This window comes from Amblyomma maculatum, chromosome 5, assembly GCF_055883805.1.
Source record: "Amblyomma maculatum isolate TAMU_Amacu chromosome 5, ASM5588380v1, whole genome shotgun sequence".
NCBI lineage: Eukaryota > Metazoa > Arthropoda > Arachnida > Ixodida > Ixodidae > Amblyomma > Amblyomma maculatum.
The window spans coordinates 106,688,199-106,820,242 of NC_139348.1; the positions used below are offsets into that span (position 1 = coordinate 106,688,199).

The window sequence follows — 132,044 nt, forward strand, 5'->3', positions numbered from 1 at the left end:
GCGAAATAAATCCAAGGTCACCGTGTGCTTCCGATGACCTTCAAACCTTTTCAAGTTTGAACTTAAGCCACAACATTTGGGTAGCTATGTTCCCATCAATGATCAATTAAAGTCAACAGATGTGGGAAGTAGCAGCTGCAAGGCGCAACAGGATCTCAGACGTCAATATTGAGTGCGCAGCCATGCCAGACTTGGAAAACACGAAGTTGAAACCAAGACTAACATCTTTACAGATCACCAGTCTCCTCCTCAGTTCAGTTCAATCGTGTCCGACTCTTCGTGACCCTATGGACCATGTCACGCCACGCTTTCCGGTCTAACACTATCTTCCTAACATCACATAACTTCATCTGCAGTGCCTCGAGGATGCCATCTAACCATCGCGTTCGCTGCCTACCCCTTCTCCGGCGACCCTCAACCTTTCCCAACATCAAATCTTTCTCCAGCGACTCCTCTCTTCTCATCAGATGACCAAAGTAGCTGAGCTTTAACTTTAGAATTTGACTCTCCAATGAGCAGTTACAGTTTATGGTCGACAATATCGACTGATTTGATCTTCTGGCAGTCCAAGGAACTCAAGAGTCTTCGCCAGCACAATTCAAACGCGTCAATTCTTCGGCGGTCAACCTTTTTCACAGTCCAACTCTCGCATCCACACATTGCAACTGGAAAGACCATAGCACGAGTTATACGGATCTTGGTTGGCAGAGTAATGTCTCTGCTAGTCTGCTCCTATTATTAACCAAGAAACCTGCTGAATAAAGAGCTTTCCCATGTGTAACCATGCCTCACCTTTCGCTTCACACTAGGTTTAACCGAAAAACCACAGCCATTTTTTTCTCTTCCCTTCCACTCACATCTTCCTTCCCTCAAGTCTGACAGATATTGTGCCTTTCCTTTCTTATAAACCAATGCACAATATACAAGAAAAAAAAAAAACATGATCTTGACCTACTGTGTCCACTCATAAGGCTTTTTCCTTCCCCAAAATTGCATTTAAAAAAAAAATTACAAAAAAAAAAAAACATTGATTGAAAAGCGGGTGTTAGAGGCTATCCCTGCAACACTCCCAGCTTTCACTTTATCACTAGGTTCAAGCTATGCTTAAACCCCCACAATTTTTTTAAACCTCGCTGCCCTTAGTAATTACTATCAGTCTGCACTGCTAACTTGTGTGTGTTCATAGCCAGCATTACATGGAGCCCAATTCTTAAGCGTGCTGTAACAAACCTGCCTTTATGCTCTATGAGCAGTGCGTCTAACTTGAAATCCAAAAGTCCTGGTCGGTTTGATGCCCACCTTTCTCTGCTACCTGAAAAGAGCAACCAAGTCCGCAGCACCTGCGAACTGTCACCTGCCAGCTATTACCTGCTGAGCCATGCCCATAATTTCTTGCTCATGATGTCAATGCTGACATCAAATTTTCTAGAGAACACTGTCATATTAATGATGGGAAAACACTCCATCTTACGAGGGTATGATGCAACAGCATTAAAGGTCCCAGTCACCCACAACCCAATATTGGCACTGTGTTTGTTCAGTGATGGGCCAGCATTGCCAAACTACCAATATTTGGCCAATGGTTTGTGCTGTCTGGGCAGTGGCTCTCTCTACGGATCCTCGTTCGAGCACATGCACTTCGCTGCTCGTTAGCCACCACGGTGTGGCTCAAAATTTTATATTAAAAACAGTGGCTAATGGGATTAGTGTAAAATGCCAGTGCAGGCTTGTTCACAAGTGGTGTCCTCTCCAGATGTAACAGCCAGCAGTCACAAACAATTTTTTTTATTGATACCACTTTTGTTTCTTTACTCTAACAACAAAAATGTTCTGCTTGTCTCCGAACATTTGTCCAAGAAGCTGTTCAGGGGCTTTGCAACAAACAGGTCAGGAATGGGGTGATTGGGGGCAGGATAGCAACAGGGCAAAGCAAAAAAAAAAAAAAAAAACTACAGCAGAGCCTACTACTTTACACTCTAAACAAAGAGCAAAAATGGAGGGTCAAAGCACACAGTTCAGTGGTAAAACTCTATGGCATTCCAGACAAAAATCTTGGGACACAAATAGGCGCCAATTAGAGCAGCACATATAACTGATCCTGCAGCCAGCAAAATGCATAGCGCTTGGCCAGTATAGCAGCTTCGGTGATAGTAGCCACTATTTTGAGTAAAACAACAATGCTGCTGGGATTTGAAATGGGAAGACTAAGAACGAGTAAGGCAGTTTCTGAACACAAATTCAAGCGAGAAGGTTCTCGAAAAGCCCAATGAATGATTTGTAGGATGAAGACTGCCTTTACCAGCTGCTAGTTTTCAAGTTGAAATGCCACGCCAACAGCTGTCGCTGTCACGAACAGCGACGGGGCCCGTCGCACGCCTCCACGTAGCACACTGGCTACAACACCGCTGGGTCAGTTTGCACGCACTGTTTGCAAGACTGCGGCAGTTGGCTGTATGTGCAGAGTGGTACGTACGGAAAAAAAATTCAGGATTAGCCATGCGCCGCTTCATGAGCTGCAAGACACATACATAAGCCACTCGGAATCCATTCCCCTTGTGGACATGTGCACAAATTACAAATCCAGCCTCAAAGAACCTTCGGCTCGTTAGAAATGCACAGTTATTGGAAACGCGCATGCGAGGCGGAGACTTGCATCGTAGAAACCCCCGTCACTTAGAAAAAAAAATGTTGGAATAAAAAAGGAATAAGGGAGGAGCCATTCGCTGAACGGTGAAGACGTCCGCAGTACTGTCGCCACAAAATGCCCGAGCCATCAGGTTTTGTTTCACATGTGTTCAGACCAGCATGAGCGAAAGAAGAGGGGCGACACTTTGGTGTCCTTGGCTTCGCATGCTTATCCTGGCTAACCTGACAGCCCAGACCGTCTTCGTGACAACAAATTTAATGCTAGGATGTCTTGCTTTAAGTACAGGAGACACTTTGCATCAGCAGAGATGGTGGAAGGCATACCACTCCGATGTAAGCAGCAGCAACAAATTCAAGGGTAAGAGGGGGAAAGTGGGGGGGGGTGTCTTCATGACGACGCACACGAGACAATGTCGCTGCTACCCTGAAATACCAAGGGCATTGCTAGCCCGGCGGAAAGGACGTGGGCCATCCACACCGTGACACCCAAAAGCGCACCGGTTAGTGTTGTCCTTTATCCGACAGCGACGGCTCCTCGCTTTTCACGGCTTAGCTTCCCGAGAGTACTACACACGTTGCATCTGCTCTATGAAAGCTAACGTCCTTTTTTTCGGTACAATGCCATGCGTGCTAAAAATGTTGCATCTTGAGGGTGGCGCGTTTGCTCTGATCGCGCTTCCTGCAAAATGGGATGACAATTATCACAAAAAGGTAGAAAACGAAACAAGAACATTTAAGAGCTGACAAAAGAAAAAAAGAAAATATTGCAAGGAAAAGACGCTTCTTTCACACACTGTGCGACTAAAACTCTAGACACGGTTACTTGCAAACAGAAATTTCAGTGCATGTCGGAACATGCCACTACGCCTGGTTGATTGAGCCTTTGGTGCAAGCGGCGGCTAGGCACGTTAACAGCCACAACGATGTCACCGGCGACGTCACTCTATAAAACGAGCTGCCAAGCGGAGGAGAAGCCTGATCGAAGAAGGCGATGTCGGCCGCGCACAACGCAAACCTCCGCCGCGTGCGCTAGAGCTGGAGGATAGCTACTGCACCCGACGCGCACCTTCAAGCGCAATCCCGGTGTCGAGGCCGATCCCGAACCGGCGATGCTGCTATGCGCCGACCACAACACTATACGAGAAGGGACAACCATGACTAGAGTCACTAGAATGGAATCTAAAACACAACTGGCCTCTGCCGCCGCCACGGAGTAGCGACAGAAATGCACAGAAAAGGCTGGTGTGGCTGGCTGCTGCAGCTGACGACGGTGTGCGAACAGTGGCGAGGAAGGGAAGGGCGGGGTGCAAAAAAAACTTTGCAAAACGGTCACTCATGCTCGCCACACGGGAGAAAGAGACAGGGGCACAAAAACAAGAACATGCAAAGCTAATCATAAAATGATGCTCGTCCACGCGCTCCTCGTCTTAGCCGCTTCCAGATACTGGGGCTATGCGAAGCTTTCAAGCCTGCCTCCAATAAAACATTTACAGAAACTAGTCCTATGTACAGGAAAAACGAAGCAGCGGTGTTGTCGTGGTGGACAAAGAGGCGAAGGTCACAAAAACTAAAAACGAGAGAGGACACGTCGCAAATGCAGAGTAACTTGTGAGACGTACTCTGCCTTTCCCGCGCATTTTTTTACCCCTCCCCTTTTCCAAAAGGCCTAGGTTGCAAGAAATAAAAAAAAAAAAATAGAAAAACCACAGAGGATTTGACGGTTTGAAAACAGCTCGTGCCTTCGCCACTCCAAGGATGACTGCCCGCGGGCTGACAAATGCTGCGAAGGCAGCACGCAAATTCTGCATCAACGTGCATCACAAAGCAGCTCGAAGGGAGTACCCCTTTCAACAGGCGCAAAGCGATCTCCTAGTACAACTTGTCCAGTGAACACACTGCAGAAGCGATGTCGATCAGAGCTGCTGTTACCTTAGAAGCTGTTGTGACAGCATCTGCCATTCGGACAAGTGCACAGTACTGCTACTAGAATGAAAAATCTTTATCTGCTAAAAAATCTGCTTTCTTATAGGGCACACTGTACCTGCCCTCTCCCATCAAGGTGCGACTGACACAATGCAAGGGAGCATGCAGAAAAAAAAGAATAAAAATTGCAGGACATCATCCCGCGTTTGCAGTCGTGGCAATGCCACCTAATCATTGAATGACACACTGAGGTGCTGAGAAGTTCCCATTCTTTAAGGCAGGCCACAGAGGAAAGGAGCAGGCGTACTGGCGGAATCTGCAGACAATTTTGGAGGGGAGAGAATGGGGCGGAGGGGGGAGGCACGCACGCGCTGTCTGGTGCTTATAAGCCGTTTGCAAAAGTGAGAAAAAACTGGTTGGCAACTTCCGTCCCTCTGCAATGCTGCTTGCTACCGGTCTCTTCTTCCTTTCTTCCCCTTCTGTTTACGAGTCGGTCGCCACAACGTCCCTGCAAAATGAAGAGGAGCGGGGAGAATGTGAGGCCGTAATGCAACCGCGTGTTTTAAAATGTAGTCGAGGTGTAACATGTTCTGCTCACATGGGACATTCTGTGACAACATCTGTGGTTGTGAATGTACCCTTTAAAATGCTAGAGTGCCACCTTTTCTCCTGAGAGGCATGAAAAGAACAAGTGCTAGCTTCTGCCTCTGTACATAGAGGGCGCCACTGGTCTGTGATGAACAAGAGTATTTAAAAACTTACCGGGTTTATTATTAAAGTCGTTAAAGTAAAAGGGCTGTCTAAATTAAAAAGCATAAAAAGAAATGTCGAGCATGGTGACTATCATCAAATCGTTTCAAAGGGGATGCTCTTCACATCCATCCACACATCCATGACAGCTAACACAGTGCCTCTCGCCTATTCTTCAACTCCTACTATTTGTGGCACCAACGCCAAGAGAAGAATCCAAAATGATGCAAACTGATTAAATGTACAGTCACTGACCGGTTAGACCGAGAGGGAGATGAGGCTGTTGTAGTGTGTCATGTTGCGCTTGAGGATCTCGGCACAGGGACCCAGCACCCGCTCAAAGCGGGACCGGTCAAGCTTGACGCACTTCAGGGGACCGCGCGACACCACTGTGGCCGCCCGCGGCCGGTCCAGCAGCAGCGCTATCTCACCTGTGTGGGAAAAAAACGCAAGGCAAACAAATTGGCCCGTAATACTTAATCAGGATTCTGTACTGTGCCAGAAAGGATACAAATACCGAAATTTCTGCACCTGCTGACTGAGACAAAAACAAAGAGAGAAAGAGGGAGAGACCGGAGCCAAACAGGCACAAATCTCCCATACCCATTAGCAGCTAATACAGTTGGTGCTTTTTCGCCAAAAGATGCACAAAAGGCATACCACAATTTTTTTTATCAATTTACACACAGAATGCACTCCCTGCACACTACTACTGTAAGGACTTTCACTCTCAACTTCACGGCGGTCCTCAATATTTATCCTGGGGGGAATGAGGGAGTTCCCGACAGCGTTTATTGGGCGCCGAGAGGCCCGATGTGTCTCAGCATCTACCCCTTCCTGCCCAACATGCGTCCAAAAACACATGCAAGATGGATAAACTCGGTTAGTATTAATGACCAGCTACTTCATTACAATCTGTTTTATAACTAACCAGGCTATAATTAGCCCTAAATAAAGTTAGTCCTAAACCCAAAAAAGGTTTTGCTGGAATGCCTAGTGTTGACACCTTATTTACTGAGTTAGCAAAAACCACGCAACTAAAAAGATTAGTGTGTTCACGCATGCGCTTGCAACAGTGAATGATCCCTCACCACAAAAGCAAAAAGAATGGAGGAGACTGATATGTACTGTTCACTTAGAAGATACACATGACAACACACCATTTCCTGCACATATAGTAGTCTTCATTTTGTCTTGTAATTTTCTCCTTTGCCCTTACTGTCCAAAATAACTACGCAAACGTTTAAAAGGCACCTTTTTTTTTGAGCCCTAAGCATAATGCTGAAGGTCTAATCACACTTGTGATTTGCGAAGGGCGAGCGACCAGAGACCCGCGCAGCTTGCTTTCTACATCTTGTCTACCTTGACTGTTCACCACAGAGTAAAGCTAACTAAGTTCACATCAGCTGAGCCGCTGATTGGTTTAACGAATTACGACCAGCAGTCACAAAGCTGGAAAATCGAGCGGTGGTCGAAAGGCCTGCGACTGTCGTTTTTCAACCAATGCGACCATTTGCGACAGTCGCTTTTCGGCCAAAACGGTCGCGCGACCTCGGCGAGTCGCAAGTGTGAACTGGTCTTGACACATTTCCCATTTCGTGGCCTCAGTTGGGGTGAGTTGGGGTTGGGTGGGCGTGCAACGTCATGAGTGACGCGCTCGTTGATACTTGTTCTGGTTTTGCTGAGGGGAAACATTTCAACCTTTTCTTTGGTCACCTGAGAAAAATAATGATCGAAACTGTCACAACTTCCAGTTTAGCCAATCTACCCACACGCAAGATGTTTTGTGACAGCTTCCATAACATTACACTGTAGTTGCAACACAATTTTGATAATGGTTCCTCTTTTGTTTTTCTGCTTTATAACTGTTTTCTTCCCATTCTTTCGAAAAGCTATTCACTAAAATTGAGACCATCAGGCCCCGAGAAATACAACCTGATAGACAACCCAAATGTTCAAAAATAACTAATAGCAGTCCTTTAAAACTGCCTTCTCTTGAGACTCAATATCTGAATTGAACTAGCCCGCTGAATCAAGGCCTTATTATTTTTTTCACAGGCTAAATCATTGTGAAAACTAAATGACTGGGCCAGTTGGTAATTACCTAGTATCCATGAACAGCACACAAAAAACGACAGAACACATAGCACTTTGTCTTGCCTTGAATTCTGCGTTTGCCTCTCCTGTTCTTCTTAGTGCTCCATTATTTTCTTGTGCCGTTTCACGAGGAAAGCCATTTTCAATTAACCTCACCATGCCTAGGCATTGAAAATATACTATATAGAGCTTATCAACTTCCATGCTTTTATCACTAGCGGTCACATAATTGAAAACACGCAAAAAAAAAAAAAAAAAAAATGGGAGACCATTACTAGAGCAAACACTAAATTTAGCTAACCCTAGCGATTTCTGAATGTTCAAGGACAATAAAACTGCAAGCAAATAATATGCAGAAAAATGAAGTAAGCAAACACCACAATTCAAAATACAGCAGCCAACTGATTTTTTGGTATCCAGTAATACGGACTTGCATGATATTTTGGGTTTCGTTTGGGAACCATTACGCACCGCACAGAAACGTGTACATATTCACGACTGACATTTGGGACTCTGCAAAGTCGAAAAGTAACTGACCAGTTCTTCCAAGGCTGTGAAAGGCGCCACACTGCTTCATACTGTCTCACTGGAAACATTCGGAGAGTCCGCACTGACAGCCCACTCTAGTGGACCACACTAGCACGTGCGCACGGAAGCAGATTATGCTAGTGGATTATACGCTGTGCTATAACTCTCTATTATCGGCCTAAAGACAAAAATGCAGGGTGTGGGTTCATGATTTTTAAAGCCAATTTTTCTCGGAGAGTAATTTTTTTTTTTTCATGTTCCCGGATTTTTCCAACTGTTCGAGTACTCGTACCGCAACCAGAGTCCCGCTGAATCCAAAAAATCAGTCGGCGACTGTGCATCCTCACCAGCCAATGCAGCAGCCTTATGGCAGTGAAAATGTTGGTCTTCAATACCGTATTTACTCGCGTAATGCTCGCACCCTTAACATGGGGCGTCAAAAATCGGAAATTTTTTTTCCTCGCATAATTATCGCACCACCAATATTACCACCACGAGAGTCGGCTGCTAGTAGTAACAAGCACCATCTTTGGAGCGCTACTGAACCTAACTGGCCTTGTTGTGTGCACGTGCTACCAGGCGGTGAGAGCGTGCTTGGGTATATCATCATCATCGGTTATGCTCGTCGTTTTTTCTTTTTTACTTCCATGATGCTCATAGTCGCCATTTTGCGAGGTGTCTCAGCGTCTAGTTGTCATTGTTCCTTCTTTCCGTTCGTGTTACTTGCTTTGTTCCACCATCTACCATGTTCTTGTTGCCGCATCGCGGTGGGGCGGTACGCAAGTTATACAGCTGCTTTTAAGCTGAAAGCTTTCGAGCACGGGCTACAGCATAGCAACCCCGCTGCTAGCAGGCACTCAGCATCAACGAGTTCTGCGTAGTGTGTTACTGAAGACAGCGATTGCAGTGTCGATACGGACTCGGATCACGTCTCTGATCGAGAGTAGAACTGTACGGTCTGCTGTGAGCATTATACCACGGAATGCGGGGAGTGATGATGAGGCTGCGTGCGGTATATAAAGTGCTTTAGCAATTTGCACTTTTGGCGACCCTGTACTTTTATAACAAGGGTAAGTTCTGCTTAAAAGTAATGTTGTGGTTATATTTACAATAGCTGACCTAAGAATCACGATTCGCACCTATTTAAATTTGTTTTTAGAGCTCCAAAACCTTTGCTTGAAATTTTCCCCGCATAATTATCGCACCCACCAACTTAGCACCAATTTTCCGCGAAAAAAAGTGCGAGCATTATGCGAGTAAATACGGTAAATATACCGGGAATTCGTGTACTTTTTGTTCCTGCTTTCACACACTGTATCATGGGTGCAAGGCCAAAGCTCTTTAGCATGAAGTGTCAATCACAAAGCACCGCGACAGGGCACAGACTGCCTCGCAGCGCGTGCAAGAGATGATGAAATGCACGTTTCGTACCAAAGTAATCGGAAGGGCCGAGCCTGCCAACTTCCTCCTGAGGCTCGTTCTCGGAACGTCTCTGCAGAACTGAGGCTGAACCCTGCAAAGAAAGGGAGACAACACCATCCCGTACTGCAACCGGGACACAGAAGAAACAGCACACGTTACACGCATGCCATCACACCGTGTAGTTTCATCGCCTCCTGCAGGTCTTTTGCCCACTCTTTTGCCGCAGGCTTTTGCCCGCGAGGCCAGACTGCTTTATTTCTTTGATTTCAAATTGTAGACTTGCAAAGTAAAGGTGCGAACGCACCTTGAAATGCCTGAAGGCGCCATAAATCGGAAGAAGGCAGGGTACAACGCGCAGAAATCGCTTAATGCCATGCCTGGCCTCTAAAATAATGCCGCGTTTAAGCAGTGAGACAGAGGAAACAATGGCACCTCCGTGACCAACTGGCAAGAACTCTTTCACCAGGTTCTGCTAGATATGAGTACTAAACCGAGCTAGCACTACAGCAGTCCAGGCAGAACTCACTACACAGCTGATCATTTATCAGAGGTGAACCTCACCTCTGCCACCAAGCGGCACTGCTCACCTCCTCGATAATGAAGAAGTCGTCGCCAGGCATGCCCTGCTCAACGATGATGTCGCCATCGTTGAACGTGACTGGCTCAAGCGCATCAGCCACCGTGAGTCTCTCCCATTTGTCGAGGCTCTCTGCCGAGCAAAAAAAAAGAGAATTTTTTTTCAACTCTCGTCCAACGTCACGCACACGCAAAAAAAAGCCTCAGTCTCCTCTCAAAGAGATCTTGCAAAAGAATTGCATCCTATTTGTAGTCTCAGCGAGGGTTTACTGTTCGGCCCTTTGCATCTAAGCTGATGTTTAGCGGCTAAAGACTTACGCTGCCGAAACAGGGATCAGACTTCAAAATCGAATACCCCTTCTTCCAATGTGCTCTATCTAAACTTGTGATGTCAGCATGTCAGGAGAAGTCTCAGTGATAGCAGTTTCTGGTTTATACAACAGCACTATCTATTTCAATTAAATGTCACCCCTCTATTCTCAGAATAGGGGAAACCTTTCAGCACAGAGGCCAAAGTCAGTTTTGTCTTCGGACACCCTTTGAGGAAGACTGCCCTGCCCTTTTGAGAAGTTCCAAGACATTTTATTTGACATGACCCCATCTGCACTTTTACAAAAAATACTCTGGTGCCAAGACAGCTGTCAAATCACGGGAACAGAGAGAAAAAAAAAGAGGAGGCCCAATCAGAAGACATGGCACAGGAGAGACAACAGAAAATACAGACACAATAAATTTTCAACAATAAGAACTCAAAAGAGGTTGAAGATGTGTTATGACTGCAGGTAGTTTGAAGTAACAGGAGCCTCTCTACTGCACACTTCACACGACCAAATCACTAAGTTCAGTACGTGCTACAGGTTCCAATTAGGTGAGTTAATTTACGAGATCCCACCCCAGTACTACTATTACATCCGATACCATTATATCATAATAGAATTTTGAATGCCCCTGAATTAACGGTATCAACCCAACAGCGACTTGTGCATGGCGACTGCTTTTTGACGGAGACAATAAGGCACCTGTCTACTGTGCGATATCAATGCACATTAAAGAAACAGTCAACTGACTTTTCAGAAATTTCCTTTCTTGCTACATTAGGAAACTGCATTCCCAAATTAACGAATACCCGGCTGTGGAGCTGAGAAACACGGCAGAATCATTTAAAACTTAATTGTTCCATACAGTAGTCTCGTTTTCTCAGTGGTAGCCCACGTCTGCAAACGTTGACATTAAGGACACGAGAGAGCGTTAGTATAGTAATTCTATGCAACTCTGAACACGACAACTGCCGCGCCGCTTAAGTCGCGTGCAGAACACGTCATTAACTAAGATGCACAGATTTTGTTAAAGATATAACTGAGAGTACCTAAATAGCCTGAAACAGAATGAAATGAATGTATAAGCTACATCAATTCAGTGATATAATCTACCGCAGATGCCAACAGTCGCTTTGGGTGCATTTGCAAAGTGTGGTGGCGTCTTTGGTTAGATGGTTTTCTCTTTCGGGTGCATTTTAAGAGCGAATCAAGGGAGACAACAGAAGATAAGTAGTTGTAAATCATTGACAGAGAAAACATAGGCTGCCTCAAGTTGACATGAACACAAATACCTTTCTGTATGATGCTGTGGCATAGTCACAGGATGTAGTAAATTCACTTCAGACGTTCCAAACAGATGAAATGTTGGTAGCAGCCATAGGACGCAGTATGGCACCACCATTTGCTAAAACCTGATTTTCCTGATCGATCAAGAATATAAATTACTCTTTAAACTGCAAAATTTTTATTTTCCCTTGATACTGCCACCAAGTAGTAAGATCTGCCAGAATATGCTATTTTTATTCTTGTCTCCGGCAGTAGACTGCCCCTTTGAAGAAACCCAGACGGCCGAAATTTCCGGAGTCCTCCACTATGGCATCTCTCATAGCCCGAGTCGCTTTAGGACTGCGTCAGTCACTGCTCCTTAAATTAGAGGGACCAGCCAGCAGCACGGTCATGGTTTCAAAAGTCCTTGGGGCAAAGGCAGCGCACATGATTATGCCACAGAAACAAAAAACAGCCCATTATCAATCACAGAGAAGCTAGTAATTTTCACTGCTGCAAGGGTTGTTCAAACGTGCATGAGAACAAATAGGTTTGTCTAAAAAGGCAATTTTCATAGAAGAACAGAAGAAATACTTAGCAGAAAGAAACACTCCATCTTTCAACCTCGCAACTGATGCTGCAGCCTGACTCTTTATGTTAAGAACCCCGTCATTAGCATTGACGGTGGCGCCCTGTCTACCTGGAGCCCAATTACTGAACCTGTTACTGGTGAAAAGACTGAAGGGTAGCAGTATCAAAGTGCCATCTAGTTCAATAGTTGACAAGAAACCTTAGAATGATGATGAACCTTAACTTAGTTGATGAATGAAGTGACTATGCGGCATGAGCATTAGCTGCAACATTTCACTGAAGCGTAGCCAAGACGCTAAAAAAGAAAGTAATGTCCATAAAAAATCAATCAATAAATAAAATAAAATAAACTGTTTTTTTTACTGTGGAAGCTTAAATCCAATCCCACTCACCCAAAATGGAGACTTTGCTAAGAAATTCTTCGTACATCTTGCGCTTGCGGATGGTGCTTCCCTGCGACACGCAATTGGGTTTACAATCAGCGTGACTGTCACACACGAGGAGCCGAAAGTCGACACTCGCACCATTAATTTTTCTCATCAAATCACTCACCATCAAGATTCTTCTGTATGTATCGCGATCGATGGCCCAAAGTTTGACATCCGTCTTGGCCTGCGCACACCCAAAAGACGCAACACTAAGCTCCCAGTGGTAACCCAGATGTCACACACCAGCACGGAAAACATTTATAATATGGCACTCAACAAAGGCTTCATTGACAGAAAAAGAAAAAAAAAAAAAAAACCATTCCTCCAAAATAGAGGATTCAAAAGCTCCTTTAAGGGGAGCTACAAAATTCCCAGGGAATGCGCATTCCTCTGTGTGCCGATTTAAATATCACGAAAAGGAGGACCTTGCACACTTATGTAATACATTGCGTAACGTTTTGTTCTCAAGCTTTACAGAAATTTTCCTAAAGAAAACTTCACGACAAGCATGCCACACCGGTTTTTCTCACTGCCACAGAATGCAGTAAGGGCTAAAATTTTCATCCTAATCAACAGAGAACTTACAGTTACCGGGTTTTGAAGTTTCCAATAAAAAAATAGGACGTGGGGGAGGGGGGAGTGAGAATCTCACTTTCAGAAGTGCGGCACTAAGGAAAAAAAGAAAAGCATATTGACATTAGGAAGGGCGACTCTCTTAACCTCAATGCATCCCTCGCAAGTGTTTGCAGCAGCAAGAGAAAGCAAAATCCATAATTGTGACCCAACCAATAATTTTTCTTTTACTGTGCCCTCTTACCCCTTTAACTACTCCCATCTCACAGACTAATTTGCTTTAGTAGGATGCGCATGTACTAAAAGCCGTTTTGTCCGAGCCTTCTGCAAGAAACTCATAGGACAGCTTACAGAAAACTCTGCGAAAGAGAGAACCTAACAAATGTGCCCCTACATGGCGAAAGGTACTTGGACAGGTGGTACAGGTGGAACACGCCTGCTCCACCTGTGTTCACTGCATTCCACTGGCTGAAAACAAACTGCCAGCTTGTGACATTAATGCACGGTTGGTGTCAGTGACAGGTGCTAACAGGTGCATGCCTGTCGTTTCATGTGCACATTTAGTGCCTTCGGTGCGGTAGAGGTTAGCAACTGTAATGGTCGACCGTATGCATTAGCTTTCAACTGTTTTTTTTTTGTTTGTTTTGTTTTTTATTCATTTCCTAGATGGTGCCAGAAGTTGCGAACAAAAAGGTAGGTTTTCCAGCCACCATGGCTCAAGAGAAGAAATTCCAATTTCTTTTCGGCAGCTCAAGAGTAAAAAGAAAACCATTATACCAACTTCAAACCGCTTTCAGGTTCGTCGAAAAGGCTTTTTCTTGTACAACGGGTATTCAAGTCCTTCAAAAAGGGCCGCCGTACAATTGCTGCCCATTCCTTCTGCACAGATGTGTCACATACCTTGACTGTGGCTGCCCGGGGTGTTCCATAGATGAGGGCAAGCTCTCCGAAGCTGCCATTCTCTGCAATCGTGGTGACGTGCTGTCCGTTAACGTACACCTGGAACAAAGGCATGTGAGCAAAAACCAAATGAGTCATTCATGCTTTAGCCTTGAAACACATCCATCAGAAAAAAAAAAAGCATCAGCAAAAAATTCAGCCTTGAAACATGTCCATCAAAAACAACAAAGCACACAATTGCTGCTCAGATGAATACAAGCTTGCATCATTATAAAATGAACCACAATAACGCAGGAACGCTAGGCACAGTGTAATTTCAGCAATCAAGGTAACCTATATAATTAGGGAGACACTCAAGCTTCGCAGTAAGAGTGAAAGCAATAGCACCTTTAACGTCGCTTGTTCATTCCGTGAATTCCTTGTCTAATGAAACAGCTGTTCATTAACACACAGTGGTACGGCAAAGCACACACTGGGTGCTCCTTTACACAAAAAAATCAACGTGCTCCTGTGGTGTGTCGGTTGTGTGCTCAGCTCGCAAATCTGAAAAACCTGTGTTCGATTCTCCGTGAGTTTGGAAGAATGTTTTTTTTATTTCTTTGTTTCTTTGTAAATTCTTGCGTTATAACAAAGACCAACAACACCAACACCCAGCTTTTCTGTGACACAGGGTCATTAACGCTATCGCATTTATTGATGTACAACAGAAGCCTGTAATGAAACACTCCCAGGTCAAACTATGAATGAGATTAGATTTTTTTTTTTTTTTTTTCACAACCATCCGAAACATTTTGGCAAACACTGCCTAAAAGCTACAAAGGTTACACATAACTATAGCACAAGCAGTTTGGGATACTACAAAGTTGCTGAAAGCGACCGCCACTGCCGAAACAAGTAGTCAGCTGGCAACTAGAAGACGAGGGTTAAAAATAGCATGCAAGCACTCAGAACGATAACAGTGGTTCAGCATTGTTTATCATATTTTTTTAAGCTTGAATGTCAGGTTGGGCTCGCAATTAATGCACCTCCCACTTTCTTTGATGATAATCCACTCTCAAAAGTTTTACAAGACAGAATGAAAAGTAGAAGAGATGACGTTTACGCAATATGAGATGAGTTATCCTGTATCAGCTGGATGCGTAATAGATATGTCGATGAGAAACTCGAGTGAGGATGATGTCATTGAACGTTCAGCAGTTAGATAGGTCATGTGATCCTTCAAATAGATGGGAGAATAAAAAGCGACACTAAAAGAAATTTTAAAAAGGGGTGAGAAAGGGTCCCCCACTCACGTCCACTTCCCCCTGGTCAATGACGTAGAAGTTGTCTCCCTCGTCTCCCTGCTGGATGATGACTTCGCCTGCTTTGTGAACCACGGGGAACATGGCGTCAAAGATGTCGCTGCAATTAGGTACGAAAAGAAAAAAGAAAAGAGGGGAGGGGAAAGGGGGCGTAGCTTAGTGGACACTGAACACAATCTCACCTTGGCTTTCAACAAAAAGTTCTAGCAGGCGCTTAGGCAGAGAAACGTGTTTGGAATGCACGAAAATCGATACATTGTATACACAACGAACCTCAGCCGGAGAGTTTAACAAATTTACACCACCTCAAAGCTTGCATCGCCCGAGATTCAACAGTGACACATAATCTGTTCATGTAGCGAAGGTGCTTATGCGCTACTAGTACATCAGCTTAAACATGTGGAAGCCAAGGGCCACAGCCATCAAAATGTTTGCCAAGGCAAGAGAGACTTCAGAACACGACTGCCAACACATAGACGCCAAGAACCGAACAAGCGACATTTTACAAATAACGCTGAATGTAGTTTTCCTCGGCATCCCTTAATGCAGAAGAGGGGATGCGGGGCTGAAGGGCCAACTTTTGAACTGTTGGACCAATTTCGCTGATATTTCTTGGGATGGATTATCTTCCTCTTATTGGAATATATTTTAAGTTTCATCACCTTAGCGCAAAGAGAAAAAAAAGTTGTAACTGTCATAATTAGTAACTAAGTGTGTCCGCTTAGGAAAATTATCATTTTAAGAATCATGAATATGTACTGACCATTTGTGCGCAGATAACTTTTAGGTGGTTCATTGTGCAAGATAATTGTGCCAATTTCAGGTTCTTTATGAATTTTTTTTTATAAAAATCTGAGCACTTTAAAACGAACACCATTTTTTTCTGTTGTCATTGCATGTCACATAATCGATAATTTGTTTTCTGGTAGAATGAATAGGAATCCACAAGGTACCTTATCTTGTTCCAAACAAAATTTTAGTCCGCAAACCACCTTAAAGGCAGTCTTTTTTCCCAATGCTTCGGATATTTTAAAAAGTGCAAACTGAGCAAAATGAGCTCAAAGATTTCAGAACATGCTATTCAAATTTACGGCCTAAATCAATATATCAAAAGTGGCCTGGTGCTTACGCTGGGCTGTCCTTGTCAACAGGACACTGCTCTGTAGCAATTACTTTCAGTTGCCTCTTTTCTTCTCAGCTTTACAGCTGTCCAGAGCCTTTGTATGCGCTCGTGAAATACTTTCCTCGATTGCTTGCTGGGTGTGCCTCTTCGTCTAGGCTCCATATTCGGTCTCCACTTGTCAAGCACTTTCGTCTAGGCTCCATATTCGGTCTCCACTTGTCAAGCACTTTGGTTAGCCAGGCTCCCATTGGTGCGAGAACAGCTTTCGAAGGATACCTGGTCCTTTAGACAAACCTAGCTTCTATTATGGTTTACCCGCCAATGTACTTGTGCCGCAGCCCAACATTTGGCTTTTCTTTCTGTTTTTCTTTTTAGCTGCCTGCTGCACTCTCAACAGCAGGTCTTTTTTCGCTAGAGAGAGCAAGAAATAAGCATTCTAAGTACGGGATACACCCCGTGTTCAGCTCCTTGTTCGCCATGAAGCTGCATATTGGAATCAGCTTCATAGGCGCTTTCGGTGGCGAGTGCTCCCCATCTCGCAAAAAAAAAAAAAAATAATTTTAATTGTTCCACTGCATAGATGACAACCAAACTTGGTGAGAAGCTTCTTTAATACATGCATAATGTAAAACACGACAAATTTAAAAACACGCTTATTTTGGCGAATATTGTGATTTTAGCCCCACATCCCCCTTAAAGGGGTCATGCCACGATCATCCAATATATTGCAGTTTTGTAGTCTGGCAAATAATATGGGACCTTATTATTTCATTTCCGAAATTTGAGCGCCCTACACGCATTCTTTATTTCAAATGAAGTGATTGAAGTTGAGACAGCGAAGCTCCTCCCATCTACAGCGGTCGCCATGTTGAGGCGGTTGGTGGCGTCACGGACCGACTCCGTGTCGTCTGCTGCTGTGCCGGCACCAACAAGCTGCCGATATACTGCTGTGTTCTCGCTTGCTCAAATCCAACCCGACTACCAATGAGTGTACTCAGCATGTTTCTGAAAACAGAACACAGACTGTAGTGAAATGCTATTTAGTTCTTGCCCACACATCCACTTTCAGCGCGACCCCCGCCATCGTCCACGGTAGCACTGCCCTGCCACCGTAAACACTGCCACGCTGGCCGTGCCCTTCAAGCCTTCCGCGAGTCGTCCGCACAAACGATACGGCAGATCTTTTGCGCCTGTGTCAGAAATCATGCTAAAATTTGTTTATCTCATAATAATTCTAGGCCTCGGAAAAAAAAAGCAAGATAAATGCAGTTTTGAGAAATAATGACCTATATGATGGGAGCTTTTGTTTAGAGCCGCATAGCAGCCTACTCCACAGGTGCGGTGCCCGTGTTCTTGTACGCTAAAGCCGCTGCTAAGGAATCGCCAAAAAATAATTTCTTTTTTTTTCACTAAAAGACAATAGGGTTGAGAGGAGGTTTCATGATCGAGGGGCTCTTTTAATAAAATGCCTCGCTGACAACTTACAAAGTGCCATCCGCTATGGCTTCGATGCTAAGCAATGTAGGCTTAGCGAGGATTAGGGAGAAGCAGATGCTCGGAGCGCTGTCCTCAGCTGCGCGCACGGGCGGCAGCATTGCTGTAAGCTTTTTCTGCATCCTGTGCTGTAAGCGTCATCCTTTATCTCTATTTTCATGATGTGACTGAGGCCAGGCTTGGGCCTTACAACAAGCAGCATAAAACGATGCTATTGGGTGCCTCAATGTAATGTGTCGCTCTATGTTGCTGCACTATCGGGTGGTATTCGAAGATTGTACAAAAACGCCGTCGGACAGCACTCTATGCGTATTTTATGTGTTGCTTTTGAGACTTGTTTTAGTGTACAGTGTGTACGTTGTTCGACTGGGCCAGCTCAAGCGGCTTTTGTACTCGGGCGTGGAAGTGCACCTGAATCCTGCCCACAGGCGCCTAGGTTCGAAAAGCAGTTTGTGATAACAGCGATTAGCGGCATGGCTGCTGTTTGGTCTGTCACATCGGCTTCGCGTAACTACAATGCCTAGAAGAGCACGACAGTGGTGGTGCACAGAACATGCAGCAGACGACGCGGCGTCAGTTTATGTCGTTACCGGCTATGCTGGTGGCCAGATCAGCAAGCTGTTCACGAAGAAACGAAAATACTAGTTTTAAAGATATCTGCAGCTTCGATGGAGCTGACGAGATTTAGTTGCTTGGCACATCGGGAATAAGATGCAATAAACAGTTTATATTCAAAACTTGGTGTCATGACCCATTTAATACAGTGTAGCTTAGAAATTCTTCTCCACCCTAATACCTCCCTTTCAATCCCTTCTCCATACCTTCCCTCACAGCATCGATGAGGTATTCATTAAGAAGCGAGACATTCACTACGCCCTGACCGTTGACTTGAAACCAATTTACTCATACATGTCTGGCAGTGAAAGGCTACAGCGAAGAAAACTGGGCCCAAAATATGCCTCGTTTTCCTGCCACTCGGTTCATCCTTCTGGAGCCGAAAACAAAAAAAAAAAGGACTCCATGACCACCAAACCACCAGTGGTGGTGATATCTACATTTAATTTTTCCAGCCCTTCCCTCGTTGACCTAGCACTGAGCCAATGCAGGCTAGCCAATCTACTTTTAGGAAGAATTAAAATTACCTGTCGTAACCACAGCGCGTCGGCATGCCACTCACCTCCGCTCGTTGTCGTCCAAGTGCGAGAACAGGACATTCTTCTCAATGGCCTTAGACAGTGCTGCCATGGTCTTGTAGTCCTTGGGCACCATCTGCACAGGCATCACAAGCTGTTAAACTATGTGCTTTCAATGATGCTATTGGATGATGGGAGTTAAATGCCATATTTACTCAATGCCAACGCACCCTCGATCATAACGCAAGCTCATCCGTCAAGGTCAGAAAAAACACAATGCACACGATTCCATGCTTCGGAAACGAAATGGATCTGTTCAATTTGAACCGACCTATCTTTACTTTCACCGGTCTAATGCCACAACAAGTAAACAGCATCATGTCTTTCTGTCAGATGCCTGCTGGCCATGGAAGCAAGGAATCCGCACCTTTTCGTAAAGCTGTAAACTAGTACTTTCAGGCTTTGAACTCAATTTTTGTTAAGGCCTTTCCGAGCTCCAAAGCCCCAAGTTTTGATACTTCTACTGTCTCAGGCCTGTTTCTACTTGCCACTGTGTCAAGAAGTTGGCAAGCTCCTCCATTTCTGGAAAAACCAGTCCTCTGGCCCGTTCCAGTGTTTCAGAGTAGATTTGTCAATGAAGATCCCGACTCTTATTTCTGCCAATCGTGAACCAAAGTTTCAGAAACACCCGAGATGCATGTGAAACTGCTTAATTCCCACTTGCCTCTGCATACAAACTCCCCTTCTTTTCTTCCCAAACTGGCATCAGAGTAAACACTGCACCTTCACAACTGACTCTTCCAGTGCAAGTTCATGTTGGAGCCTTTCAGATGGGTTACTTGGGTGCTTGTAAAGCATATTGGCATCCATGACTACGGTTGGCAAGATCGGCGATATCAAAAATACTGAAATGTAAAGCCACCATTTTTATGAAGCTAATGACAATAAGGCTGCTGCGACACGTTTTCATTTTCGCACTTGATTCTGATGTGCATGTTATTCTTAGGCGTCTTATTTCCAGAAAAAAAGGTATATATTAAAATAGAGTAAACACAGTATATTGCCAGCTTTATCGCATATCACACTCGGACCAAGTAACAGCCCATATGAAAACTGCACCAATGAATGCTAGATTAAAAATCAGCCCAAGAACACTTCACCGCAGATGCAGGCACTGCACTCCTGCGTGCCGTGGTAACAAGTCAGAAACATGTTTTACATTGGCTGACTTTTACAGCGTTCCTAACATTCAAGGTCCCTCTTTCTCTATGCACATCCATACAAATGATGTAGCCCAACTCCAGAACTTGTGGCTTAGAAAGATCCACAGTAATGATCACTAATTAGGATTTTATCCTTGCTGACAGATTAGAAAGCTAATCAAGTCAACATCCATTATGGTTATATTGCAATGACGAACAGCTCCCATCAAAGGTCTACAACACAAGGAGCTTATTTCTAAGCTGTTCGATGGGTTCTCTAGCACACCTTGAATTATTTAACTAATTAATGTCTCAAAGCTACAGGCAAACTTTGGATACCATTTTTATTAGATTAGGTTGCCGAGTACGTAATGAAATTCATCCTTTCTTCAACACTCTGGCAAATATTAAAAAGGGACACCTGCTACACTGATGTCAAAATTAGCAGCCTTCCCTTCACATCAGAATTACAACTGTAATGTTACACCTGCCACAGTAGACGCCTTTTTTTGTGTGTGTGTCAAGCGCAGTAAATTGTGGGTGACAAGCACACAAACACGTTTAAATGAATACAATTGATATTATCATTGTTATCGATGCTATCAACTAATTATACTAACAGTCAAGTAAGAAATGGCCAGCACAATGACAGAAAAGAGGCCAAGATGTTATCTATGCATGCCAGTGGTTGGAATATCATGGATCCATCGCCCTTAAGGTTAACCACTTCTGCAATGGATGAAGAAAGAAGTCTGAATGTTCAATGCTGCTCAATATGAAAGGGAACAAACATTTAGGGAATACTCTGCATGATGCGTGAAAAGCACATTTCTTCATTATTTGCTAACTAGAACTTCTCTTGGAGTATTATTATACTGAAAAACCATTTTTGACTTCGTCGCCATTTTAGTCTACTTATTAATGTGAAAACATTTGTTGTCTCGTGTGTAGCATGGACAGGCATTGTGGAAAGGGCGTGTCTGCACAAACTGTCAATAAGTAAAAACGCATCGCCGCCAGCGGGTTTCGAAACAGCGCCAGAACAAACCGATCAGCTTCCCTGGCCCAGACATGATAGCACTATGTAACACCGCAGCCGGTCATGCCTCGTGTAAAACTGCAATATACTCTAGCTCTGTTCATGCACGTTGCCATCTTGATCAAGTTCCAAATAATGAACATTGTAGTCTTCATAAGTTCCATCTACACAAACTCCATTTAGCACAGGTAAATATGCTATACACATACGCCACCTGGTCCGCGAGCATGGTGCCGTGCGAATCCCCTAGGTGGTGTTTATAGAACTTGCGATGCTTTCGCATTTCCACACGTAAGAACACTTAAGTGAACCCCTGTAATATTTTTTTTTTCTCTAGGTTTCTCTACTAGAAAAATAATGAACAAATCTGTCTTTTCTGTGCAAACTGATCTGTCCCTTTCATACTGAGCGAACCTGCACAAATGATGCACTAGTCTCGTGCGTCATCAGTCTTCAGACAAAGCCGCGCTGCAAATGAACGCAAGCAGTCTAAGAAGCCCTGTGACGGCTCATCAGTGCCATCTACAGCCAAGTTCCTCTACCGAGTCAACCGAGCTGCACAGTCTAACTATAAAACGCACTGCAGACTTGTTCAAGCTACAGGCAACGGTGCTATCACCAACCTTTTTGACGTAAGACGTGGCATCTTCCTCAGAGTAGGTCTCGGCGCTGACCGCTCCACGCCGGCTCCGCTGGGGGGGCACGGGCAATGGTGAAAGTTCATCCTCCTTTTCTTCGCATGGTGGTGTGGTCGCCATGGGCGAGAGCTGCTGCTGCTTGGCTCTGGTGGCCGCCTCCTGCACCATGACAGCACAGTCCCAGCATTTCCACCACCACTCTACACAGCGACCAACTACTGCTTGCCTGCTCAAACAACCTGTGCAGGTGCACTTTCCCAGTCTCAGTAGAAGTGCAAGCCATAGTAGGAAGGCAACCGAAGTCTGATACGAATCGCTCTCAGAAGAGGCATCCCAACCGATGGCATTGACCTAGCGTCATGAAAGTCACAGTCAACTGTCTAACCAAGAAGGACTTTTTGTTGGGCTAGCTGGTGCAGCATTTTTTAACAAAAGGACAAAGCGCTAACGACACATTCACAAGAAAGAAGACACGGACAAGCGCTTGTCCATGTCTTCTTTCTTGTGAATGTGTCGTTAGCACTTTGTCCTTTTGTTAAAAAAAAAAGCTGTCTAACCCCTGCTAGCATGGCACTGCATGAAGTTGACAACACCATGACAAGAGGTCAACATCACTGGTTGCAAGGCCTTCTTTAATGGCACCTGCAACTTTTCTTTTGAGGTTTCATCAAACTAACGATTAGCACAGGACGGTACTGCTAATCAAAATGATCCGCAAGGAGCGAAGCTGAGAGCACCATTTCCGCAGGGAGACCACAGAAGTACCCTGCAGCCCTCAGTAAACCGCTGCTCTCTCCATCTGAAGTATCCGAAAATGCACACTCTGGACAATGGTGTGGTAGCGTCAAGCCAGTCTCAGATGGGAAATCCTCTCAAAGGTAGGCCCTCCACACTGCCTCGACAGTGTAATGCCACTGAATGATTACACTCTGCAGGGGTATTCCAAGTGACGCAGGATTTGGCACATAGCAGCGGAGGCTGGTACCCACACACACACACAAACAAGCAAACAAACAAACAAAGCCTCTCAGATGCCAGGTGCTCACAGGCGAAATTCAATGCTCAACTCGCCGAGCAGTGACGCACTCGAACGATGGGCACAGGGCCAGAAAACCTTCCGAACACAGTGAACAGAGAGCACAAGTGGTTCTTTCTGTCAAACCACACTACACTCTAATGGTGTTTGCACACAGCGGCAGCATCCCGCAGTCATGCACGAAGGCCTGTACCACTTCACAGCTCTTCCGACGACACACACACACCGCCAGACGATGAAGATTACATAAAAAGTTGACAACAAAGGTGCACAAACACTATGCAAACGCACCAGAGGCGTCTCTACCTCGCTGTGCACTGCAAGCCACCACCACCGAGGGACCCCAGAAATGGATGCGTTATGCGGCCTTTGCGAGCAAAAATGGAGGACGCACCTCTCTGCGAAGTCCTGGTGCCACCACCCCCGCCACAGGCGACCTCAAATAAGAAAGCGCAGGGCATCGCTTCTCACTTGGCAGCGTCCCACAAATGCCACTGCTACCCCCCCCCCCCCCCCCCTTCAAACCCCGCCTTCACATCGAGCCCGACACTGCACACGTTACTAGCTCCGTGTATTTTTGAGGATGGACCCTCCCCTGTGACACGCGTCCGACAAGAAGCCGAGCGAGAGGGTGCGCATGGGGGGGGGAGGAGGTCTCTCCTCACCACAGCGTCGGGCAAGAGAGTCGTGCAACCCGATAAACGGCTGTCCTTTCCTCGTGATGACACTGGGTCGACACACCAAGAGGACACTGCGGTGGCGGCATGATGGTAAGGTACCAATCATTTGCATCCCATACCTTCCAATGCTGCCCCCCTTTGAGCTTTACCATTGCACTTCACTCAACAAAAGCTGTGCCCATCGATTAAAGTCGAGAGGTATTCTGCTCTTTATTTCAGTCCCTCTGAATCTGCGTTATTCCATTATATGCAGGTTCTATGCATAACAAGCTGCACATTCGATTAGGCAACCAGAAAAAAAGAGCTGCATTACAGAGCTTCAAGTAGAATGCATTGGCAAAAACTACAAAAGTGATAGCTCGTTCTCATCATATAGCTTAAAAACTGCAGGATAGCATGTACTGCAAGATATGATCACCTGTTAACAGCTGGTTATCAAGATAACATATTTTATTCAGCAAGAGTGACACACAGTGTGCAAGATTCAAGAACAAAATGAGACTTGGGATAACAAGCGCGCATACCATGTGCCATTTTCAAGGTCTTTATTACTGCTTATATATAAGCAAAGATGATGATTCATATATTCCCGATCATTAATTATTGCACGTTTATTTCAGATTCAAGGCTAACGTATACTCTTAAGCTGGTATTTCAACACTTTTTTCGCTTTGTTCTGAAAGGGCATGCTCTTATTGCACAAGAAAAAAAAAGAAAGAAGGCATTCATGGGCCGCTGAATAACTTTTGCCAGTTTACTTTTTGCCGACACTCGCCCAGCATGACAAACAAAGAGATGCTTGACATCTTTATAGGAAAATACTACCTGTACAAATTTGTTTATTACACTATAAAATGGGCGCGTGGAATGCAATGATTCCGGTTTCATTGCATCATCATTTACGCATGCATCCAACCGAAGGATACTGCATACATCGGGCTATGGGCAGTGCTCGTGCATAAACATTTTTGCCTAACACACAAGAAAATATTTTACAACAAAAAAAATCTACAAAGAGCCAAGAGCACATTAAGTATTCACTATTTTCCTTCCACAGTATGTTCTCCATACAGATTCCAGATAACAAGTGCTTGCTGCTGTCATTATTGGCACTTTACAGTGAGCGACACTGTGGTATGCCGTGTAAAGGAAAATTCCGAAGCCCGAGCTGAGAGTAGACGGAAGATGCCAGCTACAAAGTGCTACCCAGAGCACACCTTAAAAGAGCATCACTTTAAGTTGTCTTCCCGCGGATCGTTAATTGATGGTGAGCAGTGCCACCAGACATTGTCACCAAAAAATTTTGATGTCACAGGAATATCAAGTGTAAAGAAGGTCACCAAAGATGATCTCATTTCCACGAATGTCCTTCGAGCGGCAACAATAATAATAACGAAGAATTGCGAAGGTGTCGGGAGCTAGACAGCTGGATACAGTATCAAACTGCATGGTACAATAAAGTAGCTTTCCCAAAATCTGGTTCGAAAGACTGAACTGAAAAGCACCGCTATAATGTAATCACCTTAGCCTGTCAAAATCCTGAAAAGAAAAAAAAAAATACTGCAGTCCTCTAGATGCACATTTAGGATACTCCTTGCTTGGCCTAAAACCCCACCCACAGTACAACTGCCAAAATGTTTTCATTTGTATGCAACTCTACAAACTTGGAGCAAATTGACTGAATATGGCCGCAACATCAGACAACTTCAGTAGTAATTTTGTAGGATGCCTGTTGCCCAAAGTAACTGCTTCTTACTACCTTTGAGGCTCAGATCTCTGTCCCAAAAGAAGACATCACTGCATGGATCAGAGCCTAGAGGTGTCTTTAGCTGTCACTGCCACAATAAGAGGCACAGCTAGTTTAGTGTCACAAAAAATGTGAGAATACTTTAGCGCCAATTTGCCAACACCATAGCATAATTAATACAACTTTGCCTTACTTCATAAGATAGATTTAAAATGCTTTACTCATCATACAACAAAACTATTTTATTTGATGTGGCCTCATGAGAAAGCACACTAAATTTCTTTTTAGCATATCCCTGTGGTTGACAATTTTGCAGTCTTTTCAATGACTCTATTTATCGATTACATGCCCAAAAAATGCAGTGCTGCAGAAAGTAGGCACATACTCATCTCAACTTATTCACTCAGAAGAGACGATCGAGCATGCTTTTTGACGTGCATCTAGGTGTGCACTTTAAATGATCACATTTCACAACTGTGGCTCAGAGCCAAAAGATTTCGACTCCGACGCAGTCCATTGCTTTATTTTCCCATTATCCCGATTTTTCTTTTTTATAATTGTACTGAGAGCACGGTAATGACTTCTGGTTTCTTTTTCCACAGAGGCTCCACGGCAAACCGAAACCACTAGTTTCGTTTCATATTTCTTTCCGTGGCACACCCGCGGTCCTATCACGCAAGACAGCGCGAATCGTTTCCTTAATCGCAGATGTTTACGTTTATTTTAGTTCCCAGATAACGTTTCGCATTCAGTTATGACGGGATTTACGGCACAAGCAATCATGAGCCATACATGGGGCAAATAAGTTCCTTGCATTTTCTCATGCATGCCCAGACAAGCTTTACGATTAACTGGACTCACAAGTTCTAGGATTTTCGCAATATAGCCAAGCTCGTCTCGGCATCTTTTTGGGTCCCGCGGCGGCTTTTTGCCCTCGCCGGGAGACGCCTTGTTCGAAGCGAAAATTTTTCGCCCGTCCTATTTTTATAACGCCAGCTACCCCCGTCGAGAGACCACGGAGCTGTGTGGTGGCGTGCGGTAAACATATTTTAAAACAACTACCAGCAGCGCCGAACGAACGCGGAACCCTCCTACTATTTATACGTCTCCTCTCGGCATCCGAATTCCTCAGCACACGCTACGGAACCGCGACAGGGCCATGTTTTCGCCGGCGTAATGTAGTACATACTACTACGGCACACACACGCACGCGATTCAGCGTATTGGCCTGCACCGCCGAGGGCTTAATCAGCAGCCGAAATCACCGCCAACAACAATATTCATTCCGCCCGATGTGTTTTTCTGTCACTTGCTCCGATCGTGCGCGACCGCAGAACAAACGAAGGCAAGAGGGGATTTGAAAGGCCTAGAGAGAACGACTTGCAGCAAGGAGCACGGCTTGCGCAGACGTTTACGAGCCCCGATCACAGCCTAGGAAGCTGGCAAAAATGAACCGACCTCGTTGGGCCTGAAAGCTTCCAAACGCCCGATGCTCGTCGACGCAAGAAAAACAAGGGCACTCGGCCGAGGTTTCGGGGCTCGTCCGTCGCGCAGTTGTCGCGTTGCTTTCGAGTCGAGCCCAGTCCAACGGAGGGGTAGGGGGAATGCACCGTCCCCCCCTTATTTTTTTTTTTACCTTTTCCAGGCGTGCGAAGTAATCCCGCAGGAAAGAAATCGGGTTGTCTGGCCTGCTCACGCATAGCTGAACGATGCAGTCCTTCAGGAGCTTCTGGATGTTGTGCCTCTGCACGTAAAGCTCGCATTCGCGCAAGCTCTGCTCTTCCTCTTGAGTGGACGCCATCTTGGACTTGCGTGCGCCCCCTCGTTCCGTCGTTGTCTGCCAGTGTTTTTGCATGTTCCTCCGCGCTAGGATTTTGGACCGAGCGTTATTACGCTGCACTTTAACCTAGCAAATAAATTGTCTTAAGTACCATTAAACTATTTTTGTTTTTTATTACGGAAATAGTAGCGATGTAATGATAATAAATGTGATGTAAGCTTCACAATCTTGTCCTATGTTTTGTTGCGGATGTACAAACATAAGTGCGCAAACAGAGAACTACGCATGCGTGGAACCGTATTTCGCGACCTGTGAATGCATTGACGTGCTTCGTTCCTACTTGTTCGAAGATTAATTCGCGCTTGATTACTGGTGTTTCTTTTCGGTTTAAATCTAGCGTTTCGTGTTTGTTTTCGTTTGCCATGTTTAATGTTTCTTAGGCTAGGTCTTTCAGAAAAGCGCTGTCGTGTTCCTGATGGCCGCAGTACAAGCGTTCGAGCAAGGACCGACCCCTACTCCTTGGGAGTAAGTGCATTCGAAGCCAATTTTTTTATGTTCACCTAGCTGTTACCCAAAACCATTGTTCCCATCCTGTACTTCTAACGACTTGCTCGCGGTTGACGTAGTACCGTAAACGCTGACCGTTCTTCGTGACTTACTGGAGCCAGCCCTAAGCCTAAGGGCGAAAAACGAGGCATCGCCAGTCACGCAGGAAGGAATTTTTGTTTTTGTTTTTTTTCTGCCGATTCTCTCTCTGTTCGAATCAAAAGCTGCGACAGAGTTTGGTCAAGTTTCCCAGTTCGCGCGCGGTGTTCCGAATCACCTGATAGTCTTTTTAACATAACCAGTCCCGGCTGTTTTGCCGCGGTTGTGGCGGTGCAACGCCAGCGCGCACACAGGACGCTACAGAAAAGGGTAGAGAAAGAAAAAACAAAATCCGTACCAAGAACACTGCGCTTTTAACCGCATTGTGCCGGCCTTTCACGAGCAACTGCGTCGCCTCGCTTCTGCCAGATTTCTCCCACTGCTCTTACCTGGTCGTGTGTAGTACGCAGGTAGGGTGCCTACGGGAAGTCACTCAGTCAACTCGGCAAAGCTTTCGAGTTGACGGCGAGCCAAAGCTTGTCTCGCCGCCTTGACGGGGCTTTCAGCGTCGTTGTCATTAGGCGCTGCCAACTCGTTAGGCTCGAGCTGCATTTGGCCGGCCTAGGGGACCTGGAGAAGGGTTGACACGCCTTTCGTCGAAGCCCCTTACCCACCCTTTGGAATAGCGGTTCGGCATTGTCTGTATGACTTACTGCTAGCCCCCTTAGCACACTCATAACAACCTCGCGCGTAAAACCGCTTGCTCGGACGCCCTGATTCGCACCTGTATCGTTAGCTAGTGGTTTGTTTTTAGTGGCAAAAGTGCGCGCGTTTGTTACCTTCAACTGACAGCAACTGGCAGCTGCATTTTCGCAGTCACTTGCCGATGCCGGTGACAGATGTAAAGGCGTGAATCAAAGCTACGGGCCCGCTATGCTAGGCGGCTTGGGTCCCATCAAAGCGTACAAGTCGTCACATTTGAAGCACTTGCACTGTCAGTAGTGGTTAAGCTGATGAACTGTTCTGACCCTTTGACCATTCACAGCCTCGGCGGCATTAAAACGTTTTGACCGCTTGCAGCTTAAGTAGTGTGTACCTTTCGAGAAGTGTTTGCGTGGTGTTCATGAAGAGTTTCTGAAAATCCTAAATGTGCGTGTACAGTACCTTTAATGCCGAGGATCTTGGTGCTGGGAAGATCTTCAGTCGTAGATCAGGCCGCTTTGATGTCTTGGAGGCCTCGCTTGGGTTCGGTGTGTCCGACATGGTGTGGTGCGCTTATTTCTCACATTGCAACGAGGGAACTGATATGTTCTCTCAAGAGACTATTTTGTCAAGGTTCTCTGTGCCTGATAACATTCTTGGCTCCCAAGATGCTGCGACGGGGATGGATATGCACAATTCTAATCTTGCCAGGCCTCTTCTTCTCGTTATCTGTAGTGGAGGAGGGGGTGCTTATCTGTGATAGCATTTGTAGGGTGTAAAAGGCACCTGCAGTTACAGGTGCGATGTGGAGGCAGTTTCTAGGAGCAGTGGCACATGTTCAGGTGAAGCATTTTTGCAGCAGCATACTCAGCGGGTACCATTTGCTTACAGTGTACCTTCTACTTGTGCATCGACAGATGGACACAACAAACTGCTGCGTTGAGGACCAGTAGTTGCAAGCGAAAGCGTGCGTGTGCTGCGATGCACGGTGCAAAAGTTTTATCTCTCTACTAGTCATTGTGGTCTCATTGCGGTATGAAGATGCAAGTGTGTTCTCATTATCCGAGTGGTTGGAATTCAGGTGCGAGAATGCCTGTTCGGGGAGCATTTTAAGTGCATACTGAAAGTGCATATAGACGCTCGTTTGTACGTGGGATGCGAAATCTCTTCACAGTTTAGTGGTATTCTCTGTTTACTCTTACGTAGCTACGTGATGTCGCTATGTGTAAAGTTTAAACCATCATTTGTCATTGTAGATCACCTGTGATGCTGTTATGCCCTCCTTTCATGCAGTTCTCGGGCATAGGGACCCTTCAGTAGTGTTATATTGTGAATATTGCACGACCTCTGCTTTTGCTCAAGCTCTGCTCTTCCTTTTGATTTGCACCATCTTGGAAAGCCTTTCTTTGATTGCCTCTTTATTAATGCATTAATAGACTATGTTGGTGCGGCCAAACCTTGGGCATAGGATGAGAACGCAAAAAGTGAAGCCGTGACTGAATATGTGAACATTATTGAGGTGCAGAGTAGTACAACTTTCTCTACCACGGGGTTCAGGTGTCCACAGAGAAAGTGTGACAAAGTGTGGCCTTTCCTCTCCTTTAAACCCAGTTACTAATGTGAAACTATTTGTAGGCTATGGAAAGGAATAATTGTAATTAATAATATAGTCACCAATAGTGGTAAATAAAAAGCAAAATGGCAAATATGAAAGCATAAAAAGTAAACTTATAAAAAATACACATTAAATGAAAAAAAAAAGTTTTCGTATTCTGCAGGGGCTTTTTCTTCAAGTTTTTTACCCATCCAACTCTAAACTTGGACAAAAAGCTTGCTTCTGCATATATTTCTTACTGTTTGCATAGTTAAATCAGCATTAGCTTGTATGCAAAATCAGCAGAAATGATTATTGTTTGATTGGACATCTTTTGTATGTTGTGGGTGAATGCCATTCTCCTGCATTTTCAACCAGTACAAAAGCACCAGCAGAAGTGTGTAAGTTTGGTTCTGTTGGGTATTCATTCAGGAAGGCACTGGGCAAAAAGAAAAAATAATAGTCTTCCGAGGCAACATTACTGCTTTCATTCTGTGTATATCGTGACCTCAATTGCTGTCTGTGCATACTAACTCATGGTGGCGTGCTAATCACTCATGTTGCCTTTATCTGCATTGGATGTTGTGTGTCTGGGTAATGCCCTGATGACCCCGACTGCAGTGGTTCGTTGCTTGGGACGCTTGACTGCTGTTAGCTGCGAAGCCTAGGCTTCATCGTGGGTGTAGTGGTCATGTTTCAAATGAGGCAAAGTGCAAGGCACCTATGTACGGTGCGGCATCAGTGCACGTTGTTCGAAATTATCCGGAGCCCTCTGTAATGTTCCACCGTGGCCTGAGTTGCCTTGGAATGTTGTTCATACCTGCCATGTCTCCCGAATTTTTGTTTTTGCGCAATTGTCTGACCGAAACAAATCTCCCGGAAACACTCCAGTGCTTGGACAAGTTTGGCCTTGTCCTTTTTATAGCCTGGCCTCATAGCTCCGAAGCTACCTAAAGCGCAGTCGTTAATCTGCCAGTACCACTTTCATTTTGCTGTTTTTGTGACTGCAGTGCCGCCGCTGCCTGGGGTGGCTCAAGCTGGCGCTAAGTTCAGGATCTCCCTAAAATTCTAGCGACTTTAGTTCTACCTATAGTGTTTCTACACTTACACCGGTTTTGCTTCAGGCAGCCTCTGTGGTCTCATTCTAGAGTTTTCTTTTTTTTTTGTTTCTAACTTTGGCAGCTCAGGTACATCGTAACAGAGTTATCGGCTCTACCTAAGGCAGTGTACTGAGCTTGGCTGTATTGTGGCATCGCGAAGACTATCATTGTGCGTTTTGCACACCTTGCAGTTGAGACATTAGCATCAATAATGGCAGCAGAACAGGTTTGGCTACACACATTTTGTCGGCGCATTGGTGGTTTGTACATAAAAACAACCCAATCCCTTCTGTTTTGAAATAAATAACAGCTCTGCTATTATAAATGCCTGCTACCTGTCCCCCCCCCCCTTCCCCCCCTGCCCCCATCAGATCATATCTCCTTAATGCCTTTTCTGTGGGCCTGGCAGGTATGTTGTTAAACCGCAAGAATCGAACCTTAAGGCTTATATAGTTTCGTTTTGTGAAATGTGACTTGACATTGTATCATTGTTTCATCGCCCTTGTGGTTGAAGGAAGTGAAGTACATTCCAAGAAAATTTAAATAAACACAAGTTAATATTAGTGCTGTTCACTGGGGAAGAAAAGCGATGAGGGTACATCAATGGAGTAAAGGAAGTTAACAATGTAATGGCATAGAGTACAATGTAGGAAAAAAAAGTAAACAAAGCATAAGCAGAACTTTTGCAAACAAAGAAACTAAATGACGCTGAGCGGAGTAATATGCGCCTGCGGAAAAATTACTTGTTTTGAAAAACTGCTGTGATCAAAAGGGGTAAAAAATAAAATGACAGTCCTGTAAGTTGTACTAAAAGGTGCTGCCTATTAATTTTTTTTTTTGTTAAAAAATCTATCCCGCCCCTGCAGTAAGTCAAGCAAGGAAATGGAGGCTTCCGTGCCCGTGGACCCGAGCCAAGCTTGGGAGAATGCGCGCAAGGCCCTCGAAAAAGTGCAGACCACCACCAATGGCAAGGCAGGGGCTGGCACCGAGCAACAGGCCTCGGCCGGCTATGCAACGGGATTTGGCTATGGCTTCTGGCCTGGCCAGCACCAGCAGCAGGGCTGCATGTATCCAGGATACATGGGGTGCGTCTGCAACATTTCAAAGATTTTGCGGCCTGCATTTGATGCCAGCATTGAATCTTTGTCAAGTCTTAATTGTTTTTTTTTCTCTCTCTCTCTCTCTCTCTCTCTAGCATACCTAAAAACTTCCAGGGCAGTGAAGGCATTTCTGTGTTTGGTAAAGGGCGAAAATTGCGGATCACTAGAAGTAGCGGGCATCAATTAACGTCTGAACGTAGTTGAACCGTTTGCATATTGTGCTCGTGTGTTAGAATGCCAATGAATGTTTCCTATTGATCTGTGCATTACCATTTGACTTATGGGCGCTGGATATGGGACTGTGCTCGCAAAAAAAAAAAAAAAAAGTCTTCATATTGGTACAGGCACTGTAAGAAATGGTCAAAGTTTTGCTTTCTTGAGAAAATGCTACACCTCTCAATATATATAAGAAAAAATTGGCAGTGCTGCGTAATGCTCTTCTGGTTGTTTGTTTCTAGTGGTGTGGGAAATTCCATATGGAAATATGCCTTCTGATGTGTTAGCGCTGTTGAAAAAAAAAAATGCAGACATTAATGGTTTGCACAAATCATTAGGTAAATATAAAATGTGGCCATTTTAATGACAGTTCCGCAAGAAATGTTTGCGAGGACAGTAGGGGTAGCTGCATATCCGCATAATTTGTGCAGTCCGCTGCCTCACTTTTATGTCAGTTAGCTGTCGTGTGTACTGTTACCAGATCTTGTTACATTTTAGTAATGTTAGTAAGAGTGTTGCATTTTAATGAGAAAAAGGTAAAGAGCACTGCAGAATCTGCATTGGAGTAATGCAAAAGCACGGATGCTGCTGTTGGTTGCTTCTAGTTGCTTAATTCACTTCTTGTTTGCCCATTTTAGTCTTTGGTACTTGCAAATTGTGCGCCAATCCCTTCCTATTTCCTTTTTCAGCTCTACTTCCGGTTGCATGATGTCACATCCTCTACATCACATTAATTCACTTCTTGTTTACCCATTTTAGTCTTTGGTACTTTCAAATTGCACGCCCTATGCCCTTTTTCGGCCTACTTCCGATTGCGTGTCCTCACATCCACTATGGCACTCCTTTCTCTTTCCGCTTTCACTCCCACCTTCCTTCCCTTACGCGCGGTTCAGGTGTCCACAGAGCAAGTGTGACAGATACTGCGCCTTTCCTTTCCTGTGAACCAGTTATTCTAATTAATTACCTAATTAACTTATTGGACTAATTATTTTTTTGGGCACACCATTACATTCTCTATTGAATGACACCACTCATTAATCTCTACCACATATCAATTAGAACTGCTGCGGACACGATTTCTGCGAACATAGCGAAGTAATGCTTTCAATTAATAGTTTTGCGTCTTTTTGTGTGTTTCAGGTACAATGGCTACCCAGCGCAAGGTCCTGGAGGTCCTGGCTATGGCTTCTATCCTCACTTCGTGAGTCATCACTTTGTCTACTGTCGGTTGTTTAGTTGTAGTTCTCAAATGTTTCACCTTGTGCCCTTGAGGCACTGCAAAGAAGCCACAGCGCTGTTCTTCATGAGGTCATGTTTCCGTGGAAATGGGTGCCTTCGTATGTTTGTTTAGTAGCTTTCTCTGATGTTTTGCCCCTGTAGCAGGTGAGCGCCGCCAGTGCAGCTTTCGTGTCATGAGTGACCATTAGCATATTTCTCGTTGATTGCAAAACATATTTATACAACCACAGTGTGTATAAATTTCAGATGTAATAACTGGGAAATTGTGTTGTCCAGGATTAACTGGGCGAAAAATAGTTAAACTCTATGGGGGGATGTTATACTGTTTGCATTTTGAGCGCATAAAATTGGAAACTCGTATGAACTGGGAGCTTATCAACGAGGTTCTACTGCACCTATCGCTCGTTTGCTTTACTTAGCATCAGTAGGTGGCATTTCCTTGTCCCCTCAACGAACTTGGAAGTATGCTATGGTTGTGGCTGGCACAGGGTAGAGTTCATTTAGGAAGGCATTTGTTTCGCAACGGACCCAAGTGTGGGCTAACAGTGATGGTGATGCGTGCTCGTTTCCGGGTCTGTCCGAATTGTTCTGCCCCACTAGTGTGGCACCTGCTTTACACCGCAGTCTTGAGGAATTAATGCTGGGCCATTTGGTCTTTCCAGAACATGTACGGTGGTGGCTACTATGCTTCATCGACTTCGATGCAGTACCCGCAGCCTGGTCCGGCTGGCGGAGGCGGCAGCAACTCCAGTCCCTCTGGGCCTCCTCTCCCTTCGGGGCATGCTGCCCCGCCCCCACCACCACCCGGGGAGCAGGCCCCGCCCCCTTCTGAGAAGGAGGGTGGAGGCTCAGATGCTTCCTCCTCCTCCTCAGCTGGTGCAACCCCTGCCCAGGGGCAGCAGCAGCAGCAGCCCATGCCTGGCTTCGGTCAGCAGGGCCCAGTTCCTGGCTTTGGACCGGGCTATGGCTCGGGCTTTTGCCCTCAGGGACCGGGCTATGGCTTCTACTACGGCTACAATGGGATGGGTCCCAATGGCGAGGCCCCAGGCCCCAGGGGTCCCACGCAGTTCAGTACTGGCATGCAGGGAAAGCGTGAGTGTGTTTCTACTTATCTCGCTGTGGCCACTCGGGAGTAGGGCATACTTTCGTTAGTGTGATCTACGAGTGCCCTTTTTCATTTTGGATATACGGCTTAAGGGGGGGGACACTGGTCTTAAAACTATTTTCGTTATTTACCAATCAAAATTGATGCAGCTTGGTGGGTTTGTGTAGTAACTGCAATTATTTATTTTGTGATCCAATTATTTCATGAGATAATTACACCAATTAGTCTAATTCTTATAAGAACAATTACAAAATGATCACTGAAGAAAAACTTAAGGTGAACACATTGCTGGACACTAGTAGAAAGAATGAGGAACACAATGTTGCAAGCAGTTTTTTGATTAAGCAATTATTTCTTGTTTTATTGCATAACAAAGTTCAAAGGTCAAAATATAGCATATAAAGGTCACAAAAAAAAGCAATTTTAAAAATTTTGAACAAGAAATTAAAAAATCTACTTGCAACATTGTGTGCTCCACATAATTGGCTTCATGCTGAAAAAGAAATTATTACTCTATCAGCAATAGGTGCCGAGATATTAAGGCCACAAAACTGCAAGTGGTCGAGAATGCATGTTTGAGAAAAGAGCAAAAAAGAAACAGGGCATTATTTAACATTCACTGGTGCAGTGCACACATTTACAATTTAAAATGGCTATAAACCTCCAGGAATGTAGTCTCTCTGCTTTCCAACGTCCAAGTGTCTCCTCTTTCATTTTGATATGCAGTTGCAGCACATTCAGTTGTCACTTTTTCGGCTGCACGAGTCATATGCAGGCAGCGTTTTTTTTTTTTTTTTTTAACGTACGTCGTTTTGCTACGTCCTCGCATCAAGACCGCGGTGAGGAACATTTATTGCGGAAAAGAAATGTAATTTGGGCGCTGTTTGCTGCTTCCCAGTGCTCTGCATTGCACTGGAAGCAAGTGAATTCCCTAAGAACTATGAACGAGGTCCGATCCACGCAAACGCGCGGCGAGCTCTACGAAGACGTGTCCCGCAGTTTACGCATTGGAGAATAAGTTTGACGGCGATTCCTTATCTCTGTTCACTTTTTTAAATGCCAATATCGCCGCCGTATGTTTTACGCTTCGCCAATCTCGGCAAACTGTTTAGATCTGACGATCGTGAACTCCGCATCGCCAAGCGGACTGTCCGCCGCGCTGCCGTCATCGTCACAAACACAATCCGTCTACCACTTCGTTGCTGGAGTTGGCGCGAGTTCAAGCCTTTCCTGTTTTGAGCTTATCTTTCTGCTCATCTGCGGCCTGCGTTATCACTGTCGCGGCGGGTGTGACCGCTGGCATAGCAGTCCCCCGTGCTGGGGAACACGCTAGGCCTACTTCAGGCTCGTACACACGATCGTTCGGCGCACGATTTTCGTCGGCCTGAGCGCGCACAGCCGGGGCAGAGCATCACTTGAGATGATTATTCAACTATTTTTTTTTTTTTCACTTTTTTCACAAATTCTTGCCGTGAACGCACCTCGCGGTTCGGAACCATGCGCGGCCGGCGTCACGTCTTCGCCGTCTCCCCGCGGCTCGGGCGCGCCGAGCAGACGCCGTCAGCCAGCTCCACTAATGCGGTGACGCCTTATCGTCACGTGCACCCCGAAAGCCAATGGGATTGCAAATGCCACGTTTTCTTTGTTGCTATTTTTTCTGCGACCAATGGGCGAATGTAAACAGCAGAGGCGGCAATTTGAAGGCGAAATGCGGCTCGTTCGAATGAGACCAAGATGGCTACGGTGCCGCGCACAAAATGGGAGCTACGCCTCGCGGAAAATAGTTGTTTGGGGGTCGTTTTCGGCCCAAATTTGGGCGACATCGATTATATAAATTGGCATTGTGACTAAAATACCGACCCTAGAGATGAAAAACTTAGCAGATAGGTAGATAAAGAGCTACTGATTTTGCAAATCACATTTTCTAAAAAGTGATTTTTTCGCGATTTTTTGGTCCGAAAGACCCGTGTTTCCCCTTAAGGGGGGACGCGACCTTTGAAAACCGAAAAATCGCGAAAAAGTCGATTTTTTGAAGATTATATATTCCGGTAGTATGTCTTATAAACTACCCTTTCTGTAATTATCAATGCCCAACTCGCCGTAGAAATACTCGAAATTAATTATTTAACAAGCGGCGGCAGCCGCGGAGCAGCGAGCAAGCGCCGAAAATTCCCAAACTTCGCGCGCGCACCATTCCTCTCCCGCCGAACTGAGCGCCGCCATCTTGGTCTTGTTTTGTTTGTGAATTCTTGCGCTTTCTTCTGCCACCCTCGGCGGCGGCGACGGCGGCGCGGTCGAGGCGTGGCTTGCTACCGATTGAGAGCCTCGTGGCGGCTTTCAAGTTTCCCGCGCTCGAATTCAAGGCTGCGATTGGGCAAAGCGCGCGCTCCGCGAGAACGCGGGGGATCGGGCGACTACTATTGGCTGCTGCGGCCGCTGACGCGTCGGTCTCCGCCTCCCCGCGTCGTCTGCTACGGCTCTTTGCTGTCGTTGTTGGCTGCCTCGAGGTGCGACACGCATTCAGTGCAGACTTGGCTAGCTTTTATTATTTTTTTTTTTCGTTTCGGCGCTTATGCCGCGGAAGATAACCCGGGAAGTCGCTTGTCGCGTTTGGGCCGCTCCTTGTTCTTCCGGCGAGATGCCGCGATAGATAAACCGGGAAACCGCTTTCTGCGTCTGCGCCGCCTAATATGCTAGGGCGAAATGCCGCGGGGGAATCGGGAATGCCGATTGTCGCGGCTTGCAGAGCTCAGGATCGACGGATCTCAGCATGTGGAAAGTGGTCCGCGGCACCAAGGCGTTCGCTGTAGCTGATCGGCTAGTCGCACAGATGTTCGCTGTAGCCGAGATCGACGGAGCGCCATAGCCCTAATGTATATTTTGACGGCCGCACCGGACTTGTTCGTGATAATTGCGAGTGTTCGTCTTAAGTGGGGCCGTTATAAGTGGGCTCGACTGTACCTGAATAAATTTTTGAGGGCAAGGCAAGCCCATGTATTCAAAATATTATGTCTGGAATTTGTCATAATTAATTTGGTTAATCAACATAGGTCTAATTGATAACAAAAAATCCAATTCTATGCTATTTTTCAGCAAGAAAATTTTGAAAAAGGGCTTTGTCTTGCCCTGAGGAACCTATCTAGGAATCAGCATGACAAATTGCACAATGCCAGTGCCTTTCACAATTTCTCCAGGCTTGGTATAAAGGACCTATTCGAACCAGTTTGATATGCTTCTGTAACTTGAGAATTAGCGTGCACAATTCTATGAAACTTGGTGGTTTTTCATTTGTTAATGTCATGAGCCTGTCTTAAAAATTTCATCATGATAACTTTAGAAACAAAAAAGTTATTGTTCTCTCAACCTTTGAGAGCCGTTTTCTCAGAATCAATTTTTTGCACGGTGTGGCTGCTAGGGAAAGTCATAGCTCAAGAACCGCTTATTGGATTTTCATGAGGTTTTTTTTGTTACATACCTAAGTAAAATTCTGAGGGCAAGACAATTCGTTTTTTTCAAAATATTTCATGTGTAATTAGGGGCAGTCAATTAAAATATTGTTAAGTCAGGTGTAAATTTGAACACTAACTTTGGGGCTGTACTAAAATTTTTCAGAGAGGAAATTTGGAAAAAGGGAATTGTCTTGCCCTGGGGAAACTATCCAGGAATGACCATAACAAATTTCACACTGCTAGCACATTTTGCAAATTCTCCAGGCCCGCCCCTAGGGACCTTTGTAAACTATCTTGATATACTCCTCTAACTTGAGAACCGATGAGCCCAGCTCCATGAAACTTGGTAGTTCTTCAACTGCGTGTACTATGAGCATACCCTGAAAATTTCATTCAAATACCTCAAGAAATAAAAAAGTTGGTGTTCAAGGGTAGCCTCCCCCCTTAAAGTAATTCTCTTCATAGATGGAGGCGAAAAGCAAGGCGTGTGTGTGCTGTGCGATGTCAGTGCACGTTAAAAAACCCCAGTTTATTGAAATTTACGGAGTCCTCCACTGCGGCGTCTCTCATTGCCCGAGTCGCTTTTGGACGTTAAACCCCACAAACCAAACCAATACAAAAATGTTTAAGTTGACTTCACCTAAACGGAAATTTGTTAACTCTATATATAGCCTGTTATTATTAATTCAACCTGGACCTTTATGTAGGGTCATTCGTGCAGGTGTCTTCTTTTGTTAGGCTGGAACTGGCAGAGGCCATGGCTACATGTGGTTCTTCAGTGTCATTTAAGAGTACTTTGGGGGATGGGGGGTACTTTTCATAACATACCCAGCTATGTATGATGCAGTTTAATGTGTCCTTGAACGTGTATAGTGCCCCTCCTAGTGAATATGACCTCAGTGATAAGTATTTTGTCCTAAGTCCCCCCCCCCCCCCCTGCACACACACTTTCCCTCTCAAGATATTGGCTCTGCTCTTGCCTTGCTTGTTTGGTTTGGTAGTTGCAGCTGTGCCTGATTTGCTGTGCCTTCGTCTCGTTTTCCAGAAGCCCCAGGGGCGGGTGGTGTGAGGTTCAGCCTGCCTAAGCGGGGCAAGTTTGGTGGCCGGGGAGGCGGTTCACGTGGCAACGCCTTCCAGCAGCAGCGCGCAGCTGCACAGGGTGGTCAGCGATCAGCGGCCGACGCTACTCAGCGCCTCGAGGACTGCATGTGAGTGCGACGGCCAGGGCAAAACTTGACGAGGCCATCCAGTTTCAAGGCATCCTCGATGGTTGCACAGAGAAGTGCAGCAATGAAAATATACCAATCGGCCTGTGAGCATGCTAGCGGAACTAAGTGGTGTTTAAATAAGGGAAATGTGGTCGTCTCCTGTATTTTTCGCTGTTTCATTGCCTTTGTCTAAGGGAGTAGAATCAGTGTTCTCACAGCTCTAAGAAAATGAAAAAGGAACGAGGGAATTTAAACCACGTTCTTGCCTTGAGAAACCTTGAAAAGTAGTATGGATCACCAGGGGTTCAGTTATGTGTCTGTGCTGAAAGTACCGTAAAATTCCGAACAAGCGCCCCTACTCGTACAAGGGCCCTCCCCTAACCTCACTGTTAATTTCATATTTCCGCGCCGTTCCGGGAAAGCGCTTCCCCCCCCTTGAACGTTATTGCCAAACATACTTTGTTTTCTTGAACGCACTACACCAGGCGATAAAGATTGCATGTAGAAAGTGCAGGTGTGTTGTGCAGATTGATTTGTTGGCTCATATCAATTAGCTGATGGCATCCCAGTGATGTGCGTTCTACACACCTCTCATTGCATTGCCACCATAACTGGCGCCTTGTCCTTGGCAGTGGCTAATTTATTGTTATTTACTTTCTTCTAGGGCTAACCTCGCCCCTCATGGTAGTGGAGACTGGCCGGAAAGCTTAAAGTGAGTTGCTGTCATGTTTGGTTTGCTTGTGCAGATTTTTTCATTAGAGTGCTCACGGGGCCTCAACGTGAATTGATTCATTGTGGAGATGGGAAGAATATTTCATTAATGCTTGATGGATGAATGAAAGGCAGTGACAAAAGGCAAGATGACGCAATCAAATGCTTACTCTCAGCTGAATTCATACTGGCGAGAAACAGCAGTACATGTGCGTGGAAAGCCGGAAGTTATAAAGGCGGGCATAGGTGCTACTATCCCTCCAGTAAACATTCATTTGTGAGTAGCCTTTTTGCTCTTGTTGACAGTGAAGGTGAATATTTATTTCGATAGCGGGAAGGAGTACAGCCTCCCACCGTGCGAGTAAACAAGATTTGTGATGGCATGCTGGGTTTATTATTTGAACTTTAACATATTTGCGAGATTCTAATGCGTGCTTTTTAAAATGAGACCCTCAGGTTTGCGTGCATGTATGAATTGGATTTGTAAACCACAACGAGGCTACTTAATTTTTTTTCCTTCTGTGGGCATAATTTTAGCTGTGCCTTATAAGAATGGGTGCATTAGAATCGTGTAAATATGACACTTACGGTGTCCTACAAGTTGTGTACTCAAGTTTCTACCGTAATGTCCTCTCTGTGTTCGTAGTTTGGTTAGGAAAGTGGCTGAAGTTTCAACTTTAGTTGCATTTCTGCCCCTGCAATTGAGGTTTTTTTCCCCTGAGATTTGCCTTTGTGTGCACTTAGTTTGCCACGTGCACTGTGTGAGCCCTGCGGTTATGCTTCCTCTTGTTGCAGGCGTTATGCTATGCGGGCCTTCGGCAAGTGCCAGTCTGAGATTGATCGCGACCAGGTAGAGATCGTTCTCAAGGGCAAGCTCACAAAAATGTACAACGACGGTGCCATGTGGTCCATCGACTGGGACAAGGAACCGCTGCCCAGGTGGGGTAACCCGGGGCACATTCTTTGCCTGCGGTCAGCTCCTTGCCTTGTTTTGGTGGAGGCGTAATGCAAAGACGCCCGTGTGCTGTTGGTAGAAACCCCGCGTTATAAAACCCCAGATGGCCAAAAACAATCCAGAAGCCCCTACACTACAGTCTCTAGTGATCAGTGTAATTTTTGTGTTGTTGTTTATACGTTAAACCCTGCAGCGTAGAGTGTTGAAATTTCATGTCCCCCCTTACATTCCTTGTGCATGCATGACTCTGTTGCTAAGTGTACGAGACTGCCCCTTTGAGCAACTTGACTTAATGTGTGCCTGTTTCTTTGTGTGTGCAGCATCCACAGTGAGCGGCTGCAGCAGGAGCAGCAGAAGGGGGCGACAACGGGGGGTGCGTCCGCATCCCAGGACAGCAGCAGCAGTGGCGGTAGTAGTAAGCTTGGCAGTGGCCTCCTTCCAGGTCTTGCATCTTCTGGTGGTTCACCTTCCAAGCTCATTAGCCCACCCAAGGCGGTGGGTGGTAGTGGCGGCATCAGTCGGCGACTTGGCGGCATGACGGGCAGACTGGGCCAAGCACTGCCCTCAGCTGGGGGGCTTTCGGGGCGGCTCTCTTCCTCTGCCCAGTCGGGGAGCAGTGGGGGCGGAGAGTCCCCTCCGGGGTTTATTCCTCTGAAGAGTAGCAGCAGCAGCAGTCGTCGGAGCGGCAGCGACTGGGGTCGGGGGTCATCGCGCAGGTCTCCGCGGTCTCGTTCACGATCTAGGTCGTGGTCCCCCCGGTCACGCAGCCCTGCGTCTTCGCACAGCACGAGGGACCGTCGCAACAAGAAGAGGCGTTCAAGGTATGGGGCACTAGAACTATAATCTAGCAGCAAGGATGCTTAAGGGCATCTGCCCTTTTTCTCATTTCTGTAGCCTGCCTTTCATTGTCTTGCCTTTGTTGCATCGGTAAAACTTCTGTCGTCCCATTCAAAATTTAGCATTATGACGCCGCTCTGTAGGCTTTGTCCAGGGGTCAGACAGATGTGTATTACTGCAGAGCATCATTTAAAATTTCAAAGATGTTCAGTGCTGTAACAAGAGAGGCCAAACATTGGAAGCAGAGGACGTCATGTGCCCCGCCTACCTTCACGCTGCTGATGCTGAGAGAAAAAGCTTCAGAGAGAGTGATGGACGTCTTGTCACTTATATCAATGCACATTTTTTCTGCTTTTCTCCCACTGTAGCTCACTGGAGTCCAGCTCCAGCCCAGAGACTCCTCGTTCGTCCAAAAAGGCTCTCAACTCTAGTGTCTCTTCGTACAGCCATGGTGGTAATAGCAACAGCAGTTCTGGGGGGAAGAACAAGAAGTCTGGCCAGGCTAACCGCAAGGCCAATAAGAAGCAGAAGAAGCAGCAGCAGCAGCAACAAATGTAAGCTTCCGTTGTCTGCATTTTATCGGCTGCTCTTATGGACTGATGGCAGTGTTGGTCATTCTCTTGGGATACCGGAAGATCAGCGCGCTTAGTTCCGGATAAAGTCCACACCAAACGGCAAAGGAAGTCTACAGCTGTGAATAATTGCTAAATAGTTGTGCTGTGCACTTTGAGGTGAAGAAATGAAGGAAGAGACACGCAGTGGCTAAATGTTTACACAGTTTTATCAAGCTAAAACACATACTAAAACTAATCACTTTTTGAAATCTGTTTCCCAACTGGTAGGATCAACAATTTCTGCATAAATCACCATTGTTGGTTGTTAGTTGAGCTGACTGCCTTGGGACAAGGCGCAGGTGTAATCTCCCATTTTGTAGAGCGGAAGTAGCTGATCTGATTTCACTTTTTTGAAACATGCTTTTTGACTGTGCAGTCTAATATCACTGTTTAAGAGCTCATTCTGCTTGAACGAAGTTTTTCACGTCTCTTGTCAGTTTCGTTGTAGCGACGTTCAACTGTACCGTGTCTCATGGTCTCGGATGTGCTGACAATGCCCTTCCTCCTCCTCTGGTGTGCACGCAGGGTTCAATTCCAGGTAGAAGAGGACATGGCGACGACGGAGAAACTGCAGAAGCGGGCCGCCCGCTTCCAATCTGAGATCTCTGCAGGCAAGAAGAAGCGGCCCTTCTCCCTGGTGCTGTGCATCAATGCAGGCCCTACCCTGGGACCCTCTTCCGGCAGTGGGGACAACGGAGACACGGACCTGGACTGGGAGTCCTTCCCCATTGTGGGCACCTGCCAGGACCTGGAGAAGCAGTACCTCCGACTCACCTCGGTGAGCGTCACTGCGATACTGTTGGGAGCAGCGGAGAGTTCTGCAAGTCGAAAGGGGTGCTTTCCATTCCTGCCTGCTATGCCTTAGCACTAAGGAATCTGTTTCCATGATGGCTAAAATGTACAGGTTCGGTTGGTGGAAGCCTTTGAGACGTGGGATCGTAAAGGAGGTGGATGTGTTCTGCCTAGTCGGGCAAACCATTGCCCCGAGAAGCAACTTCGGTATGAAAACTGGTAGGATATTTTAAAAGCACTCTCTGCCTGAAAGTCTTAAGGGGAGACACTGGTCTTAAAATGAAAATTTTTATTTTTAGAGATATAATAACGAAATTGGGTGTGTATATGTATTTCTTCCTCCTGTTTTCAAAAATGTAATTAGTTTTACTCTATCTCAATTAGTTATAATGTTATTGGGAAATAACCAAAGCCTAATTTGGTAATTTCTTACGGGTCGTTAGGACAGTTTCCCTCAATATTTTTTCGTTCCGATTAAAATGTAGTTGTAGCCAAAGACCTGCCATGTGGAGCTATGCTATTTATATTATCATTGATGTACATCACAGTATAAAAATATTCAATTATGTAGATGCCCCAGAATTCGAAAAATATAATTAGCTGACATTATTGTTAAATAAATTTGATATGTTCAACTTAGCAATATAAAAATAGCATAGCTCCACAGTTCAAACCTTTCTGAATTCAACGGTATAAGATTTATCAATTGCACCACAAAAACCCAATGAAAAGTTCCGTAAGGCTAGTCATGTCACCAAAAAACATGAAGCTGAGAAAAACTCATTTGAAGTTTTGACACTGAGTGCAGAAAATATTGGGAAGAATCTTCGACAACGGATGTTACTCAGATGTTCCCTATCAGTTTCCCTACAAAACAAAACAAAAAGTGTGTTATTCCATCCAAGGAAACATTTAAGGGGAGATGCGCGTCGAAAAAGCGAGTTTTCCGAGTAATTTTTCAGTTTTGAGTTTTTGCCTGTAAAATTATCTTTGAACATTTAGCTACAACTTTCTAAAAGATCGAGGCAAAATTCGATCGTGAAGTTAGTAAAAAGTCCATTTTATTCAACCACGGTGGCTCGAGAAAGTGCTATTTTCCGCGCAAATCGTCAATTTTCGTGCGCCTATACCTCGAGAACGCCGCGTCGCCCGCCATTGCCGTTTGCTGGGAGAGGTTGAGCAAGCCTTTCTCTTGTAGATAGCATCTCTCGCAGTTTCGTATCTCGGCTGCAAATAATAAAAAAAACGTTTTCCGCGCACGCTTCGAGCGTCCCTACTGGACCTTTTAAATCACGTGGTGCTCTAGAGAGGCCGCCATTGGCCTAGACTGATACGACGCTGTGGCGAAGCCTACCTCCTGCTTTCGTTTTGTGCAGCGTCTGGATCGCGCTACATCGTGCTCTGCTAGTTCTTTTCAGCGGCCTTTTAGCATTTGTTGAGTTCGCGATGAACGACACGCAAAAGTGCAACTTCCGAGCTCGAAAGTCTCGGTCGAAGAACCCGTACCGAGGACGCCGTCGCGGACCTCACCGGAAAGCTGCAGCGGGAGACGCAAGCTAGTCCTAACCAGGCCAACGTGCACTCGGACAAGATCGATGCCGCGGTGAACTTTGTGAGCACCTCGGAGGTGAAGATTGGACTCTTCAAGGAAGATAGGGCAGCATGCGGTCATCGATATTCTAAGAGTGTTGCGATATGCGAGATTAGCACGCTTACGGTGCTGGTAAGCGGTGCTGCTTGCCCTACGTGCCGCACCTGTACCCTTGCGGTACGCGAACCGGTGGAAAAGCGAAAGGGGATTTCGGCCTTTCTTGAGCTGCACTGTGAAAGTAGCGAGTGCCTAGCATCAGTGCTTTCTGCTGTGCACACCTCGAGCTGCGTTGTGCCCGGTGGACTTGCAGATAGCGCCAGTGGAAATCAGGACTATCGGAGTCGAAGCTCTCGCGACAGCTTCGCCGTCAACGTGAAGGTGGTGGTGGCTGCGCGCGCGATTGGCATTGGACACGAACAGCTGTCGCGATTTTGTGCAATTCTTGACCTGCCGAACCCATTACACCACAAGAACTTTGCTGCTATCGGCAAGAAAGTTCATGGTGCGGCCATGAAAGCAGTGGCAAGAAGTTTCATGTGCTTTTGTTGTGTTTATGAAAAAATACAGATGTTTGAAACTTTCAAATGCAATTTTCTCCATTCGTAGTTTTCAGCATTTTTTGCATTTTGTGCAACAAATTTTGAGTACTTTCAGTGGTCAGATCTGGATGAAATTTCGCGCACAGCCTCTTCAAAGTGTGTAGAATGTTGTTATCTACCTGGTTATAAAAAATCTCTTGAACTTTTTTTGAAAAAAATTCAGAATGTTGACACATGGTGCCCAAAATATACACATTGGTGTTCCTGAATTTTTTTTACAATTATAGGATAAAATGAATAAATTTGAAGTAGCTTTCGACATACTATATTACCAAAGCAACATAATGAGCTATTGCAAGCTGGTCTAAACATGCATTTCATTATCAAAAAAGTGTGCACAAAAGGCCCTATATTGTGCTTTTGCAGACACTTCTACACAAAAACTAATAAAGATATGTGAAAAGTAAAAACATATTTGGAATCTGCATTAAAAACTCTATAAATGGCCAATGTTTCATAACCTTAGGTTCAATATTAAAGAAAAAGTGTTTTCGAGGAGCATCTCCCCTTAAAAAAAAAATGTCGAATGTGTAAGGGTGATGAAATTATAAAGGTTACTTTCGAGAAGTTCGGGGTTGACTTTTTTTTTTTTTTTGAGGTGAAAGTGAGGACCGGAGCCAAGGAGACGAGAGCTCCACCAGGCAAACAGTTGGGGAAGAGAACTGCTTCTGTTCGAAATCGCAGTTTTCGCAGACAAGCAGAAGCTTTACAGCAAGGCCGTACTCCTTATCTGTTGCCTTGCTCAAACGCAGACTTCCCGCGCCGCAGGTTCCGCACTTCGCTTGCGCGAAAAAATTGTTCAAAACCTTCAAGTCCACAATCACGAACTGGGTACCGGCATCAGCTGTCTGGTAATCCGCACTGACGCCAACAAGGTCAAACTTGCGCTGGGTTGCCGACTTTTCCGACAGAACGGACTTTGCTTGCGCCGATCGCTCAACACGCTGCGCCTGCTCGGTCGACGAATAGTACACAGCATCAACACGAAGTGTACCACGATCCGAGATACGATTCGTGCTGCAACCTGGTCCCGCGGTGTCGTCATCGGGCAGCGTGCTTGATGTACCCGGCGGATCCAACGAGTCCGGCACTGCAGGCCCCGGCGACGCACTGGTGGCCGCTGCCTGCTGTTTTTTGTTCCACGGACGTTTCTTCCGGCTTCCAAAAGCTCAATGCGTGCTCGATTTCAATCGACTGTCTCCCGGCATCTCGATCGCAAAGAGAAACTCCCGGCACAAGGCGGAAACACGGCGTGTAGAGAAACACGAGCGCAAAAACAGACGCGCACGAAGCGACAGCCACAGCGGCGAACGCAAGAGAAAAAAAAAAAAGAAATGACGTAGACGGTCACACCAGCCAATGGGAGGCGCAGAACGGAGCGCGCGCGAAGCGCGCCGCGTGCGAGCCAATCAGCGACCCGAAAACGGCCTTCGGGAAACCGGCCCGAACCGCCGCTCGGCTTGAGCGACGCCATTTTGAGATAGCTCAAATTGCACACAAAGAAACCAGCTTCAAAACAAGCCCAAGATGGCGGCGATCGGCCGGCTGCAACGCCGGCGGCGCGCGCGGGAAGTTCGAACAAAGTCTCTCTTTTCGGGGCCATTTCGTCGCTGCCGTGGTGTTTTGAAAGCCGATTTTATCGCATTTCCCAACCGAATTCAGCGTTAATAATTTTACTGTAGATGCTCGAAAGGATAAACCTTCCGAAAATGAGCTTTTCCCAAAATCGACTTTTTGACCATTTTCGACCGTTTTAAGACCCGCGTCTCCCCTTAAAATAGCTTAATGCCTTCATATTCTAAATGCCATGCATAAGTGAAAAACAATGCATGTTTGTGCAGCTGCTGTACAGAGCAGCAGGCATGGTAGGGCAGAGCCAACTAGTTCTTTTTGTCCCCAACACTCCACTGAGTGCAGATAAGCAACATAGCAACATTCCCTTGGCATGCAATGTTTTGAGACAATTTTATATCTGGTGCCTTGTTTTTAGTGGCTAGAACAAGATAATTTTTTAAATTTGCATGCCCAAAAATACTGCTGATTGCATTTAAACCTAGATACTTGCATTCTACACATCCTAAAGATCATGCATGCCAAATTTGGTGTTGATTGAACAAAAATAACGACATAAAATATTGTGCACAAAACCCATATTCGGCCCAAAATAAGAATTTGAGAAAAATGCGATTTAAAGATACAAAAGCTGTTTATTGCTGTTGTAGCAGCACTACCTGCATGAAAATTGCACACAATGCAGGCCAGGGTATCATGATCAGTGCACAGTTTTAGAATTCACCAACATCATATGTTGCTCCCATAGTGACATTGTGAGCAGCATTCTCAAGACGTGCTTTCTTCGCTAGCTAGCGATGCTTAGACCTTGTTTCTGTCAGCCACTGCTTTGTAACCACAAGGTTCACTTTTTTGTTATGGCATTAAACTCCTTATGGTGCACTTGTTTCGGCTAACCAAGAATCACACGAAATCGGGCAAGTTGATTGTATCCAGCACCGATAACGCGCGCCCCAACCACTGCATTGACGTTCACGACGAAAATCTCCCTCGGGCTGGCTGAAGGGCGTCGTCCACCGGAGCTGTACACCGCGACGAGCACGCCTATGACACTACGGAAGCGGCAAACGCTACACTGCTGCAACGCAGCTCTAGAAACGACGAGAGTCCTTTTCGCTTCTTGGCCAACTCGCGAACGGAAAGTTAGCACCGTCCGCGCTCCCGACAAGCTAGCTGCTCCGCTCGCCAGTGCGTTCGCGGCACCGATCTTGCCGATAAAGGCACTCGCCGTACTAGGTCTCCTCAACGCTCGAAGTTCTCGAAGATCCTTATCTTCTTATCCAATGCACTGACGAAATCGCCTAAGCTGTCGCTGAAACTTCAATGCCCAAGCCGGCTTCGAGCCGTCAAAAGCGTCGTCTCCGCCGAGGTTAGGCCTAGCTGCCGCGGACGTCTCCAGTGCACGCTGTTTCACTTTGCCGGTGACTTCCCTTGAACGCGTGGTTTGACCGGTACTTTCGACACCGAAAATCATGTTTCTTCTCGGCTTCTATCGCAGCGAAGAGCACAAAGATGCGTGAAATTTTGAAAATACGCCGAGAGAAAACTAGCGGGCAAGCGTGACAGCGAGCTGCGCGTCGCATGAAGAGCAGACGAGCTATGGCCGCTTCCCACGCTGACAGCCAATGGCGTGGTCGAAATCTCACCACGTGATTTAAATGGCCAGTGAAAATGCTAGGTTTGGGCTGGCGAAACTTTTTTTTTTTTATTACATGCTGGGGGTTTGTGAAGCGGCAAAGCCAGCTTTAGGGAGAAAAAGCGTGGGCCTGCTGCCTTGCAAAATTCCAGTGGCGTGCGACGCCACGATTTGACGCGTCACGCGCTTGAACATGGGTCATATCTGCCCCTTCTCTAGCCACCTTGAGTGCTTTAACAGACTTTTTAAATAATTTCGCGACTGTTTTCGGCTCTGATTTTTTTATATAATAAAGAGGAAGGATCAGTGTTGCTATAACAGTTAAAATAACAAGTGACTTTTTTACTGAAAATCGCCGTTTTTCGACCCGCGTCTCCCCTTAAAATGTAGTTGTAGCCAAAGACCTGCCATGTGGAGCTATGCTATTTATATTATCATTGATGTACACCACAGTATAAAAATATTCAATTATGTAGATGCCCCACAATTCGAAAATATAATTAGCTGACATTATTGTTCAATAAATTTGATATGTTCAACTTAGCAATATAAAAATAGCATAGCTCCACAGTTCAAACCTTTCTGAATTCGACGGTATAAGATTTATTAAAATTGCACCACAAAAACCCAATGAAAAGTTCCGTAAGGCTAGTCATGTCACCAAAAAACATGAAGCTGAGAAAAACTCATTTGAAGTTTTGACACTGAGTGCAGAAAATATTGGGAAGAATCTTCGACAACGGATGTTACTCAGATGTTCCCTATCAGTTTCCCTACAAAACAAAACAAAAAGTGTCTTATTCCATCCAAGGAAACATTTAAAAAAAAAATGTCGAATGTGTAAGTGTGATGAAATTATAGAGGTTACTTTCGAGAAGTTAGGGCTTGACTTTTTTTAGGTGAAAGTGAGGACCGGAGCCAAGGAGACGAGAGCTCCACCAGGCAAACAGTTGGGTGGCCCTGAAAAGGACCGTTGGGTGTGATGCTCGAGCGGTTGGCCGCTAACGTCTTCAAAGGAGTCCCGGGCTGTAGTCTCCAGTTGCTCCCGTTTCGTGCCGCCTTGCAAGAGCCTCTTTTGTGTTGGTGCTCTTCTGATGAGCTTCATTTGCCTTGCACAAACGTAGTGCATCTTTTTCGGTGCTTCGACGAACAAGGCAATCACCAGCTTCATAGCCTAGACTTGTAGCGATGGCTACGTTGGTTGCCCTTCTCCCTTAGTTGTAAACAGCAACCGCCTCAGCAGCAGCTCGTTTCACACTTTTCAGTGAAGCATTCCCATTCTTTAAAATTTGGGTCCAGATAACAGAGTGTAGGCTCTCACTCGCATTCTGCGTCTTTCCCTCACTGCAGCGTGCCAGCAGGGGCTCATCGCTGAGCCTGGCAAACACTGGCTCCAGAGTGGCCCTAACCGAAGCCGGGAGGGCCCTCTTGTGCGGAGGTGGAACGTCGCCATTAGTCAAGGCTCTATTATACTTGCACCAAGAGTCAGCACCCTCGGTGCACTTCGAGTGGTTTGGGGCATCGTCTGTGGATGTCATGTGCAGGAGTGTAGCTTCCACTGCCTTCTTCATGGCTGGAACGTCATTCCTGTTGCTCCTCAGGGCATAGCCGTAGTAGTTCGCGATTTTCTTCATTTATCCTGCGTCAGTTTGCCTTTTCCCCCAAGAGACTCACCCAGAGCCTTCTTCTTCTCGACAAGATTCCGGAGTGCAGTCCCCATTCGCTTGTGGACATGGTTGATGCAGTCCTTCTTTTCAATTGGAATTAAGCCGTACACTTCTGCTTCAGACAAGGCATGAAATGTCCGGCTGTCTCCATCGGATAGCACGGTCGTGTAGCGAGCCAGGCACTGTACCCTTCATCTTGTGGCTGTGACCCCAAGGCACATCCAAGGCAGAAATTTGAGTATACAACGTGGTCAATCACGAGACCAGTGTACAGCTCAACAATGCAGCCCACACTGATGTGAGAGGTACGACCACGGGTCATCCAGGAACCATCAAATATCACATCAATGTTCCCGACAGGATTCAAAAAGTCTGCATACAAACTCTTGACGACTGCCGCACTTGCAGCTTCACTTGCGGTCGCTGTACTCTCACAGGCTTCCACAAAAGTTTTCAGGTGTCCCTGAAAGGTCTTGTGGTGCAGGCCTCGGTGTGAGAGGTTCATACAAGCACAGAAGTCCGCAAGGCAGAAGTCACGCCTTTGCCAATCGTCTGTATGCCTTTCATTGCCCTCATGTTGACTTCGAAGGGAGTGATGGTGGCAGCTCCGCTTATTCTTGGGGAAGAGAACTGCTTCTGTTCGAAATAGCAGTTTTCGCAGACAAGCAGAAGCTTTACAGCAAGGCCGTACTCCTTATCTGTTGCCTTGCTCAAACGCAGACTTCCCGCGCCGCAGGTTCCGCACTTCGCTTGCGCGAAAAAATTGTTCAGAACCTTCAAGTCCACAATCACGAACTCTGTACCGGCATCAGCTGTCTGGTAATCCGCACTGACGCCAAGAAGGTCAAACTTGCGCTGGGTTGCCGACTTTTCCGACAGAACGGACTTTGCTTGCGCCGATCGCTCAACACGCTGCGCCTGCTCGGTCGACGAATAGTACACAGCATCAACACGAAGTGTACCACGATCCGAGATACGGTTCGTGCTGCAACTTGGTCCCGCGGTGTCGTCATCGGGCAGCATGCTTGATGTACCCGGCGGATCCAACGAGTCCGGCACTGCAGGCCCCGGCGACGCACTGGTGGCCGCTGCCTGCTGTTTTTTGTTCCACGGACGTTTCTTCCGGCTTCCAAAAGCTCGTTGCGTGCTCGGTTTCAATCGACTGTCTCCCGGCATCTTGATCGCAAAGAGAAACTCCCGGCACAAGGCGGAAACACGGCGTGTAGAGAAACACGAGCGCAAAAGCAGACGCGCACGAAGCGACAGCCACAGCGGCGAACGCAAGAGAAAGAAAAAAAAAATGACGTAGACGGTCACACCAGTCAATGGGAGGCGCGGAACGGCGCGCGCCGCGTGCGAGCCAATCAGCGACCCGAAAACGGCCTTCGGGAAACCGGCCTGAACCGCCGCTCTGCTTGAGCGACGCCATTTTGAGATAGCTCAAATTGCACACAAAGAAACCAGCTTCAAAACAAGCCCAAGATGGCGGCGATCGGCCGGCTGCAACTCCGGCGGCGCGCGCGGGAAGTTCGAACAAAGTCTCTCTTTTCGGGGCCATTTCGTCGCTGCCGTGGTGTTTTGAAAGCCGATTTTATCGCATTTCCCGACTGAATTCAGCGTTAATAATTTTACTGTAGATGCTCGAAAGGATAAACCTTCCGAAAATGAGTTTTTCCCAAAATCGACTTTTTGACCATTTTCGACCGTTTTAAGACCCGCGTCTCCCCTTAAGAGATGTGGAGAGTGGTGGCCATCGGATCCGTTATCTAGCAGCACTTCATTATTGTAAAACATTTTGAAGAACTTTAAAAAAATGAAGAAAACTGGCTACATTGGACAGTTACATGCTGAACTTGTCCGCTTGGCGCTCAAGCACTCTCACGGGCACAATCCATTGTCGTTCATGAAAAAACCCCTGAGCAGTCTCTTCTTAATTTATCTTGTCTTCTACTGGGTGCATTCATATTGAATCTGTCACTGCTCTGTTTCGGTTTTATGTTGTTGGCAATGTGGGTACCAGGGAAGCAAAATCAGCCAAATCCCAATCCATCAGAAGTCAGTTTTTTGCTTGTAGGCTCAGAATCACATTGTGGATTAGTGCAGTTACTTCCGTTATCACATTTTGCATGATGGCAACGCGCCGTGCACAGTACAACACTCGTTTGAAAAAGAAAAAGCTATTCTGATAGTTCTGATAGCAGAAGAAATCTGGAATTCTGCGGCAGCTCGACGACTAGGTGTTTGTTCTAGATCTACTGTACGTGGGTGAAAGATGCAGTCGGGAGGCGATTTTTAAATGTGAGCCTGACCGCAAAAATTTCCGCCGACATCACCTGGGAGGACGAGAGGGAAAAGGAAGACTGTTTCCGAGAGCTCAGACTCTGACGACAAATGGGCGTTTTTGATGAGACTGTAAGGGCCACATTGTCTATCATGGGGACTTTTTCAAGAACTTACCTCGCGCTGCATTTTATTTTTTTCCATTTGGCAAATGCAAATTCGCCCCTCTCGTTACATTCACGGTCGCGTTACTTTCGTCTAAATACGGTACACAGAGTCTCTACTTTGGAAGGCCATAATACACGATTGGGTGACAATTTTTGACCAAAATTCGCAGGTACGGTACAATCTCGATACGTTCCCGTTTCATACTCAATATCGCGGCAGTAAAAATCTTCTATAGAGTTGCATTATTTTTCTCCCAGTTGTGTTCCCGGATGACACGATTTCCCGATTACTATGTTCGAAATTTCAACAAACTGTGGTCATTTAATACGACGGACATTCCAACAGTAAGTTTCGTCATTTATTTTTTCATGGAAAGCTTATACAGTCGAACCCGGATATATCGAATTTTGGTTATATCGAACTCACGGAATATCCCCTCGAAAATCCCATGTAAAAGTATAGGAAAGCCGCTTCATATATCGAACTTAATTTCACCGGCCGTTCGATATATCGAACTCCGCACCACGCACTGGAAAGTGTGCCTTCCCCAAAGACGATCGCATCATGCTTGGCCGTTTGCCGCATGACGTTTTCAAGCCATGCGCGGAAGGAATGAGAAGGAACAGTTCGGCGACGGCTGGTCTGGGCAGCGCCGCGCCCATTCCCCAAAGGCGCACGCATCTGCAGTTATCGTTTCCCGCGCGCCAACATATGACGTTTGCAAGCCATGTGCGTGGGTGTGCCCATTCTTTTGCGGAGCTATCTCTCTCCTTCAGCACGCGCTACACATGCGCCAAGCCAGCTAGGCCCGTTTTCAGACAGACGTCAGACGCTTTCTCCAGCGTGTGTTGCGAGCCCTCTGCGCCTCTGCTCTGCGCGGCGGCTGACTTGGATATGGCGCCTGCGGACGTTAAGAAACGGCAGCTCAGTATTTTTTTTTTTTAGAGTAATCCTTTCTTATTGTGCTGTTCGGACGTTAAGCGGAGTCTTTTTTTTAGTCGTTTATCTTGCATCTATGAATCGACGAAAGCACGTGGTCAGCTGCTGCGATCCATGACGCCTGCCCTAAGCGCGGGGTGGCCTGTGCAATAAAGCCATCACGGGCACTCTGCCAAGTTCCCTCCCCACCACCGCAGGAGCTATCAAAAGATAAACGCGCCCGCGCAGCATCTTGGCACGCTGCCAAGAAATGTGCTATGGATGAGACCACCGAAACGGAGTGACCGCGCCGTCGACATTTTCGCTCGCGATTTCTGCCGCGGCGACACAAACCTTGTTTTGAGCTGACGCGGTGGCTCGAGCGGCGAGAGGGACGCAGTTCCAACAAGTTTGAAATTTTTCGCTCTGTCGCAGCCGCTTGTCCTTGAGATTGCTCAATCGCTCGCATGTGAGCGAGCTGGCCTTTACGCATTTTTTTTTATTTTTTTTTTTTCAAATTCTCGGGTGCAAAAGTGGAGGGTGGGTTCATTATGCGAGTGGGTTGATTACGCAACAAATACCGTATCGTTTTTTCGCATCCTAAGTGCCGTCACAAGCCGATTTCTGCATATCGAATTATCGATATATCGAACTATTTCGCGATCCCCTTCGAGTTCGATATATCCGGGTTCGACTGATCTCAAAAAGATGCACCATGGCATCATGAAATGTATGCCTTGCACTATTTTTCGACATAGCACCAACATTGAGATATGTGTCGTAGTATGCGATGAGTTTGAAGAATTCTCGGCTTTTACCAAAGCCACACGCAGTAAGGCTCACACAAGATCAAATGCGTCACTGCGGGTGGGAGAGAGCTGGCAGGTCCTGCCAAATGTAATGTCTGGCAACCCTGCGTCCAAGCAGAGCGCAGCCATTTCAGCTGCCATCTACCACCTGCCAGTACCATCTGTACGTTTTGTCAAGTTGACAGAATGCCAATCGACACCTTAATGCGGTGTCGATTTCATCCGAGTTGCATTCTTATAAATTGAGCCTTTTGGGTCATATGTTTTCCAGGCGTTTTCTTTTTTTTAAACTTTATTGAGGTGTTACTGTAATTGCAAGTTACAGGAGCCCTTGCCAGCTGATCCAAAAGTAGCACATAATTGATTCATTCACCCACATTAACCATGCTGCCCATTTACAGGCTCCAGACCCATCAACCATTCGTCCCGTGGCAGTTCTGCGGGAATCGCTGGACATGGTGAAGGAGCACTGGGTGCAGAAACAGGACTACCACTATGCCTGCGACCAGCTCAAGTCCATCCGCCAGGACCTCACGGTATGTTGGTGTGTTCTCTAGCTCGTCGAGTCTCTCTTCCCCCACCCACACTGAACATATCCACTGCTGTCTAATTGCAGGTCCAGTGTGTGCGGAACCCTTTTACTGTGCAGGTGTACGAGACTCATGCCCGCGTTGCTCTTGAAAAGGTGAGGATTTTTTTGTCTGCATTTTATCGCTAGCAGTTTCAGCCGGATCCTACTGTTCACTTATATGTCAAGAAGGTGGGCTTGTTGGTTAGCAGTGCTCCATAATTTAGCCAGCTGAATCTGCATTTCAATCTGGCCCTTCTTTAGTGTTGTCTCAGAATGCATGGACGATTTGTTGGCATGAGTTGGCACAGTGTGTTGCTGGGTGTGGCCAAGTGGATCCGACGTTCGGCGGCGGATCAGAGAGTCGTGGTCTTGAACCTTGGCTATTCTTGCCATGTTCTGATGGAGAAAAAGCGCAGAAACGCGTTTTGCAACTTCAACGCACTTTAAAGAACCCCCCAGGTCGAGCAAATTAATCTGAGCCCGCCATTGCACCCCATAGCTTGTATGTATTGTTTATTGTGCTTTCATAGACAATCTATCCCAGATGTGTTGGAATTGTATGGCTAAATAATTGCGTTGAAAATGCTTTGCATAAGTATAGCACTAGAAACGCATTTATTGCAGAAACACCCGTCGACAAAACAGCGTGGTGCGTTCCTCGCAAGGGGTGCTTCTCCTAATGACACTCGTTGCACGCGGAGCAGTGCCAAGTGCGGCCTTTGGGCATCTGCTGGCCGCTCTAGCCACATGAAGGCTTTGTGAAACCGTTTTGGCAAAAGTGTGACGTGAGATTTGGGGTAGCCTTTGGTCTGACAGCGCCATTTTCCGTTCAACACAGCTATCGTGCAGGGAAGCCAATGCTCAAGCACTGGCCATGTGTTGAAGCTAACCTAGCTGACTTCGGCTCTCACTGCGCTTGCTTCAGTTGAGTTTCTGCCGAAGTTACTGCCAAAACTTTCTTACTTTGGTCATAATGAAACGATAATGTCTTTGTGGTTCACTGATAACGCCTCCCATGCATGCCAGTGGCTAAATACAAAGCTGGGCTGTGGCGACTTCGCTACGGAGCAGGCTAGGCCTAACTACGCTCATCAAGCGCTGGGCTGTCAGTATGCCAGCGGGAACGTGTCACGGCAGAACATGCTAGTGTTCATTCGCTGTACTGTCTTCTATGTTTCTAACTTTGTATTCATTACCATGTTCTATTAACAAATTATCTTTCTTGCAATCCCCCTTTAGTATATATAGGTGGGGTTGTGAGAACGTGTATGTACTTGATGTTTAAGTGAAAAATTAAAAATTCCATTTCAATCTGTTTGAGGTGGTAGCTTACAAATGTTTTTTTTTTTTTTTTTTTTTTTTTTTCCTTTTTACCTCTCCTGCATAAAAGCTCATGTTTTTGTTAATTGTTCTCTCTCCCTCTTCTTTTTTCCAAGGGTGACCATGAGGAGTTCAACCAGTGTCAGACGCAGCTTAAAACCCTGTACCAGGAGGTTGAGTGCGGGAACCCTCTCGAGTTTCTTGGGTACCGCATCCTCTACAACGTGTTCGCCAGGAACACACTAGGTAAGGCGTTCTTTCATTGGCTGTCGTTTGCTGCCGAGTATTGAGTGGGCTGCATCTTGGTGGAAGTGCACAGCGCTCGCATTCACCAAAATCCCAGGACAGGTTTCTGAAGTTAAAAGGGCCTAAAGTAATCTAAAGTAAGGTTTGTATCATGGCACCTAGCCTCGCCTTGTGTCTTGATTATATAGTAAAAGCTCGTTAATTCGAACTTCACGGGATCAGGGAAAAAAGTTCGAATTAGCCCATATTCGAATTATCAAATGGCCTGTAAGGCGTTCTTTCATTGGCTGTCGTTTGCTGCCGAGTATTGAGTGGGCTGCATCTTGGTGGAAGTGCACAGCGCTCGCATTCACCAAAATCCCAGGACAGGTTTCTGAAGTTAAAAGGGCCTAAAGTAATCTAAAGTAAGGTTTGTATCATGGCACCTAGCCTCGCCTTGTGTCTTGATTATATAGTAAAAGCTCGTTAATTCGAACTTCACGGGATCAGGGAAAAAAGTTCGAATTAGCCCATATTCGAATTATCAAATGGCCTCAAAAAACTGTCAAGAACCATCTGCATTACGGTATCTGTTTCGCATCATCACGGTCCACAACGCATTTCTTGGCAATGCTCCAGGATGCTGCGCAGCGATAACATAGTGATGTGTTTACCTTTTGACATTGGCTCTACCAAGGGAGGGAAGTGAACTTGGCAGAGTGCCAGTATTTGTGTTGAGGCAGACGCCATCTACTGCTATGAGCGATAGCAGCAAATGCCTTTTGAAGCGGACCATGCTAAAAGCCGGCATCATGACCGCGTCTGACTATGTGCTCTCTTTGACAGCCGATAGATGGAAGAGTGGACGACTCATGCAAAAAAAAATCCCGCGTAACCCGTAGCGCCCATCCGAAGTCGTAGCCTTTCATGGGCATTTACTGGGACCGTGCCGACAGTGGCTGTCCCTATTTTTGAATTAACAGGGCTCGAATTAACGAGTATTTGCTAGTTTCGGAGGTTGCGCAGAAGAGAGTGCAAGCAACCGCGGCCGGCAACCCTTACCCACAGTCAGTCCAGTCATGGCGCCATTTAGGATTTCATCTTCTGTCCCCGGTTCGGATGCATGCAGCCTCTAACTGCGCCGCTCTTTCGCTCAGGGTTTTTTATTTTTTTTCCCCACGTTCTGTGAGCTAAGCCGCCCATATGCAGCGGCACATAGTTCGAATTATCTGTTGCGGGACCGACTCGCATTCGAATTAGCGGGCTTTTTGTACACAGATCTCGATGGAGCTTGGCCGGACCAAGTTGTTTAGTTCGGTTTATCCGAAAATTGGAATTATTAAGGTTCGAATTAACGAGCTTTCACTGTATAAGCTTTATTACCAATGATTTTTATTGGATGCATCACTTGAAGTTTATGTGCAGGTAACAGGCCAAACAGTTTCCTCAGTTTTTTAGTTATGACTTGATGCACTAGCTAGCTTATAGTATTTGACTAGAATGGCCATGGAAGTAATTGGCGCATGCCACTTTGACTTTGCAGAGCTGAAGACTATCCTGGCCCACCTGAGTGCCGAGGAGAAGAGGGACGAAGTGGTAAAGCATGCCCTGGCGGTGTGCCACGCGTGGAGCCTTGGTAACTATGCGCGGTTTTTCAAGCTGTATGAGCGGCCGCCCAAGATGTCGGGCTTCCTCATGGATTGGTTCGTGGTGCGGGAGCGCCGCAATGCGCTCAAGGCCATGGTCAAGGCGTGAGTACCCACCCCTCTTGGCCCTCCTCTCCCCCCGCTCTTCCTGCTTTGTGCACACTCACACCGGAAAAGCGATGGTTTGATGTGTTTGGGGACTACGGTTGGGCAGCCTTCTAGCTTTGGTGCGGTCAGATAAGCAAGTGGGTTGGGGGTGTGTCTTGATTACTAACTCACCACATTAAAAAAGGGGTCATTGCGTATGGTCACCTAGTTGGCCGTGACGGAGCATAACGAACAAGAGTCTATCACATGATCCTTTTTGATGGCTTTAGTTCAGTTTAGCATAGTTGCTCAGTCATTAACGCTCCATTTACAATGATAGCCAATGCATCAGATTTGGCCAGGGGTCTTACTAAGGTTCATCATTGTGTGGCGCTTGCTTGGTGTGTTCATTCTCATTTACGTTATTTAACTAGTAGAGGATTTGACCTTGTTTGGAGTATTCCTTGGGTCACAAATTCACATTACTTCCTATAGTTGCATTAGTCCCCAAGGGTGGCCAAGGTAGTAAGGCATTGTTCTGACCAAGCTGGTACAGCTCTTCATGCATCGTACTGTTTCAGACATGGCCAAGTGAGAACTTATTCTAAGATACTTTTTCTGGCGGGAATGCAGTGCACATGCGGCGCAATGACTGTTGCAACATGTTTCTTGGTTTTGAACAGTTGAATTGTTTTTGTCTGGCTTTTTCATCTCTGCAGTCTGTGGCTTTTTTCTTTTTGTGTGTTTTTGCATGAGCATGCATCTGGCTTGAAGCTTGAATGTCTACTAGGGGATGCAGCAGTTCACTTTGTCCCAGAAATTGTAACTTCATTAGTGTAAGATTGGTTTTGTCAGTGCTAGCTTACTCGAAAGTAAATGCACTCTGCTCACAATGCCTCTTAACGTGTTGGATCTGGCCGTTGTGATTGTGTAAATGGTCCTGCGCTGGCACAAGTCTCTATTCTAGCTTTGAGTGTCCCGTCCAAATCTGCATGAACTTACAGGGTGTTGATACCTAATCCAATGCAGAATGCAATTTTTGTGTCAGTCTGTAATGTTGCAAATGTGACCTTGCATAAGTTTAGAGGAAAAACTTGCATACAACCATTGTGCAGTTGCGTCCATGCTCACATTCAGTGGCTTCTTGCCTGCACTCTTCTTTGACTTGGGGCCTGCATCATTCCATTGATGGTCTTGTGGCGCAATCTTGCTTCTTTTCATTGCTGTTAAGGGCAATGTAAGTGTCCTAATGCGAGCACCTTGACCTGTGGCCCTCTCCTCACTTGTTGCATGATGCTGTGGCAGGAAACTTTTTGTACCATAGACTTTTGGCAGGAAACTTTTTACCATAGCAGTAAGCTTCAGTGTGTGTTTGTTTCCGGTGGTAACTTGTTCAAAGTGCGGTGCATTTCTTAGAGCTTGTTTAAAGCTAAGGAGTCCTGAAAGCCAAGGAGAACGCCGCAATGTCTGTTTGAGATGGTTCACCGGTTGCCTTTGTATTTGTGGGGTGGTTGGGTGCGGCATTTTGTGTGGCTTTTGTACGTCTTGCTGTGATGGACTTAGCCGTAGGTCGAATTATTTCAGCGTGATGAGGATTTAGGCTTAAAACGATGCGTCCCAGTTCATAGCTTTTCTTGAGTTGTGGAGGATCTTGGTGTGAGGGCCCTTGTTTGCCGTTAGTGTCTGCTGCGCACACGCACCAAACGCACAGCTGTGTCCGCACTCCTCGCCTGGTTTTCTGCACCGCACATAATCGCAGGCATGATGGTGGGACTGTGTGGATAACATTTGTAGACGCCGCAGTTGGTTTTGTAGGTTTTCATGGTGTGAGTCTGCTCTCTGCAGTGGTGAGTATGCGTCTCTCTTACCATCCAGGAGGAACAGTTACGCCCGGGGCCTCCTGGCACGTTTGGGGGCTGGGCCGGTGAGCCTCTAATGAAACAGCCCTGAAACGGGCTCCATGTTGAAGCGGTGGATGGGGGCAGGAAGGCATGGATGGCACTGACACTTGTAACGGTGCTTTGGGGGCCGTAATGAAGTGGTTCAGAAAGGGAAGTGCTTGAGCGTTTGTTGCTGATACTCAGGCACATTGTGTTATAAGCCATTTGCTGCCCTCGTCTTTTGGGAGCAGTGTTTTGGAGGCCTGTAAAATGTGCAGCCTGCCTTCGTGCCTTCGATTCAGTGCTTTTCTTCATGGAGCCAGCCTAGTGGGGTGCATTCATATAGCAAGCGTGTGTGTGTGTGAGCATGTCTCTTTTGCTAATCTCCTTTGTCCTGTCTTGTTTTAGATACCGTCCGGTTTTGCCGGTAGGGTATATTGAGCGTGCGTTGGGCTTCACCGACCGCGAGGACGTGCTCGCGTTCCTGACCGAGCTAAACGTGACCCTGGCAGAGGACGGCGCCAGCGTCGACTGCAAAGAGTCCCTGGCGGCCGTGCTCGCCGCCTGAGCATCGGCTGCGGTTTCCGCGGCAACGGTGGTGGTCGCGCCTTTCCTTTCCTCGCTCACCCTACCATCTCCCCTTTCCCTGCTCTTCGACCCAGCGCTGCCTTTCCCCAGAAGTAGTGTGGTTCCTGCCCCGTTCTTTTCCACCAGTCTGTGGAGTTTTCTCCCAGAAAGCAAGTTCAGCGTTGGGGGAGCAACCACACCACTGCGCACAGACTGAAAGTGCATTGCACCTCGCACCTCCTGCACTCGGTGCAGGTGCACCCAGGCTCAAGTATCGGCAGTGCGTGGGTCTGGTGGGGAGGGCCACTCACAGAGGTCCCTGGATGGAAGACGTCACCAAGTGGGGTTTCTTCTCTCTCTATATCTGCCTACGGACAGCTGTGTTCCTGCCGTGGGTGATGGGGGGAATGGGCATCACTCAACAGCTCGCTGCAGCGGGAGAGCCAATAGGAAAGTGCAATGTCGCTCATCCAGCTGCGGGAAGGGGGCTTCGGTTTCGCGGAGTTGGTCATGTGTGCTTCACGGACTCTTGAGCTCCTTCAATCTGGCCAACGCTCGGTAATGCGTCGCTTCTCATCTCATCCATCTTGGAAGTAGGGAAGGGCTTAATACAACCACTGCCAGCTAAGAAAAATGCCATCCCGCTCCGGAAGGGGCTTAAAGAGCAGGAAAAGCCCGGTGTCAGCGTGCCGCGCCGCCTTTATGCGTTTACAAGCCACACCCGGTGTCAGTTTGCGGTTGCCGGGTAAATTGTCACCAGCTGTTAAAGGCTCGCAGTCCTCAGGCCTATTCTGGATACTTCAGCAGTTGGTTCAAGTCAAAGGATGTCCAGCATTAACGCCATTGCCCGCAGTCTTGCCTGTTGTACCTCTAACCAGCGCTTGAGATTCCCGGTAGAGCAACTCACTAAATGCTTAAGTGAAACCGGCTGGCATTGAAACATCATAGTGCATTTAAACTGCTGCATCTCGAAGCTCTGAATGCAGAACGATTGTCACCGTTACCTCCAGGTAGTCGCCACCAAAGTTGCAAGACATCGGTTATGCACCAGGCAGAATTAATTTTCCTCATAAATCAGCCCATTACGGAGAGCTTAACACAGCTTGGTAAATCAGATACCTGGCTGGAGCGGGCATTCAGGGCAACAGCGCGTTAGTTCCCGAGTTCTGAAGACCTAAGTGCTTGCCCGGATGGGTGCAGCAGTCGTTTAAAAAAAATCGGTCGCATACCATAACCAGAATTGTGCGGAAGAAGACCAGGAACGAGTTGGCGCTTCTGGAAGTCTCAACCGGCCAAGGCAACATCATCAGTCGGAAGCCACGAGGTGAAGCTATCCAGCACAGTCGCAGAAGAGCCAATTGTCACCAGGCTGCTGTTTGTACAGTTTTTCCAGATGGAGCCAGCTTCCTTTGGGATCTGAAGACTCAAGTGTGACACGCCATTCCAGGAGTAAGAAGATGCCGGAAAGGTAACAAGTCTTCTGGCACTCGGATGTAATGAAAGCCGGCGCCAGGACGTTGGTAAAAATGCCTGCCCAGTTTTCGTTTACCGGTGCCAGTTAATTGCGTGTTGTGTGTAAGAGGCTGCTCATCGAGGACAATAGTCTTTATTTTTTTCTGAAGGAAGCAGATGCGCATGTGTGTGTGTTGTGTACATAAGTCATATAAAGCATGTGATGTACAGTGGCTAATGAAAGCAGCTGTTTTGTAAATGTGTAAATTATGTACATAATAGAATAAAAATTATTTGTGACCCTTGTCTCCTCATTACATTGCCAGGCATGCATTGGCTCGGGAGGGTTGGGGTTGGTAGTTTTGCAAGGAGCATGCCAGTATTGTGCACATTTACAACTATCTGCTAATTTAACATGCAAATTTTGTCTGGTCCTTTTGTAACAGTATTGATGCTTCACATTATCTTCAAGGTCTAATAGACTCATTACTGTCATGAACATTTTAAAAGGGTTGCGAAAGGGTCATTTGTAGCCTTGACAAGTCTGCTTCTATTCCTCGGGGCACTCTGCATGCTTTAAAAATATGGAAGGCACTCTCTTCCTACGTGCTATTGAGGCATGTCTCGTATGAGTTGCTATTGGTGTTGCTATTGCCAAGTATCTGTCTACACCATGCCTATATTAGTATACCATTGAGTAATTTGACTACAAGTGTTAAGGGGCATGTAGAGATTCATTTCATGGGAGTGTGAAGTAGCAGTTGTCCTTTGTGGGAGTAACTGAATAAGTTCCCGAAAAAAAAGTATTTAAGGTTGTATAGAGTTAAGGTTTAAAAAGATGGTCAGTGTGCATATCTTGTGGAGACAAAACTGAAGAACCCGGCTTGCTCTTCATTCTGGTTTGCTTTGACATGCCCCGATCGAGACAGTGCCTTTTAATGCAGGTTTGAATTTTAACGGCTACATTTTCAGCTGCCACGTTTCCGTCCGCCAAGGCTTCAGTACCTCCATAGGTATTTATTTATTTATTTATTTATTCATATACCCTCAGGGCCTGAAGGCATTAAAGAGGGGAGTGGGAAAGATACATTGGTACAGGGTACAGTGCAGCAGTACAGGGACTCTCGAAGGAGTTTCGAAAATTCTCGTGTTTCATTACTTTAAAACACCAAGCAGTGCTTACTACGAGCAGTTTGTTTGCTACCTTCAATAACGTGTTGAAGGCAGAAGATTGAGTTTCCAGCGCGTGCGCCCTGGCTCCAAGGATTGCCCCCTCTACTCCACGTCGTGGATAAAGGGCACCTCCCACATGCGCTTGGTTTCTCATCCACGTCCGCAACGCCGTTCCTGGTAACGGCCGATGACTTACTCATGGGCAGAGCTGCTGCGGCGAAGAGGAAGACTCGCCAAGTGGTGCAGCGCAGTTTGCCAATTGTACAAAAAACAGTATGGTGGAAGGAAACTGCCTCCACCCCATTTCTCTGCCGTGTGTGGACATGCACGTATAGATCGCTTCATTGGTGTACTTCCTGTGTTCTTTTTCCGGCTGGGACACCAACCACTACCACATTGGGTCTAGCGAACACTACCATCATGGTTGGAAATCTATCTCTAGGACTAGTTTGCGCTGGCTGGGAGCTAAATTCTGTATTCGGCTAACCCGACGCTCGTGTTTGAACGACAGTTATCGTTTTTGGTACTTCAACCATCGCCTACCAACTACGTTGCCAAGACGCTATGACCACGCAATAGCGTCAACATCTGCGGAACCTTCCATGGGTACTGCTACCGATCGCCTTTTTTGGGCGGCAACGTAACATAGGTCAGCACACATGTATTCCTGCAATGAAATTAGCATGGCACGGATTAGACTGCTAAATTCTAATATAATCAGGAGTGAAAGTGCTGCTCCAAACTGGCTGCCTTGATTGTCTGCCATCAAATTTAGTAAACTTTTGCTGCTCGGTATGCACTCATTTCCTACAGAAGGGATTCGACGCAATTGCATTAAGTGGCCATGAGAAACTGCTGGGAAGTGACATGCTATGAGTTTCGACGTTCTAGGCGACCAAAGAAGACTGGTAGATATAAAAAAAATTTAACTGCACTATCTATTACATAAATATCCAAGGGGGCAGAAGGAGAAAGTTGTCTGTGGTATGTGCGACACTCACCTGGGGGCCTGCAAGAACCTCTGGTTATCGAAGGCTATGTGAAAGGTGCAGCAGAACGGATAAGGGTGTTGGTATGCGGATACACCAAAGGACCAATTTGAAAAGTAAAATGTGCATGCAAAGAACATGCCTGGGTTACAGGAGCAATTGGTATAACTGTATGGCTAGAGGTACCTGACAAGTGCAAACAGAGATCTAGTAGGTATGGAGACGGGGGCCGAGATAGTCTTATTGGATTACGAATGGACACATGGAATACCAACAGCAACGGGAAGTTACTGCTAGAAATCTTGTTTAGCCTACTTATAGAGCAAGTAAAGGCTAGATTACTTGGAAATTCCGGAATAGGCAAACGACCATTGATTGCTGCTTGATGTCACGGAGACCACAATAAGCTCGCAAGGATAGAAATAATACTACAGCCTGTGAAGCGACAGTAAAAGTAGCATGCAGATGGGACACCTGGTCGAAGGGGAAAATCTGGAAGCAGATCAAACGTCAATTTAACCGACCAACACGGGCAGTGAACAAATGCCCCATGGAGGAGTTGGGTTATAAGTGCACAGCTCATCCATACAAAAATTCGAAAAGACCGATTGGTGGAAAGGTAGGTAGACTCTTCGAAGCTGGTGTAATGGCTCCAATAGGACTCAATTAGAATTTTCGTTTCAATTGGACAGTCCAAATGGGCAGTCCGATTGGTTTCAGTTGGAACTATTTTCAATTGGGTTCATTTGAAATTCTCACAAATACTCGAGCCCGTTTGGTTCCACCGGGATAGCTTTTTTTTTTACCTGGTGGTCCAAAGTGTAGATAGACTGCCATTTGGACGCAGCGGTGGTTGTAAATTGGATGTCCATGTTACAAATGGATACCAGCTGGACCAATTTTTGCCATCTGGAGATTCCACTCAATACCGCCAATAGCGAATTTCATCCTATTGGTCTGTCCAACATCCTCATTTCTGACAAAGAACTAATAATCTTCGTAACAGTTATCGAGAGCCTAACCTAAAAATATTATTCTCCATTATCACTGCTACGAAATTAATAAATGCACTGAATTTGAGAGCGCTACTGGCCAGACCAGTGTCTAGTGTGTTCACAGGGTGTCTTGTTTGTCTTGCGATAGCGTTTATTGGGGCGTACACTTTCCTGTCGGCTTTAATTTCTATGGAACGATAGCTATGAAAATATATGTAATCTCAAGTTTCCACATGCCCAGAATACAGTTCGTCTGTTTTCCTGTTGCCTGATGTTTCCTCTAGGCTCGTGCAGTAGGTGTGACCTATTCCAATGTCCTACATACTGGACCCACCACGTGCAGGGGTGTCCGATCCATTGAATTCAATTTGTACGATATCAGTGTACCTTAAATATCCCCAGGAGGTCGAAATTACTCCGAAAACCTCCACTACGGCACCTCTTTCCCCTTTCACTCCAACCTTCCTTCTCTTACGGTGTGGGTCAGTTGTTCACAGTTGTGTGATAGATACTGCGCCTTTCCTATGAGTCAATTATTATTGTTCTCAATTGAAGCGTTCATTCGAAATGTAACATTTTATTTATTCTACGTTTTTCGCGCATCAATGTGCTATCGGGGACAAACGTCTGCGGACCACGCAAACTGCAATCAAAGCGCATAACCTTTGCATTGGCCAGTAGCTGCGAACCATACTTGTCGATGTGAAGGTCGCTGATAATTGCTTCCGTTTCGTAAGCAACAACTGCACGGAGTTTTCATTCGTTCCGCAATCAAGAGCATCCAACACTTGACCCGGTGTCTGAATGCGGGACCGCTTACAACACCGGATCGACGGGCAAACTTTTTACCGCTGTGCGAAATCTCATTAATTGAAATTAATATAACCGTATTCCGCCGCGCAGTTTGGCAAAAGCGGGACGAAGTTGCTCCATTATATCACCTTTGGGTTGTAAATGCATTTTGGTCGTTTTCTAGAAAGGGCCGAAAATAGACTAACCTTCATTTTTCGGCTAAAAGTTCATTAAATGTGGACAGATAGCAAAATTGGTTTCGTTATTTCGAGTCGGGCAAAGCACTGGGCCATACGGGCGTCTGAAGAGGAATTTAGATATCTTCGTCAAAGCGGGACTTTCGTTAAATCGAGTTTTGAAAGTAGTGGCAAAGCGGCGCGCTCTTGTCAACCTGCGCCTGCAAATGTGCGCGATCGGATTGAAAATGGTGCGGAGGCGGTGGCGTCGCATGCGAGGAAATTGTGTATTCTTTCACGACGTGACCTGCAGCTGTATCGCACGGAAAAATTCAAGTCAAATCGTATTATCACACACACGCAGAGGCCGTCACACAACACTGGTGGGACGCTCGTGCAATTCAGCCTAAATCTGGCAGTGACTGCACCCTCTTCACAACTACTTTTATCACTCTACTGGTGGGTTCCTACAACTGGTCTTTTCGTTGATGAACGGTGGGATACTATGGAAGCGCAGTAAGCATATTGGTTGCAGCAGAAAAGGTCGGTCTCTCAATCATCACTATCCCATATGAAAGGAGAAGCCCTAGTTGGCGCCTCCTGTCAAGCATAACGTCAGGCAGCTCTAGTAAGCTGCCGGCCTGCTACCGTCATGCATGTGATTTTTCGTTCAGCGCCAACACCGACGCTCGAGTTTCGATGAACGGCGCCTTCAACGTATAGAGTTAAAAAGAGCATCCTGTCTTACGCAGTCGACTCGCGCGCGTCTTAAAGGACCTTACCTTTCAGAAGGCCGGCACCAGGTAATGTGAAGGTTTTTTGAAGAATACTCTGTAGTTGTGACATCCATAGGAACCTGTGGTGTGTCCTGGTTGCTTGCTTACTGGTTCTGGGAGAGCCGTTGCAATAGTCAGCCAATGGCTCCAATTTACGAATTTACATGGGTTGGACCGAATTCCTGCAACTGTTCAGGACGCCATACTGTAAGGCTACGTTTCTGTATGATAACACTGCTCAGAGGAAAGGACTTGAGGTGACGCGCGTCTTAGTTCCACAACACTGATAGTCGAGAGTTGTTAGTTTCAGCGGACCGTTAGGTGACAAGAGGTTATACTTGAAACCGTTACAGTCCGCAAGGTATTTCTCCTCCGTAATCTGCTGCGAGCATAGGTGACCAGTGGCGCTTTCTTCTCCCAGGAAAATGAACAAATTACGAGGGACTAGCGACTAAAGTGAAAGGCGAAAGTTATGTGCCGCATTCTGCTACGCAACTAGCACTAATTGATTAGACATCAAGTAGCCAATTGATCAATTACCCAATTAGTCACAGTTGGTCAATTAACTAATTACGTAATTAGCCATTAATTATATAGCCATAAATTGGTTATTGATTGCCATATGGCCATATAAAGCACGCATTCGCGCATACTGTGGTGGTGCTCTGTGATTGGTCGAGACCTCTATGACGTCATCCCGTCCCGGCCAATCAGAGCCGCCGCAAAAATGGGACACATTTTGTCCACAGCACCATGAGCCGTTAAAGGCTTTCGCCTTAATACCGAAAAATTGAAGTGGCATTATTAGGTTTTCCTTGTTTGGCTATAGATGTTTCGATTTCCCACCCTTCGCACGTAATGGCTTTACACGTCGGACCAGGGGCCCGCGCGCCGTTGATGACCCAACATGCATGGCTGTGAGATTCGCCTGTGCTAGATAAACTCCCCATTTAGTGGGAGGGGTGTGGGTCGTCTGAAGACGTGTTCCTCGAGAACAAAGCGAGTGTGCCCTCGCGCGTCGCCTCTAGAGGCGGGTGGGAAGAAAGTAAAGCTCGGAGGCGTGTGCGTAGCGGGTAAAGACGTTGTTGAAGAGCCCTTCGTCAGGAGCGGGCTCCGCCAGTCGGCGGCCCTTCCTGCGCTTCTTGTCGAACTCGTAGGGGTCTGTCTCCGCCGGAACGGTGCCCTCTAGGTTCTTCTCCACGCACATCTGTGACAGCCATCATCGTCGGAGGAAAGAGGCCAGGGGAGGGAGAAGAGGGGTGACAAATAACTGATTATAAAAAACGCCTATGACACGACAGCCAATGTTCTGTTTCTGTGGTATGGATTTTATTGCGATAGCAATACTGCGCCAAGTTTCGAGCCGTCGCGTATAGCTCACGGCCGGTCGTCACGGTTGACCTTGAACAGCCGCGAAGAAGAGGAGGGGGAGGAAGAAGAGAATGAGGAGGAAGAAGAACGCTCGGTCGCTGGCAGCTAATGCTTTCGTGTTCCACATTCGGTTCAGCATCAAATTAGAGGAGAACAACAACAGCATTGAACCCTTCTCATTTATATGTGGGCTGATAGCTTACGCTCTCGCGTCATGCTCTTAAAGGATGAGCTTAGGTGTCCCCAATAGTGTAGCACCTTACACTGATAGTGCAAGATAGGGGAATAGTGTGGCAGGCAAAAGAAGCTTCTGCCGTTGCTATCGCAATTCAACTAGGGTTAACCAGAGTTAAACCACAATTTTTTTTACCAGCTTATCTAACTCACTGCTTTGATCTTGTAACGTGATAAAAATGGAAATAGTTGCTCCGAAAAGATCGTTATCGGCATATTATAATGTATGCTGACCATGTATGCTGACAATGGGGAGATGGTGTGCAAGAAATCGAGGCCGCCACTTTCGCTCCAGAGTCGATCAGGATATAAGAGGCAGTCTAATTACTGCTTACGGTGCTGCCTGATAGTCTGAAATGCAGGCCATTAGCTGTACAGATGCAAAGCAAAAACAACGCATTTTACCTGTTATTACTGTGAATTAACCATTTTATAAATCATGCTTTAAGCTGTCGGGAATATTGTGGTCTACCTCTTGTGAGTCTGTGTAACAACTTCAAGCATCTTTGAAACGGGGTTCAAAAAGTATCTATCAAATGCTTGCATTGTGTAAAGCAAAAGCAACTGTTCGTGCATGTAGCTCATATCGGTTTTTCTTACCTTCGGTGGACGCGCTCTCAGCGCCCCTCTAATATATCGCCATAGCTGTATATATATAAAAAACGAACTATAGGCGTCACGTGACCACCATCGGTCGATTTCGCGAATGCGTGCGTCGACAGCGAATTTTATTGCGAAAGCAATACTGCTAGCACTTCGAGCCTTTGGCGTGTCGTGACGCCTCCATACATGACCTTTCACGTGACTGTGTGACGTCGCGCCAGACCGAGAGACGGGCCCCAGCTCGCGCCATCGGATAGTGGCGGTGAGTCCTTACAGGAGCCGCAGCGGTGACGTCACGCCATTTTCACGTGACCGTGTGACGTCACGCCAGACCGAGAGACGGGGCTCCCGGCCCCGATGGAATAACAAATAAAATGCTACGAAACCTAGACGACGCTTCCATAACGGCACTCACCAACTACATGCAAGAAGTATGGACTAGCGGTCGTCTTCCCCAGCAGTGGAAAACTGCAAACGTTGTGCTAATTCCAAAACCTGGCAAGCCCCCGAAATTGGAAAACCTCAGACCTATTTCTCTAACCTCATGCATTGGAAAGCTTATGGAACGCGTAATCCAAACAAGGCTAACTAATTTCATGGAGAAAAACGACCTGTGGCCGCATGAGATGGTCGGGTTCCGACCGGGCCTGTGCACACAGGATGTAATGCTCCGGTTACAACATGACATAATTGACCCGAAATCCAGAGACGCGAAGGTAATTCTAGCATTAGATCTAACAAAAGCATTTGACAACGTAAAACACCAGGCAATTCTCGCGGGACTACAGGAATTAGGAGTCGGCGAGAGGACATATAATTACGTAATGGATTTCCTGACAAACAGGAAGTTGAAACTAAAGTTTCAGGACCTAGAATCCCCCACTGTCCACCTGGGAAGTAAAGGAACTCCGCAAGGAACTCCTTTTTAACGTGGTGATGAGAGGCCTTCCTGCCGCTCTTAAAGTCATAAAAGACCTGAAGTTCAGCATTACGCAGACGACGTTAATCTCTGGATGAACAACGGCAGCGATGGCAGCATAGAGGAACGCCTACAGGCGGCGGCGGACACCATTGTGTCCTACGCGGCCGAAAGGGTCTTTCGTGCTCTCCGCAAAAATCCGAACTTTTCATGTATAATCCAAAATCAATGAGGTGCAAGGGCGACTTTAACGTAGAAATAAAGGTCGACGGCAAAACTGTACCAAGAGTCCAGCAAATCAGATCCACGGACTTTTTATTCAAGAGGACGGGTATAATGACGGAACGATAAAAAAACTACCTACGCGACGCAAGTAACAGGAATATTTAGGAGGATTGTATTCAAAGGCAGAGGCCTCAAAGAGAGAAGCCTCTTGAGACTGATGCAGGCGTACATAATAAGTCGAATATGCTATGCCACACCGTTCCTCAACATCAGGACCAATGAAAAAGATAAGATAGACGCACTCATCAGGCGCTGCGTCAAGAGGGCGCTGGGTCTACCCATCTCCTCTTCTACGGAACGCCTGATAGAAATGGGAGTGCATAATAGCTGGACGGAACTTGCTGAAGCGGTGAGAATCGCCCAACATGAAAGATTAAGTAGGTCGAGCACGGGTCTAACCATCTTAGAATGGGTGGGTCGAAAAATAGATAGGGGCACAGCCGACAAGGTTTCCCTGCCACCACAATGTCGCGAGAACATCATTGTCCGTCCTCTCCCCCGCAACATGCACCCAGAATACCACAAGGAGAGACGGGAGAAGAGAAAAGAAGCACTGCTTAAAAGTGCAAATGAATTCAGAGTAAAAGAAGTTGCCTACGTAGACGCTGCAAGCGGCCTATCAGGGGCGGCAGTCGCCGCTGTAGTCGATGATAACGGCGCACCAGTCGTCTCCGCCACCATCCGAAGTAGAAATTAGACACGGCTGAAGAGGTCGCAATAGCGCTCGCTTGCGTCGGAACGAAGGCTAGATTGATCTTTAGCGACAGTAAAACTGCTCTCTGGAATATCGGAAAAGGCAGGGTCTCACAAGAAGCCGCTGCAACTAAAATTGATCGCAAAATCACCCTAATTTGGGTCCCAGCACACACGTCCGTCCCCGGCAACGAGGCGGCCCATGATTTAGCCCGAGATCTCTACTTCCGGGCAAACGCGGAGCCGCCCGACTGCCAGGCGATGGACGAACGTTTGCAAACCTATAAAGAAATAATCGAAAATTATAGATTAGGAAGACGTCTGATGCCGCCACCGGATCCTAGCTTAAATAATAAAGAGGCCATAGCCTGGCGGCGATTACAAGCCGGAAATTTCCCGAGCCCTGTCTGGTTGTTTCACACCCAGATAGAGGAGAGAAAAAACGATAAATGTAATGCCTGCGAAGTGAGGGGGACCCTCGACCATATAATTTGGGAATGCCCTAAGTCTCCGGGCGCTAGGGACAACATTAAAAGTAGAGAAGCCTGGGTAACCCTGCTGCGAAGCGACGTCCCCGCTGACCAGCAGAAAGCCGTCCGCCTGGCGGCTGAGGCCGCGAATAACCAATGTATATTCCTTAGTCCTTAGTCGCGGAGGTTCCAGCCCCCGTTCCTCAGGCCTGCGTGCCAGGAGCGGGGAGTAGGGGGCCTCCTAAATCGGTGGAAATTAAAGTTTTAATCAATCAATCATAAATGGGGCTGTGGCTCGGCTCCTCGCAGTAGTCGGGGCGCAGCCTTACGGTATGTCGGATGATGCGTATAAGGCGTATAAGGCCCATTTAAATGTGCCAACAAGAAGTGAATTAAGTTACTAGAAGCAACCAACAGCAGCATCCGTACTTTCGCATTACTCCAGTGTAGATTCTGCAGTGCTCTAATTTTTTGTCTCGCATCCCAAAGGCTATGCTGCAAAGCAGTTCGCTTTAAAATGGCGTCAACCCGTATACTTCTCGCTGTAAACGTCACGAATTTGAGTCGAGTTTGGAGAGGGCTAGTAATAAATTAAAATTTCTCGGGTAATAAGCAGGGTTTTTATTGCCGGATAGAGCTCATGTCTGCGGTGACCGTCACGCACAATCCATCCGCTACAAAAAGAAAAATAGTCCGCTGATAAAGGTTTTCTGGTACCTGAACCTGATGCTACATCCGCCAGACAAATTTATAAGCTCTATAAATATGATGACTCCCGGCTTGCTCCAAAGTAAGACAATAAAAATAAAAATACTGATTTTGTTTGCTGCTGTGACTGGCCGACGTAGTCGTAGAAGCATAGCCCATAAATCCAACTCCTTATTTATTGCTTTAACAGACTATTGCTGACAAAACTGACGTTATAGGAACAGAGGACAACAACGTTATTATTTTTTCTCACTAAAAGTTGTGTCTCTGGCTCTTTGTGTATTTATCTTAGCGTTTCATTGTCCAGCATGAAAACATGCAGCTAGCCTCAGACTCAAAATTTGCGGTGCCCTTCCCTTTCTTCGTCCCTCACAGCCGACGTCGATTTGGCACGTTTAACCCCAAAAAACGAAGTCGAACCAAAAATGCATTACCGGCCGCAAAAATAGAGCCTAATGTTTCCCCGCTTCTTGGTTCAAACTCGCAACGCCTACACCGAGAAGGCCTATAGTTATACCACCGTTTTGAAGTGTATGGCAGTGTGCCACATGGGCGTTACGCTCCACGCTCCAAGTTCGGCGTGGTCTGTACCGATCCTTACTAGTGAAATTAGCCAGCGATTGCAACGTCCCCATTCCATTTTTATTTTTATATTTTCCAGCTTATATAAGAGCTCTTTGTTCTTTAAAATACAGTAGTCTAGGCTACAGTTACATCATCATCATCATCAGACGGACTGTACGTCCACTGCAGGGCGAAGACCTCTCCCATATTCCTCCAATTAACCCGGTCCTGTGCTAGCTGCATCCACTTGACCCCTGCGAAATTCTTAACCTCATCCACCCACCTAATGTTCTGCCTCCCCCTGCTACTGCTACAGTTATAGGCCCACATAAATTCGTCCTTAAGACTCCCCCCCATGGATTGGACGGACGGAGCTTTCTTGACTTTGCATTAATAATAATAATTGGTTCACAGGAAGGGAAAGGCGCAGTATCTGTCACACTTGTTCTGTGGACACCTGAACCGCGCCGTAAGGGAAGGGAGGAAGATGGAAGTGAAAGTGGAAAGGGAGAAAGAGGAGCCGTAGTGGAGGGTTGCGGAGTAATTTCGACCGCCTTAACTAGGAAGTCTGATCAAATTAGGTGTACACTTAAGCCTCGCTTTAAGGCTATGACTTGGTAGCGGTCCGTGACCTTCGGGGCGCTTCCGCGTTGACAAATCGACGCAGACGCGCAGTACCCACTCAGAAAGCCGCTTTCAAGTTTAGAACGCGTAGCCGCCATGTCTTTCTTGGCAATGACGTATCAGGACTCGATTAATTCCGCTGCGTGCCAAATTTTCCGACACGTTTTTCTATATTGTAGGACATGGCAATGGTGACGCCTTTTCGGTCGAACGAGCTGTATACGACATTGAATAATAACCCTACCGAAAAACCTATGAGAAAGCTATCAGACCAATAAACTCATACATAGTCTTTCATACCAAACTCATACTAAACTCGTGCGAATCTCATGCCATCTCAAACAAATATTCAACTTATGGGAATATATGAGTTTATGTGAGATCTGTATGAATTTGGTAGGAGAAAATGTGTATGAGGTTATTGTGAATTTGTGACTCATAGCTTTTTTTCACTATAGGGAACAATTGTGAAACCTCCATAGAGCCAACGTTTCCGGCCGCTCTGTACTGAGCCGCAGGTTAGCAGAATTATGTGCCGCCTGCGGTCATTCAGAAGAGTTGTCCAGAGCACGAACATGCACCTCCGCGGGAACGTGCCGTCATTTCACTCCAATATGGAGGCAGGGCCCCTTCTACGGTTCCTATACAGCATTCATACCTTGTATTTGGTTGTCCGCTTCTTGAATACGGGGTCCTGCGCATTCTGGCCCTGCAAAGACAACCCCGCGGAGTTTAAACTTGTACAAACTTTTTTTTTTTGCTTTTTTGTTTCACCCGATGACATGCAGGGATAGACCACATTCTTAACTTTATTAATGCATCAGCACTCGAACACCTATCAAGTACATCATGTCTCCTTCAGATTTTTTAATTTATTTAATTGAGCATTTCCATTATATATCTGACCCCTGCCACATCTTACAGTTTGTTCCTGAAAAGGCTTTTTTTTTTATTTGACCTTTTCATATTGAGCAATTTTTGAAAAGGGTATGTTCAAAACCCCCTTTCTTAAGTCGAGCCGACCTGTAACAGCCACATTTATAACGAACGCTCGCTTATTTCGAAAAAAAAAAAAAAAAAAAAAGGTGCCGACATCTTCGAAATCCCATAAGGCCCCAAGTATACCATGCACCAGATTCCTGCTGACCAGCCCTTCTACTACTGAACGCGGCGAACAACACCAGCCACTCGACATCAGCACCAGTCACGCCGCGCTCAAGTTGTCCTATCAGCGGCGCTCCAGGTTCGGTGGGGCATTTAGCGCGATCGTTCGATTTGAACGGTCGGAATAGGTGGATTTGAAATAGGATTTGAGAGAGTTAACTTGCAAGTATCGAACACATGCCGCATAAATGTTCAATTTAGAAATTAGAAGCCCTTTACCTTCTCTCAAACAAACGGGTATAGGGACAATGATTCTGCGTGTAATGACTAAATCTACGTTTAATTAAGCTAAGAGTGCGCAATGACGCTTTTAACTATATAAAAAAAGGCGGTGTCTTCTCTAATGCTACGACGTCTAAATTCGATATTTCGGAATCAAGGGAAACCAGAAATTTGTTCCAAGAGCTTGCGCAGGAAAGAGTAATGAAGAGACTGACGGACAGTTAACAGTTCTCTGTTGGCACTTACTCTTCTTTTCTCGCGCGGAATCTAGGAAGTGTGACAAACCAGCTGGCCCAACAGGTAAGTAGTATGCGCAGTTCGCGGCTCCCCTTATACTCGTGATTTTACAGTACCAACGCCTCAGTTCTAATAAGCCAGAAATTCGATTTAGGCTAGAATTCGAATTAGCGAGATTTCATTGCAATAAAGTTACGCCATCTTTCGGAACCGGTACGAAACCGCTCATGGGACCACGAAGGAGTGAAGTCAAGAGGCGTTGTATACATGGCTCCCACTTGACTGCTGCGTCACCAGGGGATTTTCGCGAAGTCGTATTTTCCCAGCGAATCTGAAATTTGTATGTCTGAACCTCTCCTGCTAGCCTTGATGTTCTGATATACTCACCGCAGTTTCGGCGACGGCGTCGACGCTGCAGGTTATGAAGATGCCCAACTGCGAACGAATGCACGTGCAAGAACCAATTACACAGAAACGCCATACGTATACAGTACAGGAATCATGTCCTCAGTATAAGCGAAGATGGCTTTGGGAATTGCATTAGAAATGTGACCGACTGAGTGAGCCAGGAAAGAAACAAGTAGGCGAAACAATATTTGCCTAAATACATGTAATTGTTTTGTTCACTGTTTTCTCCTTTAAAATAGTGCGTTAGAGGCTAGTACCTATATGCAAGAATCAGCTTGACAAGTTCTTTTTAGCTCCTCAAATAATTTGCAACTGAATGTCTTACCTCAAGTTATATAGGTTTCGGTTTCAACGGTCGAATGGTGGTTAATTATGAGGTTAAACCTGATCTCAGATTACATAAGGTTTTAAAGAACAGATGAAATCATGAATTTGCGGTGATTTTAATTCATTCTGGCATATATACGTATGCGTAGCCACAAGCCAGAGGAATCCAATAAACAGAGGAAAAGTTGGGAACCGCTTGCCTACAGCTGCAAACCGTCTTACGCACCACAAGTATATTTTTTATTTTGCAATTAAATAATTATTAAATAAGAAAATGCTAATTACTAAACATTCACTTTAGAAATTAAATGTGGTTATCAAAGTTGGAGAGCACCTTCAGAATGCTCTATTCCATTTATTTGCGGCAGAGTAAGCCTCGCGTGTTCTTTTTTTTCAAGCTCCAAAGAAGGCCCGCAAAATACAAAAACTGACTGGCTCTGTCCGGTTTACTCCAAGACCTTCTCTGCGGCCACGGAGCCGGAGAGCCGGCAAGGAGACCCTCCCCCTGGCTGCCTCGAGATCCAGGTCAGTGTAAATGTCCTCTCGCTCACTCACTCTTTGCCCGGGTCGCGTATTGCCATACCATATCCCATAGGCGCACTGGAACAGACGACGCTTTCAGCGAGTTAAACGGCGATTGTTGCTGAAAGATCTCTGTGAACGCAACCTAAAGGTAACATACACTCACTGTAAAGGGCGATTGTTGCTGAAAGATGTCAGTGAACGCAACCTAAAGGTAACATACACTCACTGAGGCATGAAATGATTGTGGGAAAGGTAATTGCTTAGTGTAACTGTTGTCATACCGATTGTTACTTAAAGGTGTCTGTAAACGCAACCTAAAGGTAACCTACGCTCACTGAAGGCAGATTATAATTCAGTGAAGACAATTGAAAAAAAAAAATATTAAAAAAAAAACAATAAAACACAGGAGTCGAACGCATGTTTAAGTGGCATCAGTGAAGAGATGCGTGGTGTTAATCCATTAAGCCACCAAAACGACGGGAACGGTGGGCTTTAAATATGTTTTTATTTGTTTAGACAATATATTCACTATTTGTCGCTTGGTGGCGCTGCTCAGAGGAATCACGCGCCAGAGCGTCGTCTGCTCGAGTGCTCCTACGGGATATGGTTTGCTAATAAGCGCCCGGGTCAGCCAGTCGGCGCACGTGACGGTGAAAGTTGCAGTGAGCTCGCAGCGCTTGCTGCAACCATCGCCAACATATCAGTCTATACCGCAGGAGCTGGATCATCGAGTCACAGCGGCAGCTAATTTTGTTCCTCAAACCACGACTGGGAGCACCACAACCGGGGCGCGCGAATGCTTTAGTCACGTGATAATTGTATTTCGCGGGCTTTCTTTGAACTTAAGAAGAAAAAAATATACACAGGAGGCTTTGTTTACCGCAAATAAATGAAATGTGTGTGTGTCATTTTGTCTGAGGTCATCATCATCATCATCATCAAATGAAATGTGGTTTTCTGGAGGTGCTCTCCAACTTTGCAAATCACATTTGTTTTCTAAACTCAGTATTTAGTAATTTAGAAAAATACCCTGATTACTAATTAGTTATTTCGAAATAAAGATTGCCTTTGGTGCACCAGATAGCTGGCAGCTGTATACAAGTGGTTTTTCTGGTCTACCACAAATGTTTTATTTCTAACCCTCGGCTAAAGTTAGCTTGGACACCCTGTATATACGCTCATCTTTTTTTTTCTTTTTTTCTGGATCGAGCACAGTTATCACTACCAGCTTATGGTAATTGTGCGCATCGTGTTGACGAGGCAGCGTTAAGGCTGCCCTTCAGCGGCGTCGTCGGCGGGTACAGAAAATGTGGATTAGCCGAAAAAGATGAAGAAAAACAGAGGCAGGAGTGATAGGCATAGAGAGAAAGGAGAGGAGGAGTGAGGAGGAGAGTAATCAGTGATTAAGCGTGTAGCGAAGTGTGTACGCGAACAGAGACTGCGAGGGAAGCTGCAGACAGGAGCCTCAATTAATGCTGCCACGCCGTGCCCTTAAAGGTGCAACCGGAGTCCCCTCATTTTTTTTCTTTTTTTTTAATCTACAAATCGAATTAATAGGCGTCCAAAGCTCTCCCGCGCTTCGCTTAACGAATGAGGGTTCGCGTGTATCGTCGGGGACCATAGAGTTTCTTACTCTTACCTAGAGGGAAAGCTGTGCTGCCGTTTATGGGAGTTTACATGGAGTTTCCAGATGGCCAGTTCAGCCACCATGGGCGCTCAAAGCATCATGGGCCGGAGAGCTACCGAGTGCAGAACTACAACTTTTGGCCAAAACTAATGCAAAGATAAACGTTGTTCTACCGTAAATAACGTCCTAAGAATAAATATTGGGACTATAAATTGTAAAAAGAGAGAGAAACAGCATATCAGTGTGATATTTATCCAATACAAGCGATGGCTCTTTCTTCTGTTGGCTTAGTTTTGAGCAGCATAAATACCAATATTTCGCACTTAATAGGCAAACTTTGAAATAAAAAAAAACGTTACAAAAATATTTATGGTTGTGCAATCACTTAAAAAGTTTTTAGTGGCATTTCGGGAAACAAAAACCATTTATTGGCGACGTCTGCTTTTGCGCCTTCGCTACTATGGCTTTCGCGGTCTATGTGCGCACCTTGAGATGATGATGATGATGATGACGACGACGAAAAAGGAACGTTATAGTAACGCCACTCCACGCACCCGAGAAAAACCGACTGTCCCGCAACAAGTAGCACACCGGCCCATGATTCTTCATGGGCCGCTCATGGTGGCTGAAGTGCAGCGCCCTCAGCTTTCCCTCTATAGGTAGTGGTGTAAGCAGTGTAAGGAACTCTATGTAGGGGACAGCACGGGCTGATCGACCTACAGACGCCGCGAAACCCCACAACGTAATGTGGTAGATGACGACTGAATGCTAAAAGGACGTGCGAGATAATGCAAACAACAATTCAGGGTTAGTAATTAAACGACGGCAGTAAAATGCATTGCATGTGAATCCTGGCCCACAAAGGGAGCTACTAACCAGAGCCATTGATAACACTATCGCGTCATACCGTTGAACATAGAGTTAATACAAAGTCTTTGTATTAACTCTATGCCGTTGAAGGCGGAGCTTATAGACGTCCCTCAAACTTTTATCGCTGAATGCATCGGACATTGATCAAGGAGTTAAAAAAAATGTGTTCTTTGTGTGTGTGCACGCGCGCATGTGTATTTGTGTGTTAGCGTGTATGTGCACTTGTATATGTATGCACTGCTTGTATCTGCGTGCACACGCCGTGTGTATATGTGCGTGTATGTGTTTGTGTGTGTCCGAGTGGATGCGTGCTCGTGTGTGTATATATCTGTGTCTGCGTGTGTGTAGTGTTCACGTGTTCACGTGCTTACGTGTGTACGTTCATGTGTGTGTGTACGCGCGTATGGGCGCCTGTGTGTCAGTGTGTGTGCGTGTGTGCGTGCGGGGAGCGCTGACGCCACCAGTGCTCCACTTTCACTCACGCTTAGCTTGTCAGATTGACTTCAGATGTCGCTAGTTCGGCAGCTATTCAATACATGCCAAGGCTTAAATGCTGTGTGTGTGTGTGTGTGTGTGTGTGTGTGTGTGTGTGTGTGTGTGTGTGTGTGTGTGTGTGTGTGTGTGTGTGTGTGTGTGTGTGTGTGTGTGTGTGTGTGTGTGTGTGTGTGCGTGCGTGCGTGCGTGCGTGCGTGCGTGCGTGCGTGCGGCGAGCGCTGACGCTACTACTGCTCCATTTTCACTCACGCTTTGCTTGTCAGACTGACTTTGGATACTGCTAGTCTGGCAGCTGTTCAATACATGCCAAGGCCCAAATGCTGCTGGTGAAGCAGCTAGCATCCGTGACATCAGGAAGATGTGCATCATATTACAAAAAAGGCGCTTCGCTCTACTTTCATCCGACGATAATTGGTTGAATTGGCCTTACGTGGCGCAATCATGAAAATGAAAACTGACAGTCTCTTTCGCACTTCTTTGTTATTTCTTTTATCTACGGCTGAGTGATTGGAGGGCTGCACTAGTGGGGAGACAGATCAAGTTAACTTCAAATGATTGGTGCGAACGATGGCAGATAGGCAGTCCATTGTGTCTCACTCAGCGGTCGCAAGCACGTCGTTAAGGCCAGAATGACAATAGGTTTTATAGGCAGGCGGCCACGAAATACTGCCCGTGACAGGATTGTGTTCCAGGTTCACGCAGCTGTTGTACACACATTACTTATACCGGCTCGCAGTCGAGCCCCCAGGCGTTCAAGGAAGGAGAGGTTCTGGCAAGGGCGCTGTTGTGCCAGGAAGGCTAAAGCCCTCGGGCATTTGGGCCGCCCAAGCTTCACCGCGTCACCGGGCTGTGTGGCGCCGCCGTGTCGCGGGATGGCCTTTGTTCTTCTCCCCCTGCGTTTGCGGTTTCGGGAGGAACGCGACATCGGCAAGCGGGGGAAAGGAAACCAGCCTGACTGCTTCAGTGTGCGCAGCTTGTTACCATCGGCGTCAAGATGGGTCCCGGGATCTGCGGCTGCGACCTTGAGACCTGCAGCTGCACCCTGACCACCTGCGGCCTGACAGTGGAATGTGACTGTGTGGGCGGGGCGAGAGGAGAAGGAATGCGGGGATGTTTCCGGACGAAAAGGTTGAGAAGCGACGAGAGACTTGCTCGAGAAGCTGTCAACGGAGGCAGGCTGCCGTCCTGCTCTCCGAGTGCTCTTTGTTCATGTTGTAAATAGATGTATAAAGCTCTTTTACTTTGTTCCTCATAATGGACCATTTGCGGAAAAGCTCCTGCGCATGCGCGACAAAGGCGCAACTAGCGCCCTCTGTGGGCGATTTGGTTTTGGTTGGAAAACATGACGCGCCAGCGCTGCCTAGCTGTGCATTCTCGCGCTGTACAGCGGTGGATGATTTGAGTTGCTTGTCTCGCTTTCGCCGTATGTGTGTGCCCGCGGCTCGGGAAAACTTATCACGCATTTAAAAAAAAGTCGGACACGTGAAAAAAGGCTGTCTCGATATTTCATGACTGGTCCCTGAGCGCGCGTCGTCTGCTAACGAAGCAGTGTGCTCGGTGTCCTCTTCCGCTGCTTCCTTGCGGAGCCGCTTTTGTTCTCCCCCGTTTTTTTTTTTTTTTATGTCGGTGCCATAATCTATTGTTATGAGTTTTGTTTCCTGCTACAGCCACACCATTTACGGAAAAGGGGCCATCTCTGCCTTGAGAAAAGGTAGTGTAGAGCTTTGCTGGAGTGAGTTCTATACCTTACCAAGAACTATCGACTTGCAGAGTACGCCCGTGCAAGAAGAAGCATCCTAGTGCCCTCACAGAAACACTCAACAGCAGCCCTTCTACATGCTGACAGGTTTCGCTGAGCCTTGAATAAGGAGTAAAGATACGCAGCATTGTTCACTATTGCATGCAGTCTAAATAGTCATTTGACTGGAATGCCTTCTATCTAAGCTAAGCATGTGCCATGCAACAGCGACACTGGTACGTATATATAACGAGGACCACGACGACATACAAGGCGCGAAAGACGAAGCCGTGGGGTCGGTTGGGCACAACCGACCCTACGTACATACAGGGTAGCACCCCTAATTTGGATAAAAATATTACTAGAGATACCTTATGCAGCTTCCTCTGGGGTAAAGAACGTTTGCTTCTGCTTTGCAGTCATATTTCGTATTACTGAAACTTTACTTTTACCTTTCAGTAGTAGCTGGGCGTTCTTGCTGTATTTGGTGCTTGCTGCCAAATGAACACATATTGGTTTTATAAGAGTTCTTGCATCGACAGATTCGGTGGGAAATGAATTTTATATACTTGTATAAACATCCACCGTAAATCCAAAAATACAATAGCAAGGTGCGCTATATCTGAACAGCGGGAGCACGGCAGAGTGCAGCCTACGCAGGAAGCGGTCCGTCAGTAAGCGAAGCTCTCGCGTATGAGCGCGAGCGTAGTTGAGAAAATATGAGTCGTTTACAAATCAGTAAAGCCTGGCCTACATCAGAAGCTGCAGGGACGAAGTCAGCAGGAACTCTTGCCCTACGTCAGAAAACCTAGACAAACTTTTGCGCGTGTTACAAAACAGTGCATCCCAAGTCACTGTAACACTCGTCGGCCCATTAGTGCCCATGCAATACACGTTAATTTTGTGTATCAGCATTCTGCACAAGAGAGATACACATCTTTCTAAGCAAAATATCTCACCCCACAACGCAATCGCAGTGAGTTCAAACGATGTGACCCGAATCAACAGCGAACCATGGCATTGTCGCATAAACACTGCGGTCTTCATGGATTGTGCTCACTCTCATCAAAACTGATTAGTGGTATGAAGATTCAAGTTCCTGACATGGCCTTCCTCCTTTAAGCATCGGCCACAATGCGCCTGGCGAACAGTTTAGGACGCAAACTGCACTGGTCATTATTCTGGCTAAAACCCAGAACGTCGGCGCTCTACATCGTTCTCCTTCTATGTCATCCTCTTTATTCAGCATATGCACGTTTTCAGCAAAAGAGCAACGCTAAAACAACGATTTAAGCGCACGCGAAACGCCGAACGCTGCCTTGCGCATGCCAGTTCGAGAAGCTCTTTCCAACCAAAAGTACCGGCGAAGCTTCCCATTTTGGACGAAAGGTGGCGCTCGCTTTTCCGCAAATGGTCGATTCCGTATTCTATCGTCAATTTGACTGCGGTTCCCGACTTCGACACCACGCTACCCGTGATTCACGATAGCGCATGGCGAGGCGGTCGTGCGGACCCAAGCGAGAAAACCGTATGAGCCACAATCGCCTCATTAAAATTTCACATACTAAACTCATACAAATCTCATACGATCTCATATATTTCTCATAGGTTGAATGAAATTGGTATGACATGATATGAGATTTGTACGAGTTTAGTATGAGATTAGTATGAGAAATCTGTATGAGGTTATTGTGACTCATAAGGTTTTTTTCACTAGGGGAAGAACGTCCTTGGCTAGTCTGGGCAGGTAGAAGCGTGTAAATTGACTTTGAGGAAAGGAAAGGCGCGGTGTCTGACTTCTCGGTGGACAACAGAACCGCACCGTGAGGAAAGGGAAGAAGCTTGTGGAAGTAAGAGAATAAAAAGAAACTGTCTAAAATCAGTTTATAATCCAACACAGAAGGCTGAGGTTCCAGGCGGCGTCTTCCATTTAACATTAAGACAGAGAAAGAGGTGCCGCAGTGGAGGGCTACGGCACACTTTCGACCACCTAGGGATCTTCAATTGGACAAACATAGCACATCCACGGCCGTAAGGATCGGCAACCCCGCCGTGCGAGCCTGTTTCTAACCCAGGAACCCCCGGTTCAGTAGCGAAGCGTCCTAACCAGGGGCGTGTTTGCGGAGGCATGCATGTGTGTTCGTTTTTGCATGTATCTCCAAGACAATGCTATAACCTTCTGACACATTATAGCAGAGATTTGACGTACTGGCGTAGATCATGTACCAAACCTGTGATCATGTTATCAAGGGTTTGAGAAGGATACAAGGAAGAGGAAGAAACTCTTTGTAAGGTTTTTTTTTTTTTTTTCGCTTTCTGAGAACGTGTTAAGTCCAAAGAAACCAAGCGCACCCCACAAACCATGGCAGAGTTCTGTATCAATTCCGTGAGCCCACTCACCGCCATGGGCTCAGCGCAGTCAAGCATCAGGTCTGTCACATGGGCCCTGTTGGAGAAGCACTTCTTCACATAAGGCTGCGTCTTGGCCGGGTCCAGCTATGTCCACGCTCATCGCGTGCATGGAGAAGGAAGAGAGCGAGTGGTGGTTGATTAGAAGAGTAGCGGCAGTTGTCAGTGCTCTCCAAAATACACTAGACTTGGTGGCATCGCTTGCTGGCTCGATACAGGTATGGTAAACACCTTCCCCTAGACTATTAAAAACTGACGATCGACTGTCAAAAGTGCAAAGAGTAGATGGTTGTTCCTACATTTTCGATATTTTGCTCTAAGACGCCTGCGCTGTCGATGCTATTACGTGTGGTGCGGGGCATTGTGCGCCGTCATAAACAGGGGCACGTGGACACTAGAGTAACGTCGGCGCGAAATCGCAACACTTCTAGCGGTTGCTTCACGAACCCTCAAGTGAGGTGCGAAGGAGAATTGCGCGCACGTTATCCCATATCTTTTCCCTTCCTTTCTCAAAGCCGACCGCACCCCATGAAGTACGCGTGTTCAAGTGCGAACTTAATAAGGGTCAAAAGGTGTCTCAAACTTTCAGCTGTCGGCCATGGAAATATGGCGTGGTCATTTTTCTTCTATGCATATTCCGGCGAACTTTCGTCAAATGATTGGCTATACTTCGTACTTTCTTGCACTTCCAGGGTAAAACAGCTGAATGCAATAAACGTTAAGGTTTTTGGGAGATGCAACACCGCCTTGTATTTCGGCGTAGCAGCAGTTCCGCTTACCGTATAAGGCCCGTAGTGCTTCCTTGCACACCTGTCGGCTACGACTTCCACTGAAATCGACAAACAAAACACAATATAACATCTATAAAAGTTTCGCGTGTTCTTTGTAATATGAAAATAACTTCCTCTACAGTTCTGCCAGAGGCTGGGATAATTTATTTAGGCATATTTCTTCGAACTCATCCGGGGAAGAGAGAGAGAGAGGGGGGGGGGGGGGGGGGGGAGAAGAAAACCAGAAGAAAGAGGCTTTGCATTCTGGTGGATGTCGCAAAGCGCGCGCCTTTTGAAGCTGGCAGAGAAGATTTCATTTGCTTGCAACTGTTTCAATGCAAGTGGCACCAGAGCTAGGACCAACTTCTTACGTGCTCAGACAAGAAGACTCAGCTGGCGCTTGTCTCGTGCGCCTAGAGCGTCGCCCCCACCTGGGGGCCACACCAGGCCGACATGCCTTAATGATTACTCTTTTGGCAATACAAGTTTTTTTTTTTTTTTCTCTTTGTCCCAAAACAGCGTGGGACAGCGCTTGAATCGGTTGCACGAAGCAGACGACGCAAAACTTCCCGCAAACGTTTTCACCAGAACTAGCTTTTACAGAGGCACGGGGTTTTCGCAAAAAGAAATAATAATAATAAATTGTGCGTTTTTTTCTCTCTTATTAATTAGCACACGAATGAACATAAATCATTGTATGCAGTGCGCACCCGCATGGTAAATATTTTCAAATGTTGTAGTTCTTCTGCCATTCGTTATAATGATCAGCTTAATTGGGGCTGTTACGTCGCATGTTAGGTCATGGTCGCGAGAGACGCACAAAAACAGCTGCATAATCGCTTATCCTCCGTTTGAATTGGCTGCAAACCTTGCAGAAGTCTGCAATAAGTTGTAGCAATCTATTATAGCAAAAAGGCTATTATACTTCTGCTATCGCGTGTATCGCGCGATTTTAAACCTTCTCATGAAGACACATATATATTAGTCAGCTCCCAAAGCTGTTTCACGCGTTGATATAGTACGTTTAAAAATGTATTCAGCATCAATGAAAAATAAAATCACACAAAGAAAAATCAAAGTGGTGGCGACAACAAATTTCTTTAAAAATAAATAAAGTAGATCTAAAAGGGCGGGCTTTTACTTGCCCAAGATTCAACCGGCAGGGACTTCATGGAGTGCTCTGTCCCCTGTCTGTATTTAGCCGATTGGTTGAGCAACCCTTAGAGCCCCCTCCCGTGAGGATGGAGAAAGAATTACGAGGGACTTTAGTGACTAAAGTAGTGAAAGGTGAAAGCCTGAGTGCCGCATTCTGCTACGCAACTGGCACTAATTAGTAACAATTAATTAGTCAGGTAGGTAACAAATTATTACTTAGTTGATTAATCATTATTTGTTATTTATTAATTACAACTAATTACTCACCTATTAGTTGTTAATTAATCAATTAGTCATTAATTAGTAATTGATCATTTATTGGCATATGGGCACGCATTCGCGCATGCTGTTGTGGTGCTCTGTGATTGGTCGAGACCTCTATGACGTCATCCCGCCTCAACCAATCAGAGCCGCCGCAAGAGCGGGACACATTTTGTCCACGACAGCTAGAGCCATTAAAGGCTTTCGCCTTAACAACTCGCAAGTACAGCCATGTGTGCTGCTTTTGAAAGGGACGCTGACAACTGCACCCAATTTTTCTTTGTAATTTTTTTTCCTGTGGCTTTTCCGTATACGTCGATGTCTGCCTCGCAGCGAAGCGCATTTATTGCAGAGATAATAGAATTAAACAGTCTTTTGTTCACTTGGCACAAAGTCGTGAGGTGCAAACTGATGAGGCTGCATTGTTATAGCGCAATGGCAGCTTATGACCAAAGCGCGCCGTATGAAACAAGATTTTTTTTTTTCTACCTCTTGTCATGTGGCAGAAAATGGGGTTGTCGATAAGTTAAAGCAGGTCGCGGAGGCTATTGTCTTCCAGAAACCGAAGCAAGCGCCAGATCTTAGCATTTTTCGTTAGCCCAGGCAGTCGAAATTTCCGGAGTCCTCCATTTCGGCGTCTCCCATAACTTGAGTCACTTTGGGGCGTTAAAGCCCATAAACCAAGCCAAACATGTTCAAGTTTTCCTCCATTTCGGCCCGGTTATCGAGGCCTGCATTCCTAGACAAATAAGTCCATAAAAAATGACAAATGCCCACCTCAGAAGCTGACGTGGAACATTTGGGGCATGTATTGGGCACTGCGTATCCTCCAATCAGCAATGTTATCGACAAGGTAAGAGCCGCCGCACACCGAGTCGCTATAAGGTATGCCTTCTCCAATCTTGATATAGTATTGATGGAGGGAGTACACGGGGAATCTAGATGAGGTCCGTTCAATAAAGTGGTAGTCGCTGCTGCGTTCATGTCCCATGGAGTCGCTGTGCGCCTTGTCCATTCCAAGGACCCACAACTCGTCCGAGTCTTGTAATGGGAGGTTACCAGCCATCAACGTGAAGTTATTAGCTTGCAATTTCTTTCTTCCGTTATTGTTGGTCACGCCAACGTAGCCTGCCTTCTGTGGCGACATTTCCAGGGTTGCTTAAGCATTCGAGAATATACTTTCGAATATGTTTAATGCTTTTTTGTAAATGATGGTCCTGCGCGTCACAAGGTGTCTGTGAGTAGACCATATTGTGACGTCATCTGCGTAATTCAGAAAATGTGTAGTATTTGGCATTCTACTTAGTTTCGGAGCCAGTGGCATGAAAGTTACATTAAATAGGGCTGACTGAACTTTGTGACACTACCCTATATTTGATGTGTAATTACCGACGTGTTCTCCTCTGAGGCTTCCTAAAACAGCCTGTCCTTAACAGGTAGTGTACAACTTTTGTGATCTGTGAAGAAACTCCCACAGATTCAATGTTCTCAATTATCTTTGCGTGTTACACGTTATTATAACCATGTAGCCACAACCGTGCGCACAAGGTGGCTGTGTGGCGATACGTGTATATGACCGCTTCAACCAGTGCAGACAGAACTAGCCGACATTTAATCTAAATCCGATTTGTCGCGGGTGATATTTTTGTTCATTTCAAGCCACCACACTGAGCTCGGGAAAACAGCATTTTCATAAATTTTACTAATTCTAGGCTTTAATGATGCAAATTGTGCAGTTGGAGTAGTTGTATGCCAGTTGAAAGTTTTCCACGCATACTTTGTAATGGGAGGATGGTGCAATGTTTACAGTCTTGTGGAAGTTTTCCTTCTCTGCATAAGTTCCTTCTCACAGTAAAAACGTCACCAACAGCTTGCCCTGAGTCTTAAGCGCCTGGCATGAAATGTCCCCATGCCTCTAACCTTCTATGGCAGATATTAGTTCCACTGTGGTAAACGGAGATGTTATTCCTGAGTTATCTACCGTGATCGTTGCCGGTGGTAGGGTGGGAGGCTGCGCATGGTTTCGAAAGGAAAGAATATCTCCCTGATGGACACCTTCGGTGTTAGATGTAGGACAAGTCGGATATTTTAGGCATCATCTTTAATCTTCCTTCCCTTTCCCGTGCCTCTCAAAGTCCCCTACAGCGCTCTGTTGCCCTGTGTTGTGGCCAAACTACTGTACCAATCAGTCCACCTTTTACGACCCAATTGCTTTTCCTGGCGGTCGCGCTTGAGCTTTCAGTCGGTAGACAAGATATTGTAAAAGAAGGCTAGGTCGAGACGGCGAGGTCGCGACTGCAAGGACAGCGAAGCCTTGTCTAGCGTTTTAATCCGATCACGAACCCAGGCGCGCGCCGCAGCCGGCGCTGCGGGACGATGATGGTATGTACAAATGAAAGAAGAAGATCATGGCATGTACAAATGAAAGAAGGTCCACAGAAGGCTCACAATATCTTTATTTAAATGTCCTCAAGTAGTCGTTTAGCCTGTATCTCCTCTTGTTTTCGACGTGCTCATATTTGTAGAAGGCGGAGGTCGGGGAGTTGGCTTATCCTCGTTTACGGTTGTTAAGATGGTGTGCTCCTTAAGAACCGCTTGTAATGTTGACACCACCGCATCTGGGCTTACGGCATTAGTTCGAGCATCCTGTCGACCATTATAATATTGTGTTTAGGACAAATTTCTTTTGATTTTCTTCATATATGTTTCATTAAAAGCTATGTGCGGTCACTACCCTGAGCGTCTAATTCTGCCTTCCATTCCGGTAAGTACCCGTCTATTACATCTGACCTGGAGGGTGTATTGGAGCTGCAGGCAGCGTTGTGGAGCATTTGTTCAGTAATTTTGTAGCGAGAGCTACATTGGCCAGAGTCTCGCAATTTCGCCGTGCCTGTCCGTGGGAAGAAGTAAAAGAAGAAGATGGAGAAGGAGTAAAACAGGAAGATGAAGAAGAAGAAGTAAAAGAAGAAGCTGAAGAAGGGAGTAAAACAAGAAGATAATGAAGAAGAAGTAAAAGAAGACGATGAAGGAGTAAAACAAGAATATGAAGAAGAAGAAGAAAAAGTAAAAGAAGGAAATGAAGAAGGTAGTAAAACAGGAAGATGATGAAGAAGAAGAAGAAGAAGAAGTAAAAGAAGGAAATGAAGAAGGTAGTAAAACAGGAAGATGATGAAGAAGAAGAAGTAAAAGAAGATGAAGAAGAAGAAGAAGAAGTAAAAGAAGATGAAGAAAAAGAAGAAGTACAAAATAAGAAGGAGGAGACAGATAACTCGGTAGTTGGTAAAGGCGAATGACAACAGCGAGTTGCTAGGACAGAAGGTTCGTTCGAACTTTGTGACGGCGGTGTGCCCCGGAGTTCGACGTAGAGACGGTGCCATACCCCTAGAAGTCTTCTACACCCGAATGAGAATGGTCAGCGACGAGAGGCAAAGGGTGCTCATACGTGAAGTGATTCCCTATGGCATAATAAAGCTGATACCATAGAGTATACTGCTATGTGCAAGGCCATGTCTACTTGCAAGCCGAACCTAAGCGTAGCCATGCAGATTGCTCTCGCATAACTCCAGGTTTAACCACAAGCTAAACCACAGCTAACTTTTTCTTTTTCAGTGTGAACTCCATTTCTTTTAAAAGTGTTAAATTTGTCTACCCATTTTGAAGTCGCATCCGAAGACTATATATGGAGCGTTAAAGTACCTGCTTATCAGTACGGCTGTTCCAGGGTATGTTAATACCCATCTGAGCTTGGCTATCTTGTTTTTGGTCTTGCTTAAAAACTTGCATTAGTATCAGTGTTATTTTACCTGCAGTGTACTCGTGAGCACAGCAATGACTTCCTTCTGGCATTTGCATCACCTGGCTAAATCAATCGGTTTTTGTGTATATTGGCCCTTACATATCTAGCACTTTTTCCTGGTGCTTTCATCTTCGCTCTCACTCGTTTATTAGGAATGGAAGGGCACTGTTAACTAATATACGCTGTGATGGTAGGTACGCCCAGAAGTGCAACTTGTCATGTAAAAACTTTATAATTTTCCAGCTTTATTCATGAGCCCTCTACAATTCCACTGTGTTATTCTTTGGTGTTGCTTTCATCCGTGTCCAGCCATTGTATATGTAATTTTAAATAAGTTCTGTCATTCTGTTTCTAAGTACCATCTCTCAGGCTTGAGTGTCAGCAGCAGGCTTACTGTTCGCCATACTCACTAACCTTGCTTGTTGCTGTATGCAGGCATCTCTTATTTTCCTTGCGCCAATCTGCCACGAGCGCTTTCTTCTCGCGCAATTTTTTTTTTTTTTCATTTGCGCGGCCAGCATTGGTATTTGTTGTTCCACATCATCCAGCATGCTTGCGCCGTCTTCAAGCTCGGGAAATGCATCAGCCGATCACGTCGGCATGCGTTTTCTAGTTTGTCCAGCCTCTAGCGTTGAAGGGTAGGACGAATTGTGCTGCCTGCACTTGGGCGGTGTCTCTATACTTTTTAGTCGTCTCATCAGACACTTTGACAAAATAGCGAAGCTGTTCTGCACTACTAACGGTGTCGCTCAATTCCACCGCCTGTGCCGCGCCCCTGAAGCTTTTGTTTCTCATTGGGCACCTGGAACAAGTGACGTCATGATCATTTGACTTGCATAGCCCGCATCTTTGCCTCCTCGGATAATATATGTCATGCATTCTGGGTTTGCACCATGCGGACAAAATGATTGCAGGTGTCCCTTTTTTAAGCATCTGTCGGAGTAAACTGATCTATGCTTGTATACTGTTTAGAGTATACCATTCACCCATTTAAGCCACTCTGGGAGCGCGTCTCGTCGCTGTTAATCAGTTAGGCCGAGGTCGTAGACGACACATCGCTGCGTGTTGGTACCTGACGTTTGAACTGGTAGATGCTCACTAGGATAAACTGAAATCTGTGCTACTGTACACATTTTCCTTACACTTTCAGTGCCGTTATTTGGCAACGTATGGCTCGCAAATCCCTCTTATCTTGTACTTGACACCAAACTGACTGACACTACTGACATGCAGGAATCAATAACTGTTTAGATGTTTCTATTTATAGTCAGGTGATGGAAAACAGCGCAGTTGGCCCGGTGTGCACTCAAAGGTTTGGTTAGGAGTAACTGATTATATCTGGGACGGCCCTTAGCCTGTTTGGCAGCGCAGCTTCGACTCGTGGCCTGGAACTTCGACCATCAACCACCCTTGATATTCGTTGGCAATGACCAGTAGAGAAACATGTTGCACCTATGCACCTGTAGCGCATGTGTTCAAGTTGGACACTCATGAGCTATAATGATGGCATTCATTTTCGTACGGGAGAAAAGTAATATTTATCTGTTGTAAGGCCGTCATTGCACCCGCCACCACTGAATATTTATCTGTTGTAGGCCGTAATTGAACCCGCCACCACTTGGGCCATCGTCCACCACCACCGAAGGCGGGTGCAATGACGGCCTATAACAGATGAAAATCATGCAGTGGCTGGCTAGCCCCCGCTGCAAGCGGCGTTGACCTACCGTCCCAGCCCCGTAGGGCCAGGAACTGCCACCCTTCACCACCTAAATTGTGTAAGCGCAAAGCAGACGAACACAAGACAGGAGACAGGACAACGTGCTACTCACCTCTTCTCATCTCTTAAACCAATTCTCTGATCTCCTTGTTTTAGTATTTAAAAAGCTTATGATACGTGGCTGTTTTTTGACGCCATGGTGTCATCTCCTAGACATTTACCGACCTTATGCGCATTCTGTGCAGCTGTGCTGCCGTCCTCTTCTGATTGGCTGACGTACAACAGATTTCTAGCCGTTTCCTTGAAGCCGTTCTTCTTTGTTTGCTTGTTTCTTTCGAGAGTACGTCAGGTGTCGTGTGACAGGCGGCGAAAACCGCACGAGTCGTGAATGCGCGTATTGCAGTAAACTATACAAACACGCACCGCGTGCGGCAACCTGATCAAGCACCAGGACTTTCTTAAAAAACACACTCACGCAAATGAAGGACTAGGCAGAGGTTAATTTATCGCCGCCCGCGTTCTCTGAGAAACGCGTTCTCTACCCAGGAGCTGCGATGGCTGTGTCGCATTTTGAAATTATAAACGGCCGTAAAGGAAGATTAAGAAAGAATATCCGAGAAAGTTTCGGGTGGTCACGAAAGCGTCAGCCGGTGTGCGTGCATAGCCTAAGCGGCGCGGTATATGACGCTTTATGAGAGTAAAAGAAATGGTCGATCTATGCTCTGAAACGCAAAAGATTGAAGTGACACGTGAGGAGAGTTCCCCACGCCCGCAAGAACCTCTCAGGCTTTTTCTTCTGAGTTATGGGTCATGAGTATAGAATGACAAGAAACGAGTCTTGGAAGGTTTTCAGGGTGACAAAAGCGTCAGCCGGCGGTAGTTTCTTTAACGTATGATGGCCGTGTTGGTACGTAAATATGGCTACGTGTGTTACAAATGATGCCAGGGGGCGAAAGCGACGCGCGGAGAGCCTCGCACTCTCTGAACTCTGTTTCCTCTAATTATTACTTCTTTTGCAGCTCACGGATTTTTCCTTTCTCCTGCATTGATGGTCTTCCTTTTCTCTGGAACGTTTTCTTGCTGGCATTGAAAAGACACCACTTCGCACGCCGCGTTTCCTTTGGAATTCATGTAGAATATTACAAGCGGTCATTGTATTATGTACTTCGCCCGTTTATTCCAAGAGTATTGGTAGTATTATTCTGCTGAAGAATAATCCTCTGTAGACGAACTTTTGAGTTCTCCCACATGCACTCTGACGGCGCACATCACTCCCGGCAAGCGCAGGGCGACGAAATGGCCTTGCGGGTATCGAGGCAAGCAAGGGTGCGGACTTGCCGTTTCAAATATGCAGAAATAAGGGAACAGTCTTCCTAACTGACACTCCGCCGAAATGCGCAAAGGTCGATTCGTTCTCAAAAGGTTAAACTGTGTAGCTACTAATAAAGTTTAAAGTTTGGTTGAATTGAGGATCTTTTTTGTTACAGATACACAGTCGGTGTTCTGGTTTAAGTGTCCAAAATTAATACATATCATTGCAGTGGTTGCCTAAAAAACGGTAGTTGTGGTGGTGCAAAAAATAAAAATCCAGCTTTGGTGTGGCACCAAAACTGTCGTGACAAAGTTTACGGACAGTACGCCATTGTCCCTGTCCCTTATTCGCGTCTACTTTTGTTTGCACGCTTGGCGCATATGTTTGGCGCATGATAGCCTTAGTTGCTTATGCGCCATTAAACCCAACCCAACAACAACAGCAACAACAACGACAACTTTTGTTTGCGCTAATAAAATATGAATTCCAAAGCGGTTATCCATTCTGTGATCAAGAGAGAAGTAAGAAAATTTTTTCAGATCTCTTCACACTTGAGGAAGCAATCATCATCAAGTACGAAGAGTGAAATTAAGACCTTTTTTTTTGACGCGTGAAACAAAGCACCTAATAAAAAAAAAGTTTAAGAGTTCCGAATATTCCCTCCTATAGTGCTGAGATAAACACGATTGACATTAAAGTATTTCATGCCGTATAAGATGTTCTCTTGAAGTTGCCGCGAATGTGAGCGAGCGGACGCGGATCCTGTTCCACCAGCGTATATACCCAGAGCTGTCTAGAGCATGGAGACGCCTGTTAGTTCTGTTTAATTTTTATAAATACTGGTAGCCCCGTCGAGAAGTGAAGGTAAGAAGACGTAAGTGTGTATAATATATCCCGCAAGCCACGAGGAATGCATTCACGCCAACGACGCGTCGCGCACTCGCAAAAATAATGAAAGAAGCTTTGTTCCAAGTCTTCAAGACAAAGGGCTTAATTTTCAGAACAGTATATTCCGTCTGTTACACTCTGGGCAAGTTCAAAAGAGTACGGAGTTCTGAGAACAAAAGTTTTTTTTTTTTTTTTCCCTTGCTGTAATTTGAAAGTTGAGATGTACTTAATAAAATAAAAGGGTGCTCTGAAGACTTTTGTCCAACGCTGCGCGCATGATGTGGCAGAATTTCTCAGCATAAAATAACAATGCCGGTAAGACCAGTTCAGTCATAAATGTGGGCATCGGTGCTTCGCTTTCACAGGCAGCAATATTGCGAGGCAATTAATTATTCTATTCACTACGGCAAATGGTACGTGGAAAGAACTCTTCAGCGCGGTCGCACTACAGTGCATCTCTCAAATTTTGCCAGAGTACTTCCTAAACTCGAGAGAAAGGTGAACAAATAAGACTTATTTTTATCCCGGCTTTTGCAGCACAAACGACTAAATCCTCGACAGGGCCTAATTTTCCCGTTTTCTGGTGAGTCATGCGCTACTGGCAAAAAAAAAAAAAAAATAATAATGCCGGTGAATAATTTCGGCTGAAAATCGACTCCAGTGCCTGCAAAAACAAGTAGTCACTGAGATCATCGCATTATTCTTACTTTAAATCAGGACACGGAGCAAGAAACCATTTAGGAGGTTATCCGGTCGCCGCAAATAGCGTTGTTTCCACTCCTAAAGGTTGCTTACTGTTCTTACCTCGCGAATCAGGACTAGAAAGTCCTCAAGTTCAGGATGGCCCCAGGACGTCCCGTCGCGCAAATAACAGAATAGTAGTTGGGGAATATAACTCGTATTGCGTCGTCTAAAAGGAAAAAACACTTTTGATCGCTATTACTGGTTTGTTATCCCTGAAATTTCGGATAAATTCTCTTTCCGGCTGCGAATTTATTATTTCATCTTGGCGTAACACCTATACCTGTTGTGGCTAGTAATAATCGGAAGTGTATGTGCTCCGCCAAACAAATAAGTATTCACAAGGAGAGACGGTTCGATTAAAAGCGTTGCGCCTGGACATAAACGACCCGCGACTAAAGTAAATATGTACTAACAGAAAAGCCTTATTCATACACATCACTTTCAAACACGTATAATGTATACGTTGGCCGCTGTCCGCTAATATGTCAAAGATTTAACAAGATGACCATGCGGTTAAATTGGTGTGAATCGAACACATTGGCACTAACAAACACACGGAGTCACCAGAAGGAGTAAATGGGACAACCCAATACCGTGTACTCCCTCTGGTGATCCCGTCTGTTTGCTGTTGTCAATCTGTTTGATGTCAAACCTTTGTTACATTTTTTAGCACAGTCAACGGCAAGCAGGATTCATACGCAGGCGTACAAGAAACAGTTCTCTACCCCGGAGCCGCGATGGCTGTGTCGCATTTTGAAATTATAAACGGCCGTAAAGGAAAATTAAGAAAGAATATCCGAGAAGGTTTCGGGCGGTCACGAAAGCGTCAACCGGTGTGCGTACATCACTTTCAAACACGTATAATGTATACGTTGGCCGCTGTCCGCTAATATGTCAAAGATTTAACAAGGTGACCATGCGGTTAAATTGGTGTGAATCGAACACATTGGCACTAACAAACACACGCAGTCACCAGAAGGAGTAAATGGAACAACCCAATACCGTGTACTCCCTCTGGTGATCCCGTCTGTTTGCTGTTGTCAATCTGTTTGATGTCAAACCTTTGTTACATTTTTTAGCACAGTCAACGGCAAGCAGGATTCATACGCAGGCGTACAAGAAACAGTTCAAGACTGCGCAGTTCATCGTTCCTTTAGTCTGAAAACGGCGGTTATACGGAAACTAATGTGTCTATACGGCTATATATACACAGTGCACAAAGATTGACCATCGTCGTGTGACCTTACTATATGCGATAGCAAATTACAAGTTTGAATCTCGCATGGACGCGCACATGTGCTGTTATGTTTCTGAATTGCATGCCAGGAAGTTTTCTTCTGCAAAGCCGCCAAGTCTGACAGAGGAACGGACGCATTACAAGGGTTGATGACCGCTGCTGTGAGCTTGACGAAGCACCTTCGCAACAGGCATAGTCTTTTGATCGATTTCTTGATCATCCAATTCAGTGCATTAATGCGCCATTCTGAACCAGACGCGAGGAAAGGGGTAAAACACCCGATAAAACTGCACTGCATTCTCAGATTTGCACCCGTTACTCAACACGTAACGCGGGCAGATTATTCGCGAAAATGAAACCAACGCTCTCCTCAATGCCCTGCTAATTTGGATAGCTTTATACACCGGTCCGGGCACAGACCAACTGTACTCGTGTAACGGTGCCACGACGTCTGCTTATTTTCTCTCTCTCCCTCCCTCCCTTTCTCCCTCCCTTCCTTTTCTGGCTGAAGCCCTTTGCTTCACTCAGACGCTGCATATGACTAGCGGATCATGGAGCAAGAGTCCTTTTTCAGGAAGCCCTGCTAGTCCAGAATGAAGTTTTTTTTTTTTTTTTTTCCTTTTCTACAGTGAGGAGCTGCATAAGGGAAGCCAACCAGGATCACCACCAGTGTGATCAGTAGCATGGTGGCGTCGTGACGTCAGAAGGAGAAGGCGAGAATAAAAACATTGATTGTGCGATGCACTACGAAAAGAAACAGGAAACGAATAAAAATATCTCAGCTTAACGCCAAACTTTCTGTGCGAAACTCGTATTTACGATCGCCGTACGCATTGCTCATGTAACGCAAGAACTCAACAACCAAAGCAGATACCCGGTTTCCCTGTGAGAGTTTCGTGAGAATTAACCGCGACAAGTCATAGCCTAACTGGCTATATTCTTTATATTTCTGTTACTCCGCTTTCACGTTTCCTCTGTGAAACGCATGTGACAAACGTCTTTTGGGACATCGATTTGCCCCTTCCTGATGATCGGTTGCCTTCAAGGAGACCATGCAATCAATCTTTATAGTAACTCGAACTTCTCGGTAGAGTTTAAGGCCACAGTCAAGGTAAAAAACGTTCAAGAAAGTTGAGGAACGTCGTTATTCTTTTGTAACGCAAACGCACTTCGCTGAACATCGAGCCGTTCCCTGGAAGCAATCAACTTCCGCGGCTTTTAAATTTTCATCGCGTCGGCCTTAATTGTGCGAGGGTCCCTTATAGAGCCAGCCTTGCAGTCGGTCCACGTCATGGAGGAAATCCTGAACAAAGGTGGTTCAGGTGGGGCTGTTATTGAACGGTGGAACTTTCAACACATCGAGACAGATCGATACAAAAACGACGTAACTAAACGAGGCCGAGAAAGTTTTTCACAAGACGTGACAGGCTCATGGCCTCAGTCTACCTAAAGGTCTTGCATGGTCTCAGGAATAAGGCTGCAGGTTTTCAAACAGGGCCTCAACATTTTATCAAGAGAGTACCCCTTTTGAGGCAGGTTGAGAGCTCCCTCGACTTCCACGTGGCTACGGCCACAACCGCAAAGAAGACGATGTTGTGATATCTATAGAAATTTGGTAACGAAAGCAATTTCTTGGTGTTAAAAGGACACTACACAGGAATACGAAATTCTACTTGATTAGGAGAATATTGCGTGAAGGTGGCAAAAATATCATTTTTTGAGGCGAAAGTCTGCAGCAACGAGCCTCATGAATTCCAGTGGTCGCGTGTAATATTCGGAGACCCCAATGGCTCGTCGCTTCCACGCCCACCACATGTGTGAGCGGCAACAGGAAATGGCGCCGAAAAACGAAAGCGCGGGCTATTGAGAGAGTATAATGCGAAGTGTTACTTCGTCCCGCTTGCATGGCAGCCCAGTCAGCTTTGTCTCATTGAGCTGCGTGAAGCCATATCCCAGAGGAACTTTAGACGAGTAAGCTAAGTAACTTTCAAGGTTGTGCGTGCTCTTTTGCGAACGATGAAGATTCAATTGAGTATCAAAGATTGTGATTGGACCATTTGGAATCCATAGCTAATGGCATATGGTGGCGCCATCTATTCATAAATACTGCAACAAAGCTAGACACCCGCAATTAGTAGTTAATTTTTTCGTGCATTGTCTCTCAACTGGCGGGAAATTCTCCGTTTCGTCTTAATATTCGAATGGATGACGCTGCACAAATAGCGTAGTTGCACAGGCCTCTGGTGTGGGATGTAAAAGGTGGAGTATGGGGGAGACTAATCAAGGGCTTCATTTATAATCATTCTCTACAATGCAGCAATTTTTTTCTGCGAAAAAAAAAGGGGGGGGGGCAACTTATGCTGGTAGCGCTGCCAAAGATGATTCTGTAAGTCTAGGTTAGCTTCTCGCTTACACTGAATTCTCCTTTACTCTCCTTTTAAAGTTCGAGGCATATTACGAAGGCCGAGCGAAGTTAAGTGCCGTTCTATATGTCATCGTTTGGGCTGCGATTAACTATTTAGATACCTTACACTATTTGATGAATATTTGGCCCAACGTTTGGCTGCTAAAATTATATTGACGCTAACAGACTGTCTTCATACTTCCATAACGACTTCCACTGATCGTCAAATAACAAATTTTGACTGACTTTGGATAATTTTACTGAATTGTATCGAGTAACAAGAAAGATTACTGTCCCTTATGCTTCACTTTCATAAGCACAATACATCCTGATCAAGGGGACAACGACAGAGGTATCTAAAGCGCGGATAGGAGGAAATCAACCGAAACGCTAGGGAAAAATGCGGTCCATATTCCGGGGATTTTCGTCAGTGAAGAGGGAGAAGGAGTAGAATGGCTTCGACAGCTCGCATTCAAGTGGCAGTAATTCCTCCGGCACATCAGAAGGATCAAATTCGGGGGTGCCACAATAGAAGTAGCAGGTACCCCCGTACAGGAGGTTCTCGTGTCCAAGGCTGCATATGACACAACGTGCTTCGACCTCACCACAGGAGCGCTGTACAGGACACTCCTGAGTGTTGTCACTGTCCACCTTCCTCGGCACACGCGTGTGGAGAAGTTGTACCGACACTCTCGACAGTCCATATTAGAAATTGTCCATAGTCGAGTCCACGGAGCTGAACAACGCCGCGTTCTCAACCTCCAAGGCCAGCAGCTTCTCATAGCAGACGGATCTCATATGTGCGAAAAGCGTACCGCTTCTTATTTCGCCGTGAGAAGATGAGCTGGTCATTGAGACGAGGCCGTTACCAAGGTAGACGGACAAGCAGAAGCGTGAAGACAACGAGACTCTCCGGTGGTTTGTAGACGGTTCGTGCTACCATACCACTTTAACAGCGGTGACCACAGCCTCCCAGAATACCTAGATGCTCTATGTATAATGTATGTATGTATGTATGTATGTATGTATGTATGTATGTATGTATGTATGTATGTATGTATGCATGTATGTATGTATGTATGTATGTATGTATGTATGTATGTATGTATGTATGTGTGTATGTGTGTATGTGTGTATGTATGTATGTATGTATGTATGTATGTATGTATGTATGTATGTATGTATGTATGTATGTATGTATGTATGTATGTATGTGTGTGTATGTGTGTGTGTGTGTGTGTGTGTGTGTGTGTGTGTGTGTGTGTATGTATGTATGTATGTATGTATGTATGTATGTATGTATGTATGTATGTATGTATGTATGTATGTATGTATGTATGTATGTATGTATGTATGTATGTATGTATGTATGTATGTATGTATGTATGTATGTATGTATGTATGTATGTATGTATGTATGTATGTTTTCCCTTTATTAGGGAGCCGGCAAACGACGGGTTAAAGCGTCATGACGCTGGCCAAGCGTCTACCCGGAGTTAAGCCCTACTCTGCACTACCTCATTTGGCCCGTTTGTGGTGGATTGTGAGGCTTGTGCTTTTCGAGCGCACCTCTAAACGCATACTACCTCATTTGGCCCGTTTGTGGTGGATTGTGAGGCTTGTGCTTTTCGAGCGCAACTCTAAACGCATATGCCACACTTAGGAAAAGGACCAGTGCCAACAGAACTGGAGCTTTGGGCTGTGTGGCAAAATGCCCAAACAGCGCTGAAGATAGTAGATGATGGCCAGGCACCAATGCATGTATATAAAGAGCCATTAGCATATACAGAGACAATACATCGGTGCTTCGAGATATGGAGGCATCGCGTAGACGAAAGCACCACAGCGGCCTGCATTAAATATGCACAATGACAGATCGGCTGCCAAATACAGACAGTCGAACGACCACCAGGAGGATCCCAGGCCACGCTCCCATACTACGGGCTGAACGGGAGGATCCCATAGGATCCCATACCACGGGCTGAACGGGAGGATTCCATAAGATCCCATACCACGGGCTGAACGGGAGGTACACCATTCAAAAAGTCACACCACTCGCGTAAACCACATTCAAAAAGTCGCTGTTCTCCACTCGACATTGACCTGCTCTAATTTCTTCCTTCCTGAAACATGCCATGATTGGAACCATATTTCCCAGATAGTTACTTGCATCATCGACCCTGCGCTTTTTAGAACCAAGTTAGTCGCCCTGTCAGAATCTGACTAATTGCAAGTTGTTGATGTCTCACATACTGATTTATTTCGGATATGTTTCTCTTTGGTTGCTTTATTGACACCTGAACACCTGTATTTCTTTTGTATCGAGTTTCGCGTTGACCTATTATCAACAGCATTGTTTTGTATAACGCTTCCTCTTGTACTTGCCTTTGTTTTGCTTCACTGCCCCCCCCCCCTCCTTGTAATACGAAATCCCTGAGGGTAAAATAAATTAAATGAATCACCGATCTCAGCCCATGGGCTCCATTCTGAAACACAGGACATTCGCAGGAAAGTACTACGCTGGTGCTCCTCCTACCACACAGCGCCGAAGAGGAGCGATAGAAGCCTAAAGCAACGTCGTATAAAATGACTGTCTTCAACCATTCAAGATCCAGACACTTTACCTGAAGGATTGTCCCAAGGAGCTCGGGTTCTTATCAATAAGGCAAGAGACATCTACGTTTTAACAGATGACACAGTCGCGTTATGGAAGCGGCGGTAGCTACGGAATGACCCCGCCAACCAGCAGTCAGCTCCCCCAGTGAAGTATTGTGGCTGTGAGGTAGCCCTGAATCTGCGGCACCTCGTCTGGAAATGGGACAGTCTTCAGACAGTGAGCATTATGCACTGCCAGACGACGGTTATGACCTATATGAGACATGTATTTGGCTACAAGTGTCCGCTAAAGAGACTTTTTAATTAATGTGGAGCTTCGCATTCAAACTATCCGTAGTGGGTAACACCTAGTCCCTCCCTACTAAGGCCACGAGCCAACTCTTTCAGTAAATTCAATTTTCTCCCTCTCTTTTTTCTTCGCTGCTCATCATGACTACTGCAATGCATTAATGAATCTGCTTGTGAAGAACAGCTTGAAAGCCGAGATATTTATGAACAGTATATACAACGAGCGATGAACGTAAAGAAAATAACGACCCCCTTCATTATGAAGCGCGTCCTTGCGCGTAAATTTTCGTCCGTCAAATCACGCTCGTGACGTTAACGATAAGCCCGATGAAGACAAATACATGGCACAGATGGCTTTAACGTGACGTCGTAGGCGCCATGAAGGAGCACAAGCCACAGCTTCCACTTTGCGGATCGGAGCGGGCAGTGAAGAGAGGATTAGGAAAATGAGCAGATTTGCAGATGTCTGCAGTATTCGTAGTATCCAACATGGTAGCCAACGTTACGTTGCTGAAATTCATCCACAGTTAATTTTACGGCACATTTTTCTTGCACAAGCGCAGCGAGGACGCCTACAACACCAGTAAAACATAAAAGTACTAGCCCCGCAGTTATAAGACTTCTCTTATTTCATTATTAATTTGAGAACCCAATCAAGCGAGTAACGTCACCGGCTCAGCTAGAGAACCGGTTCGTAGAATCTTTGAGGCCGATTCACACGACAAATCTTTGAACAGCGGACCAGACGTCACGTGACACCCTTCTTCCGATCTGCGAGGTCCACGGCTGGCCTGCGTAGAGGGCAAAGCTGGGCCTAAGTCTAGGCTGATTGTTGGCACTCCCTTGACCTTAGCTTTCGCAGGAGGCTATAATACGATTTGACATGCGCACGATTTTTCGCCATACTACTTAAATAATTGCGGGCTACATGCAAACCTCACGGGACAGAAGTGGGGCGTGACGTATCACCTGGTCCGCGGGTATGGGCCACGTGGGAATCGACCTTTAACGGACTAAGGCGCTAGAATGCTGGGAAGTGCCATAAAAGATCTACTACCACAAAGGTACAGTTGTTTTCACTGTTTCTATACCAACTTGGTACACATAAGAACGCTTAGTCATGCCTCACCTTCGACGCAGGCCCTCTTTACTTGCTCAATTTTAGCTTGTCCAGCGGGTGCCAGCGCCGCAATCACCAGCAGTGGCAGAAACGAGAACTGGAATGTCGTCTGCATTGCGGGGCCCTATCGGTCGTCTGCTTCGGCTCTTTATTCGTCGTCTGCACGAGTTGAATGCGCGCGTGACAGACGGAGAGTTGTCAATGGAAGAGAAACAGCCGGAGGATGCGCTGCAAAAGAAAATACACAAGTGTCTCGGTGGTGGGATTGCGAGGGGAATTCTTTTCAGTAGAGTTCTGTGAAACGAAAGACGTGAGCCGCCTGTGGGATGAACGCCTCTTTCCGTTTCCTTCGCAGGGTTTTGTGTTTGGAGTAAGCGCAGCCGAGCGCCTGTGAAGTGCGTTTGATTGGTCTGACGCCCGGTGAATGTAGGCGCTGATCTCAGGCCAACGACTAGATGACCTTGTAATCGCACACAGCCGCTTAGTCATAATCTTCGAGGCAGATGAAAGGTTCCTCGGTTTATTGGACTTGATGTCTGATTGCTTATCTCCGACTTCAGCAGATCTCGCTTCCAATGTTTCAATGTGCAAGAAAAACATCGTGCAGTTTCAATACACTGCTGCACTTTAAGCCACTTTTTTCACTAGCGGTTTTTAGCCCCAAAACACTCCCCCTAGAGACTAAATTCAAGTTCGGAGGGGTCTTTCAAAATAACAACACCTATGTGCTCTTTCTAACGGTGTACTTTCATCCATACCCCGTGAGACTTTTTGGGTGCAAGTGTTCGTTGAGCAGCTTTTCAGCAATGTCGGTACGCATCACAGACATGGCTTGAAAAACATGCACTTTCTGAATACAGATACTCTCAGCTTGATGCAAGAAGTCGTTCCTGTCAAATGATCTTTTTCGGGTAATTTTGATTATTGTATTATCCAACATACTTTTTTGCACTAGAGCTGCTATTCTTGCTATCGCTACAGATACATATGCGCCTGGATACATGCTAAGAGCTCAGGAATATCAGACATGTCATATCGGATGTCTGCAGGTAGCTTGTGGATACACCAAATCAGCATCCTAATAATAAATCTAATAAGATTTCTTTTGAAAGCTAATAGGCTGCTCACAAATTGCAGGAATGTCCGCGGATCAAACCACTATCCGTCCGATTCCCAGTCAAGCGCTCAAACTAGACCACGCCGGGTCATGAGAAACCGATCGAAATTCTCTTGTCTAGCGTGAGAATAGTAGCAGCGACGACGATCAATGACAACGACGATGCAGTCAGTGACATTGACAATGATGATAGTAGCGATGACAGTAGCGACAGTGATGATGATGAATGTAGGAATGACGATGACGATGCATATAGTAAACAGTCCTGAAAATTTGCTTTCGCCATTTTCAGTCTTAAGCAAGCGCAGTCTTGCATTTTTTTTTTTTTTTTGTATATAGCAATATATGATGTGTTCCGTCAGATGGGAGGTCTGTTTGAGAGCCTTACGTTCGTAAAGCATGCCAACATTTAATATATGTTACATATGCTTTTTTTTTTCGTGCCCTGCTTGTGCTGCAATGTTTGAGTTGTGAATCACGTTTGATTCGGAGTTCTATATATTTTGCCATAGCGAGTAGGGTTCCTCCACAGGCATAAAATATAACATTGGTCAAAATGGGCTAAAGGAAAATTAATGATCTGTACATAGCCGAGGTAAAGTACTGTTGCGGAAGCTCTCATAGACGGGCGCCTCAGTTTTCCCGTTAGGTGGCATTGAAAAACTATGTGCGTAAATCTGCATGGCGTTCTGTGGCTCTCCCTACCTACTCCAAGACACTGCGGGAGCTGTGCTATAAAGGCAGAACATGTCTGCCAGGAGCTGGCGATCCAGCCTGTGTCTGGTTTTGGAAGACTCGAAAAACGTTACTATATTGTAGCTCTTCATGCACAAAACTCAATTCAAATGCCCATATTAAGAATGCGACGGCAGAGTTTCTATAACGTAAACTGAAGCCCCATGTAGCAATGGTGGCGCATTCGACCTTTGCCTGATGCATCTTTATGTATAAGTAGACAAAATTCTGTAATGTAACCACACGTTAATTCAATTTCTGCATACCAATTAAGTGGGTGACTATCCCGCATCTTTGCAACCATTACACGTACACATTTGCGTTACAGGCACCTTGCTTTTCAGTTAAGCACTCCACTAAGCGGTCGCAGACAGCGTGCTTTTGCGTTGCAGACGATCGAAGTTGAATGTTTCTAGATGGGTTATCACAGCGCGATTTTTTTTTCGAGAACAAAGATAGGCACAAGCATTTAACATACCTGGAATTAAGGAGAGCGGCAGCCTCAACACTCCTCGATTCCTCCTCTAGCAGACGTCACGGGGCCCTGCTCCAGTTTAGGCCTAACAGAAGGCGCCTTCGCCCGTTCGACGAGTACACAAAAAAGCGAAGAAGACACCTTTCCTCCTCCTCTTCACTGTCCTCGCCCGTACGTCGAGCTGGTTGGAAATGCGAGACAGGCGTACGAAGCGGCCGCGTTGAATGAAGGGACGCGTCGGGTACCTTTCTGCCTGGAACACCCAGCCCTCTGCGACACCTCGATTTCAAAGTAGCCGCTCCGCTGTCCTCTTATTTCCGCGAAAACCTCTTTATGACACGCGCGAGGGGGAAGGTCGGAAGGAGAGGAGGTCGCCGATATAAAGTGTAACTGGGGGCGCTCGGCGTTACGGTCTTTCGAAAAGCACATCAGCTTTGTTCGAAGGCACCGTCAACCACGATGCTGCAGCTACGCGTCTCCGGCGTCTCCACAGACGTTGATCGTAACTCTTCGCTACCTACAGAGTTTCTCCCCTCACCGTATTGGTGATAGTCCCTTTCCTTCCCTCCCCAAGTCTTTCCACCATGCTCGAGCTTTGAGTATATGCACTTCGCCACGCGGGGAAGGCTTTCTTCATGCCTCCAGGCGTCTGCTCTCGTGCGCTTTTTTCTTTTTTTCTTTCCTGCTGTCCCACAATGCCGAGACGTGATCGCACCTCGTGCTGCTGCTAGTCGTAGATCAAGAGTCAGGTTTTCTTGCCACTCTTATTTCGCGACTGTAATTCACGCTCTCTTTTTCCGCCTTAAAGAAGCAAATATATAAAGTGAAAATAAGGACATAGATGTCGGGTGACGCCATCTGCTGCTTTGCCGCGCTGACTGAGCGTCGTCGTCTGCGAGCGAAGTCAGCACCGCAGCGTCGCACATGCAGCCTCAGAAAGTGCGCCGAAACGTACGCATTCAGCACGGACTCACCGTCTCTATACATTAAGCCTTGACCGTGGCTCGGGTACTAACTTCATGCACTGCTGCTCTACCAACTGCATAGCACCTACCTCAAGACGCACGTTCTTCTGGCGAGGCTGACGAGGACCCTCGAATATGTGTTGTTGTGTGCTAGGTCGGAAACCGGCTGCTTTTGCTGGTTAGCCTCCTCGCCTTTCCTGCTCCTTCTTCTCCTCCTTGAGCTTGTGGCAACGAGGTCTTGGAGCCATAAATTTTCGAAGTTTTTAAAGGTTCGTAAAATTCGTTTTTATTGTGATCAACGTGGTCGTGCACCTTTTCCGGCTCTACAAGACTTTTTCTGGACCACCATCGCTAAGGGAACACACTATGGAGCATCCTTCAAAAGCGTCCAAGGGACAGTGGTGAGCTGCGGAACTCTTTGTGACTGGGACGTACTACAGCGTACTGAACGTCAGTGGTGCATCCCTCCTTCGGGGATCTTTAAAAAATATAGATGGAGAGGGAAAGAATAACGTTACTGGGTAAAGAAAATTACGAATATTATTTCCTCTCTAGGAAGGCCACCCAATCCAGCAGCCCTCTGGAGACAGCTTCGGAACGGGTTTGGAGAACAGTGCGGAGATGAACTGTGAAGTGATAAGGATTCTATGTGGGAACTGTTTCAGTACGTGCAAACAGTTTCCATGAGGTTCTTTTCACCTCCAGCTTCGACGCCACGCCTTCATCGGCAGACTCGCCTCAATCTTCTGGACTATATGCGCCAAGAAATCATCGACTTTGTGGCAAACGCCGTTCACAGCGACACAAAAGTGTTTCACAGTTTATATTCATTGCTGTAAATTCCGTGCTTCCACATTAAGCATACAAGTAGTCGGTAAGGGCGCGTCTACGCCCGGTCTTCAACTATTGGTCAGCCAGCATCACGTGTGATGATCAGGTAGCTGGACACATTCGTTTGCCAGTCGAAACGAACTGGATAGATCCCCCTCTTTCTCTTCTCTCATGTTTGTTTATGACAATGGCTCATTATAGGCACGTTAGGAAACAGTGCACCCTAACTACGACGACAGCTGAACCCCCCCCCCCCCCCCCCAATCTTATGTAGATACCCATGGTCTTTGATGATTACGCGCTACACGTGCCGTCTGCTACTGTAAAAAATGCTGGGCCCTTGAAGGGTCCAAACTCGCTCGTTTAATAAAGTTTTTTCCTCCTCCTCCTCCTCCTCCTCCATCGATTTGGTTTTTTATACATGCATGTGCTTGATCAACGCAGCTTTTTCTTTCGCGACTTGCTATACGAGACACTCCAGCGACATGCAGAGCGCACTCGAGCGGCTTCTGTAGACCAGTCATGTCACGTGACGGTGACGTCACCAGCCACGTGAGCCAACCTGATCACTTGGTATGTTACGCCGACGCTCACGCCTGGAATGCGCACCAACAGTTCCGGTGTTCAGCTTAGTCGAGACAATATATAGGCACAAGAGAAGCAGACAGCACGTGCTACAGCCGTAAACCAGCTGTTATACTATTTTATACTATGAATTACACTATGTATATATATACTATCCCAGTTGTTATACTATCCTTGCGACCGCGTCGACTTTGGCGCCAAATGTGAAACCCTATTAGAAATACCTCAATTTTCTACGAATTGAAGGCGTCCGGGACGTCTGTTGCTACATTTAGCGGACTGTTCTTCGTGGCTCGGCCTTGCGCACAATCGTACTTGCGCTTGTTTCGTATTCCCTTTGGACCTTAATTCAGTACGCGCTGCGCCAGCTAGAGGAAAAATAATATAGTTCGGCGAAGTATAGCATTGCTTGCAGCTGGTCGAAAAGAGATGACGGAGCAATAGCTCGACGCCATAACAGTTTCACGAGCCTGCACATGTCTAGTCTCCAGAGTGCAGTCAAGTCGTAAATATCGCTGACTCGTTACGTCACTTGAAGTGTGTGTCAATGTGTGTCAAGTGTGCGACTTGGTGTTCATATGCCGACCACCTGCAAGGAGCCCACGTCTGAAGCGCACGAAGATCTCGAACGAAATAGGTTGTGTTCTCTCGCGCATCTGTCTATATTACAGTCTGGCCCGGATATATCAAACTCGCACATTCCGAATTACTTGCTATATGAAACGGACTGAGTATCCCCCCTAAAAGTACTTTCATGATATTGTTACGGATGATATCAAGGAAGAAGAAGCGGGCAGGAGCGCTCGCGCTAGGCCCGGCAAGATTCATTAAACGTCATATCTCACGGCCATCCAACATCTTCTCTCTGTTCTCTGTTCTCCTGTGTTCACCGGCTTGCCGCATCTCAACAACATATATGAGAATCACGTGAGATATTAAACTGTAGTTTCGCGGTGGCTTCATATGCGAAATGGCGAGCAGCGCCCCTGTGAATTGGGCTTCACATAACGACGCCCTTGTTCAGATGAAAGCCTATGCTAATCACCTGCGAAATCGTGAGGCTAATCGTCGGGGTCCAGAAAAGTGGTAGTGAAATTTTTAGATTGTTCATGTGCGACTCGACGTCATCACATCGGGCACCATTCAAGAACTGCCACCAAATTTGAAATGATCTCTTGACCCGCGTTGTGTCATGCATGGAATGACAGTGATTAAAATGCGACATGCAATGTCAGATAAAGACCACCGCACGTCTCAAATAATTTAACTCTAAAAGAAATGATTTCGATTAAACATAAATTTTAGGTTATGGTGGGATTTAACCCACAACCCCAGGGTTAACCACAAGCCGGACATGCTATTGTATACGAACTATAGGCCACTCAAAACCTGTTTGTACGGGTTGGGGACATGCGTGGTTTATACGTATGCCACGTTGTCAGTGAACACTACGGAATTCAGGGGGCAACAATAAATACAAATAAAAAAAATTACATTGCAATAAACATAAAATAAAGCAAACAAATTAATATCACGGCCAGACACTCGTGCTTTCGCCTTAACGGCACAATGTTTTTTTTTTTTTTTATTGCGAAAGCAATACTACTTGCACTTTCAAGCCTTCAGCATAGCGAGGCGGTGCATACCATTGACATTTAGCTTGTTGTTGTTATGAACTTTATGTGACATTTAGCTTCACCCCTGGTGTGACGTCATGCCATCTGCCGCAAAAACCAGAGGCCCAACGTGCTCCATCAGCCATGCGAGGCGGTGCACACCAACGCGGCCTAACTCCCGCTCCTTCCGCGAGGATCGCTACAGACGGAGTGACGTCATGCCATCTGCCGCAAAAACCAGGGGCCCAACTCGCGCCTTCAGCCATGCGAGGCGGTGCACACCAACGAAGGCCTAACTTCCTCTCCTTCCGCGGGGAGCGCTACAGACGGAGTGATGTCATACAGTTGGATAAATCGGGCCCTGGCTCACGCCGTCAGCCATACGAGTCAGAATCAGCCTGCTAGGACCCTGGCATTCAAGTTACCCCTATAGGCCACTAAGGTGCGTTCATAAGGCTCGGTTAAAGCGGGGCTTTATATGTGGGCTGAGGAAGAAGAAAAAGAGAAGAACGTTCGGTCCCCCGCAGCTGATGCTTTCGCTCAATATTTGGTTCAGCAGCATTGAACTCTTGTCATTTTGTTTTGTTACAATCCCTTTTCGGGCACGGGTACGTGTCGGCTGCGTAGTCTAGGGCACCTGTTTGCAAAGCAAACGCTGTGAAACCATGTGACGAGGAGAGAGAGAGAGAGATAGAGAGAGAGGGGGAGTGCGTGCTCGAAGGTGGCTTTCGATCAGTTATGCCCATTTTCGACTCCACACCTCTGTCATGCAGCGAAGCCGACGTAACCAACAACGGCAGGCCGAGTTTAGAAAGTACGTGAGCGTTCATTTTATTTACAGTATAAAACATCCCGCAGTAGATGATTTTAATCTGCCTTTGGTATAAATTGTAGAGCAGAAATTATAAACACTTTCTGCTCTACAATTTATAAAAAGGCAGGTTAAAATCATCTACTGCGGGATATTTTATAGTCTCTTCCGTTTTCAATGCGCTTGATCCGAGAGCATCAAGTTTGCGTATTCTTTCTAAGAATAAGGCTTTCTGTTGGTCGTGAAGCTACGTCAGCACCGCTTCCTCAATCGCCAAGATCTGCGGTAAATCGGCGGCTTTGCAAAGCACTGAAGAGCCCAAAACAGGAGAGGCGGAGGGAGAGAGATCTGCACATTTAGGGAGGGTGTTGAATAACTTCATTGGCCAAGACACTAGTTTCGACTGCGTTGCGACTCGTGTGCGGATGTGCGTTGTATAATGATACAAAGTACCGTCACTGCACCACACCATCGGCCACGCATGCGTACAGAGACAGCCGTCGTAAACTTGCCCGCCCTTTATTCACGTACTGCACCTGCCCGATCTACTCACAGAAAAAGGAGGCCCGATGAAAGCTCAGCACAGCCCATGCACGCGGAAGACAGATTTGAAGCCATCGCCCATAATCTAGAAGACATGCAGGTTCGCAGAGCGCATCACTGCTCAGGTCACTGGAAAGTTCCGGATTATGATAGGAGCTGCATTACTCGTCTAAAGGGTAGTGTCATAGCATCACGACCGAGGTAGAGGAGCGCTTATTTCACCTTATTCCTTGGCTCCCAATAGCCTCTCCTCCTTTAAACACCCCCTTCCCCCACCCGTCCTATGCCTCGCCACCACGACTCCCCCAACGGGTCATAATTCTTTACAGATTATTCGATGTCATTGCCGGGGCTTTCGGCGAAAGTGTAGCCCTCTGCAGCAAATTATCGTCAATTCGTCATTCTCACCAGACATTATCGCCAGTAATTGCAGGAAACAGACAGGATACGCTTTTTATCACCTCGGACTCGACTGATCTTCCTCGGATGGTAAGATACATCGGTAACTCGTTGCATTAAGCAGAGCGCGAAATTAGCTTCCCATTCGCTAACACGTATACCCTGATCGAATTATACCCTCACACCTAAATAATTCGCCCTGCTCGTTCTTAATTTCTACATTTTCTCACGAGAGTTAAGTTACCTACCTCCCTTTCTATTTCTCAAATCCGCAACCCAATTGACCAGATCAAATCCCTTACTTACTGCAGTAGTCCTTAGTTACATTCACGTGGACTGGGGCTATCGGCCCGCCAACCACGGAGGCGCAGTATTATACAACGAAACGCCGTGCTCCACCTGGCCATCTTTATTGATTTTAGCCTGCATGCGCGGGTTGGAAGCAGTGTTACTACCTTTACCAGCTGATTCCTCACACTGGGTAGAAAATTGGACCGCTTGCAGTGGGAAAGAACGCTAAACACACTTTAGGCAGCACCCCGCCGGGGTGGCGCAGTGGTTACGGCGCTCGACTACTGTTCCCAAGGATGCGGGATCGAATCCCGGCCTCGGCGGCCGCTTTTCGATGGAGGTGAAAAGCAAGACGTCCGTGTGCTGTGCGATGTCAGTGCACGTTAAAGAACCCCAGGTGGTTGAAATTTCCGGAGTCCTCCACTACGGCGTCTTTCATAGCCTAAGTTGCTTTGGGACGTTAAACCCAACAAACAAACAACAAACTTTAGGCAGCGAACACCAGTTAATTCCCATAACACTAACTATGTTCAAATTTACCGTTGTGCACGCTAATGAGCCTGCTCCGCGCATTTAGGCAATCATAGACAACGCAGGTCTCTTTCGATGTTGACCCCTGAACTGCCCAGCCACCGAACATTCACCAACATACGCAAACGGTAGACACTACCCCCCGAACCCCCGTTATCGACGGTAAGTCTATACCCTCCCCCTCCTTCAAGCTCTGTACAACATAGCGCAAAGGGAAAAATCTCAGAAGCAGAATACGAAGCTAGAACTCAAACCTGCCCAGCTTAATTCTGGAATAAAGCATCATAGTGCCCCTATTTGCGAAGCTAACATGGCGAGCAGGTTTGTGACGGCCTCCACGGCAATATCTCCATAACCCGCGCATAGCACCTGTTACGTCACGAGCTAGAATTGATTCCCGTAATGGCAGTGCTTCTCGCGAAGCACTGCCTTCCTGCAAACAGATCGGTTTAGCGTACACTCTTATACACTCGGCGAGCTAGGACCCCTTCAATGCGCGGTGCTCTCTCTTGCTTTCTCCCCATAGCTCACAAACTCGCTCTCCCTATAAGCTGATGGTATATTATGACATATACCACTCATGGCTCCAAGGAGAAACTGAGGAAACTTCAATTAACAGCCGATGCATCCATCTTCCTCCCGCATCCTCTATCAGGTTCGAAATCTGTCCTTCTAAATCCGCACTTCTCCTAATTAAATTAAAATTCACCGCTAAGTAGAGCATCCAAATCGTTTAACAAGAATCCCAAATCTATATCCTGCCGCTATCACCATCCGCATCCTTGGCTTCTATACCTGCAGGATTTCGGACGCAATAGCCATACTTTTGAAACACTCAAGGCTTTCTATCCCTGTCGCAGTTTTTACGCTGCATATCCTCTCTGCAGGTGGGTTTAGACAAAATGGACAACATGAAGTAGTGGACGCTTTTACGCTTAGCTGCATCCTATACGCCGCACTTATCTGGAGCTGAACCGTATACAGAAGCCAAGCGCTTGAACGCCATGATCCGCCTTGGAAACACAACCGACAGCTAAAGTCCTGCATGCATAACACCCTGAATTAACTATTTGACGAGCACCATCAGACGCAATATAGATTTATCGCGGTCGCCACTGGCTGCCATATCCACATAGAAACTTACCTTCTACTCAGTCAACCCTTACTGTAATCCTTCGACACATCCAATACCAGAATCATCTTAGAACACCCTCCTCGAAAAGTCCATCGTCGGACTCGCATCTCTCGCGGCATATTGCATCGCGCGAATGCCCTATAGTATTTAGTATTACGGACAAGCCCAAGACGACATTTGAGTAGACTGCGGATTTACAACGCATTAAGTACAGCAACCTATACGCCCCAACGGACCGCCTTCCCTTGCGATTTACGCCTACGGAGGCAGCTGAGAAGACCGCTATCGCCCCAGCCCTTGCAAATTCAGATGCTCAGTACATCCTTATACCGATTCAAAACGGCTGCGTACTACTTTCACAGAGTTAGGATTTACTTGCTGCCATTTGTTGCTCAACCCCCCACAGCCGTGCAAGAAAAAACTACCAGGCAAGGGACTGTCGGCTCATTCTTGGCACCCCGGTAACGAGGCTGGTGGTAAATTTGCCCTGGGTTTGATTTTATGGGGCTCAGGACAACCTCTATCCGGCCTTCTCGAATGAGCGGGTGTACATCTTTGCGGATCTCTCGCAAATGTCCTGTTCGGACCGTCGGACTTATCCCCCCCCCCCCCTCTACTTTTTCCTTGCTCACTCCCAAAGCGTCCACTGAAGACATCTGGCCTGATATTTTTGGGAAACAGGGCGAAACAACGTCGGACAAGAACAAGAAAGACCCGGGACGACGCGATTCTTGTGCGACATTGTTTGCGCTATTTTACAAATAAGCATATTTAATAACCAGGCCAAATGAACGTTGTGATCTTTTTCATCCCCTCTGGTGCTGTCTTACTATCGTAGCAGCCTCTCTGCGTGATCCCTATGCGCCACATCCTTTTCGAATGCTCTGCTGGTTCTCCTCCGGAGCGACGGCCCGCCATCTGAAGTTTGGAGGACTGGGAGGTCCTCCATTCGTTTCCTGACCAAACGTCGCATCTTGAAGCGGTGACTCGGCCCGCCGACGTCATGAACCGATCGCTTCGACGTGCCTTGGGAACGTGTGATGGTCTAGGGGCACCAGGTAGCCCAAACTCTCAATGAAGTTTTCTTCATCTGATCGATACACTTACCGCATCCTTTCAAGGATGCCAGAAAAACTGGCCACCCTGTATACACAGTGCCTGGTGTCATCGATAGTCCCGGAACCATGGAAGAATGAAAATATTATCCTCATTCATAAGAAAGAGGACGCTAAGGGCCTTAAAAATTACAGACCAATCAGCTTACTGTCTGTTACTCGCCAAGTATAATCGCTAATAGAATCAGGACAACCTTAGACTTCAATCAAGTAAAGGATCAGGCAGGTTTTCGGAAACGGTACTCTACTATCGATCATATCCGTACAATCAACCAGGTGATAGAAAAATGCTCGGAATATAACCAGCCCTTATACATAGCACTAATTGATTACGAAAAAGCATTTGAGTAGAAACATCGGCGGTGATGCAGGCATTGCGAAATCAGGGGGTAGACGAGCCGTACGTGAAAGTGCTGGAAGATATATATAGCGGCTGCACAGCAACCATAAGTGGAATATCGGTGACACTATAAGTAGCACATCTGGTTTGAATAAAGTCAAGGATGTTGGAGGGAGGAGGAAAAAAACTTGATTGCGTCTAAGAATTCGAAACACGCAGACTCTCTGGGTCTCCGCCGTGACCCCACTCGAGGCTAATTACGTTCATGTCGTGTTGGTCGATAATGTATGCGGCCCGGCTGACGGCAGTCATCTGTCTGGTACGTCGGGTCCTCTGACCGCAGTGAGATCTCTGTCTTCCCAGGCTATTGTTGAACGACCTTGCGGGTTTGGCAACGAGGTGACAGGAGGAGAATGTGTAACAAATATTTAAGAAAATCTGGAATGAAAATGGGGTTTAGGATAGGAACTTGGGACGACTACGAAATATTAGCAAGGCTGAAATCACTTAACAGAAATATCTGCTCAGTATAGATGGCGCGTTGGTAATATACCAGAGTTTCAAGGCGCCCGGAAGCAATGCCGGAAAAGGGGCGGTAGCTATACACCAAAAAGTAAATTCATTACGCCCAAGTTCAGCGCAAGTGCACATAGATTCAGAGATGGTTGAAAATGAAGAGGGTAGGAAGGAATTGATTTAGCTATTTCGATCTGCACACCCCCGCCTACACGCGTTGTCCGATCATATAAACCGTGAAAAGCAATGATTGGTGAAATACTCCACTACTATAAACGTTAGGGTGCGAACAGGTCTTGATTTATGCGACGATATGTGCATCACTTGTATGGATAGCGGAGGTATGGGTCATGTTTATTAATGCACCACAAATATCAACCATAACATAAGTAGTACAACGAATACGACTCCGAGGATTGCCCCGCACGACTGCTGGCTCCCGTGGCCTTACGGGAGAACTCATGGAGTAAATCCACGCAAATTTCAAGGAGTTACACATAGCTCCTAGCCCACACAGACACTTTCGTATGACCTTGTTAAAATGGAAGTTTAATCTCGGGTGGCCTTTGTCATAATTGCGGTAGGACCCTCAGGGTGTTGTGACCATGCTAATCGGTGCAGCGATGCAGCGAATTATGCCCCGGCACATTAAATGACCCAAAAATGAGAAATAATCGGTGATTTCTTTACAGAGGCGGTGATATAATCACGAAGCATGCCTAATAAAACCAATTTTCGCGCGTATAAGTGCCGCCTGAATCTCATTTATCGTCTGCGAATTCTTTTTTTTTTTTTTTCTCTCAAACCAGCCTCCAAAAACTCTAATCTATACACGTACTTCTGCACTAAACTGACACTTCACTGTGTTCCTCTCTTACAGCATCCGGGTCTGAACGCCCCTACCAAGTTAGGAAAATGAATGCCATTCACAGTGACTCCGAACGCACCGGAATGCCAGCGCACTGATATATGTCGCACGTCCTCGACCCTTGCATAAACATTTCCCCAAGTACGTGCACTGCTTTAATCTTCGCTGGCACGCTGCTTGTGCAGAGCAGACGATAACGGAATGGTTGCCACCGGATAAAGAGAGCAGCCGCCTTTCGGCAGAACTGCGGTGCTCATCCTCTCCCCTGTGGTACCTACCGCAGCCTCCATCCGCATTGGTGCGTCATCGTCGATTGTTTGCAGAGAGCGCGGGCGCGGTCACCGCTGTGGCGGCTGCCCCGACGACCTCCTTATAAGGAAACGTCGTTCGAAACCCGCTGACGACACGGCAAGGTTAACCGCCGCGCGTGTATTCGTTTGGAGTGGCGCCAACAGTTATGACGGGAAAACGCATGCAAGCGTGGAGCTCCTTGTCTGAGATAGCCAGGAAAACAGCAATATATACCTTGTTACGAGGAACGATTGATTACTCGAGAGGCGTACAGTCACTGAAAAAAGTTTGCGGGATGCGGATTCTCGGGAAAAAATTGCCCTTCTGCCTTGTATCGCTGAGGAAATTAGCTGATATTCTTCGAGACGATAGAGCAGGTACAGCTAGAAGCAAAATGAAAGGGAACATGGGAGCGCGTGGCCTCTACGCTTTCAAATGCGCTGTCACAGACAGGTGACAATAATCAGTGGTAAAGACGCATCCAAAGTAATCTTGGTTGTCTGCTCTTTCCGAGCGTATCCTTGGTGCCACCGATTATTGTCTTATGTTGGTGGCAGCGCTTTAGAAAGCGCGGAGGCCACGCGCTCCCGCGTTCCCTTTCATTTTGCTTCTAGCTGTACTTTCCAGCGTGCTTCAATTCTTTCCATTGAACGGCTTCGAACGAAATGGAAAGAAACCTTTATTTTTAAAGTGCAAGTAATAACGCATTAAATATTATGACCAATAATGGTGGTAATTAGCAAGCTCCGCAATACGAAGTGCATTGAGTATAATAATAAGCACGAACTTGTAATACAATCACTCAAACCAAGGAGAAATATTTCCGCCCGCTAAATCGCATCCCGCAAACTTCTGGCTACCGTGCACTTTAGAACACGTCTCCACACATTTGTTGGTATTTCTATAGTTACATACGTTGCAACGAGTATGTGATCGCCGGAAAAATTATGCATGGATGCAATAAATAAAAAAGATCCATCGGCACACCTGCATGAATAATGAAATAAATTTGAACGTCCTAATGTCGGGTGCGCGGAAATTTGTAATTTGGCGAGAAATTTTAAACAGTGTGCCCCGGATACAGCAAACCGTAGAAGTACGCAAGACGAGTAATTACATTAATAAAACGAATTAATAAAAAGCTTAGGTAAGAAATCAGTCTTGCTCTCCAGAGTCATTCTTGAAAAACTTATGTTTGCAGGTGGGCGGGCTTACTTGAGGGAGGTTCAAATTTAGCGAGCGCATATGTGGGTTAAGCTCCTATATATATATGGAGAGGTTCACTTGTAATGGTAAATAATTTGATCTGTGCGGCTGAGGCTGTTATCGGCGATAGCAAACTGGCTGTAAATTATTTCCTGATACAATGTAAGCTAAGTTTGTAAAGATATTACATAAAAAATGAAAATTTTGCACTGCTTTCTTCTAGCTGTCATTCGATTCTGCGGGCCGTGTTTGCCTATGGTTACATCAGACTCCAACAGCCTATGCAACGGAGCATTAATTATAAGCCTATGGAAAAAGAAGCTATGGGATTTAAATCTTCCATCTCTCTATTTTCGTTACCGCCCGGCGGTAAAGTGAAAGGAGTGATCAGATTAACCGCGGCATTTTAACGCGAAAGTGTTCAAAACCACGCTCCCTGCGGAAAAATGCGACGTCGACGCATTGTGAGCACGAAATCAAGTGATATATGGCTCGACGCTAGTTGACAGTCGGTTAATGCGTAGTCACGAGACCGCCGCATGATATGGTCGATTTGGCAGGAACTATACCAATACGAGCGTCGCCTTTTCTGACGGTAGTGAGATGTGAATCGAACCATGCTGGGATCCTTGCATCCCGATCGAGTGAGACACGTCACTCCGATGAGTGCACGTTCGCAGGGCTGGATTAAAGGGGCTTCATATTTATGCCAGCTGTTCTTATAATGTGATAGTTTACGACTGTGTGCATGATGGTATGCCTTAGTTGAACAGAGGCGCAAACCAAAAGATTCGTTATTAAGCTAGTAGCGTAAGTGCCTGTACGCGAACGATCCTCAGACGGGAGCCATTTTTAACGCTGTCCCCGCACTACCCGTAAAGAGGCCCTTAGTTTTCATAGCTTTTATTCATAGCGGTAGTTTAATTGAAAGGCTATCGCTACATCGTTAATTTTCGGGTTGCTTTTTTCGGCGTTGAGCAGTATTTTGGAATATTTTTACTTCATGCTTAATTATAATTTAACGACTTCAATAAGTTTTTTATATATATATCCTGAGCATGTGCTTTGAGGTTTTTCCGTGCTTTGGGTCATGAGTTGTTCGTCGTCTTTGCATCGTCTGCACATTATCTCGTAATTTTATTAGAATTTGATTGCTATTCCGCTGACTACTTTTATATATACGTGACATTAAACCAAATCGACTTGGCAGCCTCAATAATAGATTGAGATCGGCATATTTTGATGACAAAACTATATATACCCGTACTCAAGAGAAATTAGCACACGCACGCACACGCATGTCACTGATCGACACACACACACACACACACACACACACACACACACACACACACACACACACACACACACACACACACACACACACACACACACACACACACACACACACACACACACACACACACACACACACACACACACACACACACACACACACACACACACACACACACACACACACACACGTACGCACACACGCGCGGGCGCGCGAGCGCACGCACGCACGCATGCATATACTCTTTCCTCATTTGTATTCTGATCAAGCAACGCAGGGTAGCTTTATGCGGAAAACCCTAGCAAATGCTGGTAACAACTTGCTACTTAACTTTAAGACGTGAAATGTTAAAAATTGCAGCTTCTGCAATCAAGGAACAACGTCAGTACACGCCCTTTGTTTTCTTCTTTCGCAGCATATTTCGGAGAAATGGTGATAATTTTGTACTGGTGCTGTCACCTCGTGGTGGTCTTGAAAACCATCAACCCATGTTAATGAATTTTGTCTCCGGTCATTGACTGAAATAATTTTTATTTATGCTTCTGTGCGACATAATTAGAGTTGTATTGTTATTATTTGCAAACAGCTGTATTTTTTTATACTCGCAGTGCCCAGCTGATGGCGATGCGTTTGTTAGTCTCTCTTTTCTTCCAAAGATGGCGCAGCCTAAACAAACGGATGCACCGGTCGTCTGTAGCCGTAGCAGACGACACATTCCGCAAACGACGCCACTATCATTCTTGCTCTGTTAAACGAAAAGAACCACAAAGAAAGCCACGTATGCAGGTCGATTCCTCTTAACTGGGTGTCTCAGAGACGGCTAATCAGAACTTGCGCTCCAATCGATCACTCTGTCTGGAAAACGTATACATCCAGAAATACTGGACAATCGCATTTTTTTTTTTTCCGAAATAAGTTGTTTGTTAACGCGATTTTTTCGATATCGTAGGATATAGCACCATGCCATTCAATATCCGCAGACCACCCATCTGGATACTTACAGTACCCGAGCCGCTATGGGACGTTAAACATCATAAACCATGAACCATACTTGTAGATTTCTGCTATTTATTTCCAAAAACGCACCCCACTGTTGATTTTTTTTTTTTATGACACTCGTAACTATGCTCTCTGCGATAGCGGAACAAACGTCGTATGAACGCAGCACAAAAAAATTACTAGATGCTTAACCCGATTACTTAAATGGCAGCGTGCCAAGAAGTACTGGTTTGGCTCATGGGTTAGGTCAAGGATAAAGGTTAAATCAACGTTCAAGTTAAAGAACTGCCCGAGCCGCCAGCTCATCCCAACTCGAGCATGCCATCTGCTCTTGTGACGTCACGTAAAAATTCTAGGAGGCACTTAGGGCGAATAAACTGCGATCAGGCGAAAGCCTTTATAGCGCGGTGGTCGTAGCCCTCCACTACGGCACCTCTTTTTCTGTTTCTTCTTTCCTTTTCCTTACGACTTGGTGCAGGTGTCTGCGGAGAATTGTGACAGATACTGCGCCTTTTCTATCCTGTACACCATTTCGAAACGCCGCTGATGCCTGCTGTACTTCTTCGGTATGCTGTGTGGTACGGCGTTCGAGGAAGCGCCAATGAAAGGCGCTGCACGGACGCCTGGATCGGACGCCCGGCGAGGTCAGCTTTATATAAGCGGCGTTTGATTAAAACTTTATTTTCCACCTATTGAGGAGGCCTCCTACTCCCCGCTCCTGGCACGCAGGCCCGAGGAACGGGGACTCAGACGCCAGGCAGACGGCTCTTTGCTGGTCAGCGTATCAGCGTGAATCGCCTGGTGACGTCATGCCATGTCTGGTCATGCTGTCACAGTCTCGCGGTATCCCGTGGAATCTTGTGGACACACGCGCGGACGGAGACGCTGGCGAGTCATGAGATTTCCCCTTGATACGCCGATCAATCATTGCCATGCCTTTTTACCTGTCAACTACCGCTTACCAAATGCATGCTCGTGACTTTTTGAGTGGTTTGTGGTTTGTGGGGTTTAACGTCCCAAAGCGACTCAGGCTATGAGAGACGCCGTAGTGGAGGGGTCCGGAAATTTCGACCACCTGGGATTCTTTAATGTGCACTGACATCGCACAGCACACGGGCGCCTTGCTTTTCGCCTCCATCGAAAAACGGCCGCCGAGGCCGGGATTCGATCCCGCACCCTTGGGAACAGTAGTCAAGCGCCGTAACCACTGCGCCACTCCGGCTGAGACTGCGAGCTTCAAAAGGGGGGCACGTTCTAGGGCCTCATGGTTGATATGGCAACGACTAATGACGTCTTTTGACATGAATGACGTCACGAAACGGCTTAGCCACTCATAGCGACGATAAGCACATTTTCGATTCTCGGTTTCAGTGATCCTAGGAATACAATCTGCCCACTAAAACATGATATTGTCTCGCATCAAAAGATAAGGCCACTCTCATCAACGTGGCCGCAACAGTATCATGCAATACTCCGCATACTTGGCTCGGAATTAGGAGTTGTGTCCAAAAAAGTGTACGGATACATTATAGAGACATTTCGAGCAAGGGAATTGTCCTAATTAACTGATCCACATATTCCTTTGTTGTTTCTGCTGGTAAAGCTCTACACTCAGGAATAGCTGATTTATAGCTTTCTGATGCAATGTACAGGGCTTTAATTGTGAGCAACGTACAAGTTACAATGTTTATCGAAATGAATCCAGCAGTTATGGAGCGCATAAATTAATTACTACGAAATGAGGTCCCAAAGTGGAAACAGGCGGCCCTCATGTTAAGTGTTATAAAGGAGTGAGAGATAAATAATTTACAGACGGCAAAAGTATGGCACAAATTAATGGTTTTGTTTTGTTTATGGGGTTTAACGTTCCAAAGCGACTCAAGGCTATGAGAGACGCCGTAGTGAAGGGCTCCGGAACTTTCAACAACTTGGGGTTCTATAACGTGCACTGCAGTCACACAGCCCATGCGCGCCTTGCTTTTCACCTTCATCGAAAAGTGACCGCCGCGGCCAGGACGTGAAGGAGAGAGGCCTATCATACTCACCGTCTTAATCTCAACTCTTCCTTTACCGACCCAAATTCGCACATATTGATAGCCCACCTATCACTCTGACACTCGGAACACAACCGATTCCCGTAGTAACTCAAATCAGAGTACTAGGAATGACTCTCTACTCCCATGGAGCACATGGAGATGTAATCAAACCAGTCCAGACTCATGCTCATCGAACTATTCGACTCATCCGTCGTGTAGCACCTCGGAAAACAGGTCTTCGTGAAAGAAATACACTTCGCCTCACACAAGCGTATACGCTACCAGCAGAGTCGCATACGCTCTTCCATACTTACCCCTCACTAGCAAGGAACGTGATCGAGTGAACACTTTACTCCGCAATTCTACAAAAACAGCCCTGCGCCTTTCTCCCAGCACCTCAACACTCCGCTTACTCAAACTTGGGGCCTATAATACGTATGAGGAACTCCGTGAAGCCACGCTGACAGCCCAGACGCCTTTCGCGTACATCAGCAGGTCGCGCACTGCTCTCTGCTCTACACATATCCCAAATGGGACTCCCATCTAAAGGCACCCCATTACCTCCTGCAATTCGTTCCAAAATTTTGGTACCCCCCCCCCCCCCCCCCCCCCTTTCTCAAATACATGAACCCAGAACGGGATAGGAAACGTAGAACAGCCAGGGCGCAAGCCTTACAGAGACAATATGGAGACCCCTGTGTAGCATAAGTAGATGCAGCCACTCGTGCAAACACTCATTGTAAGGTACTAACAGTTACTAACAATTATGCAAAACTTCTCTCTTCTTGCTCAATTCTCACCGATTCTACAACAGAGGCTGAGGAGGCAGCCATTGCGCTAGCCATGACATCCACACCCACTGCGAAAATAATTTCGGATTCCAAAACAGCTATCCTGAACTTTGCCAATGGTTTAATGTAATCCAACACCCACCGCCTTTTGCGATTTTGGCAACCCCGACAATATGTCACCCTTATTTGGACACCCGCGCATGCGGGCCTTCCCGGTAATGAGGAGGCTCACTCCCTGGCCCGAGGTCTCACTTTCCAGGCTGGGGAGGAACAGTCTTCCTCAGATGCCGGGGAGAGCCTGCTGTCCTTTCGTGACATCCTTACCTACCCCCGCGAAAATAGGAGGACTTACGCACCCCCTGTCCCGAATCTTACAATAACACAAGCTGCCCATTGGCGCAAAAACGCGCACAGCCCCATACCCCATCCTTCTCCACGCCCGCTTTCCTGACCAGTTTTCTTCTTCCTGCAAGCTCTGTGGCAAACCTGGCGACTTTCTACACACATTACTCACCTGCCCCTCATTCCCTCATCCTCCTTCACCAGAGGTGGCCCTAGATTACTGGGAGAAACTACTCACCAGTACGTCCTATAAGGACCAGCGCAAGATCATTACATGCGCTCTCGCTCGGATAGCCCTCCAAGGGCTTTTTTTTTGCTTTGTAAGAGTGCCCTCCGTACATGGAGGGGGCTCTCAAATGTCATGTAGGGGGCTACGCCCTCACCCTCTGTAATATTGGCAGTAAATGTTTCAACCACCACCACCGATCCCGCACCCTTGGATACAGTTTTCGAGCGTCTTGACCACTGCACCCCCATGGCGGGACTGCCACAAATTAATAAATGCAACAAAAATCTGATGATGTTCACCATGAACACTTCCTATGTGTTTACAGAAATAAATCAGTTGAACAGCACAGTATGGCGATCGTTCTGGAATAAATCATGCAGTCTTCTCGAATACTTCGGAAGCATGGAGGCCTCCTATAGCAGTAGGCAGAATTGGGCAATATGAGACCCTGACAGCACGCTAGCTGCGTGCGTTAACTTTGGCTGAGCTAGAACGTAAAACGATATGCAGCGTAGTTTACGATGGTAGAGCTTCTAATATATCCGAACCCATATATCACAGGGATCACGTGATTTTGCCTACGGCGTTCGCTCTCTCTCTGTGAGGGGTGCTGAGAGAAGCCACCCGACCGCGTCTGACAAAAATCTTGGCGTCACACCAACTAGTTAGAGCTTCCTTTCGCATAGCTGTTCCTAAGAGAGCACGTTGTTCGTTCGTTGGCGCACATATTTGATTTTGTCGCTTTCTGAGCGATTGCTTGCCTTTTGCATGCCACATGCAATACGCTATACGCAAACGCATATGAAGCGTTCCCTATTTAATTAGCGGCATATGTTCGCCATCATCATCTTCCCAGTGCGACGAGCCATGGTCCTGTGGAGATAGTGAATTCTGTCAAATTCCTTGGTGTCATACATTTTCAAAGCACTTGACTTGGAATGATAATATTGATTATAATATCACATTTAAAATATCTTCAGCTGTCGGAGTTATATCGTGCCAAGCGCTAATGTTCTGCCTGCTATATATAATTAGGCAGTATAACTCGTTCTTTCCACGGTGGTAGTTCTATCTCTCTGTTACAATACTGCGCTACAATTTGGTGTACCACTGGTATCACGAATTTGGCCAAGTGGCATCTTCTTCTTCTCAAAAAAAAAAAAAAAAAGAAAAGAAAAGCTTGGAGATATGCACTGCAGGTGTGCTTTATTGTTCCCCGACATCCGACTTCTATTTAAGGTATGAAATTCTACCAGTATTTGCTTTAAACATTTAGAGACTTTTAATGAGCTTCAAAAATACTTCGCGGAGTGATAAAAAGTATAATTGTAATTTGGCAGAATATGCGAGAAACACGCATATTCCACAAACAAGAAAGAAAGAAAGAAATGTTAGTTCCGACAACTAGAGCATATATTACTCCGAACAACTCTGCTAGTGTTAATAAATATGTTAAACCAGGAGATATTTGGTCCTTTCAGCATTCAAATATTTTTATAAAAGAAATATTTGCGAACAAATTCATGTGATGACACTGCATGTATTTTCGTATTGATACTTTTGTTTCGTTTTCCACAGTATGCTGTTATCTTTTGTGTTATAAGGAATAGCGAAGTATTTATCGACTCAAATGCTTATGAAAAAAGATGTCGCTGGCCTGATGCACTGCCAAGTTGTTAAAGGAGGCCGTCTGTCAAGCTTGCGAGCTTTTAGTCTTGTCTCCTTTCCTAATTTAGAGAAAATAAAGGGCTGATTGATTGATTGATTGATTGATTGATTGATTGATTGATTGATTGATTGATTGATTGAAGCAAGCTAATATCGCAATCAGCCAGCACTGCATGCATAACATTTATTACATGCTTTTTCTTGCGTGGAGTAAACATGGCATGTCTTGGAACAGAAGAGGTTATCGTCACTATCATCGTTGTTATGTGTAGTTACAGTGTTCATTTCGTGTGCAGCAGTCCTATAATCAAAGGACATAGATGAACTCACCGCAGGACTGGTGTTATGATATCGCTAACATGCGGCTAATGTGTGTAAAACTTATCATTTGTATGCGGGATGGTGGTGGTGAAAACTTTAGGCAGTTCGAATTTAGCGCCATAAGCATCGCAGCTTTCCGCGCACCTGATGCACCCAATTTTTGTTTTGTGCGAGAAAAGAGGCACTCGCCGGATCTCTTGCTTACCGCAGCTTCAGTAGCAGTATTTGTAGTAGTGGTAGTAGTAGTAGTAGTAGTAGTAGTAGTAGTAGTAGTAGTAGTAGTAGTAGTAGTAGTAGTAGTAGTAGTGAGTGATTACTAATTACATATATAACAAAAGGGAGTAAAAAGATTCCTGCTAGAGAGAAGGGGCTTCTCGACGTTTCGGAAATTTGTATAGCGTCGTCTTGTCAATGGCATCGCGGCTCCCCATTGATATTAACTGCCAGAATGGGTTAATTACCTAGGCAGTTCAGTTATGCACCGGTCTAATTCAAGTTATTTTTATATCACCTCGCGTCCGATTAGTTGGTCCTGAAAAAAAAAACAATTCTTCCCGGAAATTTCGTACCGCCTACTTATAGGAAATTTTTCAAAGTGCTCGCTCAGACATTTTAAAGCATTCATAAAGCAAAAGAGAATTCATGAGCACCAGTTCCGCGATCTAGAGATGCCCGCAAAGGCTGCGGTTACGAAGGGAATGTATATGGGGCCAATATTAGAATAATAAGTGGAAGAAAGAGAGAAAGCTGTGTCACGCGGCTCATTTCTCATTGCAGGCACGTGACAGCGCCGATCGAGTCACCCGAGATGCTATTTTGCAAAGCGCGTGTCATCGCCTCAACAGCAGCTGCGGCAGAAGCAGCATCCGAAACAAAAAGAAGAAAGAAAGAGAGAACAGTGAGCATGGGAGGGGGAGGACTCAAGAATAAGAAGCAGTGTGTATCCTTGATGCAAACAAGACCTGCAGGAGCGTCGTTCGCCGACGAAACGTGATCTTCACTCGCTCAAGGCGCTCCCGTTCGTCCGGCAGCAGCCAACGACGCATGGTCGCGTCAGCTGAAATGAGGCTCCCGTCTGAAGCGGTCTCTCTCTCTTAGCTTTTGGGATTTTGTTTTCCACGTAACTTATGGGGCCTTCGGCCTTGTTTTGTGGCACGCAGCAGCTATCGAACTCAGTAGCGTGCACGGCGAGTTGTTGACTAATTGTCTGGTGGGTGCACGCGCGTCCTAACTTGATTTCCATCGACTCCACTGCCTTCACTTTGACATCAGCGCATAAAGGCCTTGCTCCCAAGAAATTCCGGCGTCACGTTGTCGGCATCGGCGGTATGAGCGAAACACAACTTTTAATGCATAAGCATTAAGTGGGTATGTCTATGTTTGAGGAGTTTGTCGCCAGAACCTTGTTGGCAAGATTGCGTAGAAGTGAGGGGAGATATGAAAAAACAAATGCCTGTAGTCGATAGAGGACGGCAAACTGTCGTCAGGGAAAACATTTGGTGCGTGTGGAGTCATTAGTTAATTAATTAGAGTTAATTACGTCAATCTAGATATTGAAATACCCAGAGGGGGTAATGTCGACGTCCAAAGTGATTCCGTGGTACCTCACTATCGGCCAGGTGACCTATTAGGACGTCGGAATAGTGACGTAGTTATGTCGACATCGGATGTGACGTCAGTGTGGGACATCATAAAACCGGAAATTGTCGTGTTTGGACATGAAAGAGCAGAATAAACGAGTGAAATTAATCAGAAAGTTTGTAAAGGGTGTTAAATAATCATAGGAAGTATAATTAAAGCATAAATAAGGAAAATAGGCGCCCAAAAATATGCAACGAGTATATGACATGCAAAAGACGCGGTTGCTACAGTAGCTGCCGCCGTGTCGTCATGGCGCAGCCTAGCAACGCGTGACGTGATTACGGATTCCTCCAATGCGAGTGGCCGCAGTGATCTCGTCTTTTTTTTTTTTTTTTTTTGAACTGCAACTTATTTTTTCGGGTTAATTTCAACTCCACGAAACGAAGGCAGAAATTTCTGTCATCTTCGCGGTCAATTTATCCAAAGTAGACTTAACGATAATCGAAGGCGTTATCGCCAGCGCACGCTGGCGTTCTGACATTCTTAAGAAGTTATGATTTTCGCGCGCATTTCACACGACAGTTTTCGGTTACAGTACATACCTACAAATTTCAACGATCGCTGCACAGCTCACGAGGCCGCGGATTCGATGCCGTGGCCTCTATGTCCACATATTCGACGTGATAAAATGGCGAAATGGTCATATGTTTGGTATTCCGCTCTTCTGTCTCACATACTCTCCTGTCTCACAAAAAACACTACAACGTCGTTCCGGCACACAAAATACTGAAGTTAATTAATTTAATCTATGGATGAATGAATAATCGCTATCAGATAACACGGCTTCGGACAGTACATGTGTGCTGTGAATGTGTGACAGTACATGTGTGCTGTGTGCTCATGTTATACGAATCCATTTTTTTAACCTCCACATTTCAATTATAAGGCACCCCTACAAATTGTGAGATACATTCATAAACATATGACAGCAATGGTCTCATCTTACGATGCCTACCAAAATCTTATCTAAGTTGTTCTTCCGCCCGCACTGACATAAAAAACCAATGGGCTGAGTCTTTAACATAAAATTATCAGAAAACTATAACCGTCCAGGGAGAGATCTGCGGATATATGGATTTTATTGGTCCAGTCATATAATATCCAAACGATTCCGTTCACGACTAGCTTCCAGGAAACAAGCGTTCATGTTTAGAAGTACCACGTATGCATATAAAGAAATGTGGAGACGAAGTGCATAGATAATACGGATTCATTCAATGAAGGCGATTCTACTTATTATGTGCTCGGAAAAAATTGCGCCTTTTTTTTTTTTTCAGAATGAACCAAATTCACATAAATACGTGACAAAAACTCAGGTGTTTGTATCCGCATAAACCGTAGCCCTATCCAAAGTGGTCCCTCATATATGATATGTTTTACATGCGTAAATATACACCGCCTTAGCAAAGCGCACGGAACAAATACGGAAACCATATATGCCGACGCATCAAGATACCCGGAAAGGCAAGCCCACTGCATGTATAAGCGTCATAGATACAACATTTACGGAAAATATATCTGCAACAATTTAAACAAATGGCACCGACTTAGCAGTACGGGTTGCAAATGCATAATTAGCCCTCTCGACGTGCAATGAACATGCCATAATACTCAGTGATTCGCAGTCTACGTGCAGGAATTACCAATAGGGAAGAATTTGCAGCATGGTGTTTGAAATCCTTCGTCGCACGACAGCACGCCCCCTCCCAGATGCTTACATCTTATACGGTCTCCGGGACACGCCCACCTGGAAGGAAACGGGGCTGCCAACGCCTCAGCCCGAGGATACGCTGAGCAGGCACCACTTCCAGGGGGTTTTCGGAGAACGAAGGATGTACACGAGAAGTATGCAGACATCCTCCTGCATTGCAGACTTGGTAGAAGAAAATATTCCCCACCTCACCCGAGGCTAGCCAGAGAAGAAGCAGTCACCCTCCGAAAAATACAAACCGACAGTCACATCTACGGCGCCTTACTACACAGGATCTCGCCCACCACCTACAGATATGAATGCATATTCTGTGACGTGCCAAACACCCTATAATATATGGCGTGGGGATATGCAAGGGACCACATGGTACGATAACCACCAGGGACCTAACGGAAGAGCAGTGGGAAACTGAGCTGTTAAGCCCCAGCCTGGATAACCAGCGTAGTCCCGTCAACCTTACTAGGGACAAAGCTCCGATACACGGTTTCCTGAATTGAAGGGGCTGTCCTGGGGCGAATATCACGTCTGCTCTTAAAAAAAAAGCATATATCTCTCTCTCTCTCTTTTCCATGTCGGAATGACTCTTTTCAGTGTGTATCTCGAACCTGGCCCTGTGCTGCTCCGCAAACTGTTTTATTAAATTTTCTGTTTATTGTTGGTATTGATGCTTGAAAAATGTTCAGACTGTGAATCATCAAAAAAGCGAGTATGATATTGAATGTGCGCAACAATGGACACTGCCGTTCTTCACGAAGCAAGTATAAATGATATATATAGGCGTCTCTCATAGCCTGAGTTGCTTTGGGACGTTAAACCCAACAAACCAAACCAAATAATAAATATAGCAGGCTTTTGTCACAAGAGGTTGAGGCTATTGCAAACCATCGGTTGCACCAGCCTTGCACAGCCTGCCTGTGATTGGTCTTACGTAGTGACATTTAGATATATTAATTGAAGTCGGGAATTACGACACGAACCGCTAACTTGGAAGATGCCGGTCGCCACGTACGCAATCACCGACAGAAGACGCTGCTCTCACCATTTCGAGCCCTGGCCATATAGTCACGTAGGAATTTTATAAGACGAGAGGCCCCTCCTGTCGTCATGAACATGCAGTTTGCACACGACACGAGTAAACAAAGCCTTGAAGAGATCCGTGTATGGATTCTGTCACGTGCCGACGTCAAAGTCTCGTCACTTGAAACGACGACACAACAGCTTGTTCTTTTGCTTTCTGTCTACCATTTCGTTATTAATAACGTATGTTTACGTAGGCGCTCCAACGAGGGACAGTCAATTAACACTATCACCACTTCAAAGATTAAAGTAGCAAACATACCATTGCTCCCTTGGCCATGATGATGATGATGATGATGATGATGATGAGGAGGAGGAGGAGGAGGAGGAGGAGGAGGAGGAGGACCTCAGTCAAAATGGCACATACCCACGGCGGGGATTGGCCAGGTACCATTGTAGATACTAAATATATATGGTCAAGGACTGGTGTATTTAGATAAATATGGATGTTTAACTAGAATTTGGAAAAAAAAATAAAAAAGGAAAAGAAAAAAACAATGAAGTCTCACCTAGCACAGGAATCTGCGTGATGCAATTATGTAATCATAAATAGGATCGCACACTGGCTTCAAGGCACATTCCGTGACGCTTGCCCCGAAGTAGAGGAGAACTGGAATAGTTAGAGGAAGATTAATCTATAGAAAGGGGAGCCGCTATGTAAATTTTACGGCGAGATGCGAACCGCCGGCAGAAGAGGAAGAAATGATTTATGGATTCAATATCTCTACAAGACTCACAAAAAAAAAAAAAAAATATTCTTTGCTACCCAATTCTTGGCCGATCCCCCTCTGTGGGTATGTGCCATAAGTTATTTGGACAACAACAACAACAACAAGACTCACAGAGGTTAGTAACGGATAGACCCGGACGACATAAATACAATGTCCTTGGCAATGGGACCAATGATATCGCTTCTTTATCTTCTATCTCTGGGTTCAAATATTGCTTCGAACTCTTCAAAACCTATGTAGTCGATCACAAATACTAGCTGGAGAGGAATAAATGAAATCACGCTCGAAACAATATCAGTTATGCGGCCGCACTAAAAAAAAAAAATCTCACTATGGATTTGGCAAATTTTGACTCGTGCACCAAAAAGGCTTAGATGACGTATTCTTGATTTCACATAGAATTTTCATGCAGACCTTCTAGTCCTTACAAGGCAGCTTTTGTGATGACAGTTTCCTCAAATTAAACATATAACTGTGACTTCAGTTAAATTCAGTCATTCAGTCGTGTCCGACTCTTCGTGACCCTATGGACCATGTCACGCCACGCTTTCCGGTCTCTCACTATCTTCCTAACATCACATAACTTCATCTGCAGTGCCTCGAGGATGCCATCTAACCACCGCGTTCGCTGCCTACCCCTTCTCCGGCGACCCTCAACCTTTCCCAACATCAAATCTTTCTCCAGCGACTCCTCTCTTCTCATCAGATGACCAAAGTAGCTGAGCTTTAACTTTAGAATTTGACCCTCCAATGAGCAGTCAGGGTTTATGGTCGACAATATCGACTGATTTGATCTTCTGGCAGTCCAAGGAACTCTCAAGAGTCTTCGCCAGCACCACAATTCAAACGCGTCAATTCTTCGGCGGTCAGCCTTTTTCACAGTCCAACTCTCGCATCCATACATCCGAACTGGAAAGACCATAGCACGAGTTATACGGATCTTGGTTGGCAGACTAATGTCTCTGCTCTTTACTAGGAGGTCAAGGCTAACCATTGCTCTCTTTCCAAGAAGCAGGCGTCTCCTAATTTCATGGCTGCAGTCTCCTTCCGAGGTAATCTTGGAGCCCAAGAACAGAAAATCTGTCACAGAACTGTGACTTAGTTACGGTTTTTCAATAAGGCTCATTTCGAAAAAAAAAAAAAAAAAGAAAATCAACACTACACGCCCGCTGGTTTAATAATGACCAAAGAATGCGGGTATGTGCCATCAGATTAGAGGAGAACAACAACAACGACCAAAGAATGCACTAAATTTTTAGATGGGCATGTATACGTCGATCGTACGGCACGACCTTAAGTAAGCAGCGTTTTGCAATCGTCTTCGCATAGAGTTTAGATGATTTTTGGCTCTAAGAGCTCGGAAGGTGGCTGCTCCTGGCCCTACGGGGTTGGGACAGGTAGGTCACCGCCGCTTGTGGTGGGGGCTAGCCTGCCACCGAATTTTTATCTGTTGTTGGCCGTCATTGCACCCACCACCGCTTAGGGGGTGGACGAATTGCGCTCTTCTTTTTCTTTCTTCTCTGTTTTCTCTTCTGTCCGCACGAGGCAGCGGAGGTGGCTCATCTACAGAGCCAGTAGCAGGCGTGCATTTCCTTTTCCTTCTTCCTACAACCACAGCAGTTAAAACATTTTTTTTTTTACGTTAAATGCTAGATTATAGAAAAAAAACCTCATTCTTCGTAAATTTGTATATCCAGGGTCGCTCTTTTAAGTGAGCCGATATACGTTCTTCTTCTTCTTTTTTTAGCATTTTTGGCTGACGACGAAGAAAAAACAAAGCACTTGTTGTTGGCCTAGTTGCAGAGTACAAATAATGCATTAGAGCGACACAGGACTACGAGTTATCCAGCGTGCTCTTCTCGCTCTCGTCTTGCGTTCCGCTAACGTCATAAAAAATAAAAATAAAAAAGAGAGCAAGTAAGATACGAAAGGAGAAGCGGCAGGACACACTCGTTTGTGCCTCTTTCACCCTTTGCCGAAGGGATTAATTATTACGAGGGATTCCTGATTAATTATTATTTTGTGCATTCATTCTTTTACCATGAGCTTACCTGGTACAGTTAATCCCCATCGTTCTTCGTCCAAGTTCGTTCTGCCTACTTATTATCTAACTTACTACTCCAACTTATTAAAGAGAGAGAGAGAGAGAGAGAGAGAGAGAGAGAGAGAGAGAGAGAGAGAGAGAGAGAAGTGGCAGGACATGCGCTCATTTTTGTCTCTCACACTTTGCTTATATGAATTAGTGCGAGTGATCCAACTTACTTCTCTAATTATTATTTTGTATACGTGTTCTTTTATCAACCACTATCGGGCGCTGTCAAGAGAGAAAATGAGGTCATCTTTATATAGTTGGCTAATGTCCACACTTGCTCAGGAACATCTGCAAATGCCAGTTGCAGGACGCTACAAAGCATGCTGTCAAAAACGGACAAGATTTTTTCCTTTTTCTCTTTTGTTCCGTTTCGCTATAGCCTGGATCCTCGCTCGTGCACACAACGTACTCGATCACCATATGTCTTAAAGTCCAAGGCAGACGTTGCAAAGTGTCAGGACATTGTAATATAAAACTCATAACTTTTGTTGTTTCAAGAGGAAATGTACCTTGGACAAGTGCCCGCGTTCATCAAAACAGACAGCACATTACATATTTTGATGACTAGGAACGTTTGGAGAGTAGCCTCAGAAAAAAAAAAAATAATAATAAAGGCGAAAGCAGGTTGTACATGAAGACCAACGAATGTCCC

At 46.0% G+C, this 132,044-nt stretch overlaps 3 protein-coding genes and 1 pseudogene across 4 annotated transcripts; 1 reads left to right on the forward strand and 3 right to left on the reverse strand.

Moving 5' to 3' along the window:
- Positions 1–1,769: 1,769 nt before the first annotated feature.
- Pka-R1 (protein kinase, cAMP-dependent, regulatory subunit type 1) lies at positions 1,770–27,247 on the reverse strand. The gene is made up of 11 exons (XM_084604061.1): positions 27,047–27,247; positions 21,933–22,106; positions 19,113–19,204; positions 15,310–15,418; positions 14,018–14,116; positions 12,669–12,728; positions 12,509–12,569; positions 9,954–10,075; positions 9,376–9,457; positions 5,575–5,750; positions 1,770–5,077 (listed from the first exon to the last, which is right to left on the reverse strand). Exons 1-10 carry the CDS (start codon positions 27,209–27,211, stop codon positions 5,578–5,580), a joined length of 1,137 nt encoding a protein of 378 aa, XP_084460187.1. The 5' UTR covers positions 27,212–27,247; the 3' UTR covers positions 1,770–5,077; positions 5,575–5,577.
- A 215-nt stretch (positions 27,248–27,462) lies between these two features.
- Positions 27,463–62,685, forward strand: LOC146189146 (uncharacterized). 2 transcript variants are annotated; one of them, XM_084604058.1, is made up of 15 exons: positions 27,463–27,715; positions 32,038–32,256; positions 33,628–33,688; positions 34,389–34,818; positions 39,326–39,488; positions 40,153–40,200; positions 40,995–41,138; positions 41,475–41,975; positions 42,360–42,545; positions 43,131–43,383; positions 55,039–55,173; positions 55,254–55,322; positions 56,645–56,774; positions 58,297–58,504; positions 60,775–62,685. In XM_084604058.1, the coding sequence occupies exons 1-15, from the start codon at positions 27,666–27,668 to the stop codon at positions 60,932–60,934; spliced, it is 2,757 nt and encodes a 918-aa protein (XP_084460184.1). In that variant the 5' UTR covers positions 27,463–27,665; the 3' UTR covers positions 60,935–62,685. The 2 variants fall into 2 exon arrangements, with proteins under 2 accessions (XP_084460184.1, XP_084460186.1); XM_084604060.1 differs by having other exon boundaries at positions 34,434–34,818.
- On the reverse strand, positions 49,791–50,537 carry LOC146189147 (uncharacterized; annotated as a pseudogene).
- A 5,625-nt stretch (positions 62,686–68,310) lies between the features above and the next one.
- Positions 68,311–104,851, reverse strand: LOC146189148 (uncharacterized). Its single transcript, XM_084605188.1, has 7 exons — positions 104,418–104,851; positions 102,097–102,315; positions 84,559–84,608; positions 83,771–83,866; positions 75,768–75,815; positions 74,416–74,466; positions 68,311–68,493 (listed from the first exon to the last, which is right to left on the reverse strand). Exons 2-7 carry the CDS (start codon positions 102,200–102,202, stop codon positions 68,311–68,313), a joined length of 534 nt encoding a protein of 177 aa, XP_084461314.1. The 5' UTR covers positions 102,203–102,315; positions 104,418–104,851.
- Positions 104,852–132,044: the final 27,193 nt, after the last annotated feature.

Coding starts and splice junctions, on each gene's coding strand:
- LOC146189148 (XM_084605188.1), bottom strand. CDS start 102,202: ATGCAGACGACATTCCAGTTCTCGTTTCTGCCACTGCTGGTGATTGCG. Junction 74,467..75,767: donor ACGCCGTCGCCGAAACTGCG/GTGAGTATATCA, acceptor TTGTCTTTGCAG/GGCCAGAATGCGCAGGACCC. Junction 68,494..74,415: donor AGCGGACAACCAAATACAAG/GTATGAATGCTG, acceptor TGGCTGTCACAG/ATGTGCGTGGAGAAGAACCT.
- LOC146189146 (XM_084604058.1), top strand. CDS start 27,666: ATGGCCGCAGTACAAGCGTTCGAGCAAGGACCGACCCCTACTCCTTGG. Junction 32,257..33,627: donor ATGTATCCAGGATACATGGG/GTGCGTCTGCAA, acceptor TGTGTGTTTCAG/GTACAATGGCTACCCAGCGC. Junction 42,546..43,130: donor CAGCAGCAGCAGCAACAAAT/GTAAGCTTCCGT, acceptor GTGTGCACGCAG/GGTTCAATTCCAGGTAGAAG.
- Pka-R1 (XM_084604061.1), bottom strand. CDS start 27,211: ATGGCGTCCACTCAAGAGGAAGAGCAGAGCTTGCGCGAATGCGAGCTT. Junction 22,107..27,046: donor ACTTCGCACGCCTGGAAAAG/GTAAAAAAAAAA, acceptor GTCATGGTGCAG/GAGGCGGCCACCAGAGCCAA. Junction 14,117..15,309: donor TTGACCAGGGGGAAGTGGAC/GTGAGTGGGGGA, acceptor CCTTTGTTCCAG/GTGTACGTTAACGGACAGCA.